The following is a 144,179-nucleotide window of genomic DNA, read 5'->3' as shown; positions in this document are numbered from 1 at the left end:
GGTGTCCGCGTGCAACTTCCTAGTGCTAGTACACCCGAGGCTAGATGTTTACTGAACAATGGTTATATGAGACTAAATTTAAGTAGATTGACCGCGAGATAATGGGAGCTCACATTGTATAGCCCATATATAGCTTGCGCAGTAGCCCCAAGCCCAGGTGCAAGGAGTTAGTCCCATAAGAGCCCATGTATAGCGGCCATCTTGCGCATCACCCCAGGTTCCAGACTTGACTTTTTATCCCTCCCCATTTTGGTGTAGTCCAACTGTTCTACGGAGCTCATTGCCGGTCGCAGACCACATCCTTTTTTCTGCTCAAGGTAGTGGAGAGCAATATCAACGAGCACATGTTTGGGTGGCCGAGCAGTAAAAGGCGATATGTTTACTTCGCAGCCCACTTCTCTGGGATCGAATCCCAGTTCAGAAACCGATATTTTTCTTGGATTGGGAACTTTAATTACTCCTCTCGAATTCATCGGCTATGTTTGCCTCGTTTCTTATTACTCGAACAAGTCGTTGGTTCCGCTTTGTGAAGGCGGAGAGGAACACCAACACAAGCCTTAAATGCCAACTGTTCTACGGAGCTCATTGCCGGTCGCAGACCACATCCTTAGGCGTGGGATGAAACCGCGCTTCTCACGCTGATTTGTTTCTAGGATACCGGAAAAGTGCCTCCCTTCTCTGTGAATTTTAGCCCAATAGTTGAGTTGTAGTTTATTACGAGGGCAAGACAACATAGCGGGGAGCAACATCAAATGGGATTGTGAGGGTGGCACCGAGCTTTATAAAGTGCTGCTTCCTGGTCGCAGTCCACTTCTTTGTCCGTGGGTGCACGTCGAAATTCTGCCACAGCATTTTTTCTGCGATATCGGATACTGACTCCCTCCTCACTGAATTCTGCACCAATGCTGACTTGTAGCTTATTACGCGAACAACTCTTTAGGTTTCCTTATGATAGCGGAGAGCAACGTCAACGAGCACATATCAGGGTGGGCGAGCGGTGTAAGCCACTCCGTTCAGTTCTCAGCCCACTTCCGTGGGCTTGGGTTCGATCGCAAATCACGCGTAGCTTTTTTTCTTGCATAAGGAAGTTTAATTACTCCACTCGAATTCATCAGCTATGTTTGCCTTGCAGCTTATTACGTGAATAAGTCGTTGGGTCCTCTTTGTGAAGGCGGAGAGGAACAGCAACACAAGCCTGAATGGCCGACTGGTCTACGGCAGCTTTCTTTCTGGGATACCCGAAACGAACTCCCTCCTGTCTGAATTCTACGCCAACACTTGAGTTGTAGTTTATACGCGCGCAAGACTTTGCGTCTGGTTAAGATACCGGAGAGCAACATCAAATGCCATTGTCAGGTTGGTACCGAGCGTTAAAAAGTCCTGCTTTGTGGTCGCAATCCACTCGTTTGTGCGTGGGTTCATATGGAAATCCGACGCAGCATTTTTTCTGGGATACCGGAAACTGACTTCTTCCTTACTGAATTCTAAGCCAACACTGACTTGTAGCTTATTACGCGAACAAGTCGTTGGGTCTGCTTGTGATAGCGGAGAGCAACATCAACGAGTAAATGTCAGTGTTGCCGAGCAATATAAGGCGCTGCGTTCAGGTCGCAGCCCACTTTTGAGAGGTTGGGTTCGAATCCCAATTCAGACATCGCTTTTTTTCTTGGATAAGGAAGTTTAATTATTAAACTCGAATTCATCAGCTATGTTTGCCTTGTAGCTTATTACGCGAACAAGGATACCGGAAAGTGACTCCCTGCTATCTGAATTCTACTCCAATACTTGAGTTGTAGTCTTTTACGAGCGCAAGAAGTTGGGTCTGCTTAAGATAGCGACGAGCAACATCAAATGCCATTATCAAAGTGGCACCGAACATTAGAATGTGTTGCTTCTGGTCGCGGTTAACTTCTTTGTCCGTGGATTCATGTCAAAAAATGACGCAGCATTTTTACTGGGATCCCGGATACTGATTCCCTCCTCTCTGAATTCTACACAAATACTGACTTGTAGCTTTTTACGCGTACTAGTCGTTGGGTCTGCTTATGACAGCGGAGAGCAACATCAACGAGCACATATCAGGGTGGTCGAACGGTGTAGGGCACTCCGTTCAGTTCGCAGCCCACTTCTGTGGGCTTGGGTTCGAATCCCAAATCAGCCAGAGCATTTTTTCTTGGATAAGGAAATTTAATTACTCCACTCGAATTCATCAGCTATGTTTGCCTTGTAGGTTATTACGCGAACCCATCGTTGGGTCCGCTTTGTGAAGGCGGGGAGCACCACAAGCCGGATGGCCGACTTGTATACGGCGCTGCTCTCCGGTCGTAGTGGATTTCCAACCGCTTCTCAAGAGGTTTTTTTTTAGGATACCGGAAAATGACTCCCTCCTATCTGAATTCTACACCAATACTTGATAGCGGAGGGCAACATGAAATGCCATTGTTTTACCTTATTACGAGGGCAAGACGTTGGGTCTCCTTAAGACAGCGGAGAGCAACATCAAATGGGATTGTGAGGGTGGCACCGAGCGTTATAAAGTGCTGCTTTCTGGTCACAGTCCATTAGTTTGTCCGTGGGTTCATTACGAAATTCTGACGCAGCATTTTTCAGGGATACCGGAAACTGACTCCCTCCTTTTTGAGAATTCTACACCAATATTGACTTGTAGCCTATTACGCGAGCATTTCGTTTGGTCTGCTTATGATAGGGGAGAGCAACATCAACGAGCACATATCAGGGTGTCAGAGTGGTATAAGGCGCTCCGTTCAGGTCGCTGTCCACTTCCGCTGGCATGGGTTCGAATCCCAATTCATCATGGCTTCTTTTCTTGGATAAGGATCTCACAACGTAAGTAAAGGTGAAGAGTGTTAGCACGACCAGGGATAAATAAATAAATTAAAGGAAATACTTACAATTATCCCAATTAAAAGGCCGTCGCTGATTGAGGAAGCTCTGGACACAAGAGGCCTAGCGAATCAACTAAAAATTAGCTTAACTAATTGACTGAAATAATAATTCCTTGATTCATTTAAAAAAATCTTTAATAATACCAAAACATTTATAATTTACCGACCTCAAAATTAATTTTTTTGAATTGTTTTAAAAGATACGATAAATACTGAATTCTATTTAGATCAATTAAAAGAATAACCCAGTAGAAGTTAAAATCCTTATATTAATAATTGCTGAATGAAAACAGAAGACCTCTTTAGAATAATAAATGAACGAGGTTCAATTGAAAATTAAATAATTAAATCCACCATTATAGAATGGATAATGAAAACCTATCTAATAGACTATCTCGGTTTTCGGAGGTTGCGTGAAAACAGTAAGGATCAACCAAACACACTATATCACCAAACGAAGAAATAATTCAGGAACATGCAAAAAATCACAGAAGTAGGATAAAATAATTCAATATTCCCCAGAGACGATAACTAAAATCGAAGGAGTAAGTCAAATACAGCAGAAAAGATCCAATGCACGCAACTATTTCCAATACAGATGAACGTCAATACTACAATCATCCGCAGATTCTCAAATGTCAGTTTCAACACAGCAACGCCCCCCATTGCGTTTGCATTCTATTACACAGGACAACCGCCATGATTAAAATGAGAACACGATGTACCGAGTAAGTCAATAGATCAGCTTTCATTTAAAGCACAAGTTTACTTTTAACACCCCGAAATGGTTTGAAAAATATTTTAAATAATAAATATTTAATTATGTTTGAAAACAGGAAGGAAATAAAACCAGGCTTTTAAGGTTATACAATAAATTCGTACATCATCTTGTCGGAGCTCCTTGAACATAATCATTCCTTTCGTGCACGAAAGCTAATATAACTGAATGCTGAAGCCCAAAAATTAACATATAATTATCTTCTAAATTAAATTGAAACCTCAAATATTTTCACATTACAAGTTAACGACAATGACCTGTTTTCGACTCTAAAAATTTTTTTTTTTTTACCCACAAATAATCCGAACATCACCTTTAGAAATTCTCACATATCGTAGACTTAAGTGCTCAGCATCTTAGCACAACAAAATAACAGGATAGTTCCTCAGTTAAAACAGTCATGACATCCAATGAAGCTACTTACGAGGTCGGTGTTTTCAAAAATTAAATCGTTTCAAAAAAACAAACCACATCTTTGGCGCTTATGCCAGATGGAGAATCCATCAACCGGGATCAAATATCCGCACCATCTTCCCTTCTTGTAGGATAATTTGTATCTTTAAGACACAACCAGCAAAGATTAGCTCAACGCGTCTTCCAGTTTAAAAGGCAAGAAGTAGAACAACTGCACACGCTGATTGTTAGAGCACGGTTCATGGCCAAGCAAGCTTATCTTCTTGGCGCCCAGATAGCAGCACAACTACTCACTTCGAATGGTAAGTACTAAATCCACCACTAGATGGCTCACCATCAGCAATTTAATGAAAGCTCATACAGTTACGATATTCAACACTCGGAGATGCAGACAAATGATGTGAAGGCATGAATGTAATAGAGACAACATAGTACCATGACGAGTAGTTATTCAAACTCCATTACAGCCTCCCCCCCGAAACCATCAACCTGGGGTGGAGTATCACAAGCAGTCATAGTTGAAAACCATCTGTTGTCTCAAGAATATGTGTAATAAAAGTTCCATCTTCGATAATTTAACATAAACACTTCTCAATATGAACAGAGATATACTAGGGTGATATATAACAGTGATCAGACCACTCACAGTTGTTTAGTGTTCAATTAAGTTTTCACGCGCAATATCATCAGCACGCCAATTTTCTTTAACATGTTCAGATAATACTAAGATTACTAAGGTAATCGGAGTTTGCTTAATCACAATAAATTTTCAGACACATAACCTACACAAGAAAACAGGTCTTACAAGGTTTAAAACATAGCATAATTCTCATTCGAACATAATTCAGGGCTTCAATTATAGGGAATGACAAGACTTCAAGAGTGATAACCATATTACCACATAAATACCCCAAAAGGAAAACACAAGAAGAAGAAGAAGAAGAATAAGAAAAGGACCAAAATAAATAGGAAAACATAAGCCTCTACAAGAAGTAAGTCAGTGCAACGAACATTAGATAATTCTTCAAGTAACTTATCACACTAATCACTTTATCATCAGTTTCCTCCAATCCGATCAGAATACCACAGCAAGAGCCGAAACCAGAATATCAGATCATTCACGATAATTATCACATCAAGTTTAAGTGTAGCAAATAATCAATATATCAATAAAGCTAAAATTTTAACAGACATATCTGTGAAATCAAAACTTCCCAATCAATAGATGCTAACCCTTTTTTTTTAATTTTCAAATCATTTCTTGGCTTAAATTAATATTCCTTTCGCACAGCTTCAACTTCCATAGGCCTACTACACATATACTCATTCCAAGCAGAAGGTGAAAACAAGAAACAATAATAAATAGAAAGATACTGAAAAACACGTTTAGAACAGAAAGCTAAGCAAGAGTAGAAGATATGAATGTTTAGAGCAATGGTAAAAGGTTAATTACAGTTGGAGACATATGTACAATTCAGATGTAGGGTACGCGTAAGGTGGGTCATCAACAACCGAACTATCAGCAATTACCAGGCAATCAACACACAATATCAACACTTACACCGGGATAGAAAATGACCAGGAGAAACACCGGAGACTAACTAGCCTGAAATCACATAGTCCTACTACAAGCTCCCATATGCAGGTAGAGGATCGGTGACAGCAATACCGACTGTACAAGGAGAATAATCCCCTACTTATTCTTCTACATCACAGAACGATAAGTTACGATACCAATGACACTAATCCAGGAAGGCTCCAATTTTTTTTAAATGCGCTAGACAGGCAGGTTAATCGAAATGAAAATTAAGATCGTAGGATTAACAAGATGACTTCAGAAGAACGGTTTATGGCAGAGAATATAAGAAGTTGAACCAAAAACAAGACGACAGTCACCAAGATACCAATTAGCTAATAATCATTTCCAAAAGAGTTGTAGGTGCATAGATTAGTTCAATTTAAATCCCACTCGACACCAAGAAATCACATCAAAGGTCAAGTCCAACCTTCTCTTGATGTCCATCGAAAACTCCCCCAAACTAGATTACCACAACAACAATCCAACACCACTCTAATGATTACCAGTGCCGATGTGTCAGCCACAATGGTAAAGGACATACAAATCCTCGTCAGCATCCCACAAATCACAGAGTGCCCACCCAATATCATTACAACAACCGCAATAACCACCATCATGACTTCAGAGGAACACAGTTACCTCTCAACGAAACCATAATGCCACCCCAACATAATTCCCAAAATCAAACCCATAATTCCAAACTTCACCGATACACAAGGATCAGAAACCATACCATAAGGTCAAAAGGATGTACACTCCTTAGGTCATGAATCCTATATCACCCAAACCAAAATCTCACAATAACTCATGAAGCCGACGAATGCCAGTTCTCTAACATGACTCTACAACTCTACACCAAATCAGTACAGCAAATAGGTTTAAATTTCCCTAAAACCCACAGCAGAAAGAAAACAGTAATGTACAGCCAGGATACTCGACCGCAATTCAAAATAAGGCCACCCGATTACAACTTGCATAGGCTCAGAAATAACGCTACAAGATATAACGGACCACCTACCTTAGTAGTTCACATGCCTAACCAAATTAAAGAACAGCAACAAGGGGTTCATTAAATAAACGCGATGTATACAGAGAACCAAATTCCTTCAAAGAAAAACGTGAAGTTCATTTACCCAAAAAAAAAAGAAATCCATTTTTCCCCAGAAACCAAGAATTAAGATACAGTAAGAGCACAAGGCTCATGCACACAGCAACCAGTAACTCTTCTCCAGCTCCGGGCGACAGGATTTCACCCAATTAACTTCACTCGGATAAAGACAGAGTATCCAATACCCTCAACACCTTTCCTCAAGTTTTCATAACAAAACCTTTAAGACCCATAGCTCAGAGAAACACACTTTTCTTATTATCACCGCAAGTAAGAACCCAGACAAGGAAATATCTCGAGATTACAAGATACATCAGAAATTTTACTGTACTACGTTATGGAACGCAAACACTCAACATAGGTAATTAAAATCATAGAATTTTTCTAATAGACACTATATCAATACCAATATCACCAAAAGAAATTTTTTTAACACAGAAGGTTCTCTTATAGACATCCATCCCGCACCCTGCTGAATCATACTACCAAGGCCACATTACCAAAACTGGGAACCACCTCAATTCTCAATTTTCAATCTCCCACCACAACAGGTCCCAATTAAATTCACACCGATCATACTTTACGATGATAATAACATTATTTTAAACTTCCATCTATTGATCACTGAGTATTAATTTCACAGATATTCCCTACTTAAACATGATGAAACATCAAATACAGTCTTTCTTACATTCGTCCACCTCAACAAAATTCATACTTACCAAGGATGAAAATTATCAAGATACACACGCCCCAATACATAACTTCCCAACCTCCATATGGACAGCACAATTTCCGCACTTCCATTACCCATTTTAATCAAACAATAACCCGATTCATTATTACCAACCACCAATAAGATTTAGAACTCAACCAACCCCCCACGATATATCAAGTCGCTTTCACTTGGGATAAATGAACTCTCCGAATCCTTTTTGCCACAGGATCACTGACAAGCATAGATACAGGGCTCAAAAACTGCAATATCGTACAAGGTCCCTGAAATCTAGGAGCTAATTTTGAAGTAAATTTATTTATAGCCTTGCTGACAGGATAACATTTTACGAAGACTTGGTCTCCAACACTTAGCTTGGTGGGTTTTCGGCCTTTGTCATAGTTCTTTCGTACCTTTTCATACGACACAGCCAACCTCGTTTTGGCCTCATCCCACACCTTTCGCACATCGCGAGGAGTAGAGACTTCAGGAAGCAGTTCCTCAATTCGAAGGAGATTAGATAGAGGAGAAAATGGAACAAAACTCAACATTAATTCCATAGGAGTTTTGCCATGAGACTCATGAACAGCAGTATTAAATGCATATGACAACCAATGAAGACAGGTGTCCCACTTGGTATGATTCGAGTGGTGGTAAGCTATGAGAGCAGATTTTAAATTTCTATTCATTCTCTCGGAATATGAGGGATTGGGATAATATGGAGTAGTGGTCACATGGGAGATGCACAAATCAAACAAGTACTTCCTGAATAAATGACTAGTAAAGCCAGCAGCATTGTCAGATACAAGAAACTTAGGAGTTCCAAAGGAGGCAAAAATAGAATTTAAACAAGAAATAGTGGACTGCGAATTGGTTGATCTAGTCGGGAAGATCCAGCAAAACCTGGTAAACCCATCAATGCACACCAATGCATGAGTATTTCCTCGACTGGAACGTGGAAAGGGTCCAACCTAATCGATAAACAATCGTTCCATAGCTCTGGAAGCTAGAGTCGATGACAACAACCCCGCACGTTTGTTTAGATTAGGTTTACTAATAGCGCAACTTTTACAAGACTTAACCATGGATGTGATATCCCGATCCATGTTTTTCCAAATAAAGAACTCCCTTATTTTTGACCTAGTTTTGAAGTTTCCCAAGTGTCCACCAACAGGACTATCATGGTAATACTGAAATATGACAGGAATTAAAACCTTGGGGACAACGATCTTTATCCTTTTATCATAACGAGATTGACAACAGAGTACCCCTTTCACCAAGGAATAGGGTTTGATAATTTTACCAGAATTAATCTTTTCCAGAATTTCCTTTAACTGAGGATCATCGTTTTGATGCAGAGCAATATCTTGATACAACATTGGAAGATTAGTCAAGATAGAATTCACATTTACCGAACCAATTTGAGGTACACTCTTCGCTTCCAAGTTTTCAAAACCATCCTCCTCATCAAACATACGACTAAGCCCATCGGCGATTACATTTTCCGTTCCACGAATGTGCCGAACATTAAATTTAAAAGCAGAAATTCTCAGCGCCCACCTAGTTAGTCTTCCAGTTCTTTTGGGTCTTTTCAGAACCCAGGAAAGAGCTTCATTGTCTGTCTCTAAATCAAAATTAACATGCTCCACATAAACACGGAATTTCTCCAACGAAAATAGTACCGCTAAACACTCTAATTCATAGACAGAATATTTCCTTTCCAGCGGGGAGAGAGCTCTAGATGCGTAAGCGATAGGACGTCTACCCATTTCCGACTCTTGCAATAAGACGCCTGCAATAGCCTTCCCTGAGGCATCAGTCTGGATAAAGAATCTTTTATTAAAATCAGGAATAGCAAGTATAGGGGCATTACTGAGAGCTCCCTTCAAGGTTTCAAAGGCTCTTTGTTGAGGGTCTTCCCACACAAATTTGACATTCTTTCTACGTAAGGAATTCAAAGGGGCAGCAATTTCAGCATAATTCGGAACGAATTTTCTAAAGAAATTAGTCATGCCAATGAATCTGGCAATCCCTTTTACATCTTTAGGTGGTTTAAAATCGTGAATAGCTTGAGTACGGGCATGATCAATTGAAATACCCTGTGACGATACTATATGTCCCAAGAAGGAGATTTGAGATTTGGCAAAATTGGTCTTGGAAAGCTTGACAGTTAAACCTGCTTTCTTCAATTTTTCAACTACCTCCTGTACATGCTTGAGATGATCTTCGAAATTTGCAGAATATACAACAAGATCGTCAAGATAATGAATAACGTACTTAAATTTCACATCCCCAAACACAGAATCCAGTAATCGAGTTAACACAGCCGCTCCCGTCGACAGCCCAAAAGGTATAACCGTGTATTCATACAGATTCCAGTCAGTGGCAAAAGCAGTGAGAGGAATAGATTCCTCATCAAGAGGTATTTGGTTGTATGCCTGATTCAAATCAAAGGTCGAAAAATAATTAGCACCATGGAACCAAGAGAAGCAAGTATGCAAATCCGGTAGGGGCACAGACTGCATGACGATCTTACGGTTTAACTCTCTATAATCCGTCACTGGCCTGAACCCTCCAGATGACTTGGGCACCAGAAACATCGGAGACGAGTACGGAGAGATAGAAGGTCGAATAACACCATCCTGAAGCATCTTATCGATGATTTTCTTTAATTCAACCATCTTAGGTGGTGATAACCTATAGGGCGGAGATCTAACAGGAATCTTGTCCGTAATATCAATGTGGTATTTAAGCACATTAGTCAATCCCAATTTATCAGTGAAAACTTCAGGATACCTAGCACAAAGATCACGAATTTTACGAGCTTGATCGAGAGGCAGGTGATCAAGATCTAATTTATTACCTTCGCCTTCCTCAACATCCTCATCCAATGCACAAGCAGAATACCTTTGTAACACTACATCTTCATAAAATTTGAAAATTCTATTAGGACAAAATTTGAAACTAAAGTTCCTATCTTGTAAATTCAAAATCATTCCAACCTTGCCCATAAAATCCGTCCCTAAAATTACTTGATAAGATAAATCAGAAGCCACGAGACAATCTGTCTTCCAAGTAAACTCGGCAATTCTAATTTTGACAGATATACAACCTAGAATTCTTAATCTGCCTCCATTAGCAGTCACACAATTAAGTTTAGAAGTCCTAATTTCAGGTAATTTGCAACAAACCTTCATCCTCGAATACCAAGTCTCACTCATAAGTGACACAGCACTACCGGAATCTATCAATCCCAATGCAGGTTCGTTATTCACTTCAATACAAATGGTCGAGGTTTTAGAAACAACATTACTAGAAATACCTAACATTCCCGGAAAAGAACACTCATTATTCACATGACCTTCAACCAACCAGCTCTCATCATCTGCATTGGGCATACCACACGGTCATTGAAAATTCCTATTGTTTACCTTAGGGCACTGCCTTTTCATATGTGACTTAGATCCGCAAACATAACAACTACCATTTTGTCTACGACACAATGTATCTTTACTTCTCTCGGAAGGGCAATTATTCCTCAGGTGATCTCTAGATCCACAAGCGTAACATTTTTTGAAGGAAGAAGAAGGCACAGGATGAGCGGAGACATTGTTAGACCGAAAAGAAACACAGGGAGGGGGATACCTAGTGTGCCGGGACTCATCTCCATGTTTTACATCCTCGGCAAATGTACAAGCTTGCTCGAGTTCTGCAAAACTACTCGGGCACTTAGTCAAGGATAAAAAGGACCGATATTGAGGAGTAATGCCTTTGATTATACGACCTACCATCTCTTCTTCCGGTACCATGATTTTAAAAACCTCGCAATAAAATTTCAAATCCAAGACATAGGCTAATAGATTTTCATGCAAGAACTGCGTTCTATAACAATGTTTTGGAACCAGACTTTGTAACGCAAGGGACGGAATAAATCTTGCCAAGATTAACTCGTGAAATTCATTTACACTTAAATTACTGCTAATAGCCTTAGAAATTTCTCTTTTAAGTACACCTTGACAGTTGGGAAATAATACTCTAAAAATTCCCAGAGCATCCATGCAATACACATTAGCTGACTCAGATAATTCTACTAGAAACCGCAGGAATCTGATGGTTTCGTCAATGGAATCTACAGAAAAGGTCATTACATTTTTGAAAAGATCCTTAATAGAATTGGGAGCCGAACATGACCTAATCAACAAATTCTCAACCGCAGGACTAAGTCCGCAGCAATGAGATGAGGATGGATTATTGACGGTCTGAGGAGTAATTAACTCATTAGTGGCACCAAGGTTGTTACCTTCATTAGTTTCAATCTCATCACTTAATGATAACTGACCAACCTTCTTCATGTTAATCATAAAATCGAGTTCAACCGAAACATTAATTACTGAAGTTAACAACGAAGTGCATTGAGACATCAATTCACCTTCAGGTCCAAGAGAAATCAAATCTTGCACCCTGTTAATAAAGTGATTGGTACGAGCTTTTAATCTTTTCAATTGGTAATCTGATGGATTACACTCTTTTAACTGTTTTATAAACACTAATAATTCGTTAATAGAACTGGACATTGCATGCACTGACTTACCCAAGTCGATGCTCATGTTACCTGGATCTACAGGGGAATCAAGGGAGGCTAGAAGCAAGGTAACATCGCCTTCCATAGAACCAGTGGACACTAAACCCCGAATATCGAGCTCATACAACAGCTCACCCTTCCTCAGCATTCTTGGCAACAACACAGCACGTGCACTCATATTGATATGAAACAGAAAACACCAAGGTTAGCACTCAATATAATCCTGTCTTTCCCTTCACAAGTTTAATTAACTAGTCTCAATTGACTTATTATTTCAGTCAAGGTGATATCAATGGCCTGACGAAATAGCCAACAGTCACAAGAAACAAGAAAGAAAAATATGCTTTCACAAGATATCAGAACGTAGCAGTACAAAAAACCACGCAATCTGATACCAAACACACTCTCACAACGTAAGTAAAGGTGAAGAGTGTTAGCACGACCAGGGATAAATAAATAAATTAAAGGAAATACTTACAATTATCCCAATTAAAAGGCCGTCGCTGATTGAGGAAGCTCTGGACACAAGAGGCCTAGCGAATCAACTAAAAATTAGCTTAACTAATTGACTGAAATAATAATTCCTTGATTCATTTAAAAAAATCTTTAATAATACCAAAACATTTATAATTTACCGACCTCAAAATTAATTTTTTTGAATTGTTTTAAAAGATACGATAAATACTGAATTCTATTTAGATCAATTAAAAGAATAACCCAGTAGAAGTTAAAATCCTTATATTAATAATTGCTGAATGAAAACAGAAGACCTCTTTAGAATAATAAATGAACGAGGTTCAATTGAAAATTAAATAATTAAATCCACCATTATAGAATGGATAATGAAAACCTATCTAATAGACTATCTCGGTTTTCGGAGGTTGCGTGAAAACAGTAAGGATCAACCAAACACACTATATCACCAAACGAAGAAATAATTCAGGAACATGCAAAAAATCACAGAAGTAGGATAAAATAATTCAATATTCCCCAGAGACGATAACTAAAATCGAAGGAGTAAGTCAAATACAGCAGAAAAGATCCAATGCACGCAACTATTTCCAATACAGATGAACGTCAATACTACAATCATCCGCAGATTCTCAAATGTCAGTTTCAACACAGCAACGCCCCCCATTGCGTTTGCATTCTATTACACAGGACAACCGCCATGATTAAAATGAGAACACGATGTACCGAGTAAGTCAATAGATCAGCTTTCATTTAAAGCACAAGTTTACTTTTAACACCCCGAAATGGTTTGAAAAATATTTTAAATAATAAATATTTAATTATGTTTGAAAACAGGAAGGAAATAAAACCAGGCTTTTAAGGTTATACAATAAATTCGTACATCATCTTGTCGGAGCTCCTTGAACATAATCATTCCTTTCGTGCACGAAAGCTAATATAACTGAATGCTGAAGCCCAAAAATTAACATATAATTATCTTCTAAATTAAATTGAAACCTCAAATATTTTCACATTACAAGTTAACGACAATGACCTGTTTTCGACTCTAAAAATTTTTTTTTTTTACCCACAAATAATCCGAACATCACCTTTAGAAATTCTCACATATCGTAGACTTAAGTGCTCAGCATCTTAGCACAACAAAATAACAGGATAGTTCCTCAGTTAAAACAGTCATGACATCCAATGAAGCTACTTACGAGGTCGGTGTTTTCAAAAATTAAATCGTTTCAAAAAAACAAACCACATCTTTGGCGCTTATGCCAGATGGAGAATCCATCAACCGGGATCAAATATCCGCACCATCTTCCCTTCTTGTAGGATAATTTGTATCTTTAAGACACAACCAGCAAAGATTAGCTCAACGCGTCTTCCAGTTTAAAAGGCAAGAAGTAGAACAACTGCACACGCTGATTGTTAGAGCACGGTTCATGGCCAAGCAAGCTTATCTTCTTGGCGCCCAGATAGCAGCACAACTACTCACTTCGAATGGTAAGTACTAAATCCACCACTAGATGGCTCACCATCAGCAATTTAATGAAAGCTCATACAGTTACGATATTCAACACTCGGAGATGCAGACAAATGATGTGAAGGCATGAATGTAATAGAGACAACATAGTACCATGACGAGTAGTTATTCAAACTCCATTACAAGGAAGTTATATGGTTGAGGGCTCACTGAAAGTGTCAATCCGGGTAAAGGTCACAACCTACATCTTAGATCTGACCCAAAAAGTACGGTTATATAGGTATAAGGTCTCCCTACAAGTGTCTATCCGTGCAAATGTCACCATCCTAGATCTAACACTCCAGGTACAGTAAGGTGCAAATATCACCATTCGAGATCAGGCACACTAGAGAAATGTGCTCCCTGCAAGTGTCCATCCCTGCAAAAGAAACTATCATACTTCTGATTCACCAGGTACGGTTATATAGAGAAGAGTGCTCCTTGCGAGTGCTACTATGTGGAAATGTCACCATCCTAGAACTAACACACCAGATACGGTAATTCAGAAGAAAGGGCTGCATGCAAGTGTACCGCCGTGCAAATGTCACTATCCTAGAAATGACACACCAGGTACGGTTACTGTACATCTTATCATGATTCATCTGGTGATTCGAGTATAGATGCAACATCAAACAGAATTATATCTCCTTCCGATATAACATCAACCTTAAAACACTAACAGTCATTATAATACTCCAGTATTGTGAGTTTAGAACCAAAGTCATCATGTGGGAAAGAGTTGGAACTTCCTGGAACTTCTCGTGTAAGACCTAAGCAAAGAACATCTGCTGGGCACACTGAATATCAATACTCTCATGAAAACTGGTAAACTGAAAAGCTGACAGATTTAATATCCTCATCCTTGCTCTACAGGAAACTAAATATATCAATGAAGATACTCTTGAGCCTGAGGTATGCAGGATTTTCAAAGGAAAAGCAAACAAAACACAGGAGCAGCATTTACGATTAACCCATATTGAGGCGCACTTAAATCTGTAACACGAGTGGTCTCGCGTCGGTTATAGTGCCGAAATTGCTGGCTACATTGTATACATGGTTAATAAGGCCTTGTTAGTCATAAAGAGGATTGAAAAACTGAAGTACAAACTGTTTCAAACAATGTCACTACTTTTTCTTCTCTTAGGATTGTGATCATCCCCTCTTGCTGTATGCATAGTAAACCTGCTGATAATAAAACAACTGTGTGGTAAATTTGTCAAGATAGTCGTATTATCCTTTCCTAAAATGAAAGTCCCATTGGTATCTGATACATCACTCCCAAAATTAGCTTACTCGTCAGAACCGTGTTATGATCACATTCTTGCAAAATATCTTCTTCCCCAGGCCCGTATCTACTAATTTCAGATGCAGATGACTTGACTAATTTTGTGGAGTTCAGAAAACAAACATAGAAAATCATTTAGACAGAAAAAACGGAATTATATTAGGAAGCAATTGGAAGAAATAGATGTGGATTTTAAAAGCTATTCTACAAAGTAGGAGACGCAAAGTTGTAACCACCGAACCTTCACTTCCAGGTTCAACAGTGTGACTGGTCACTAACAAAATATTTCAAGGAACTCGTTAATTGTGAAGAATATATTGAAAGACTACATTTTACATCAAGGCAACAGGAGAAACCTCCATCAGAACTACCAACTGTACAGCAGATAAAGCACTATATTGACCATGTTAAACATAATAAGGCATCGTGTGAAGATCGGATACTAGCGGAAATGTTGATATCCTTAATCTTTACCTAAAGTCAGCACAGATTGAACAATACTGTGATTGGAAACAGGCCATAATCCAGCGTTTGCACAGACGTCAACAATTATAGAGGTATTTCCTTACAGGCAGTAAACCAAATAAACCCCATGGTGCAACAGCCCGGAAGGGGCCATTACCCACCAAATCACCTCTGCTCAGCCCGAAGGCCTGCAGATTTTGAGGGGAATTCGAGTGGAGTAATTAAACATTGTTATCCTAGAAAAAAAGCGATGTCTGAAGTGGGATTCGAACCCTAGCCCACACAAGTGGGGTGCTTCCTGAACGCAGCGCCTTGTACCGCTCGGCCACCCTGACAAGTGCGCGTTAATGTTGCTCTCCGCTATCATAAGCAAACCCATCGACTTGCTCGCAAATAAGCTTTAAGTCAATATTAGTGTAGAATTCAGGGAGTGAATCAGTTTCCGGTATCCCAGAAAAATTGTTGCGTCAGTATTTTGATATGGACCCACGGACAAAGAAGTGGACTGCGACCGCTCGGTACTACACTGACAATGGCATTTGATGTTGCTCTCCGCTATCTCCCGTCTTGCGCTCCCAATACTCTAAAACTCAAGTATTGTTTTAGAATTCGGACAGGGGGAGTCACTTTTCCGGTATCCTAAAAAAAATCCGTGAGAGAAGTGGGATTAGATCCCATGCCTAAAGAAGTGGACTGCGACCGGCGATCAGCTCCGTGGAACAGTCGGCCAGTCAGGCTTGTGTTGCTGTTGCTCTCCGCCTTCACATAGCGGGACCAGCAACTTGTTCGCGGAATGTCCTACGCCTAAGGAAGTTGTCTGAGACCGGCAATCAACTCCGTAGAACAGTTGGCATTTAAGGCTTGTGTTGGTGTTCCTCTCCGCCTTCACAAAGCGGAACCAACGACTTGCTCGCGGAATAAGCTACAAGGCAAACATAAATGATGAATGCGAGTGGACTAATTAAACATTGTTATCCAAGAAAAAAAGCGGTGTCTGAAGTGGTATTCCAAACCAAGCCCACATAAGTGACGTGCTTCCTGAACACAGCGCCTTATACCGCTCGGCCACCCAGACAAGTGCCCGTTGATGTTGCTGTCCGCAATCAAAAGCAGACCCATCGACTTGCACGCAATACAAAGAAGTGGACTGCGACCAGAAAGCGGCACTTTATAACGCTCGGTGCACCTTGACAATGGCTTTTGATGTTGCTCTCCGCGATCTTCAGCAGACCCAACCTCTTGCGCTCGTAATAGAATACAACTCAAGTATTGGTGTAGAATTCAGGTAGCAGGGAGTCACTTTCCGGTATCCTAGGTAAGAATTCGCGTGAGAAGCGGGATTTGGTCCCACGCCTAAAGAAGTGGACACGCGACCGGCGATCAGCTCCGTGGAACATTCGGCCATTCAAGCTTGTGTTGCTGTTCCAATCCGCCTTCACAAAGCGGACCGAACGACTTGTTCGCGTAATAATCTTCAAGGCAAACATAAATGATGAATTCGAGTGGAGTATTTAAACATCGTTATCCAAGAAAAAGTAGTTATGTCTGAAGTGGGCTGCGATCTGAACACAGCGCCTTATACCGCTCGGCCACCCTGATATGCGCTCGTTGATTTTGCTCTCCGCTATCATAAGCAGACCCATCGACTTGCTCGCAAATAAGCTACAAGTCAATATTGGTGTAGGATTCTGATATAAGCGAGTCAGCTTCCGGTATGCAAGAAAATATTCTGCGTCAGTATATCGATTTGAACCTACGGCCTGAGATGTGGACTGCGACCAGAAAGCAGCACTTTATAACGCTCGGTGCCACCCACACAATCCCATTTGATCTTGCACCCCGCTATCTTAAGGAGACCCAAAGTCTTGCCCTCGTAATAAACTACAACTCAAGTATTGGGGTAAAATTCACAGAGGAGTGAGTCACTTTTCCGGTGTTCTAGAAAAAAATGCGCGTGAGAAGCGCGGTTTCATCTCACGCCTAAGGAAGTGGTCTGGAACAGGCAATCAGCTTCGTAGAACAGTTGGCATTTAAGGCTTGTGTTGGTGTTCCTCTCCGCCTTTACAAAGCGGAACCAAAGACTTGTTCGCGGAATAAGCTACAAGGCAAACTTAATGATGAATCCGAGTGGAGTAAATAAACATCGTTATCCAAGAGGAAAAGCGATGTCTGAAGTGGGATTCGAACCCAAGCCAACTTCCCAAGCCCATTGAAGAGCCTTATACCGTTCGGCCACCTTGATATATGCTCGTTGATGTTGCTCACCGCTATCTTAAGCCCACCAAGCGATCTGCTCGCATAATAAGCTACAAGTCAATATTGGTGTAGAATTCAGAGAGGAGGGAGTCAGTTTAGGATATCCCAGAAAAAATGAAGTTGGCACTTCTCTAGCCCACTTCTCAAGCCCACTGAAGCGCCTTAAACCGCTCGGCCACCTTGACATATGCTCCTTGATGTTGTTCTCCGCTATCGTAAGCAGACCCAACGTCTTGCGCCCGTAAAAAACTAAAACTCAAGTATTGGTGTGGAATTCAGGCAGGAGGGAGTCACTTGCCGTATCCTAGAAAAAAATCCGTGTGAGAAGCGGGATTTGATCCCACGCGTATAGAAGTGTACTGCGACCGGCGATCAGTGCCGTAGACCAGACGGCCATTCAGGCTTGTGTTGCTGTTCCTGTCCGCCTTCACAAAGCGGAACCAGCGACTTGAACGCGGAATAAGCTTCAAGGCAACCATAGCTGATGAATTCGAGTGGAATAATTAAACATCCTTCTCCGAGAAAGACAGCTATGTCCGAACTGGAACCCAAGCCCACAGAAGTTGGCTGCGAACTCAACTGAGTGCCTTACACCGCTCGGCCACCCTGATATGTGCTCGTTAATGTTGGTCTCCACCTTTTTGAGCAAACCGAAGGACTACTTTGCGTAATAAGCTACGAGTCAGTACTGGTGCAGAATTCAGAGAGGAGGGTGTCAGTTTCCGATATCCCAGTAAAAAGGCTGCGGCAGAGTTTCGAAATGCACCCACGGACAAAGAAGTGGACTTTGCTGTTCCACTCCGCCTTCATAAAGCGGAACTAACGACTTGTTCGCGGAATAAGCTTCAAGACAAACATAGCTGATGAATTCGAGTGGAATAAGTAACCTTCCTTATCCAAGAAAAAAGCGATGTCCGAATTGGGATTCAAACCCAAGCCCACAGAAGTGAGTAGCGACTTGAACGCAAGGCCTTTTACTGCTTGGCGAACCTGTGATGTGCTAGTTGAAGTTGCTCTCCCCTATCCTAAGCAGACCCAACGTCTTGCGCTCGTAATAACGAAAAACTCAAGTATTGGTGTAGAATTCAGGCAGGAGGGAGTCACTCTCCGGTATCCAAGAAAAAAATCAGCGTGAGAAGCTTGATTTGATCCCACGCGTATAGAATTGGACTGCGTCCAGCGATCAATGCCGTAGACCAGTCGACCATTCAGGCTTGTGCTGCTGTTTCTGTCCGCCTTCACAAAGCGGAACCAGCGACTTGAACGCGGAATAAGCTTCAAGGCAAACATAGCTTATGAATTCGAGTGGAATAATAAAACTTCCTTATCCAAGAAAAAACGCGATGTCTGAAGTGGGATTCGAACCCAAGCCCACAGAAGTGGGTTGCTGCCTGAACGCATCGCCTGACAAGTGCTCGTTGAAGTTGCTCTCCGCTATAATAAGCAGACCCAACGATTTGCTCGCAAATAAGCTACAAGACAATATTGGTGTAGAATTCGGTATCCCAGAAAATATGCTGCTTAAGTATTTTGATGTGAACCCCCGGACAGAGCAGTGGACTGCGACCAGAAGCAGTACTTTATACCGCTCGGTGCCACCCTGATAATGGCATTTGATGTTGCTCTCCCAACGTCTTGCGCACGTAATAGACTACAACTGGACCGCGACCGGCGATCAGTGCGTTGACCAGTCGGCCATTCAGGCTTGTGTTGCTGTTATAGTCCGCCTTCACAAAGCGGACCGAACGACTTGTTCGCGGAATAAGCTTCAAGGCAAACATAGCTGATGAATTCGAGTGGAGTAATTAAACTTCCTTATGCAAGAAAAAATGCTATGTCTGATTTGGGACTCGAACCTAAGCCCACACAAGTGGGCTGCGAACTCAGGAGTGCCTTACACCGCTTGGCCAGCCTGATATGTGCTCGTTTATGTTGCTCTCCTCTATCGTAAGCAGACCCAACGACTTGTTCGCGTAAAAAGCTACATGTCAGTATTGGTGTAAAATTTCGAGAGAAGGGAATCAGTTTCCGGTATCCCAGTAAAAATGCTGCGTCATATTGCGATATGCTATCTTAAGGGAACCAGGGACACATTTTCTAATTTTCCACAATTTTTAGCAATCACAATGAAATTGATATGGAATATGTAGGACTATTATGAAAAGAATATATCTTAATTTCAGTCCGCCGCTGTGGTGTAGTGGTTAGTGTGATTAGCTGCCACCCCCGGAGGTCCGGGTTCGATTCCCGGCTCTGCCACGAAATTTGAAAAGTGGTACGAGGGCTGGAACGGGGTCCACTCAGCCTCGGGAGGTCAACTGAGTAGAGGTGGGTTCGATTCCCACCTCAGCCATCCTGGAAGTGGTTTTCCGTGGTTTCCCACTTCTCCTCCAGGCGAATGCCGGGATGGTACCTAACTTAAGGCCACGGCCGCTTCCTTCCCTCTTACTTGCCTGTCCCTTCCAATCTTCCCATCCCTCCACATGCCCCCTGTTCAGCATAGCAGGTGAGGCCGCCTGGGCGAGGTACTGGTCATACTCCCCAGTTGTATCCCCGACCAAGAGTCTGAAGCTCCAGGACACTGCCCTTGAGGCGGTAGAGGTGGGATCCCTCGCTCAGTCCGAGGGAAAAACCGAACCTGGAGGGTAAACAGATGATGATGATGATGATGATATATCTTAATTTCAACTTAATATCCTTATTAGTTCATGAGATATGATGTACTTTGTGTTGACGACACTCGCGAAACAGGCAACTTTCAAAAATTTCCCTGTGAGTTTGAAAACTTGTGAAATGATTCTTCCTAGGATGGAATTTTTGATTCACCCTATGTTTCTCAATTAACTCCTGTTTCAATTTTTTAATTTTATTTCATGTAATTTTCCACTAATTTTCTGTACATTTTGCCTCATAAAATGAGTATGTTGAAGAAGAATGCAAAATCCATCCTACAATTTCTTTGTTAGGTCACATAGAAGCTACATACCGACTTTGGTAAATATAGGTTTAGATTTGACCCGCATGGAACACTGCAGGTTACAAAAAATGGTGTTTTGAGTTAAATAATTTTAGTTCTAAAACCATTAAAAATGTCCATAATGGCCTTTCCAAATCTCTTAAATTTCACCAACACTATAACTCCTACCCTCCTGTTTCTTCTTGGCTTCCTCCCTGTGTACCTTGATTATTGTCAGTTCTTTCCTGGCTGTTTTCTTTTGTTGTGTGACTGACCGCTGACTGTAAAATTTTCTTCTTCCATCTCGTTGTGTGGCAAGCTTGTTGGATACTGGTGAAAGTTTATAATTCCTTATAACCATTTTCATTTCTTGTGTTGCACTACATCACATGTTGTATTCTGCAACTGCATTAGAAACAGCTATTCCAATTCTTTTTGAGGACAAAGAGGTCTCTTTTCGGCACATTTTCCATTTACATGCATGAAGACTTTCATTGCATTTTGAGTAGCCCCTCTACAACATCTAGACAGAAGTTCTGTTGATGCCAGCCTTTTGTATACAGGCACAATTTTCAGCAGCATTGCAGTTGTGAAGACATTTTTTGTGGGTTTTGAGGGGTTACTTCAGTTGCGATACTCTTGTTGTAGAAGCACCATGATTCAGGCATTTCTTCATCTTCATCTGTGGAGGAGTAATGGTATAGTGAGGCATATATTGCAGATTTCATATTATCTGTTAAGGGAATATTAGGACATATTGCCTGCTGTGCCAATCCCCTCCCTTACGGATAGCATATGACGAAAATGAAACAAACGTAACGGGAGAATGAGGTGCGGACCGCGATTAGGGAAGGCAGAAAACGGCCCTGAGCTCAAGATGGGCCTCGTTATTAACCAACGAGGACGATTATAGAACACTACTATAAATGAAACGTAGAATAAACATAAGGACAAGGTTTATTAGTAAATTAATAATAGAATCCAAACATGGAAAAAAGAAGCCAATCGCATAACAGAGAAAAGAAAAAACAAGACATAAACATACCTTCACAAGCGTTTCTGCCGAGGTCGTGGGGTGAGCTCAACATAAATAATTATAACACACACCAAATATTTCGTTATCAGCTCACTGATACAGTAATGACCTCATTACCATTAATATTTCAATTAAATTTGCCGTGCGCACGGTAGTACAGCCAATATATTTTTTTATTTTTTTTAAACTTCAGATTAAATTATTCACAGCGCATATCTTTCCATTCTCCATTCGCACGACAACAATAGAAGCCTCCTACTACAAAAACATTTTAACCCACGTCACCACAGAGATCAACATAATACGCAAGGAGTAAAGGAATGAACCAGCCAAAGGCGCTGAGTACAGCATCTTTGGTCCAGCAAAATAAAACAGGCATGCGCAGAGATACGAAAAATAAGAATACCAACATGGCCGACCGGCGGTTAGGCCGAGCCCCAACCAACACATGGCCAAGTAAATGACAAATCTGTACCAAGATAAGGAAATGAGGTACCCAAACAAAATCGAAATGAAACCGAAATAAAACATGAATGAACCAATCGATAGCCCATCTTTTACTTGCTTCAGACACCAGCATTCACTCATAACATTCACATGAGGTACAAATACACGCCACATGACTCACCTTAACACAGTTCCAGATCTCGCATATTGAACTAATAACGTGCACTATGGGAGCACAATATAAGATTATACGTATTTTGTATAATCGGGCAAAACAGGCAGGATCGTGCACCAAATCACATTAAGCTTGAGTTTCGTACGACTTCAAATAAAACTTTGTCGACACGAAAGTCGTTGCTTCGAAGGCGGCCAGGTACAAACAAAACAAATGCACCCGAACAAGTGCACCAAAAACGTGATGGATTCGAGACCAAATTCCCAAATTAGCAGTAATCATAATATTAACCTCTCACAGTCACACACGCCATTTACACGAACCGAAATAGAAGATGCACATCGACCGGCCCATCAGGGATAGTAAAAAGGTAATGCAAACGAGGTAATAATAAAGAGACAACAGAAAGCACATACCTGTTAAATTAAGACATTAATTATGGCATGAATGGTGGTAAACCCACGTTTAAATAAGGTAAAAATCCACCTAAAGGAAAGGAAGGCGTTTTCACATAGTCTAGCCTCCATTGTAAAAAAAAAATCACGAGTGAGGAAGGCAAAGATATGCGTCAAAAGATGAAAACAGTAGTCTAGTACGGCAAAAGATCGTCAATACACACCACGCAGAGTGCTGCGCTCTATGGCCTATCAAGGGATATACTCAGGTTTTTCCTCGAACTGAGGTCAACAAAACTTGTATGAGTAGTAAACATAACATATGAGAAACATGCAAAAGGAGCATGGTTCACCATCCAGCAGCCCCACGTTTAAAATGTGTCTTATCTTGGTGATCAAGCAAGTAGACACGTTTTAAACGAGATTTCCCTTAAAATAAATGCGCGCATTTATTAAACTAAAATTAAATTATGCCTATATACAAGCACAACATAAATGATTTTAACCATATGTTTCAACAACATTCAAATAAGTCAGTTCGTTACATATTGACGTGTGTATTTTCTCACAAAGGGTTACGCTGAATCAATCAGTCTATGCCTTATTGCATTAAACGATCCACTTCATTCATAAATTCGAGACCGGGCTTGAAAGAGGAATGGTACAAACAGGTGAACCTCTCCCGTTATGCCAAGGTTTTGAAATTCATTCGGTTCATTTTCATCGAAAAATACCAGCATCCATTCTAACCATTTCATTTTGCGTCGTTATCCCTGAAACAGGAAAGACTTTAGAATGCAAATAATGGTATGACAGTTCACTCAAGTATACGATGCTACCAAACTACAAGGCAAAAACATCAAACATTACTGGCCCGTTGACGATAGGGCTTCAACAAACTCACGTGAGCTTTTGATACCCTCTTATCGGCTAAATCCATTAACTCCACTGTAACTGGTCCCAGGAATCTTACGATTTTTTTGGGGCTAGACCATTTCAGACACAATTTACCAGTAATTTGGTCAGCAGCAGAGCTTATTGGAAACATCTTCACCACGACCAAGTCTCCAATTTCAAGAGTGACTCTTTTTCTCCCTTGGTCGAATCTTTTAGCCACTCGGTTCCGGGCTCTGACTAACTGGTCCAAAGCTTCTTTCCATTTCTCCTCCACGCTCCTGTTTCTGGATGCCTCCGACAGATAGTTTATGTCCCATTTCAATTGGAGCGGGTCAGTAAGATTTCTCCCTAGAAACAGAACAGCTGGGGAATTGCGATGAGACTCATGAAGTGCATTATTAAAAGCTAAAACAAAGAAAGACAGGTTATTGTCCCAGCTACGCTGGTCCGCGCTGTGGAAGGCTGACAGACAGGCTTTCAAATTTCTATGGAAACGTTCGACATGGGAAGGCTTGGGGGTAGTGGGGACTCAGAAAAACGTGTTTAACACCCCATCCGAAACACAAATGCCGAAATTGGCGACATCTGAAAGTAGAACCATTGTCAGACACTAGGACTTTCGGGGGACCATGAACACCAAATACATGTCGGGTTAAAAGCAGAACAGCGTTGCTCGAATTCATTTTACGCACGGGGAACAACCATACGAACTTGGAAAAGGCGTCGACGACGGACAGAATTCCGACGTTGCCATTCTTAGATTTTGTGAGAGGACCAAAATAATCGATAAACAGTTTTTCCCCCGGATATGTCGCAACATCGGCAGAGTGGAAACCGGTTAGGGATGATTGAGCAGGTTTAGACCGCTGACACACATCGCAGCTCCTTACATACTCAAGTACGTCCTTTTTGAGGTTGGGCCAAAAGAAATCACGAGAAACGCGGTGCAAGGTTTTGTACTGGCCAAGGTGAGCGCCTAGGTAGGAATCGTGGTAATAATGCAACATCATGGGCCTTAATTTAACCGGGACATAAACCTTGTCCTTTCCTTTTTTGCAATTACGATGAACCAACAAACCCATTTTGACACAGAACGACTTGTCTCGGACAGACCCATCAGCGACTCCTTTTAACAATTCCTGACACTCATAATCATCCTTCTGATGCTCGGAGATGTCCGTGAAGGACCAGGGATAATTCTGCAAGATATTGATACTCTCAATACTATCAGTTTGACAATGGTCTTCCTCCAGTTCGGCTTCACTCTCCATTTCCCCGTCAAACATTCGCGTCAGACAATCGGCCACGACATTTTCCTTACCACGTACATGCACAATTGTAAATTTATAGGCCGACAGCCGGAGAATCCATCTAGCCGTGCGACCAAGCCGCTTGACATTCGCGCTCATCCACGACAGAGCTTGGTTGTCCGTATGGACGAAGAAATGACGGTGTTCCAAGTATGAGCGGAATTTTTCAACACCTAATACAACAGCCAGGCATTCCTTCTCGTAAATCGAGTACTTCAATTCAGCTCCACGTAACAGTTTGCTAAAGTATGCAATGGGGACTAGCTTCCCATCCTCATCAGACTGATTAAGCACGGCAGAAATGGCGATTTCACTAGAGTCGCACTGCAGAACAAAGTCTCGTGAAAAGTCGGGACTGTGGAGGACCGGGGCTTCACAAAGAGCTTTCTTCAGTAGCTCAAAGGCACGGGTTTGATCTTGCTCCCATACGAAACGACAATTTTTCCTTTTCAAAAAATTAAGGGGGGCCGAAATGTGAGAAAAATCCTTGATGAAACGGCTGTAGAAACCGACCATACCGAGAAATCTCCTGACGCCACGGACATTTTTGGGCTGAGGAAACTCCCTAATACATTTAACTCTATCAGGGTTAACAGCGATTCCAGAATCGGAGATGATATGACCCCAAAAGTTCAAACGTTTGGAGCAAAGGGACACCTTTTTGGGGTTGATTGTGAATCCGTGCTTTCGCAAGCGAGTCAGAACTTCACGCAGATGAGCCAGGTGCTCGTCGAAAGTGGCAGAGTAAATGAGAAGATCGTCCAGAAAATTAAACACGTAGGAAAATTTTAAATCGCCGAAGATCGTATCCATCACCCGGCTGAGCGCTTGGCCACCAATAGAGATGCCCATCGGGACTTTATTGAACTCAAATAAACCAAAAGGGGTGGCAAAGGCAGTGCAGGGGCGGCTTTTGGGGTCCAAGGGGATTTGGAAGTAAGCAGAATTGAAGTCGAAAACAGTGAAATATTTGGCCCCATGGAAATGTTGAAACGCACTCTCGATAGTGGGCAACGGGAAGCTGTCGAAGACGACGTTCTTATTTATTTTTCGATAGTCGATCACCAATCTAGATTTACCGTCCTTTTTGGGGACTAGGAAGGCGGGGCTACTATAGGGCGACTTGGAGGGGGAGATGACCTTCTTCTCCAACAGGTCGTTCACACATTCACGCATGGCGCGTAACTTAGGGGGCGAGCAACTGAACGGAGGAGATCTTACAGGGGTATTTTCTTTCAGTTCAATGGTGTAGGAGAAATCTTTAGCACATCCTAGCTCGACACTTAGAACATCACAAAACTCTTCCAACAGCGCATTTAACATAAGATTTTGATTGTCAGAAAGGTCACATGAGGCATTGGGAAGTTGGCATTGAGTTAGGGTACACACAGAGGCACGTTGGAATGGAGCTTCAAAGGGGTAGCTAACGTCCGATTTAAAACGGAAGGCAAAGGTTCGAGTGATAAAGTCAAGAGACAGGCCAGTAGCTAGAATGAAATCAGTTCCAAGAATCATCGGTATCGACAGGTCGGGAACGACATTGAAAGTCCAATCCCAGGACAAACCATGAATTTTAATGTGACATATGACTCGACCCACCGGACATACCTCACGACCGTCAGCAGACATGAACTTTCCTAAGCTTTCACAACCTTGCAGATACGCTAAATTGACAGAAGACACCAAGGATTGATTGACAAACGAAACACACGAACCGGTGTCCAACAGAGCATAAAATATGCGCGATCCTATAAGAATTTTGGCCCAGGGTGTAGACGAAGGAAGGCCCCAGATCCTCTTATTCACACCATCATCAGGCGCCAACGACGGGCCACCACGCCGGCGCGCCTCTAGTTTCCCTGCTGGGAGTTGCACCGAGGGCATACGTGCAGTGTAACACCAGCAAGACCACACTTAGAGCATTTAGCGGGACACCTTGACCAACAATTTTTAGAAACGTGCCCCATTTTCCCACAATTCCAACAATTTCTCACTGTGGGCACACTTGCACTGGGTGGGTTGGAAGGTTGGATAAAATTTACACAACGCTGAGGGGCAGATGCAAAGTCGGGTCTACGATTTGGGGTACTAAAAGGGGGGGATGCAGAAGGTGCAGTAGCGAAGGAGACGGATTTGGCGGGCGCACGGCAAGCAACATCGGGGAAAGAACAATCAGATGGGGTAGGAGGTGGGCGACACAGTTTATTTTGATTTACGGCAGACTCAAACTCGCGACCAAGGTTTATGATGTCCTCTACACACTCGACCTCAGACCGCTTGATATGCAATTTATAATCAGGGGCTAAATTCCGGTAAAACTGATCGAAAACCTCGGACTCAGGTACCTTCACGCACATCCGATTAAACAAGGTGAGAATTCCAGTAGCATAATCATCAATGCTTTCCCCTATCCCTTGCGTTCTTCTAAAAGTTTCCTGCCTCAAACAATAGTCCATGTCGGACAATCCAAAGCGCTGTTTTATTCGAGCAGCAAACTCCTCCCACGACTGGATGTTACTTTTAATTAATCGGAACCATCGCAACGCCGGGCCTTCCAGCATTCCAGGAATAACAGGGATAAACAAGTCAAGGGGTATTGAGCTACACTGAGCGATATCTTCCACCCGTTCCAAAAACTCGACTACACTGAAGCCGTTCCCTTCCCCCGAGAAGTTTAATTTCCACTTACGTACAACCTCGAACACAGGGTTAACATTAACCTTATAATCGCTAGTGAATCTGGAATTTGGAGAAAAAGGGTCAACACGATTTTCGCCGAGGGCGCGATTACCATATGCAATGGGATGCCTATCATCAGTACATCTATCACTGTTACTACCAGAAGCAGGCATTTCATTAATTTACCACTACGATCTCTCTTATCATTCTCAAGATTAGACATATCTGCCGCGAATACCTAGCTATGTTTACTCAACTCTAAATCTTTGGGGTTTTCCATGATGCAGATAATTTCTCAGAGATATTAAACAACACACACATATAATGACAAACACAGAAGGTTAGAATTAAATTATATATATATATATATATTGGCTTCATGAACTTAAGGCATGGGAATTTGCACTAGACTAATATGTACATAATCTCCATCTCCAGCTCTATCTCGTCTGAATTTCCTTCTTTTCAGAAGAGATACCCTAATCGAGTACGCCTCTGCTACCATTTGTGCCAAACCCCTCCCTTACGGATAGCATATGACGAAAATGAAACAAACGTAACGGGAGAATGAGGTGCGGACCGCGATTAGGGAAGAGAGAAAACGGCCCTGAGCTCAAGATGGGCCTCGTTATTAACCAACGAGGACGATTATAGAACACTACTATAAATGAAACGTAGAATAAACATAAGGACAAGGTTTATTAGTAAATTAATAATAGAATCCAAACATGGAAAAAAGAAGCCAATCGCATAACAGAGAAAATAAAAAACAAGACATAAACATACCTTCACAAGCGTTTCTGCTGAGGTCGTGGGGTGAGCTCAACATAAATAATTATAACACACACCAAATATTTCGTTATCAGCTCACTGATACAGTAATGACCTCATTACCATTAATATTTCAATTAAATTTGCCGTGCGCACGGTAGTACAGCCAATATATATTTTTTATTTTTTTTAAACTTCAGATTAAATTATTCACAGCGCATATCTTTCCATTCTCCATTCGCACGACAACAATAGAAGCCTCCTATTACAAAAACATTTTAACCCACGTCACCACAGAGATCAACATAATACGCAAGGAGTAAAGGAATGAACCAGCCAAAGGCGCTGAGTACAGCATCTTTGGTCCAGCAAAATAAAACAGGCATGCGCAGAGATACGAAAAATAAGAATACCAACATGGCCGACCGGCGGTTAGGCCGAGCCCCAACCAACACATGGCCAAGTAAATGACAAATCTGTACCAAGATAAGGAAATGAGGTACCCAAACAAAATCGAAATGAAACCGAAATAAAACATGAATGAACCAATCGATAGCCCATCTTTTACTTGCTTCAGACACCAGCATTCACTCATAACATTCACATGAGGTACAAATACACGCCACATGACTCACCTTAACACAGTTCCAGATCTCGCATATTGAACTAATAACGTGCACTATGGGAGCACAATATAAGATTATACGTATTTTGTATAATCGGGCAAAACAGGCAGGATCGTGCACCAAATCACATTAAGCTTGAGTTTCGTACGACTTCAAATAAAACTTTGTCGACACGAAAGTCGTTGCTTCGAAGGCGGCCAGGTACAAACAAAACAAATGCACCCGAACAAGTGCACCAAAAACGTGATGGATTCGAGACCAAATTCCCAAATTAGCAGTAATCATAATATTAACCTCTCACAGTCACACACGCCATTTACACGAACCGAAATAGAAGATGCACATCGACCGGCCCATCAGGGATAGTAAAAAGGTAATGCAAACGAGGTAATAATAAAGAGACAACAGAAAGCACATACCTGTTAAATCAAGACATTAATTATGGCATGAATGGTGGTAAACCCACGTTTAAATAAGGTAAAAATCCACCTAAAGGAAAGGAAGGCGATTTCACATAGTCTAGCCTCCATTGTAAAAAAAAATCACGAGTGAGGAAGGCAAAGATATGCGTCAAAAGATGAAAACAGTAGTCTAGTACGGCAAAAGATCGTCAATACACACCACGCAGAGTGCTGCGCTCTGTGGCCTATCAAGGGATATACTCAGGTTTTTCCTCGAACTGAGGTCAACAAAACTTGTATGAGTAGTAAACATAACATATGAGAAACATGCAAAAGGAGCATGGTTCACCGCCTATAATAATTTGTGAGCTTCACAATAGTTGCTTCTTTCAAACTTCCAGGTCCCCTTCCACCAAGTGTAGTTCGTTTTACTTTCCACTGTTTCACCAAATTCCTCAAACCAGTCCCCATCCTTTTTGCAACATGGTTATTGCACTCTTCTTTCTTCAATTGTACATCTGGTCAATATACTGCTTTATTTAAAAGGTGGAGAAATGTTTTGGCGTCCTAATCAGAAAGCACAGTTGTGTAGCGCATGCCCCATTCTTCCACTGATCTTTTTCATAAAATATCAGCTGCAAATACTTCCATTCCTCGAGCATTCCCTACATGCTTTATGACCTTCCAGCCATATATTATATTCTGGAGAATCATCACCCAGTTCCTGAGCAGTTACAACACACATGTGACAATATTTAGATAACACATGGTAATCTATAACTAATCCACTCAGAATGTGAATCACTATGCCAATGCCATAGAGAGATGTATGGCCACGCTTGTGCCATGTTCCATCAACTAATACAGCAATGTCAAGCACTTGTTTACCTACATTGGATGGATCTACTTCCTCATGATTTGATATAATATTCACTAAAAATTTCCCACAACCTTGCTTGCAATTCACGAAACTGACCAAAACATACCCAATAGTAAACAAGGAAGTGTATAGGCTGATGTCAGGCTGCCCACTAACTTATATTTAATATCATTTGATTACAACTTTCGAACATATTAAAATACCACTTCTAAAAACACATAGAATTTTTTCAAGTCAAACATGTCACTAGAATGGATAACATGGTTTGAAATATAAAGTTTTATGTTGACTAAATTATAGGTTGAAGTAGTTCATAACATAGCCAACAGATGGCAGTATATATTCCAATATTCAAAGTTGTTTCATCTCAATGCTACTGTAAATAGGGAATTAATGGTAACAGAAGGGACACGGATAGCCGAGCATACAGAGGAATGGGGGCGTGGTGGAGAATTAAATGACGTGCAGAGCCATTTTAAACGGCCGTAACTACGCCAAAAAGAGTCACAGCGACACAAAACCACTTTTCCTACGTAGAGGAAGGTTAGTACAATTTATTTATGCCAGAATTCAAATTTCGACAATTTCATCCATTTACCGAAAAAAATGTTTCCCCGGTCCCCTTAACCAGACACAACGTCTCGCGCGCGTAATAAACTACAACTCTAGTGTTAGCGTAGATCTCAGATAGCAGGGAGTCACTTTCTGGTATTCTAGTTCGCGTAATAAGCTACAAGTCAATATTGGTGTAGAATTCACAGAGGAGGGAGTCATATTCCGGTATCCAAAAAACAACCCGCGTGAGAAGCGGGATTTGATCCTACGCCTAAATAAGTTCACTGTGACTGGCTATCAGTGCCGCTGACCAGTCGGCCATTCAGGCTTGTGCTGCCGTACCACTCCGCCTTCAGAAAGCGGAACTAACGACATGATCGCGGTATAAGTTTCAAGACAAACATAGCTGATGAATTCGAGTGGAATAATTAACCTTCCTTATCCAAGAAAAACAGCGATGTACGAATTGGGATTCGAAACCAATCCCACAGAAGTGGGGTGCTTCCTAAACACAGCGCCTTATACCGCTCGGCCACCTAGACAAGTGCCCGTTGATGTTCCTGTCAGCAATCATAAGCATACCCATCGACTTGCACGCAATACAAAGAAGTGGACTGCGACAAGAAAGCAGCACTTTATAACGCTCGGTGCACCTTGACAATGGCTTTTGATGTTGCTCTCCGCTATCTTAAGCAGACCCAACGTCTAAGGCTCGTAATAGACTACAACTCAAGTATTGGTGTAGAATTCAGATAACAGGGCGTCACTTTCCGGTATCCTAGATAAAAATTCGCGTGAGAAGCGGGATTTGATCGCACGCTTTGGGCAGGCGGTTTGGAACAGCAACACAAGCCTGAATGGCCGAATGTTCCACGGGGCTGATCGCCGGTTCGCGGAACCAGCGACTTGTTCGCGGAATAAGCTTCAAGGCAAACATAGGTGATGAATTTGATCGGAGTTATTAAACATCGTTATCCAAGAAAAAACGATGTCCGAAGTGGGATTCGAACCCAAGCCCACTTCCCTAGCCCACTACTCAAGCCCACTGAAACGGCTTAAACCGCTCGGCCACCTGAGACATATGATCGTTGAAGTTGCTCTCCGCTATCTTATTCATACCCAACTTCTTGCGCTCGTAATAAACTAAAACACAAGTATTGTTTTACAACTCAGACAGCAGGGAGTCACCTTCCGGTATCCTAGATACGAATTCGCCTGAAAAGCGGGATTTGATCCCACGCCTAAGGAAGTTGACTGCGACCGGCGATAAGCTCCGTAGAACAGTCGCCCATTCAGGCTTGTGTTGCTGTTCCTCTCCTCCTTCACAAAGCGGAACCAGTGTCTTGTTCGCGTAATAAGCTACAAGGTAAACATAGCTGAAGAATTCGAGTAGAGTAATTAAACATCGGGAGTAATTAAACATTGTTATCCACGAAAAGAAGTTAGTCTGAAGAGGGTTCGTACCCAAGCCCAATTCCAAGCCCACTGAAGTGGGTTGTGATCTGAAGGCAGCGCCTTATACCGCTCGCTACAAGTCAATATTGGTGTAGAATTCACAGTCGAGGGAGGCAGTTTTTGGTATGCAAGCAAATATGCTGTTTCAGTATTTCGATTTGAAACCACGTACTGAGAAGTGGACTGCGACAGGAAAACAGCACTTTATAACGCTCGGTGCCACCCTCACAATCCCATTTGATGTTGCTCCCCGCTATCTTAAGGAGACCCAAAGTCTTGCCCTCGTAATAAACTACAACTCAAGTATTGGGGTAAAATTCATAGAGGAGGGAGTCACTTTTCCGGTATCCTAGAAAAAAATCCGCGTGAGAAGCGCGGTTTCATCCCACGCCTAAGGATGTGGTCTGCGACCGGCAATCAGCTCCGTAGAACAGTTGGCATTTAAGACTTGTGTTGGTGTTATTATCCGCCTTCACAAAGCGCAACCAAAGACTTGTTCGCGGAATAAGCTAGAAGACAAACTTGAATTCGAGTGGAATAATTTAACTTCCTTATGCAAGAAAAAACGCGATGTCTGAAGTGGGATTCTGCCACCCTGACAAGTGCTCGTTGAAGTTGCTCTCCGCTATAATAAGCAGACCCAACGATTTGCTCGCAAATAAGCTACAAGACAATATTGGTGTAGAATTCGGTATCCCAGAAAAGATGCTGCTTAAGTATTTTGATGTGAACCCCCGGACAGAGAAGTGGACTGCGACCAGAAGCAGCACTTTATACCGCTGGGTGCCACCCTGATAATGGCATTTGATGTTGTCCTCCCAACGTCTTGCGCACGTAATAGACTACAACTGGACCGCGACCGGCGATCAGTGCGTTGACCAGTCGGCCGTTCACGCTTGTGTTGCTGTTATAGTCCGCCTTCACGAAGCGGACCGAACGACTTGTTCGCGGAATAAGCATCAAGGCAAACATAGCTGATGAATTCGAGTGGAGTAATTAAACTTCCTTATGCAAGAAAAAAAGCTGTGTCTGATTTGGGATTCGAACCTAAGCCCACACAAGTGGGCTGCGAACTCAGGAGTGCCTTACACCGCTCGGCCAGCCTGATATGTGCTCGTTTATGTTGCTCTCATCTATCGTAAGCAGACCCTACGACTTGTTCGCGTAAAAAGCTACATGTCAGTATTGGTGTAAAATTTCGAGAGAAGGGAATCAGTTTCCGGTATCCCAGTAAAAATGCTGCGTCATATTGCGATATGAACCCACGGACGAGGAAGTGGATTGCGACCAGAAAGCAGCAGTTTTACCGCTCGGTGCCACCCTGACAATGGCATTTCAAGTTGCTCTCCGCTATCTTAAGGGAACCAGGGACACATTTTCTAATTTTCCACAATTTTTAGCAATCACAATGAAATTGATATGGAATATGTAGGACTATTATGAAAATAATATATCTTAATTTCAACTTAATATCCTTATTAGTTCATGAGATATGATGTACTTTGTGTTGATGACACTCACGAAACAGGCAACTTTCAAAAAGTTCCCTGCGGGATGGACTTTTACCCGAGAGTTTGAAAACTTGTGAAATGATTCTTCCTAGGATGGAATTTTTGATTCACCCTATGTTTCTCAATTAACTCCTGTTTCAATTTTTTAATTTTATTTCATGTAATTTTCCACTAATTTTCTGTACATTTTGCCTCATAAAATGAGTATGTTGAAGAAGAATGCAAAATCCATCCTACAATTTCTTTGTTAAGTTACATAGAAGCTACATACCGACTTTGGTAAATATAGGTTTAGATTTGACCCGCATGGAACACTGCAGGTTACAAAAAATGGTGTTTTGACTTAAATGAATTTTAGTTCTAAAACCATTAAAAATGTTCATAATGGCCTTTCCAAATCTCTTAAAATTCACCAACACTATAACTCCTACCCTCCTGTTTCTTCTTGGCTTCCTCCCTGTGTACCTTGAGGATTGTCAGTTCTTTCCTGTTGTGTGACTGACCGCTGACTGTAAAATTTTCTTCTTCCATCTCGTTGTGTGGCAAGCTTGTTGGATACTGGTGAAAGTTTATAATTCCTTATAACCATTTTCATTTCTTGTCTTGCACTACATCACATGTTGTATTCTGCAACTGCATTAGAAACAGCTATTCGAATTCTTTTTGAGGACAAAGAGGTCTCTTTTCGGCACATTTTCCATTTACATGCATGAAGACTTTCATTGCATTTTGAGTAGCCCCTCTACAACATCTAGACAGAAGTTCTGTTGATGCCAGCCTTTTGTATACAGGCACAATTTTCAGCAGCATTGCAGTTGTGAACTTAACTGAAATTTTTTGTTATTGTTATCCACGAAAAGAAGTTAGTCTGAAGAGGGTTCGTACCCAAGCCCAATTCCCAAACCCACTGAAGTGGGTTGTGATCTGAAGGCAGCGCCTTATACCGCTCGCCCTCCTTCATCTATGCTCTTCGATGTTGCTCTCCGGTATCTTAAGCAGACCCAATGACTTGCCCTCGTAATAGACTACAACTCAAGTACTGGTGTAGAATTCAGATAGCAGAGAGTCACTTTTCGGTATCCTTGTTCAAGTAATAAGCTACAAGTCAATATTGGTGTAGATTTCGCAGTCGAGCGAGGCAGTTTTCGGTATGCAAGGAAATATGCTGTTTCAGTATTTCGATTTGAAACCACGGACTGAGAAGTGGACTGCGACCAGGAAACTGCACTTTATAACGCTCGGTGCCACCCTCACAATCCCATTTGATGTTGCTCCCCGCTATCTTAAGGAGACCCAAAGTCTTGCCCTCGTAATAAACTACAACTCAAGTATTGGGGTAAAATTCATAGAGGAGGGAGTCACTTTTCCGGTATCCTAGAAAAAAATCCGCGTGAGAAGCGCGGTTTCATCCCACGCCTAAGGATGTGGTCTCCGACCGGCAATCAGCTCCGTAGAACAGTTGGCATTTAAGGCTTGTGTTGGTGTTCCTATCCGCCTTCACAAAGCGCAACCAAAGACTTGTTCGCGGAATAAGCTAGAAGGCAAGCATGAATTCGAGTGCAATAATTAAACTTCCTTATGCAAGAAAAAACGCGATGTCTGAAGTGGGATTCTGCCACCCTGACAAGTGCTCGTTGAAGTTGCTCTCCACTATAATAAGCAGACCCAACGATTTGCTCGCAAATAAGCTACAGGACAATATTGGTGTAGAATTCGGAGAGGAGGGAGTCAGTGTCCGGTATCCGAGAAAAGATGCTGCTTAAGTATTTTGATGTGAACCCACGGACAAAGAAGTGCCCTGATAATGGCATTTGATGTTGCTCTCCCAACGTCTTGCGCACGTAATAGACCTCAACTGGACCGCGACCGGCGATCAGTGCCGTAGACCTGTCGGCCATTCAGGTTTGTGTTGCTGTTCTTGTCCGCCTTCACAAAGCGAACCGAACGACTTGTTCGCGGAATAAGCTTCAAGGCAAACATAGCTGATGAATTCGATTGGAATAATTAAACTTCCTTATCCAAATAAAAGAGCGAGATCTGATTTGGGATTCGAACCCAAGCCCACAGAACTGGGCTGCGAACTTCAACGGAGTGCCTTACACCGCTCGTCACCCTGGTATGTGCTCGTTGATGTTGCTCTCCGCTATCATAAGCAGACCCAACGACTTGTTCGCGTAAAAAGTCAGTAAACAAACGAATAGACTTGCTCGCGTAATGAGCTACAAGTCAATCTGGTGTAGAATTCAGAGAGAGGGAATCAGTTTCAGGAATCCCAAAAAAATGCTGCATCAGTATTGCGATATGAACCCATGGACAAACGAGTGGATTGCGACCACAAAGCAGCTCCGTTCAACCGGACAATGGCATTTCTACTTGCTCTCCGCTATCCAAAGGAGATCGATCTACTTGCGCTCGTAATAAACTACAACTCAAGTACTGGCGTAGAATTCAGATAGGAGGGATTCATTTTCCGGTATCCTAGAAAAAATCCACTTGAAAAGCGATTGGAAACCCACTGCCGTAGACCAGTCGGGCATCCGGCTTGTGTTGCTGATCCTCTCCGCCTTCAAAAAGCGCACCCATGAATGCAGAGAGGAGGGAATGTTTCCGGTACCCCAGTAAATATGCTGTGTCATATTTCAATATGAACCCACGGACAAAGAAGTGAATTGCGACCAGAAAGCAGCATTTCTACCACTCGGTGCCACCCTGACAATGGCATTTCATGTTGCTCTCCGCTATCTTAACCAGACACAACGTCTTGCACTCATAATAAAGAAAAACACAAGTATTGTTTTAGAATTCGGACAGGAGGGAGTCACCTTCCGGTATCTTAGATAATAATTCGCGTGAGAAGCGGGATTTGATCCCATGGCTCCGTAGAACAGACGGCCATTCAGACTTGTGTTGCTCCCGCCTTCACAAAGCGGACCCAAGGACTTGTTCGCGAGTGGGGTAATTAATGTTCCTTATCCAAGAAAAGAAGACGGGGTGAATTGGGATTCGAACCGTTGGCCAAAGAAGTGGACAGCGACCTGAACGGAGCGCCTTTTACTGCCGTAACACCCCGATATATGCTCGTTGATGTTGCTCTCCACTGCTCGCGTAATAGGATAAAAGTCAATATCGGTGTACAATTCTGAAAGGAGGGAGTCAGTTTCCGGTATCCCAGAAAAATGCTGCGTCGGAATTTCATAAAGAACCCACGGACAAATTAATGGCTGGCGACCAGAAAGCTACACTTTATAACGCTCGGTGCCACCCTCAAAATCCCATCTTAAGGAGACCTAACGTCTTCCCTTGTAATAAGGTAAAACAGTGGCATTTCATGTTGCTCTGCGTTATTTCTAGCAGATCGAACGTCTTGCGCTTGCAATAAACTACAACTCAAGTATTGTTTTAGAATTCGGTGAGGAGGGAGTCAGTTTCAGGAATCCAAGAAAACACGCTGCATCGTAAGTGGGATTTGAACCCACGCGTATAGAAGTGGAGTGCGACCGGCGATCAGTGCCGTAGACCAGTCGGCCATTCAGGCTTGTGTTGCGGTTCATGTCCGTCTTCACAAAGCGGAACCAGCGACTTGAACGCGAATAAGCTTCAAGGCAAACATAGCTGATGAATTCGATTGGAATAATTAAACTTCCTTATCCAAATAAAAGAGCGATGTCTGAATTGGGATTCGTAACCAAGCCCACAGAAGTGGGTAGCGACCTGAGCGGATCGCCTCATACTGTTCGGCGAACCTGAGATGTACACGTTGAAGTTGCTCTCCTATGTTCATCAGAGCCAACGTCTTGCGCACGTAATAAAGTAAAGGTCAAGTATTGGTGCAGAATTCAGTAAGGAGGAAATCACTTTCCGGTATCCCAGAAGAAAATCCACGTGTAAAGCGGGATTCGATCACATGCGTATAGAATTGGACTGCGTCCGGCGATCAATGCCGTAGACCAGTCGGCCATTGTGGGTTGTGTTGCTGTTCCTGTCCGCCTTCACAAAGCGGAACCAACGACTTGTTCGCGGAATAAGCTTCAAGGCAAAGATAAATGCTGAATTCGATTGGAATAATTAAACTTCCTCATCCAAATAAAAGAGCTATGTCTGAAGTGGAATTCGAACCCATGCCCACAGAACTGGGGTGCTTCCTGAACGCATCGCTGTATACTGCTCTGCCACACTGACAAGTGCTCGTTGAAGTTGCTCTCCGCTATAATAAGCAGACCCAACGATTTGCTCGCAAATAAGCTACAAGACAATATTGGTGTAGAATTCAGGGAGGAAGGAGTCAGTTTCCGGTATCCCAGAAAAAATGCTGCATCAGATTTTCGATATGAACCCACGGACAAACGAGTGGATTGCGACTACAAAGCAGCAATTTATACCACTCGGTGCAACCTGACATGGCATTTAATGTTGCTCTCCGCTATCTTAACCAGACACCACGTCTTGCGCGCGTAATAAATTCCAACTGTAATGTTGGCGTAGAATTCAGAATTCAGAAAACAACCCGCGTGAGAAGCGTGATTTGTTACCACGCGTAAAGAATTGGCTGCGACCGGCGATCAGTGGTATTGCACTCCGTGTACACAATGTGGAACCAGAGATTTGTTCGCGGAATAATCAACAAGTCAATATTGGTGTAGATTTCACAGAGGAGGGAGACAGTTTCCGGTATGCAAGGAAATATGCTGCGTCAGTATTTCGATATGAACCCACGGACTGAGAAGTGGACTGTGACAAGAAAGCAGCACTTTATAACGCTCGGTGCCACCCTCACAATCCCATTTGATGTTGCTCTAGCCTATCTTAAGGAGACCCAACGTCTTGCACTCCTAATAAACTACAACTCAAGTATTGGTGTAGTATTCAGACAGGAGGGAGTCCTTTCCGGTAACCGAGAAAAAAATCCGCGTGAGAAGCGGTTGGAAATCGACTGCGACCGGAGAGCAGCGCCGTAGACCAGTCGGCCATTCAGGCTTGTGTTGCTGTCGCTCTCCGCCATCACAAAGCGGAACCAGCGACTTGTTCGCGGAATAAGCTACAAGGCAAACATTACTGATGAATTCGAGAGGAGTAATTAAACATCGTTATCCAAGAAAAAAAGTGATGTAAAGTGATGTCAGAAGTGGGAATCGAACCCAAGCACCCAGAAGTGGGGTTCTTCCTGAACGCAGCGCCATATACCGCTCGGCCATCCTGACAAGTGCTCGTTGAAGTTGCTCTCCGCTATAATAAGCATACCCAACGATTTGCTCGCAAATAAGCTACAAGACAATATTGGTGTAGAATTCAGACAGGAGGGAGTCCGTTTCGGGTATCCAAGAAAAAAAAGCTGCATCATAAGAGGGATTTGAGCACACGCCTAAAGAAGTGGACTGCGACCGTAGGGCAGCTTCGTAGTCCAATCGGCCATTCGGGTAGTGTTGCTATTCCTCTCCGCCTTCACAACGCGGATTCAACGACTAGTTAGCGTAATAAGAAAATTGCAAACATAGCTGATGAATTCGAGTGGCGTATCTAAAGTACCTCATCAAAAAAAATATCGATTTCTGAGGTGGGATTCGATTACACAGAAGTGGGCTCCGACCTGAACGTATCCCTTATACTGCTCGGTCACCCTGACCTGTGCTCCACCATCTTGAAAAAAGTCTGCGGCAGAGTTTCGACATGCACCCACGGACAAAGAAGTGGACTTTGCTGTTCCACTCCGCCTTCACAAAGCGGAACTAACGACTTGTTCGCGGAATAAGCTTCAAGACAAACATAGCTGATGAATTCGAGTGGAATAACTAACCTTCCTTATCCAAGAAAAAAGCGATGTCCGAATTGGGATTCAAACCCAAGCCCACAGAAGTGGGTAGCGTCTTGAACGCAAGGCCTTTTACTGCTTGGCGAACCTGTGATGTGCTAGTTGAAGTTGCTCTCCCCTATCTTAAGCAGACCCAACGTCTTGCGCTCGTAATAACGAAAAACTCAAGTATGGTGTAGAATTCAGGCAGGAGGGAGTCACTCTCCGGTATCCTAGAAAAAAATCAGCGTGAGAAGCTTGATTTGATCCCACGCGTATAGAATTGGACTGCGTCCAGCGATCAATGCCGTAGACCAGTCGACCATTCAGGCTTGTGCTGCTGTTTCTGTCCGCCTTCACAAAGCGGAACCAGCGACTTGAACGCGGAATAAGCTTCAAGGCAAACATAGCTGATGAATTCGAGTGGAATAATAAAACTTCCTTATCCAAGAAAAAACGCGATGTCTGAAGTGGGATTCGAACCCAAGCCCACAGAAGTGGGTTGCTTCCTGAACGCATCGCCTTATACTGCTCTGCCACCCTGACAAGTCAACACTGATAACTGGCACAATCATCTCACGTGGCGGCTCCACACACTGAACTCTCAACTCACGACTCGTAACCGACTACTCAGTACACAGTATAACAACACAACACAACACAATACAACACAACACATTCACTGGTCGAGGCGAGCCTGCTTTTATATATCTGGTGAAGACGTTCTATTATATTCCGGCTGCGGCAAGAATTCGAGTGTTCAAATTTCACATTCAAGAACATACAAGGTGACACCAGACTAGAGGGACAAGAGAAGCAGAGACATGGACCGCAGGTCGTCCAATAACTCCCGAGTTTGACTTACTCATTCCTTCCAGGAACTACCAGAGCAGAGCCCAAAGTTACATTACAACGTAACCGTACCAATGAGGACGCCCATCAGAGGCAATCTAGTACGACTTTTGTTCAATACCAGAGTCCATATTACTATAAAATTGTGAATAACGCTAGTGACGAATATATTTATGTCCTACTGATTCATCTTCGCACCAACACTTCGAAGGTTTTCGGTAAGCAAAGATGGGAAAGTGCTAGGACTGAGAAGGTAGCGGCCGTGGCCTCTATTGGCGAATATATGGAGCATGCAAAAGATTCACTGAACGCTCTAGGAAGTTGCTCTCCGCTATAATAAGCATACCCAACGATTTGCTCGCAAATAAGCTACAAGACAATATTGGTGTAGAATTCGGCATCCCAGAAAAGATGCTGCTTAAGTATTTTGATGTGAACCCCCGGACAGAGAAGTGGACTGCGACCAGAAGCAGCACTTTATGCCGCTCGGTGCCACCCTGATAATGGCATTTGATGTTGTTCTCCCAACGTCTTGCGCACGTAATAGACTACAACTGGACCGCGACCGGCGATCAGTGCGTTGACCAGTCGGCCATTCAGGCTTGTGTTGCTGTTATAGTCCGCCTTCACGAAGCGGACCGAACGACTTGTTCGCGGAATAAGCATCAAGGCAAACATAGCTGATGAATTCGAGTGGAGTAATTAAACTTCCTTATGCAAGAAAAAATGCTATGTCTGATTTGGGATTCGAACCTAAGCCCACACAAGTGGCAATCTGTACCACCAGACCAAAGAGGAATGCTGATGAACCAGTGCACACTTGTGATGCCGCTACGCCAGAACGACCCTATGAGGTCTCTACAACAGATCATGCTGGGGAGGATGAACAACCAGAGCACCTCGGTGACGCTATTGCAGAGGACCACACTGAGGAAGATGATGCACTAAATAACACTTGTAGGCTGATCTTCTAGAACACGATACAGAGGCTAAAACCTTAGACCACAGTGTGGGGGGCGACGAACGGACGAGACCAAACTGGCGGGGGATAATAATTGAATTCTGGAACAGGGTTAATGCGCATGATGGCCGCTATACATTCTCTCTTATGGGACTGACTCCTTCCACCTGAAGTAGGGGATACTGCGCATGGTCGTCGCTAAACATGCGCTCTTGTGGGACTAACTCCTCGCACCTGGGCTAGGGGCTACTGCGCAAGATGTCCAACCTACATTGGCTCTTATGGGACCAACTTTTTGCACCTGGGCTAGGGGCTCCTGCCCAAGGTGGTGGTTATACATAGGCTCTAATGGAGAAAGGTTGCACGAGATGGTGTCCGCGTGCAACTTCCTAGTGCTAGTACACCCGAGGCTAGATGTTTACTGAACAATGGTTATATGAGACTAAATTTAAGTAGATTGACCGCGAGATAATGGGAGCTCACATTGTATAGCCCATATATAGCTTGCGCAGTAGCCCCAAGCCCAGGTGCAAGGAGTTAGTCCCATAAGAGCCCATGTATAGCGGCCATCTTGCGCATCACCCCAGGTTCCAGACTTGACTTTTTATCCCTCCCCATTTTGGTGTAGTCCAACTGTTCTACGGAGCTCATTGCCGGTCGCAGACCACATCCTTTTTTCTGCTCAAGGTAGTGGAGAGCAATATCAACGAGCACATGTTTGGGTGGCCGAGCAGTAAAAGGCGATATGTTTACTTCGCAGCCCACTTCTCTGGGATCGAATCCCAGTTCAGAAACCGATATTTTTCTTGGATTGGGAACTTTAATTACTCCTCTCGAATTCATCGGCTATGTTTGCCTCGTTTCTTATTACTCGAACAAGTCGTTGGTTCCGCTTTGTGAAGGCGGAGAGGAACACCAACACAAGCCTTAAATGCCAACTGTTCTACGGAGCTCATTGCCGGTCGCAGACCACATCCTTAGGCGTGGGATGAAACCGCGCTTCTCACGCTGATTTGTCTCTAGGATACCGGAAAAGTGCCTCCCTTCTCTGTGAATTTTAGCCCAATAGTTGAGTTGTAGTTTATTACGAGGGCAAGACAACATAGCGGGGAGCAACATCAAATGGGATTGTGAGGGTGGCACCGAGCTTTATAAAGTGCTGCTTCCTGGTCGCAGTCCACTTCTTTGTCCGTGGGTGCACGTCGAAATTCTGCCACAGCATTTTTTCTGCGATATCGGATACTGACTCCCTCCTCACTGAATTCTGCACCAATGCTGACTTGTAGCTTATTACGCGAACAACTCTTTAGGTTTCCTTATGATAGCGGAGAGCAACGTCAACGAGCACATATCAGGGTGGGCGAGCGGTGTAAGCCACTCCGTTCAGTTCTCAGCCCACTTCCGTGGGCTTGGGTTCGATCGCAAATCACGCGTAGCTTTTTTTCTTGCATAAGGAAGTTTAATTACTCCACTCGAATTCATCAGCTATGTTTGCCTTGCAGCTTATTACGTGAATAAGTCGTTGGGTCCTCTTTGTGAAGGCGGAGAGGAACAGCAACACAAGCCTGAATGGCCGACTGGTCTACGGCAGCTTTCTTTCTGGGATACCCGAAACGAACTCCCTCCTGTCTGAATTCTACGCCAACACTTGAGTTGTAGTTTATACGCGCGCAAGACTTTGCGTCTGGTTAAGATACCGGAGAGCAACATCAAATGCCATTGTCAGGTTGGTACCGAGCGTTAAAAAGTCCTGCTTTGTGGTCGCAATCCACTCGTTTGTGCGTGGGTTCATATGGAAATCCGACGCAGCATTTTTTCTGGGATACCGGAAACTGACTTCTTCCTTACTGAATTCTAAGCCAACACTGACTTGTAGCTTATTACGCGAACAAGTCGTTGGGTCTGCTTGTGATAGCGGAGAGCAACATCAACGAGTAAATGTCAGTGTTGCCGAGCAATATAAGGCGCTGCGTTCAGGTCGCAGCCCACTTTTGAGAGGTTGGGTTCGAATCCCAATTCAGACATCGCTTTTTTTCTTGGATAAGGAAGTTTAATTATTAAACTCGAATTCATCAGCTATGTTTGCCTTGTAGCTTATTACGCGAACAAGGATACCGGAAAGTGACTCCCTGCTATCTGAATTCTACTCCAATACTTGAGTTGTAGTCTTTTACGAGCGCAAGAAGTTGGGTCTGCTTAAGATAGCGACGAGCAACATCAAATGCCATTATCAAAGTGGCACCGAACATTAGAATGTGTTGCTTCTGGTCGCGGTTAACTTCCTTGTCCGTGGATTCATGTCAAAAAATGACGCAGCATTTTTACTGGGATCCCGGATACTGATTCCCTCCTCTCTGAATTCTACACAAATACTAACTTGTAGCTTTTTACGCGTACTAGTCGTTGGGTCTGCTTATGACAGCGGAGAGCAACATCAACGAGCACATATCAGGGTGGTCGAACGGTGTAGGGCACTCCGTTCAGTTCGCAGCCCACTTCTGTGGGCTTGGGTTCGAATCCCAAATCAGCCAGAGCATTTTTTCTTGCATAAGGAAATTTAATTACTCCACTCGAATTCATCAGCTATGTTTGCCTTGTAGGTTATTACGCGAACCCATCGTTGGGTCCGCTTTGTGAAGGCGGGGAGCACCACAAGCCGGATGGCCGACTTGTATACGGCGCTGCTCTCCGGTCGTAGTGGATTTCCAACCGCTTCTCAAGAGGTTTTTTTTTAGGATACCGGAAAATGACTCCCTCCTATCTGAATTCTACACCAATACTTGATAGCGGAGGGCAACATGAAATGCCATTGTTTTACCTTATTACGAGGGCAAGACGTTGGGTCTCCTTAAGACAGCGGAGAGCAACATCAAATGGGATTGTGAGGGTGGCACCGAGCGTTATAAAGTGCTGCTTTCTGGTCACAGTCCATTAGTTTGTCCGTGGGTTCATTACGAAATTCTGACGCAGCATTTTTCAGGGATACCGGAAACTGACTCCCTCCTTTTTGAGAATTCTACACCAATATTGACTTGTAGCCTATTACGCGAGCATTTCGTTTGGTCTGCTTATGATAGGGGAGAGCAACATCAACGAGCACATATCAGGGTGTCAGAGTGGTATAAGGCGCTCCGTTCAGGTCGCTGTCCACTTCCGCTGGCATGGGTTCGAATCCCAATTCATCATGGCTTCTTTTCTTGGATAAGGAAGTTATATGGTTGAGGGCTCACTGAAAGTGTCAATCCGGGTAAAGGTCACAACCTACATCTTAGATCTGACCCAAAAAGTACGGTTATATAGGTATAAGGTCTCCCTACAAGTGTCTATCCGTGCAAATGTCACCATCCTAGATCTAACACTCCAGGTACAGTAAGGTGCAAATATCACCATTCGAGATCAGGCACACTAGAGAAATGTGCTCCCTGCAAGTGTCCATCCCTGCAAAAGAAACTATCATACTTCTGATTCACCAGGTACGGTTATATAGAGAAGAGTGCTCCTTGCGAGTGCTACTATGTGGAAATGTCACCATCCTAGAACTAACACACCAGATACGGTAATTCAGAAGAAAGGGCTGCATGCAAGTGTACCGCCGTGCAAATGTCACTATCCTAGAAATGACACACCAGGTACGGTTACTGTACATCTTATCATGATTCATCTGGTGATTCGAGTATAGATGCAACATCAAACAGAATTATATCTCCTTCCGATATAACATCAACCTTAAAACACTAACAGTCATTATAATACTCCAGTATTGTGAGTTTAGAACCAAAGTCATCATGTGGGAAAGAGTTGGAACTTCCTGGAACTTCTCGTGTAAGACCTAAGCAAAGAACATCTGCTGGGCACACTGAATATCAATACTCTCATGAAAACTGGTAAACTGAAAAGCTGACAGATTTAATATCCTCATCCTTGCTCTACAGGAAACTAAATATATCAATGAAGATACTCTTGAGCCTGAGGTATGCAGGATTTTCAAAGGAAAAGCAAACAAAACACAGGAGCAGCATTTACGATTAACCCATATTGAGGCGCACTTAAATCTGTAACACGAGTGGTCTCGCGTCGGTTATAGTGCCGAAATTGCTGGCTACATTGTATACATGGTTAATAAGGCCTTGTTAGTCATAAAGAGGATTGAAAAAATGAAGTACAAACTGTTTCAAACAATGTCACTACTTTTTCTTCTCTTAGGATTGTGATCATCCCCTCTTGCTGTATGCATAGTAAACCTGCTGATAATAAAACAACTGTGTGGTAAATTTGTCAAGATAGTCGTATTATCCTTTCCTAAAATGAAAGTCCCATTGGTATCTGATACATCACTCCCAAAATTAGCTTACTCGTCAGAACCGTGTTATGATCACATTCTTGCAAAATATCTTCTTCCCCAGGCCCGTATCTACTAATTTCAGATGCAGATGACTTGACTAATTTTGTGGAGTTCAGAAAACAAACATAGAAAATCATTTAGACAGAAAAAACGGAATTATATTAGGAAGCAATCCTAAAAAAAAAATCCGTGAGAAAAGCGGGATTAGATCCCATGCCTAAAGAAGTGGACTGCGACCGGCGATCAGCTCCGTGGAACAGTCGGCCAGTCAGGCTTGTGTTGCTGTTGCTCTCCGCCTTCACATAGCGGGACCAGCAACTTGTTCGCGGAATAAGTCCTACGCCTAAGGAAGTTGTCTGAGACCGGCAATCAACTCCGAAGAACAGTTGGCATGTAAGGCTTGTGTTGGTGTTCCTCTCCGCCTTCACAAAGCGGAACCAACGACTTGCTCGCGGAATAAGCTACAAGGCAAACATAAATGATGAATGGGAGTGGACTAATTAAACATTGTTATCCAAGAAAAAAAGCGGTGTCTGAAGTGGTATTCCAAACCAAGCCCACATAAGTGACGTGCTTCCTGAACACAGCGCGTTATACCGCTCGGCCACCCAGACAAGTACCCGTTGATGTTGCTGTCCGCAATCAAAAGCAGACCCATCGACTTGCACGCAATACAAAGAAGTGGACTGCGACCAGAAAGCGGCACTTTATAACGCTCGGTGCACCTTGACAATGGCTTTTGATGTTGCTCTCCGCGATCTTCAGCAGACCCAACCTCTTGCGCTCGTAATAGAATACAACTCAAGTATTGGTGTAGAATTCAGGTAGCAGGGAGTCACTTTCCGGTATCCTAGGTAAGAATTCGCGTGAGAAGCGGGATTTGGTCCCAGGCCTAAAGAAGTGGACACGCGACCGGCGATCAGCTCCGTGGAACATTCGGCCATTCAGGCTTGTGTTGCTGTTCCAATCCGCCTTCACAATGCGGACCGAATGACTTGTTCGCGTAATAATCTTCAAGGCAAACATAAATGATGAATTCGAGTGGAGTATTTAAACATCGTTATCCAAGAAAAAATAGTTATGTCTGAAGTGGGCTGCGATCTGAACGCAGCGCCTTATACCGCTCGGCCACCCTGATATGCGCTCGTTGATTTTGCTCTCCGCTATCATAAGCAGACCCATCGACTTGCTCGCAAATAAGCTACAAGTCAATATTGGTGTAGGATTCTGATATAAGCGAGTCAGCTTCCGGTATGCAAGAAAATATTCTGCGTCAGTATATCGATTTGAACCTACGGACTGAGATGTGGACTGCGACCAGAAAGCAGCACTTTATAACGCTCGGTGCCACCCACACAATCCCATATGATCTTGCTCCCCGCTATCTTAAGGAGACCCAAAGTCTTGCGCTCGTAATAAACTACAACTCAAGTAGTGGGGTAAAATTCACAGAGGAGTGAGTCACTTTTCCCGTGTCCTAGAAAAAAATGCGCGTGAGAAGCGCGGTTTCATCCCACGCCTAAGGAAGTGGTCTGGAACAGGCAATCAGCTTCGTAGAACAGTTGGCATTTAAGGCTTGTGTTGGTGTTCCTCTCCGCCTTTACAAAGCGGAACCAAAGACTTGTTCGCGGAATAAGCTACAAGGCAAACATTAATGATGAATTCGAGTGGAGTAAATAAACATCGTTATCCAAGAGGAAAAGCGATAAGCCCACTGAAGAGCCTTATACCGTTCGGCCACCTTGATATATGCTCGTTGATGTTGCTCACCGCTATCTTAAGCCCACCCAGCGATCTGCTCGCATAATAAGCTACAAGTCAATATTGGTGTAGAATTCAGAGAGGAGGGAGTCAGTTTAGGATATCCCAGAAAAAATGAAGTTGGCACTTCTCTAGCCCACTTCTCAAGCCCACTGAAGCGCCTTAAACCGCTCGGCCACCTTGACATATGCTCCTTGATGTTGTTCTCCGCTATCCAACGTCTTGCGCCCGTAAAAAACTAAAACTCAAGTATTGGTGTGGAATTCAGGCAGGAGGGAGTCACTTGCCCGTATCCTAGAAAAAAATCCGTGTGAGAAGCGGGATTTGATCCCACGCGTATAGAAGTGTACTGCGACCGGCGATCAGTGCAAACATAGCTGATGAATTCGAGTGGAATAATTAAACATCCTTCTCCGAGAAAGACAGCTATGTCTGAACTGGAACCCAAGCCCACAGAAGTTGGCTGCGAACTCAACTGAGTGCCTTACACCGCTCGGCCACCCTGATATGTGCTCGTTGATGTTGGTCTCCACCATTTTGAGCAAACCGAAGGACTACTTTGCGTAATAAGCTACGAGTCAGTACTGGTGCAGAATTCAGAGAGGAGAGTGTCAGTTTCCGATATCCCAGTAAAAAGGCTGCGGCAGAGTTTCGAAATGCACCCACGGACAAAGAAGTGGACTTTGCTGTTCCACTCCGCCTTCATAAAGCGGAACTAACGACTTGTTCGCGGAATAAGCTTCAAGACAAACATAGCTGATGAATTCGAGTGGAATAAGTAACCTTCCTTATCCAAGAAAAAAGCGATGTCCGAATTGGGATTCAAACCCAAGCCCACAGAAGTGAGTAGCGACTTGAACGCAAGGCCTTTTACAGCTTGGCGAACCTGTGATGTGTTAGTTGAAGTTGCTCTCCCCTATCTTAAGCAGACCCAACGTCTTGCGCTCGTAACTCAAGTATTGGTGTAGAATTCAGGCAGGAGGGAGTCACTCTCCGGTATCCTATAAAAAAATCAGCGTGAGAAGCTTGATTTGATCCCACGCGTATAGAATTGGACTGCGTCCAGCGATCAATGCCGTAGACCAGTCGACCATTCAGGCTTGTGCTGCTGTTTCTGTCCGCCTTCACAAGTGCTCGCTGAAGTTGCTCTCCGCTATAATAAGCAGACCCAACGATTTGCTCGCAAATAAGCTACAAGACAATATTGGTGTAGAATTCGGTATCCCAGAAAAGATGCTGCTTAAGTATTTTGATGTGAACCCCCGGACAGAGAAGTGGACTGCGACCAGAAGCAGCACTTTATACCGCTCGGTGCCACCCTGATAATGGCATTTGATGTTGCTCTCCCAACGTCTTGCGCACGTAATAGACTACAACTGGACCGCGACCGGCGATCAGTGCGTTGACCAGTCGGCCATTCAGGCTTGTGTTGCTGTTATAGTCCGCCTTCACAAAGCGGACCGAACGCCTTGTTAGCGGAATAAGCTTCAAGGCAAACATAGCTGATGAATTCGAGTGGAGTAATTAAACTTCCTTATGCAAGAAAAAATGCTATGTCTGATTTGGGATTCGAACCTAAGCCCACACAAGTGGGCTGCGAACTCAGGAGTGCCTTACACCGCTCGGCCAGCCTGATATGTGCTCGTTTATGTTGCTCTCCTCTATCGTAAGCAGACCCAACGACTTGTTCGCGTAAAAAGCTACATGTCAGTATTGGTGTAAAATTTCGAGAGGAGGGAATCAGTTTCCGGTATCCCAGTAAAAATGCTGCGTCATATTGCGATATGCTATCTTAAGGGAACCAGGGACACATTTTCTAATTTTCCACAATTTTTAGCAATCACAATGAAATTGATATGGAATATGTAGGACTATTATGAAAAGAATATATCTTAATTTCAACTTAATATCCTTATTAGTTCATGAGATATGATGTACTTTGTGTTGATGACACTCGCGAAACAGGCAACTTTCAAAAATTTCCCTGCGGGATGGACTTTTACCTGAGAGTTTGAAAACTTGTGAAATGATTCTTCCTAGGATGGAATTTTTGATTCACCCTATGTTTCTCAATTAACTCCTGTTTCAATTTTTTAATTTTATTTCATGTAATTTTCCACTAATTTTCTGTACATTTTGCCTCATAAAATGAGTATGTTGAAGAAGAATGCAAAATCCATCCTACAATTTCTTTGTTAGGTCACATAGAAGCTACATACCGACTTTGGTAAATATAGGTTTAGATTTGACCCGCATGGAACACTGCAGGTTACAAAAAATAGTGTTTTGAGTTCAATGAATTTTAGTTCTAAAACCATTAAAAATGTTCATAATGGCCTTTCCAAATCTCTTAAAATTCACCAACACTATAACTCCGACCCTCCTGTTTCTTCTTGGCTTCCTCCCTGTGTACCTTGATTATTGTCATTTCTCTCCTGGCTGTTTTCTTTTGTTGTGTGACTGACCGCTGACTGTAAAATTTTCTTCTTCCATCTCGTTGTGTGGCAAGTTTGTTGGATACTGGTGAAAGTTTATAATTCCTTATAACCATTTTCATTTCTTGTGTTGCACTACATCACATGTTGTATTCTGCAACTGCATTAGAAACAGCTATTCCAAACATTTTTGAGAACAAAGAGGTCTCTTTTGGGCACATTTTCCATTTACATGCATGAAGACTTTCATTGCATTTTGAGTAGCCCCTCTACAACATCTAGACAGAAGTTCTGTTGATGCCAGCCTTTTGTATACAGGCACAATTTTCAGCAGCATTGGAGTTGTGAAGACATTTTTTGTGGGTTTTGAGGGGTTACTTCAGTTGCGATACTCTTGTTGTAGAAGCACCATGATTCAGGTCCTAAAAGGCATTTCTTCATCTGTGGAGGAGTAATGGTATAGTGAGGCATATATTGCAGATTTCATATTATCTGTTAAGGGAATATTTGGACATATTGCCTGCCTATAATAATTTGTGAGCTTCACAATAGTTGCTTCTTTCAAACTTCCAGGTCCCCTTCCACCAAGTGTAGTTCCTTTTACTTTCCACTTTTTCACCAAATTCCTCAAACCAGTCCCCATCCTTTTTGCAACATGGTTAATGCACTCTTCTTTCTTCAATTGTACATCTGGTCAATATACTGCTTTATTTAAAAGGTGGAGAAATGTTTTGGCGTCCTTATCAGAAAGCACAGTTGTGTAGCGCATGCCCCATTCTTCCACTGATCTTTTTCATAAAATATCAGCTGCAAATACTTCCATTCCTCGAGCATTCCCCACATGCTTTATGACCTTCCAGCCATATATTATATTCTGGAGAATCATCACCCAGTTCCTGAACAGTTACAACACACATGTGACAATATTTAGATAACACATGGTAATCTATAACTAATCCACTCAGAATGGGAATCACTATGCCAATGCCATAGAGAGATGTATGGCCACGCTTGTGCCATGTTCCATCAACTAATACAGCAATGTCAAGCACTTGTTTACCTACATTGGATGGATCTACTTCCTCATGATTTGATATAATATTCACTAAAAATTTCCCACAACCTTGCTTGCAATTCACGAAACTGACCAAAACAAACCCAATAGTAAACAAGGAAGTGTATAGGCTGATGTCAGGCTGCCCACTAACTTATTAAATATATCATTTGCTTACAACTTTCGAACATATTAAAATACTACTTCTAAAAACACATAGAATTTTTTCAAGTCAAACATGTCACTAGAATGGATAACATGGTTTGAAATATAAAGTTTTATGTTGACTAAATTATAGGTTGAAGTAGTTCATAACATAGCCAACAGATGGCAGTATATATTCCAATATTCAAAAATTGTTTCATCTCAATGCTACTGTAAATAGGGAATTAATGGTAACAGAAGGGACACGGATAGCCGAGCATACAGAGGAATGGGGGCGTGGTGGAGAATTAAATGACGTGCAGAGCCATTTTAAACGGCCGTAACTACGCCAAAAAGAGTCACAGCGACACAAAACCACTTCTGTTACGTAGAGGAAGGTTAATACAATTTATTTATGCCAGAATTCAAAATTCGACAATTTCATCCATTTACCGAAAAAAAACTGGGTTCCCGGTCCCCTTAACCAGACACAACGTCTCGCGCGCGTAATAAACTACAATTCTAGTGTTAGCGTAGATCTCAGATAGCAGGGAGTCACTTTCTGGTATTCTAGTTCGCGTAATAAGCTACAAGTCAATATTGGTGTAGAATTCACAGAGAAGGGAGTCATATTCCGGTATCCAAAAAACAACCCGCGTGAGAAGCGGGATTTGATCCTACGCCTAAATAAGTTCACTGTGACTGGCTATCAGTGCCGATGACCAGTCGGCCATTCAGGCTTGTGCTGCCGTACCACTCCGCCTTCAGAAAGCGGAACTAACGACATGATCGCGGTATAAGTTTCAAGACAAACATAGCTGATGAATTCGAGTGGAATAATTAACCTTCCTTATCCAAGAAAAACAGCGATGTACCAATTGGGATTCGAACCCAATCCCACAGAAGTGGGGTGCTTCCTGAACACTGCGCCTTATACCGCTCGGCCACCTAGACAAGTGCCCCTTGATGTTCCTGTCAGCAATCGTAAGCATACCCATCGACTTGCACGCAATACAAAGAAGTGGACTGCGACCAGAAAGCAGCACTTTATAACGCTCGGTGCACCTTGACAATGGCTTTTGATGTTGCTCTCCGCTATCTTCAGCAGACCCAACCTTTTGCGCTCGTAATAGAATACAACTCAAGTAATGGTGTAGAATTCAGATATCAGGGATTCACTTTAAGGTATCCTTGTTCGCGTAACAAGTTACAAAGCGAACAAAGGTGATGAATTCGAGTATAATAATTAAACTTCCTTATCCAAGAAAGAAAGCTATGTCTGATTTGGGTTCGAACCAAAGCCCACAGAAAAGGCTGCAAACTGAACGGAGTGCCTTACACCGCTCGCCCACCCTGATATGTGCTAGTTGATGTTGCTCTCCGCTATGATAAGCAAAACCCAAAGACTTCGCGCAATAAGCTACAAGTGAGTGTAGGCGAAGAATTCTGAGAGGAGGGAGTCAGTTTCCGATATCCCAGAAAAAATGCTGCTGCAGAATTTCGACGTGCACCCACGGACAAGGAAGTGGACTGCGCCCAGAAAGCAGCACTTTAGAACGCTCGGTGCCACCCTGATAATGGCATTTGATGTTGCTCTCTGCTATCTTAAGCAGACCCAACGTCTAAGGCTCGTAATAGACTACAACTCAAGTATTGGTGTAGAATTCAGATAACAGGGCGTCACTTTCCGGTATCCTAGATAAAAATTCGCGTGAGAAGCGGGATTTGATCGCACGCTTTGGGCAGACGGATTGGAACAGCAAGACAAGCCTGAATGGCCGAATGTTCCACGGGGCTGATCGCCGGTTCGCGGAACCAGCGACTTGTTCGCGGAATAAACTTCAAGGCAAACATAGGTGATGAATTTGATCGGAGTTATTAAACATCGTTATCCAAGAAAAAACGATGTCCGAAGTGGGATTCGAACCCAAGCCCACTTCCCTAGCCCACTACTCAAGCCCACTGAAACGCCTTAAACCGCTCGGCCACCAGAGACATATGGTCGTTGAAGTTGCTCTCCGCTATCTTATTCATACCCAACTTCTTGCGCTCGTAATAAACTAAAACACAAGTATTATTTTAGAATTCAGACAGCAGGGAGTCACCTTCCGGTATCCTAGGTACGAATTCGCCTGAAAAGCGGGATTTGATCCCACGCCTAAGGAAGTTGACTGCGACCGGCGATAAGCTCCGTAGAACAGTCGCCCATTCAGGCTTGTGTTGCTGTTCCTCTCCTCCTTCACAAAGCGGAACCAGTGTCTTGTTCGCGTAATAAGCTACAAGGTAAACATAGCTGAAGAATTCGAGTAGAGTAATTAAACATCGGGAGTAATTAAACATTGTTATCCACGAAAAGAAGTTAGTCTGAAGAGGGTTCGTACCCAAGCCCAATTCCCAAGCCCACTGAAGTGGGTTGTGATCTGAAGGCAGCGCCTTATACCGCTCGCCCACCTTGATCTATGCTCTTCGATGTTGCTCTCCGGTATCTTAAGCAGACCCAATGACTTGCGCTCGTAATATACTACAACTCAAGTACTGGTGTAGAATTCAGATAGCAGAGAGTCACCTTTCGGTATCCTTGTTCGCGTAATAAGCTACAAGTCAATATTGGTGTAGAATTCACAGTCGAGGGAGGCAGTTTTTGGTATGCAAGCAAATATGCTGTTTCAGTATTTCGATTTGAAACCACGTACTGAGAAGTGGACTGCGACCAGAAAACAGCACTTTATAACGCTCGGTGCCACCCTCACAATCCCATTTGATGTTGCTCCCCGCTATCTTAAGGAGACCCAAAGTCTTGCCCTCGTAATAAACTACAACTCAAGTATTGGGGTAAAATTCATAGAGGAGGGAGTCACTTTTCCTGTATCCTAGAAAAAAATCCGCGTGAGAAGCGCGGTTTCATCCCACGCCTAAGGATGTGGTCTGCGACCGGCAATCAGCTCCGTAGAACAGTTGGCATTTAAAACTTGTGTTGGTGTTATTATCCGCCTTCACAATGCGCAACCAAAGACTTGTTCGCGGAATAAGCTAGAAGGCAAACATGAATTCGAGTGGAATAATTAAACTTCCTTATGCAAGAAAAAACGCGATGTCTGAAGTGGGATTCTGCCACCCTGACAAGTGCTCGTTGAAGTTGCTCTCCGCTATAATAAGCAGACCCAACGATTTGCTCGCAAATAACCTACAAGATAATATTGGTGTAGAATTCGGTATCCCAGAAAAGATGCTGCTTAAGTATTTTGATGTGAACCCCCGGACAGAGAAGTGGACTGCGACCAGAAGCAGCACTTTATACCGCTCGGTGCCACCCTGATAATGGCATTTGATGTTGCTCTCCCAACGTCTTGCGCACGTAATAGACTACAACTGGACCGCGACCGGCGATCAGTGCGTTGACCAGTCGGCCATTCACGCTTGTGTCGCTGTTATAGTCCGCCTTCAAGAAGCGGACCGAACGACTTGTTCGCGGAATAAGCATCAAGGCAAACATAGCTGATGAATTCGAGTGGAGTAATTAAACTTCCTTATGCAAGAAAAAATGCTATGTCTGATTTGGGATTCGAACCTAAGCCCACACAGCAGACCCTACGACTTGTTCGCGTAAAAAGCTACATGTCAGTATTGGTGTAAAATTTAGAGAGGAGGGAATCAGTTTCCGGTATCCCAGTAAAAATGCTGCGTCATATTGCGATATGAACCCACGGACAAGGAAGTGGATTGCGACCAGAAAGCAGCAGTTTTACCGCTCGGTGCCACCCTGACAATGGCATTTCAAGTTGCTCTCCGCTATCTTAAGGGAACCAGGGACACATTTTCTAATTTTCCACAATTTTTAGCAATCACAATGAAATTGATATGGAATATGTACGACTATTATGAAAAGAATATATCTTAATTTCAACTTAATATCCTTATTAGTTCATGAGATATGATGTACTTTGTGTTGATGACACTCGCGAAACAGGCAACTTTCAAAAAGTTCCCTGCGGGATGGACTTTTACCTGAGAGTTTGAAAACTTGTGAAATGATTCTTCCTAGGATGGAATTTTTGATTCACCCTATGTTTCTCATTTAACTCCTGTTTCAATTTTTTAATTTTATTTCATGTAATTTTCCACTAATTTTCTGTACATTTTGCCTCATAAAATGAGTCTGTTGAAGAAGAATGCAAAATCCATTCTACAATTCCTTGTTAAGTTACATAGAAGCTACATACCGACTTTGGTAAATATAGGTTTAGATTTGACCCGCATGGATCACTGCAGGTTACAAAAAATGGTGTTTTGACTTAAATGAATTTTAGTTCTAAAACCATTAAAAATGTTCATAATGGCCTTTCCAAATCTCTTAAAATTCACCAACACTATAACTCCGACCCTCCTGTTTCTTCTTGGCTTCCTCCCTGTGTACCTTGATTATTGTCAGTTCTTTCCTGGCTGTTTTCTTTTGTTGTGTGACTGACCGCTGACTAAAATTTTCTTCTTCCATCTCGTTGTGTGGCAAGTTTGTTGGATACTGGTGAAAGTTTATAATTCCTTATAACCATTTTCATTTCTTGTGTTGCACTACATCACATCATGTATCATGTATTCTGCAACTGCATTAGAAACAGCTATTCCAAGTCTTTTAGAGGACAAAGAGGTCTCTTTTGGGCACATTTTCCATTTACATGCATGAAGACTTTCATTGCATTTTGAGTAGCCCCTCTACAACATCTAGACAGAAGTTCTGTTGATGCCAGCCTTTTGTATACAGGCAAAATTTTCAGCAGCATTGCAGTTGTGAAGACATTTTTTGTGGGTTTTGAGGGGTTACTTCAGTTGCGATACTCTTGTTGTAGAAGCACCATGATTCAGGTCCTAAAAGGCATTTCTTCATCTGTGGAGGAGTAAGGGTATAGTGAGGCATATATTGCAGATTTCATATTATCTGTTAAGGGAATATTTGGACATATTGCCTGCCTATAATAATTTGTGAGCTTCACAATAGTTGCTTCTTTCAAACTTCCAGGTCCCCTTCCACCAAGTGTAGTTCCTTTTACTTTCCACTCTTTCACCAAATTCCTCAAACCAGTCCCCATCCTTTTTGCAACATGGTTAATGCACTCTTCTTTCTTCAATTGTACATCTGGTCAATATACTGCTTTATTTAAAAGGTGGAGAAATGTTTTGGCGTCCTTATCAGAAAGCACAGTTGTGTAGCGCATGCCCCATTCTTCCACTGATCTTTTTCATAAAATATCAGCTGCAAATACTTCCATTCCTCGAGCATTCCCCACATGCTTTATGACCTTCCAGCCATATATTATATTCTGGAGAATTATCACCCAGTTCCTGAACAGTTACAACACACATGTGACAATATTTAGATAACACATGGTAATCTATAACTAATCCACTCAGAATGGGAATCACTATGCCAATGCCATAGAGAGATGTATGGCCACGCTTGTGCCATGTTCCATCAACTAATACAGCAGTGTCAAGCACTTGTTTACCTACATTGGATGGATCTACTTCCTCATGATTTGATATAATATTCACTAAAAATATCCCACAACCTTGCTTGCAATTCACGAAACTGACCAAATCAAACCCAATAGTAAACAAGGAAGTGTATAGGCTGATGTCAGGCTGCCCACTAACTTATTAAATATATCATTTGCTTACAACTTTCGAACATATTAAAATACTACTTCTAAAAACACATAGAATTTTTTCAAGTCAAACATGTCACTAGAATGGATAACATGGTTTGAAATATAAAGTTTTATGTTGACTAAATTATAGGTTGAAGTAGTTCATAACATAGCCAACAGATGGCAGTATATATTCCAATATTCAAAAATTGTTTCATCTCAATGCTACTGTAAATAGGGAATTAATGGTAACAGAAGGGACACGGATAGCCGAGCATACAGAGGAATGGGGGCGTGGTGGAGAATTAAATGACGTGCAGAGCCATTTTAAACGGCCGTAACTACGCCAAAAAGAGTCACAGCGACACAAAACCACTTCTGTTACGTAGAGGAAGGTTAATACAATTTATTTATGCCAGAATTCAAAATTCGACAATTTCATCCATTTACCGAAAAAAAACTGGGTCCCCGGTCCCCTTAACCAGACACAACGTCTCGCGCGCGTAATAAACTACAATTCTAGTGTTAGCGTAGATCTCAGATAGCAGGGAGTCACTTTCTGGTATTCTAGTTCGCGTAATAAGCTACAAGTCAATATTGGTGTAGAATTCACAGAGAAGGGAGTCATATTCCGGTATCCAAAAAACTACCCGCGTGAGAAGCGGGATTTGATCCTACGCCTAAATAAGTTCACTGTGACTGGCTATCAGTGCCGATGACCAGTCGGCCATTCAGGCTTGTGCTGCCGTACCACTCCGCCTTCAGAAAGCGGAACTAACGACATGATCGCGGTATAAGTTTCAAGACAAACATAGCTGATGAATTCGAGTGGAATAATTAACGTTCCTTATCCAAGAAAAACAGCGATGTACCAATTGGGATTCGAACCCAATCCCACAGAAGTGGGGTGCTTCCTGAACACTGCGCCTTATACCGCTCGGCCACCTAGACAAGTGCCCCTTGATGTTCCTGTCAGCAATCATAAGCATACCCATCGACTTGCACGCAATACAAAGAAGTGGACTGCGACCAGAAAGCAGCACTTTATAACGCTCGGTGCACCTTGACAATGGCTTTTGATGTTGCTCTCCGCTATCTTCAGCAGACCCAACCTTTTGCGCTCGTAATAGAATACAACTCAAGTATTGGTGTAGAATTCAGATATCAGGGACTCACTTTAAGGTATCCTTGTTCGCGTAACAAGTTACAAAGCGAACATAGCTGATGAATTCGAGTATAATAATTAAACTTCCTTATCCAAGAAAGAAAGCTATGTCTGATTTGGGTTCGAACCAAAGCCCACAGGAAAGGCTGCAAACTGAACGGAGTGCCTTACACCGCTCGCCCACCCTGATATGTGCTAGTTGATGTTGCTCTCCGCTATCATAAGCAAAACCCAAAGACTTCGCGCAATAAGCTACAAGTGAGTGTAGGCGAAGAATTCTGAGAGAAGGGAGTCAGTTTCCGATATCCCAGAAAAAATGCTGCTGCAGAATTTCGACGTGCACCCACGGACAAGGAAGTGGACTGCGCCCAGAAAGCAGCACTTTAGAACGCTCGGTGCCACCCTGATAATGGCATTTGATGTTGCTCTCCGCTATCTTAAGCAGACCCAACGTCTAAGGCTCGTAATAGACTACAACTCAAGTATTGGTGTAGAATTCAGATAACAGGGCGTCACTTTCCGGTATCCTAGATAAAAATTCGCGTGAGAAGCGGGATTTGATCGCACGCTTTGGGCAGACGGATTGGAACAGCAAGACAAGCCTGAATGGCCGAATGTTCCACGGGGCTGATCGCCGGTTCGCGGAACCAGCGACTTGTTCGCGGAATAAGCTTCAAGGCAAACATAGGTGATGAATTTGATCGGAGTTATTAAACATCGTTATCCAAGAAAAAACGATGTCCGAAGTGGGATTCGAACCCAAGCCCACTTCCCTAGCCCACTACTCAAGCCCACTGAAACGCCTTAAACCGCTCGGCCACCAGAGACATATGGTCGTTGAAGTTGCTCTCCGCTATCTTATTCATACCCAACTTCTTGCGCTCGTAATAAACTAAAACACAAGTATTATTTTAGAATTCAGACAGCAGGGAGTCACCTTCCGGTATCCTAGGTACGAATTCGCCTGAAAAGCGGGATTTGATCCCACGCCTAAGGAACTTGACTGCGACCGGCGATAAGCTCCGTAGAACAGTCGCCCATTCAGGCTTGTGTTGCTGTTCCTCTCCTCCTTCACAAAGCGGAACCAGTGTCTTGTTCGCGTAATAAGCTACAAGGTAAACATAGCTGAAGAATTCGAGTAGAGTAATTAAACATCGGGAGTAATTAAACATTGTTATCCACGAAAAGAAGTTAGTCTGAAGAGGGTTCGTACCCAAGCCCAATTCCCAAGCCCACTGAAGTGGGTTGTGATCTGAAGGCAGCGCCTTATACCGCTCGCCCACCTTGATCTATGCTCTTCGATGTTGCTCTCCGGTATCTTAAGCAGACCCAATGACTTGCGCTCGTAATATACTACAACTCAAGTACTGGTGTAGAATTCAGATAGCAGAGAGTCACCTTTCGGTATCCTTGTTCGCGTAATAAGCTACACGTCAATATTGGTGTAGAATTCACAGTCGAGGGAGGCAGTTTTTGGTATGCAAGCAAATATGCTGTTTCAGTATTTCGATTTGAAACCACGTACTGAGAAGTGGACTGCGACCAGAAAACAGCACTTTATAACGCTCGGTGCCACCCTCACAATCCCATTTGATGTTGCTCCCCGCTATCTTAAGGAGACCCAAAGTCTTGCCCTCGTAATAAACTACAACTCAAGTATTGGGGTAAAATTCATAGAGGAGGGAGTCACTTTTCCTGTATCCTAGAAAAAAATCCGCGTGAGAAGCGCGGTTTCATCCCACGCCTAAGGATGTGGTCTGCGACCGGCAATCAGCTCCGTAGAACAGTTGGCATTTAAAACTTGTGTTGGTGTTATTATCCGCCTTCACAATGCGCAACCAAAGACTTGTTCGCGGAATAAGCTAGAAGGCAAACATGAATTCGAGTGGAATAATTAAACTTCCTTATGCAAGAAAAAACGCGATGTCTGAAGTGGGATTCTGCCACCCTGACAAGTGCTCGTTGAAGTTGCTCTCCGCTATAATAAGCAGACCCAACGATTTGCTCGCAAATAACCTACAAGATAATATTGGTGTAGAATTCGGTATCCCAGAAAAGATGCTGCTTAAGTATTTTGATGTGAACCCCCGGACAGAGAAGTGGACTGCGACCAGAAGCAGCACTTTATACCGCTCGGTGCCACCCTGATAATGGCATTTGATGTTGCTCTCCCAACGTCTTGCGCACGTAATAGACTACAACTGGACCGCGACCGGCGATCAGTGCGTTGACCAGTCGGCCATTCACGCTTGTGTTGCTGTTATAGTCCGCCTTCACGAAGCGGACCGAACGACTTGTTCGCGGAATAAGCATCAAGGCAAACATAGCTGATGAATTCGAGTGGAGTAATTAAACTTCCTTATGCAAGAAAAAATGCTATGTCTGATTTGGGATTCGAACCTAAGCCCACACAGCAGACCCTACGACTTGTTCGCATAAAAAGCTACATGTCAGTATTGGTGTAAAATTTAGAGAGGAGGGAATCAGTTTCCGGTATCCCAGTAAAAATGCTGCGTCATATTGCGATATGAACCCACGGACAAGGAAGTGGATTGCGACCAGAAAGCAGCAGTTTTACCGCTCGGTGCCACCCTGACAATGGCATTTCAAGTTGCTCTCCGCTATCTTAAGGGAACCAGGGACACATTTTCTAATTTTCCACAATTTTTAGCAATCACAATGAAATTGATATGGAATATGTACGACTATTATGAAAAGAATATATCTTAATTTCAACTTAATATCCTTATTAGTTCATGAGATATGATGTACTTTGTGTTGATGACACTCGCGAAACAGGCAACTTTCAAAATGTTCCCTGCGGGATGGACTTTTACCTGAGAGTTTGAAAACTTGTGAAATGATTCTTCCTAGGATGGAATTTTTGATTCACCCTATGTTTCTCATTTAACTCCTGTTTCAATTTTTTAATTTTATTTCATGTAATTTTCCACTAATTTTCTGTACATTTTGCCTCATAAAATGAGTATGTTGAAGAAGAATGCAAAATCCATCCTACAATTTCTTTGTTAAGTTACATAGAAGCTACATACCGACTTTGGTAAATATAGGTTTAGATTTGACCCGCATGGATCACTGCAGGTTACAAAAAATGGTGTTTTGACTTAAATGAATTTTAGTTCTAAAACCATTAAAAATGTTCATAATGGCCTTTCCAAATCTCTTAAAATTCACCAACACTATAACTCCGACCCTCCTGTTTCTTCTTGGCTTCCTCCCTGTGTACCTTGATTATTGTCAGTTCTTTCCTGGCTGTTTTCTTTTGTTGTGTGACTGACCGCTGACTAAAATTTTCTTCTTCCATCTCGTTGTGTGGCAAGTTTGTTGGATACTGGTGAAAGTTTATAATTCCTTATAACCATTTTCATTTCTTGTGTTGCACTACATCACATCATGTATCATGTATTCTGCAACTGCATTAGAAACAGCTATTCCAAGTCTTTTAGAGGACAAAGAGGTCTCTTTTGGGCACATTTTCCATTTACATGCATGAAGACTTTCATTGCATTTTGAGTAGCCCCTCTACAACATCTAGACAGAAGTTCTGTTGATGCCAGCCTTTTGTATACAGGCACAATTTTCAGCAGCATTGCAGTTGTGAACTTAACTGACATTTTTTGTGGGTTTTGAGGGGTTTCTTCAGTTGCGATACTCTTGTTGTAGAAGCACCATGATTCAGGTCCTAAAAGGCATTTCTTCATCTGTGGAGGAGTAATGGTATAGTGAGGCATATACTGCAGATTTCATATTATCTGTTAAGGGAATATTTGGACATATTGCCTGCCTATAATAATTTCTGAGCTTCACAACAGTTGTTTCTTTCAAACTTCCAGGCCCCCTTCCACCAAGTGTAGTTCCTTTTACTTTCCACTCTTTCACCAAATTCCTCAAACCAGTCCCCATCCTTTTTTGCAACATGGTTAATGCACTCTTCTTTCTTCAATTGTACATCTGGTCAATATACTGCTTTATTTAAAAGGTGGAGAAATGTTTTGGCATCCTTATCAGAAAGCACAGTTGTGTAGCGCATGCCACATTCTTCCACTGATCTTTTTCATAAAATATCAGCTGCAAATACTTCCATTCCTCGAGCATTCCCCACATGCTTTATGACCTTCCAGCCATATATTATATTCTGGAGAATCATCACCCAGTTCCTGAACAGTTACAACACACATGTGACAATATTTAGATAACACATGGTAATCTATAACTAATCCACTCAGAATGTGAATCACTATGGCAATGCCATAGAGAGTTGTATGGCCACGCTTGTGCCATGTTCCATCAACTAATACAGCAATGTCAAGCACTTGTTTACCTACATTGGATGGATCTACTTCCTCATGATTTGATATAATATTCACTAAAAATTTCCCACAACCTTGCTTGCAATTCACGAAACTGACCAAAACAAACCCAATAGTAAACAAGGAAGTGTATAGGCTGATGTCAGGCTGCCCACTAACTTATTAAATATATCATTTGATTACAACTTTCGAACATATTAAAATACTACTTCTATAAACACATAGAATTTTTTCAAGTCAAACATGTCACTAGAATGGATAACATGGTTTGAAATATAAAGTTTTATGTTGACTAAATTATAGGTTGAAGTAGTTCATAACATAGCCAACAGATGGCAGTATATATTCCAATATTCAAAAATTGTTTCATCTCAATGCTACTGTAAATAGGGAATTAATGGTAACAGAAGGGACACGGATAGCTGAGCATACAGAGGAATGGGGGCGTGGTGGAGAATTAAATGACGTGCAGAGCCATTTTAAACGGCCGTAACTACGCCAAAAAGAGTCACAGCGACACAAAACCACTTTTGTTACGTAGAGGAAGGTTAATACAATTTATTTATGCCAGAATTCAAATTTCGACAATTTCATCCATTTACCGAAAAAAAATGTGTCCCCGGTCCCCTTAACCAGACACAACGTCTCGCGCGCGTAATAAACTACAACTCTTGTGTTAGCGTAGAATTCAGATAGCAGGGAGTCACATTCTGGTATTCTAGTTCGCGTAATAAGCTACAAGTCAATATTGGTGTAGAATTCACAGAGGAGGGAGTCATATTCCGGTATCCAAAAAACAACCCGCGTGAGAAGCGGGATTTGATCCTACGCCTAAATAAGTTCACTGTGACTGGCTATCAGTGCCGCTGACCAGTCGGCCATTCAGGATTGTGTTGCCGTACCACTCCGCCTTCACAAAGCGGAACTAACAACATGATCGCGGTATAAGTTTCAAGACAAACATAGCTGATGAATTGGAGTGGAATAATTAACCTTCCTTATCCAAGAAAAACAGCGATGTCCGAATTGGGATTCGAACCTAATCCCACAGAAGTGGGGTGCTTCCTGAACACAGCGTTTATACCGCTCGGCCACCTAGACAAGTGCCCGTTGATGTTCCTGTCAGCAATCATAAGCATACCCATCGAGTTGCACGCAATACAAAGAAGTGGACTGCGACCAGAAAGCAGCACTTTATAATGCTCGGTGCATCTTGACAATGGCTTTTGATGTTGCTCTCCGCTATCTTAAGCAGACCCAACGTCTAAGGCTCGTAATAGACTACAAATCAAGTATTGGTGTAGAATTCAGATATCCTAGATAAAAATTCGCGTGAGAAGCGGGATTTGATCGCACGCTTTGGGCAGGCGGATTGGAACAGCAACACAAGCCTGAATGGCCGAATGTTCCACGGAGCTGATCGCCGGTTCGCGGAACCAGCGACTTGTTCGCGGAATAAGCTTCAAGGCAAACATAGGTGATGAATTTGATCGGAGTTATTAAACATCGTTATCCAAGAAAAAACGATGTCCGAAGTGGGATTCGAACCCAAGCCCACTTCCCTAGCCCACTACTCAAGCCCACTGAAATGCCTTAAACCGCTCGGCCACCTTGAGATATGCTCGTTGATGTTGCTCTCCGCTATCTTATTAATACCCAACGCCTTGCGCTCGTAATAAACTAAAACACAAGTATTGTTTTAGAATTCAGACAGCAGGGAGTCACCTTCCGGTATCCTAGATACGAATTCGCCTGAAAAGCGGGATTTGATCCCACGCCTAAGGAAGTTGACTGCGACCGGCGATAAGCTCCGTAGAACAGTCGCCCATTCAGGCTTGTGTTGCTGTTCCTCTCCTCCTTCACAGAGCGGAACCAGTGTCATGTTCGCGTAATAAGCTACAAGGTAAACATAGCTGAAGAATTCGAGTGGAGTAATTAAACATCGGGAGTAATTAAACATTGTTATCCACGAAAAGAAGTTAGTCTGAAGAGGGTTCGTACCCAAGCCCAATTCCCAAGCCCACTGAAGTGGGTTGTGATCTGAAGGCAGCGCCTTATACCGCTCGCCCACCTTGATCTATGCTCTTCGATGTTGCTCTCCGGTATCTTAAGCAGACCCAATGACTTGCCCTCGTAATAGACTACAACTCAAGTACTGGTGTAGAATTCAGATAGCAGAGAGTCACTTTTCGGTATCCTTGTTCAAGTAATAAGCTACAAGTCAATATTGGTGTAGAATTCACAGTCGAGCGAGGCAGTTTTCGGTATGCAAGGAAATATGCTGTTTCAGTATTTCGATTTGAAAGCACGGACTGAGAAGTGGACTGCGACCAGAAAACTGCACTTTATAACGCTCGGTGCCACCCTCACAATCCCATTTTATGTTGCTCCCCGCTATCTTAAGGAGACCCAAAGTCTTGCCCTCGTAATAAACTACAACTCAAGTATTGGGGTAAAATTCATAGAGGAGGGAGTCACTTTTCCGGTATCCTAGAAAAAAATCCGCGTGAGAAGCGCGGTTTCATCCCACGCCTAAGGATGTGGTCTGCGACCGGCAATCAGCTCCGTAGAACAGTTGGCATTTAAGGCTTGTGTTGGTGTTCCTATCCGCCTTCACAAAGCGCAACCAAAGACTTGTTCGCGGAATAAGCTAGAAGGCAAACATGAATTCGAGTGGAATAATTAAACTTCCTTATGCAAGAAAAAACGCGATGTCTGAAGTGGGATTCTGCCACCCTGACAAGTGCTCGTTGAAGTTGCTCTCCGCTATAATAAGCAGACCCAACGATTTGCTCGCAAATAAGCTACAAGACAATATTGGTGTAGAGTTCGGAGAGGAGGGAGTCAGTGTCCGGTATCCGAGAAAAGATGCTGCTTAAGTATTTTGATGTGAACCCACGAACAAAGAAGTGCCCTGATAATGGCATTTGATGCTGCTCTCCCAACGTCTTGCGCACGTAATAGACTACAACTGGACTGCGACTGGCGATCAGTGCCGTAGACCTGTCGGCCATTCAGGTTTGTGTTGCTGTTCCTGTCCGCCTTCACAAAGCGAACCGAACGACTTGTTCGCGGAATAAGCTTCAAGGCAAACATAGCTGATGAATTCGATTGGAATAATTAAACTTCCTTATCCAAATAAAAGAGCGATATCTGATTTGTGATTCGAACCCAAGCCCACAGAACTGGGCTGCGAACTTCAACGGAGTGCCTTACACCGCTCGGCCACCCTGATATGTGCTCGTTGATGTTGCTCTCCGCTATCATAAGCAGACCCAACGACTTGTTCGCGTAAAAAGTCAGTAAACAAACGAATAGACTTGCTCGCGTAATGAGCTACAAGTCAATCTGGTGTAGAATTCAGAGAGAGGGAATCAGTTTCAGGAATCCCAGTAAAATGCTGCATCAGTATTGCGATATGAACCCATGGACAAACGAGTGGATTGCGACCACAAAGCAGCTCCGTTCAACCTGACAATGGCATTTCTACTTGCTCTCCGCTATCCAAAGGAGATCGATCTACTTGCGCTCGCAATAAACTACAACTCAAGTACTGGCGTAGAATTCAGATAGGAGGGAGTCACCTTCCGGTATCTTAGATAATAATTCGCGTGAGAAGCGGGATTTGATCCCATGGCTCCGTAGAACAGACGGCCATTCAGACTTGTGTTGCTCCCGCCTTCACAAAGCGGACCCAAGGACTTGTTCGCGAGTGGGGTAATTAATGTTCCTTATCCAAGAAAAGAAGACGGGGTGAATTGGGATTCGAACCGTTGGCCAAAGAAGTGGACAGCGACCTGAACGGAGCGCCTTTTACTGCCGTAACACCCCGATATATGCTCGTTGATGTTGCTCTCCACTGCTCGCGTAATAGGATAAAAGTCAATATCGGTGTACAATTCTGAAAGGAGGGAGTCAGTTTCCGGTATCCCAGAAAACTGCTGCGTCGGAATTTCATAAAGAACCCACGGACAAACTAATGGCTGGCGACCAGAAAGCTACACTTTATAACGCTCGGTGCCACCCTCAAAATCCCATTTGATGTTGCTCTTCGCTATCTTAAGGAGACCTAACGTCTTCCCTTGTAATAAGGTAAAACAGTGGCATTTCATGTTGCTCTGCGTTATTTCTAGCAGATCGAACGTCTTGCGCTTGCAATAAACTACAACTCAAGTATTGTTTTAGAATTCGGTGAGGAGGGAGTCAGTTTCAGGAATCCAAGAAAACACGCTGCATCGTAAGTGGGATTTGAACCCACGCGTATAGAAATGGAGTGCGACCTGCGATCAGTGCCGTAGACCAGTCGGCCATTCAGGCTTGTGTTGCGGTTCATGTCCGTCTTCACAAAGCGGAACCAGCGACTTGAACGCGAATAAGCTTCAAGGCAAAATTAGCTGATGAATTCGATTGGAATAATTAAACTTCCTTATCCAAATAAAAGAGCGATGTCTGAATTGGGATTCGTAACCAAGCGCACAGAAGTGGGTAGCGACCTGAGCGGATCGCCTCATACTGCTCGGCGAACCTGAGATGTTCACGTTGAAGTTGCTCTCCTATGTTCATCAGAGCCAACGTCTTGCGCACGTAATAAAGTAAAGGTCAAGTATTGGTGCAGAATTCAGTAAGGAGGAAATCACTTTCCGGTATCCCAGAAGAAAATCCACGTGAAAAGCGGGATTTGATCACATGCGTATAGAATTGGACTGCGTCCGGCGATCAATGCCGTAGACCAGTCGGCCATTGCGGGTTGTGTTGCTGTTCCTGTCCGACTTCACAAAGCGGAACCAACGACTTGTTCGCGGAATAAGCTTCAAGGCAAAGATAAATGCTGAATTCGATTGGAATAATTAAACTTCCTTATCCAAATAAAAGAGCTATGTCTGTAGTGGAATTCGAACCCATGCCCACAGAACTGGGGTGCTTCCTGAACGCATCGCTTTATACTGCTCTGCCACACTGACAAGTGCTCGTTGAAGTTGCTCTCCGCTATAATAAGCAGACCCAACGATTTGCTCGCAAATAAGCTACAAGACAATATTGGTGTAGAATTCAGGGAGGAAGGAGTCAGTTTCCGGTATCCCAGAAAAAATGCTGCATCGGATTTTCGATATGAACCCACGGACAAACGAGTGGATTGCGACTACAAAGCAGCAATTTATACCACTCGGTGCAACCTGACATGGCATTTAATGTTGCTCTCCGCTATCTTAACCAGACACCACGTCTTGCGCGCGTAATAAATTCCAACTGTAATGTTGGCGTAGAATTCAGACAGGAGGGAGTGACATTCAAGTATCCCAGAAAACAACTCGAGTGAGAAGCGTGATTTGTTACCACGCGTAAAGAATTGGCTGCGACCGGCGATCAGTGCTATTGCTCTCCGTGTACACAATGTGGAACCAGAGATTTGTTCGCGGAATAATCAACAAGTCAATATTGGTGTAGATTTCACAGAGGAGGGAGACAGTTTCCGGTATGCAAGGAAATATGCTGCGTCAGTATTTCGATATGAACCCACGGACTGAGAAGTGGACTGTGACAAGAAAGCAGCACTTTATAACGCTCGGTGCCACCCTCACAATCCCATTTGATGTTGCTCTACCCTATCTTAAGGAGACCCAACGTCTTGCCCTCCTAATAAACTACAACTCAAGTATTGGTGTAGTATTCAGACAGGAGGGAGTCCTTTCCGGTAACCGAGAAAAAAATCCGCGTGAGAAGCGGTTGGAAATCGACTGCGACCGGAGAGCAGCGCCGTAGACCAGTCGGCCATTCAGGCTTGTGTTGCTGTTGCTCTCCGCCATCACAAAGCGGAACCAGCGACTTGTTCGCGGAATAAGCTACAAGGCAAACATTACTGATGAATTCGAGTGGAGTAATTAAACATCGTTATCCAAGAAAAAAAGAGATGTAAAGTGATGTCAGAAGTGGGATTCGAACCCAAACACCCAGAAGTGGGGTACTTCCTGAACGCAGCGCCATATACCGCTCGGCCATCCTGACAAGTGCTCGTTGATGTTGCTCTCCGCTATCAAAAACAGACCAAACGACTTGCTCGTGTAATAAGCTACAAGTCAGTATTGGTGTAGAATTCAGACAGGAGAGAGTCCGTTTCGGGTATCCAAGAAAAAAAAGCTGCATCATAAGAGGGATTTGAGCACACGCCTAAAGAAGTGGACTGCGACCGTAGGGCAGCTCCGTAGTCCAATCGGCCATTCGGGTAGTGTTGCTATTCCTCTCCGCCTTCACAAAGCGGATTCATCGACTAGTTAGCGTAATAAGAAACCAAGCAAACATAGCTGATGAATTCGAGTGGCGTATCTAAAGTATCTCATCAAAAAAATATCGATTTCTGAGGTGGGATTCGATTACACAGAAGTGGGCTCCGACCTGAACGTATCCCTTATACTGCTCGGTCACCCTGACCTGTGCTCGTTGATTATGCTCTCCACCATCTTGAAAAAAGTCTGCGGCAGAGTTTCGACATGCACCCACGGACAAAGAAGTGGACTTTGCTGTTCCACTCCGCCTTCACAAAGCGGAACTAACGACTTGTTCGCGGAATAAGCTTCAAGACAAACATAGCTGATGAATTCGAGTGGAATAACTAACCTTCCTTATCCAAGAAAAAAGCGATGTCCGAATTGGGATTCAAACCCAAGCCCACAGAAGTGGGTAGCGACTTGAACGCAAGGCCTTTTACTGCTTGGCGAACCTGTGATGTGCTAGTTGAAGTTGCTCTCCCCTATCTTAAGCAGACCCAACGTCTTGCGCTCGTAATAACGAAAAACTCAAGTATTGGTGTAGAATTCAGGCAGGAGGGAGTCACTCTCCGGTATCCTAGAAAAAAATCAGCGTGAGAAGCTTGATCTGATCCCACGCGTATAGAATTGGACTGCGTCCAGCGATCAATGCCGTAGACCAGTCGACCATTCAGGCTTGTGCTGCTGTTTCTGTCCGCCTTCACAAAGCGGAACCAGCGACTTGAACGCGGAATAAGCTTCAAGGCAAACATAGCTGATGAATTCGAGTGGAATAATAAAACTTCCTTATCCAAGAAAAAACGCGATGTCTGAAGTGGGATTCGAACCCAAGCCCACAGAAGTGGGTTGCTTCCTGAACGCATCGCCTTATACTGCTCTGCCACCCTGACAAGTGCTCGTTGAAGTTGCTCTCCGCTATAATAAGCAGACCCAACGATTTGCTCGCAAATAAGCTACAAGACAATATAGGTGTAGAATTCGGTATCCCAGAAAAGATGCTGCTTAAGTATTTTGATGTGAACCCCCGGACAGAGAAGTGGACTGCGACCAGAAGCATCACTTTATACCGCTCGGTGCCACCCTGATAATGGCATTTGATGTTGCTCTCCCAACGTCTTGCGCACGTAATAGACTACAACTGGACCGCGACCGGCGATCAGTGCGTTGACCAGTCGGCCATTCACGCTTGTGTTGCTGTTATAGTCCGCCTTCACGAAGCGGACCGAACGACTTGTTCGCGGAATAAGCATCAAGGCAAACATAGCTGATGAATTCGAGTGGAGTAATTAAACTTCCTTATGCAAGAAAAAATGCTATGTCTGACTTGGGATTCGAACCTAAGCCCACACAAGTGGGCTGCGAACTCAGGAGTGCCTTACACCGCTCGGCCAGCCTGATATGTGCTCGTTTATGTTGCTCTCATCTATCGTAAGCAGACCCTACGACTTGTTCGCGTAAAAAGCTACATGTCAGTATTGGTGTAAAATTTAGAGAGGAGGGAATCAGTTTCCGGTATCCCAGTAAAAATGCTGCGTTATATTGCGATATGAACCCACGGACAAGGAAGTGGATTGCGACCAGAAAGCAGCAGTTTTACCGCTCGGTGCCACCCTGACAATGGCATTTCAAGTTGCTCTCCGCTATCTTAAGGGAACCAGGGACACATTTTCTAATTTTCCACAATTTTTAGCAATCACAATGAAATTGATATGGAATATGTAGGACTATTATGAAAAGAATATATCTTAATTTCAACTTAATATCCTTATTAGTTCATGACATATGATGTACTTTGTGTTGATGACACTCGCGAAACAGGCAACTTTCAAAAAGTTCCCTGCGGGATGGACTTTTACCTGAGAGTTTGAAAACTTGTGAAATGATTCTTCCTAGGATGGAATTTTTGATTCACCCTATGTTTCTCATTTAACTCCTGTTTCAATTTTTTAATTTTATTTCATGTAATTTTCCACTAATTTTTTGTACATTTTGCCTCATAAAATGAGTATGTTGAAGAAGAATGCAAAATCCATCCTACAATTTCTTTGTTAAGTTACATAGAAGCTACATACCGACTTTGGTAAATATAGGTTTAGATTTGACCCGCATGGATCACTGCAGGTTACAAAAAATGGTGTTTTGACTTAAATGAATTTTAGTTCTAAAACCATTAAAAATGTTCATAATGGCCTTTCCAAATCTCTTAAAATTCACCAACACTATAACTCCGACCCTCCTGTTTCTTCTTGGCTTCCTCCCTGTGTACCTTGATTATTGTCAGTTCTTTCCTGGCTGTTTTCTTTTGTTGTGTGACTGACCGCTGACTAAAATTTTCTTCTTCCATCTCGTTGTGTGGCAAGTTTGTTGGATACTGGTGAAAGTTTATAATTCCTTATAACCATTTTCATTTCTTGTGTTGCACTACATCACATCATGTATCATGTATTCTGCAACTGCATTAGAAACAGCTATTCCAAGTCTTTTAGAGGACAAAGAGGTCTCTTTTGGGCACATTTTCCATTTACATGCATGAAGACTTTCATTGCATTTTGAGTAGCCCCTCTACAACATCTAGACAGAAGTTCTGTTGATGCCAGCCTTTTGTATACAGGCACAATTTTCAGCAGCATTGCAGTTGTGAACTTAACTGACATTTTTTGTGGGTTTTGAGGGGTTTCTTCAGTTGCGATACTCTTGTTGTAGAAGCACCATGATTCAGGTCCTAAAAGGCATTTCTTCATCTGTGGAGGAGTAATGGTATAGTGAGGCATATACTGCAGATTTCATATTATCTGTTAAGGGAATATTTGGACATATTGCCTGCCTATAATAATTTGTGAGCTTCACAACAGTTGCTTCTTTCAAACTTCCAGGCCCCCTTCCACCAAGTGTAGTTCCTTTTACTTTCCACTCTTTCACCAAATTCCTCAAACCAGTCCCCATCCCTTTTTGCAACATGGTTAATGCACTCTTCTTTCTTCAATTGTACATCTGGTCAATATACTGCTTTATTTAAAAGGTGGAGAAATGTTTTGGCATCCTTATCAGAAAGCACAGTTGTGTAGCGCATGCCACATTCTTCCACTGATCTTTTTCATAAAATATCAGCTGCAAATACTTCCATTCCTCGAGCATTCCCTACATGCTTTATGACCTTCCAGCCATATATTATATTCTGGAGAATCATCACCCAGTTCCTGAGCAGTTACAACACACATGTGACAATATTTAGATAACACATGGTAATCTATAACTAATCCACTCAGAATGTGAATCACTATGGCAATGCCATAGAGAGTTGTATGGCCACGCTTGTGCCATGTTCCATCAACTAATACAGCAATGTCAAGCACTTGTTTACCTACATTGGATGGATCTACTTCCTCATGATTTGATATAATATTCACTAAAAATTTCCCACAGTCCGCCTCTGTGGTGTAGTGGTTAGCGTGATTAGCTGCCACCCCCGGAGGTCCGGGTTCGATTCCCGGCTCTGCCACGAAATTTGAACAGTGGTACGAGGGCTGGAACGGGGTCCACTCAGCCTCGGGAGGTCAACTGAGTAGAGGTGGGTTCGATTCCCACCTCAGCCATCCTGGAAGTGGTTTTCCGTGGTTTCCCACTTCTCCTCCAGGCGAATGCCGGGATGGTTCCTAACATAAGGCCACGGCCGCTTCCTTCCCTCTTCCTTGCCTATCCCTTCCAATCTTCCCATCCCTCCACAAGGCCCCTGTTCAGCATAGCAGGCGAGGCCGCCTGGGCGAGGTACTGGTCATTCTCCCCAGTTGTATCCCCGACCAAGAGTCTGAAGCTCCGGGACACTGCCCTTGAGGCGGTAGAGGTGGGATCCCTCGCTGTGTCCGAGGGAAAAGCCGACCCTGGAGGGTAAACAGATGATGATGATGATGATAATTTCCCACAACCTTGCTTGCAATTCACGAAACTGACCAAAACAAACCCAATAGTAAACAAGGAAGTGTATAGGCTGATGTCAGGCTGCCCACTAACTTATTAAATATATCATTTGATTACAACTTTCGAACATATTAAAATACTACTTCTAAAAACACATAGAATTTTTTCAAGTCAAACATGTCACTAGAATGGATAACATGGTTTGAAATATAAAGTTTTATGTTGACTAAATTATAGGTTGAAGTAGTTCATAACATAGCCAACAGATGGCAGTATATATTCCAATATTCAAAAATTGTTTCATCTCAATGCTACTGTAAATAGGGAATTAATGGTAACAGAAGGGACACGGATAGCCGAGCATACAGAGGAATGGGGGCGTGGTGGAGAATTAAATGACGTGCAGAGCCATTTTAAACGGCCGTAACTACGCCAAAAAGAGTCACAGCGACACAAAACCACTTTTGTTACGTAGAGGAAGGTTAATACAATTTATTTATGCCAGAATTCAAATTTCGACAATTTCATCCATTTACCGAAAAAAAATGTGTCCCCGGTCCCCTTAAATAGACACAACGTCTCGCGCGCGTAATAAACTACAACTCTAGTGTTAGCGTAGAATTCAGATAGCAGGGAGTCACATTCTGGTATTCTAGTTCGCGTAATAAGCTACAAGTCAATATTGGTGTAGAATTCACAGAGGAGGGAGTCATATTCCGGTATCCAATAAACAACCCGCGTGAGAAGCGGGATTTGATCCTACGCCTAAATAAGTTCACTGTGACTGGCTATCAGTGCCGCTGACCAGTCGGCCATTCAGGCTTGTGTTGCCGTACCACTCCGCCTTCACAAAGCGGAACTAACAACATGATCGCGGTATAAGTTTCAAGACAAACATAGCTGATGAATTGGAGTGGAATAATTAACCTTCCTTATCCAAGAAAAACAGCGATGTCCGAATTGGGATTCGAACCTAATCCCACAGAAGTGGGGTGCTTCCTGAACACAGCGTTTATACCGCTCGGCCACCTAGACAAGTGCCCGTTGATGTTCCTGTCAGCAATCATAAGCATACCCATCGAGTTGCACGCAATACAAAGAAGTGGACTGCGACCAGAAAGCAGCACTTTATAATGCTCGGTGCATCTTGACAATGGCTTTTGATGTTGCTCTCCGCTATCTTAAGCAGACCCAACGTCTAAGGCTCGTAATAGACTACAAATCAAGTATTGGTGTAGAATTCAGATATCCTAGATAAAAATTCGCGTGAGAAGCGGGATTTGATCGCACGCTTTGGGCAGGCGGATTGGAACAGCAACACAAGCCTGAATGGCCGAATGTTCCACGGAGCTGATCGCCGGTTCGCGGAACCAGCGACTTGTTCGCGGAATAAGCTTCAAGGCAAACATAGGTGATGAATTTGATCGGAGTTATTAAACATCGTTATCCAAGAAAAAACGATGTCCGAAGTGGGATTCGAACCCAAGCCCACTTCCCTAGCCCACTACTCAAGCCCACTGAAATGCCTTAAACCGCTCGGCCACCTTGAGATATGCTCGTTGATGTTGCTCTCCGGTATCTTAAGCAGACCCAATGACTTGCCCTCGTAATAGACTACAACTCAAGTACTGGTGTAGAATTCAGATAGCAGAGAGTCACTTTTCGGTATCCTTGTTCAAGTAATAAGCTACAAGTCAATATTGGTGTAGATTTCACAGTCGAGCGAGGCAGTTTTCGGTATGCAAGGAAATATGCTGTTTCAGTATTTCGATTTGAAAGCACGGACTGAGAAGTGGACTGCGACCAGAAAACTGCACTTTATAACGCTCGGTGCCACCCTCACAATCCCATTTGATGTTGCTCCCCGCTATCTTAAGGAGACCCAAAGTCTTGCCCTCGTAATAAACTACAACTCAAGTATTGGGGTAAAATTCATAGAGGAGGGAGTCACTTTTCCGGTATCCTAGAAAAAAATCCGCGTGAGAAGCGCGGTTTCATCCCACGCCTAAGGATGTGGTCTGCGACCGGCAATCAGCTCCGTAGAACAGTTGGCATTTAAGGCTTGTGTTGGTGTTCCTATCCGCCTTCACAAAGCGCAACCAAAGACTTGTTCGCGGAATAAGCTAGAAGGCAAACATGAATTCGAGTGGAATAATTAAACTTCCTTATGCAAGAAAAAACGCGATGTCTGAAGTGGGATTCTGCCACCCTGACAAGTGCTCGTTGAAGTTGCTCTCCGCTATAATAAGCAGACCCAACGATTTGCTCGCAAATAAGCTACAAGACAATATTGGTGTAGAGTTCGGAGAGGAGGGAGTCAGTGTCCGGTATCCGAGAAAAGATGCTGCTTAAGTATTTTGATGTGAACCCACGGACAAAGAAGTGCCCTGATAATGGCATTTGATGTTGCTCTCCCAACGTCTTGCGCACGTAATAGACTACAACTGGACTGCGACCGGCGATCAGTGCCGTAGACCTGTCGGCCATTCAGGTTTGTGTTGCTGTTCCTGTCCGCCTTCACAAAGCGAACCGAACGACTTGTTCGCGGAATAAGCTTCAAGGCAAACATAGCTGATGAATTCGATTGGAATAATTAAACTTCCTTATCCAAATAAAAGAGCGAGATCTGATTTGGGATTCGAACCCAAGCCCACAGAACTCGGCTGCGAACTTCAACGGAGTGCCTTACACCGCTCGGCCACCCTGATATGTGCTCGTTGATGTTGCTCTCCGCTATCATAAGTAGACCCAACGACTTGTTCGCGTAAAAAGTCAGTAAACAAACGAATAGACTTGCTCGCGTAATGAGCTACAAGTCAATCTGGTGTAGAATTCAGAGAGAGGGAATCAGTTTCAGGAATCCCAGTAAAATGCTGCATCAGTATTGCGATATGAACCCATGGACAAACGAGTGGATTGCGACCACAAAGCAGCTCCGTTCAACCTGACAATGGCATTTCTACTTGCTCTCCGCTATCCAAAGAGATCGATCTACTTGCGCTCGCAATAAACTACAACTCAAGTACTGGCGTAGAATTCAGATAGGAGGGAGTCACCTTCCGGTATCTTAGATAATAATTCGCGTGAGAAGCGGGATTTGATCCCATGGCTCCGTAGAACAGACGGCCATTCAGACTTGTGTTGCTCCCGGCTTCACAAAGCGGACCCAAGGACTTGTTCGCGAGTGGGGTTATTAATGTTCCTTATCCAAGAAAAGAAGACGGGGTGAATTGGGATTCGAACCGTTGGCCAAAGAAGTGGACAGCGACCTGAACGGAGCGCCTTTTACTGCCGTAACACCCCGATATATGCTCGTTGATGTTGCTCTCCACTGCTCGCGTAATAGGATAAAAGTCAATATCGGTGTACAATTCTGAAAGGAGGGAGTCAGTTTCCGGTATCCCAGAAAAAAGCTGCGTCGGAATTTCATAACGAACCCACGGACAAACTAATGGCTGGCGACCAGAAAGCTACACTTTATAACGCTCGGTGCCACCCTCAAAATCCCATTTGATGTTGCTCTTCGCTATCTTAAGGAGACCTAACGTCTTCCCTTGTAATAAGGTAAAACAGTGGCATTTCATGTTGCTCTGCGTTATTTCTAGCAGATCGAACGTCTTGCGCTTGCAATAAACTACAACTCAAGTATTGTTTTAGAATTCGGTGAGGAGGGAGTCAGTTTCAGGAATCCAAGAAAACACGCTGCATCGTAAGTGGGATTTGAACCCACGCGTATAGAAATGGAGTGCGACCTGCGATCAGTGCCGTAGACCAGTCGGCCATTCAGGCTTGTGTTGCGGTTCATGTCCGTCTTCACAAAGCGGAACCAGCGACTTGAACGCGAATAAGCTTCAAGGCAAAATTAGCTGATGAATTCGATTGGAATAATTAAACTTCCTTATCCAAATAAAAGAGCGATGTCTGAATTGGGATTCGTAACCAAGCCCACAGAAGTGGGTAGCGACCTGAGCGAATCGCCTCATACTGCTCGGCGAACCTGAGATGTTCACGTTGAAGTTGCTCACCTATGTTCATCAGAGCCAACGTCTTGCGCACGTAATAAAGTAAAGGTCAAGTATTGGTGCAGAATTCAGTAAGGAGGAAATCACTTTCCGGTATCCCAGAAGAAAATCCACGTGAAAAGCGGGATTTGATCACATGCGTATAGAATTGGACTGCGTCCGGCGATCAATGCCGTAGACCAGTCGGCCATTGCGGGTTGTGTTGCTGTTCCTGTCCGCCTTCACAAAGCGGAACCAACGACTTGTTCGCGGAATAAGCTTCAAGGCAAAGATAAATGCTGAATTCGATTGGAATAATTAAACTTCCTTATCCAAATAAAAGAGCTATGTCTGAAGTGGAATTCGAACCCATGCCCACAGAACTGGGGTGCTTCCTGAACGCATCGCTTTATACTGCTCTGCCACCCTGACAAGTGCTCGTTGAAGTTGCTCTCCGCTATAATAAGCAGACCCAACGATTTGCTCGCAAATAAGCTACAAGACAATATTGGTGTAGAATTCAGGGAGGAAGGAGTCAGTTTCCGGTATCCCAGAAAAAATGCTGCATCAGATTTTCGATATGAACCCACGGACAAACGAGTGGATTGCGACTACAAAGCAGCAATTTATACCACTCGGTGCAACCTGACATGGCATTTAATGTTGCTCTCCGCTATCTTAACCAGACACCACGTCTTGCGCGCGTAATAAATTCCAACTGTAATGTTGGCGTAGAATTCAGACAGGAGGGAGTGACATTCAAGTATCCCAGAAAACAACCCGAGTGAGAAGCGTGATTTGTTACCACGCGTAAAGAATTGGCTGCGACCGGCGATCAGTGCTATTGCTCTCCGTGTACACAATGTGGAACCAGAGATTTGTTCGCGGAATAATCAACAAGTCAATATTGGTGTAGATTTCACAGAGGAGGGAGACAGTTTCCGGTATGCAAGGAAATATGCTGCGTCAGTATTTCGATATGAACCCACGGACTGAGAAGTGGACTGTGACAAGAAAGCAGCACTTTATAACGCTCGGTGCCACCCTCACAATCCCATTTGATGTTGCTCTACCCTATCTTAAGGAGACCCAACGTCTTGCCCTCCTAATAAACTACAACTCAAGTATTGGTGTAGTATTCAGACAGGAGGGAGTCCTTTCCGGTAACCGAGAAAAAAATCCGCGTGAGAAGCGGTTGGAAATCGACTGCGACCGGAGAGCAGCGCCGTAGACCAGTCGGCCATTCAGGCTTGTGTTGCTGTTGCTCTCCGCCATCACAAAGCGGAACCAGCGACTTGTTCGCGGAATAAGCTACAAGGCAAACATTACTGATGAATTCGAGTGGAGTAATTAAACATCGTTATCCAAGAAAAAAAGAGATGTAAAGTGATGTCAGAAGTGGGATTCGAACCCAAGCACCCAGAAGTGGGGTACTTCCTGAACGCAGCGCCATATACCGCTCGGCCATCCTGACAAGTGCTCGTTGATGTTGCTCTCCGCTATCAAAAACAGACCAAACGACTTGCTCGTGTAATAAGCTACAAGTCAGTATTGGTGTAGAATTCAGACAGGTGAGAGTCCGTTTCGGGTATCCAAGAAAAAAAAGCTGCATCATAAGAGGGATTTGAGCACACGCCTAAAGAAGTGGACTGCGACCGTAGGGCAGCTCCGTAGTCCAATCGGCCATTCGGGTAGTGTTGCTATTCCTCTCCGCCTTCACAAAGCGGATTCATCGACTAGTTAGCGTAATAAGAAACCAAGCAAACATACCTGATGAATTCGAGTGGCGTATCTAAAGTATCTCATCAAAAAATATCGATTTCTGAGGTGGGATTCGATTACACAGAAGTGGGCTCCGACCTGAACGTATCCCTTATACTGCTCGGTCACCCTGACCTGTGCTCGTTGATTATGCTCTCCACCATCTTGAAAAAAGTCTGCGGCAGAGATTCGACATGCACCCACGGACAAAGAAGTGGACTTTGCTGTTCCACTCCGCCTTCACAAAGCGGAACTAACGACTTGTTCGCGGAATAAGCTTCAAGACAAACATAGCTGATGAATTCGAGTGGAATAAGTAACCTACCTTATCCAAGAAAAAAGCGATGTCCGAATTGGAATTCAAACCCAAGCCCACAGAAGTGAGTAGCGACTTGAACGCAAGGCCTTTTACTGCTTGGCGAACCTGTGATGTGCTAGTTGAAGTTGCTCTCCCCTATCTTAAGCAGACCCAACGTCTTGCGCTCGTAATAACGAAAAACTCAAGTATTGGTGTAGAATTCAGGCAGGAGGGAGTCACTCTCCGGTATCCTAGAAAAAAATCAGCGTGAGAAGCTTGATTTGATCCCACGCGTATAGAATTGGACTGCGTCCAGCGATCAATGCCGTAGACCAGTCGACCATTCAGGCTTGTGCTGCTGTTTCTGTCCGCCTTCACAAAGCGGAACCAGCGACTTGAACGCGGAATAAGCTTCAAGGCAAACATAGCTGATGAATTCGAGTGGAATAATAAAACTTCCTTATCCAAGAAAAAACGCGATGTCTGAAGTGGGATTCGAACCCAAGCCCACAGAAGTGGGTTGCTTCCTGAACGCATCGCCTTATACTGCTCTGCCACCCTGACAAGTGCTCGTTGAAGTTGCTCTCCGCTATAATAAGCATACCCAACGATTTGCTCGCAAATAAGCTACAAGACAATATTGGTGTAGAATTCGGTATCCCAGAAAAGATGCTGCTTAAGTATTTTGATGTGAACCCCCGGACAGAGAAGTGGACTGCGACCAGAAGCATCACTTTATACCGCTCGGTGCCACCCTGATAATGGCATTTGATGTTGCTCTCCCAACGTCTTGCGCACGTAATAGACTACAACTGGACCGCGACCGGCGATCAGTGCGTTGACCAGTCGGCCATTCAGGCTTGTGTTGCTGTTATAGTCCGCCTTCACGAAGCGGACCGAACGCCTTGTTCGCGGAATAAGCTTCAAGGCAAACATAGCTGATGAATTCGAGTGGAGTAATTAAACTTCCTTATGCAAGAAAAAATGCTATGTCTGATTTGGGATTCGGACCTAAGCCCACACAAGTGGCAATCTGTACCACCAGACCAAAGAGGAATGCTGACGAACCAGTGCACACTTGTGATGCCGATACGCCAGAACGACCCTATGAGGTCTATACAACAGATCATGCTGGGGAGGATGAACAACTAGAGCACCTCGGTGACGCTATTGCAGAGGACCACACTGAGGAAGATGATGCACTAAATAACACTTGTAGGCTGATCTCCTAGAACACGATACAGAGGCTAAAACTTTAGACCACAGTGTGGAGGACGATGGACTAGACCAAACTGAGGAAGGATAAAATGGGAAACCTTAGACCACAGTGTGGGGGGCGACGAACGGACGAGACCAAACTGGCGAGGGATAATAATTGAATTCTGGAACAGGGTTAATGCGCATGATGGCCGCTATACATTCTCTCTTATGGGACTGACTCCTTGCACCTGAAGTAGGGGATACTGCGCATGGTCGTCGCTAAACATGCGCTCTTGTGGGACTAACTCCTCGCACCTGGGCTAGGGGCTACTGCGCAAGATGTCCAACCTACATTGGCTCTTATGGGACCAACTTTTTGCACCTGGGCTAGGGGCTACTGCCTAAGGTGGTGGTTATACATAGGCTCTAATGGAGAAAGGTTGCACGAGATGGAGTCCGCGTGCAACTTCGTAGTGCTAGTACACCCGAGGCTAGATGTTTACTGAACAATGGTTATATGAGACTAAATTTAAGTAGATTGACCGCGAGATAATGGGAGCTCACATTGTATAGCCCATATATAGCTTGCGCAGTAGCCCCAAGCCCAGGTGCAAGGAGTTAGTCCCATAAGAGCCCATGTATAGCGGCCATCTTGCGCATCACCCCAGGTTCCAGACTTGACTTTTTATCCCTCCCCATTTTGGTGTAGTCCATTGCCCTCCACTCTGTGGTATAAGACGTTAGCCTCTGTAGTGTGTTCTAGGTGATCAGCCTCATATGTGTTAATTAGTGCATCAGCCTCCTCAACGTGAATCTCTGCAATAGCGATACCAAGGTGGTATGGTTGTTCACCTTCCGCAGCATGATATGGTGTATAGGCCTCATGGGGTCGTTCTGTTGTTCACTGCAGCTTCAGCCCGACTGTGCTTCGGAGTTTCAGTGCAATGTGGTCTATCAGGTCCCCGAGTGTCGTCTGGTACATTAACCTTCCCAGTGTGGACAGCTCTACGGGCCTCCTGAGCTCCTGAGGCGGCCACCATGTGCGCAACCGCCCCTATGACATCTCCTTGAATACTATGTGCTAGTTTTCACCATAGGAGCCTGTGTATAGCCGCTATCTGATGAAGCTGCACAGAACATCAGTTAGAACGATGCACCATAGCACACAGGGAAGGCTGAAATACTGAAGGACAGTAGGGGCGATTACACATACGCACACCGATGAGACAGATGTTCTCGAGCACAATGGGCAATCTGTACAACTAGACCAAGGACTGAGTGTGATATACTAGAGCACACTGGGGACGCCGATACGCCAGCACGGCTCTATGAGGCATCTGCACCAGATCATGCTGGGGAGGATGAACAACCAGAGCACGTCGGTGACGCTATTGCAGAGGACCACGCTGAGGAAGATGATGCACAAAATAACACTTGTAGGCTGATCTCCTAGAACACGATACAGAGGCTAACACCTTAGACCACAGTGTGGAGGATGATGGACTAGACCAAACTGAGGAAGGATAAAATGGGAAATCTGGACCAGGGGCTAATGCGCAAGAAGGCCGCTATACATAGGCTCTTATGGGACTCTCTCCTTGCACCTGGGCTAAGGGCTACTGCGCAAGATGGTCGGCTATACATAGGCTCTTATAGAGAAAGGTAGCACATGGGTTCGTGTGCGAAAGGAAGCTAGCACGTGGGCACGTGCGCAACATTGCGTCTATATATAGGCTCTTGCGGAGAAAAATGGCACACGGGAGACACAGGAGGTAACGGGACGGAATAGTTGCTGATCGCAGGATGGAGGCCGCGTGCAACTTCCTAGTGCTAGGACACCCCAGACACGATGGTTGCTGAACATTTGGTTCTATGGGGTAAATTGAATTAGATGGACCAGCAAAACTCACGGGTAACCGGAATACACTGGTGAGGCCGAATCGCCAGAGGCAAACTGTGATGCCTGTAGGGCAGCCCACACTGGGAAGGCTGATGTACCTAACCACACTCGGGGCGCCGATACACCACAGAGCACTGTGGAGCTGACACCCCGTAGCACACCGGAGGAGCTGCTTGAGCATAGTTCAATGGGTGCTTATATACCGGAGCACATTGGGGACACTGATGGGAGAGAGCCCACTGTTGAAGGCGATGCAATATGTGACCTTAGGGTGGATAATACACCAGACCGCACTGAGGAGGTTCATGCACCAGATCGCACTGATGACACTGATGGACCAGAGTAGGGTGCTGGGGACGATGCGCCAGAGCAAAAACTTGAGAGGCATATTCACCAGACCATACTGGGAAGGGTATTCAGGCAGAGGATACTAGTAACGCTAATGCACGAGACAACATTGGGAAGGCTCATCAAGCACACCTGGGTAGCCTGAAACACCAAAACACAGGTCGGGCTGAAGCTGCAGAGAACATCAATTAGAACGACGCACCATAGCACACCGGGAAGGGTGAAATATTGAAGGACGAACGCACACTGATGAGACAGATGCTCTAGGGCACACAGGTGACGCCAATACGCCAGAACGACCCTATGAGGCCTATACACCAGATCATGCTGGGGAGGGGGATCATCCAGAGAACCTTGGTGACGCTATTGCAGAGCCTCACACCGAGGAAGCTGATGCATCTGATAACCCTTGTGAGGCTGGTCTCCTAGAACACACTACAGAGGCTAACGCCTTATACAACAGTGCGGAGGGCAACGGACGGACGAGACCAAACTGGGGAGGGATAATAAGTGAATTCGGCAAAAAGGGTTAATGCGCAAGACGGCCGCTATACATTCTCTCTTATGGGAGTAACTCCTTGTACCTGAAGTACGGGCTACTGCGCACGGTGGTCGCTATACATGGGCTCTTATGGGACTAACTCTTTGAAACTGGCCCACCCTACATTTACTCTTATGGGACCAACTCTTTGCATCTGGGCTAGGGGCTACTGCGCAAGGTGGTGGTTGTACATAGGCACTAATGGAGATAGGTTGCGCGAGAAGGTGTCCGCGTGCAACTTCCTAGTGCTAATACACCCGAGGCTAGATGTTTACTAAACAATGGTTATATGAAACTAAATTTAAGTAGATTGACCGGGAGATAATGGCAGCTCACATTGTACAGCCCATATATAGCTTGCGCAGTAGCCCCAAGCCCAGGTGCAAGGAGTTAGTCCCATAAGAGCCCCTGTATAGCGGCCATCTCGCGCATTACCCCCTGTTCCAGAATTCACTTTTTATCCCTTCCCATTTTGGTGTAGTCCATAGCCCTCCACAGTGTGGTATAAGACGTTAGCCTCTGTAGTGTGTTCTAGGTGATCAGCCTCATAAATGTTATTTAGTGCATCAGCTTCCTCAGTGTGATCCTCTGCAATAGCGACACCAAGGTGCTATTGTTGTTCACCTTCCGCAGCATGATCTGGTGTATAGGCCTCATGGGGTCGTTCTGTTGTTGTCTGCAGCTTCAGCCCGACTGTGCTTCCGTGTTTCAATGCACTGTGGTCTATCTGGTCCCCGAATGTCGTCTGCTACATTAACCTTTCCAGTGTGGACAGGTCTACGGGCCTCACAGTTTTGCTCTGGTTACGTGTTGTGTTTTCATAAGGCAGCCTTCTAATTAAGGTCTATACGAATAGAGTATAGCAGTCGTCACACATAGCACACTGGTCACGCCGATACGCCAGTACGATCCTATGAGGCATATACACTACATCATGCTGGGGAGGGTGAAAACCAGAGCACCTCGCTGACGCTATTGCAGAGGACCACACTGAGGAAGATGATACACTAAATAACACTTGTAGGCTGATCTCCTAGAACACAATACAGAGGCTAACACCTTAGACCACAGTGTGGAGGACGATGGACTAGACCAAACTGAAGAAGGATAAAATGGGAAATCTGGACCAGGGGCTAATGCGCAAGAAGGCCGTTATACATAGGCTCTTATGGGACTCTCTCCTTGCACCTGGGCTAAGAGCTACTGCGCAAGATGGTGGCTATACATACGCTCTTATGGAGAAAGATGGCAAAGGGGAGACATAGGAGATAAGGGGAGGGAATAGGGGCTGATCGCAGGATGGAGGCCGCGTGCAACTTCCTAGTGCTAGGACACCCCAGACAAGATGGATGCTGAACATTTGGTTCTATGGGGTAAATTGAATTAGATGGACCAGGAAAACACGCGGGCAACCAGAAAACACTGGTGAGGCCGATGCGCCAGTGGCAATCTGTGATGCCTCTAGAGCAGCCCACACTGGGAAGGCTGATGTACAAAACCACACTCGGGGCGCTGATACAACAAAGGGCACTGTGGAGCTGACACCCCGCAGCACACCGGGGGAGCTGCTTGACCATAGTTCAATGGGTGCTCATACACCGGAACACATTGGGGACACTGATGGGAGAGAGCGCACTGTTGACCTTAGGGTGGATAATACCCCCGACCGCACTGAGGAGGCTCATGCACCAGAATGCACTGATGACACTGATGGAGCCAAGCGGGGTGCTGAAGACCATGCGCCAGAGCAAACACCTGGGAGGCATATTCACCAGACCATACTGGGAAGCGTATTCAGGCAGAGCATACTGGTAACGCTGTTAGATTAGGCACGCAATGTGGTTTATGCATCGCCCTCCCTGGTGTGATGTAGTGCGTTAGCCTCTCCAGTTTGCGTGTTCCATCAATGTCCTGAGTGGGCTCTGCTGGTCCACCACCCAGTGTGCTGCGCTCTGTCAGCATCCACAGTGCGTTCTGCGATATCAGTCTCCTCAGTGTGGATTGTCATTATGTATGTATGTACTGTGTTCTGGTCGGTAACCTTCACCAGTGAAACTTGGTGCATCAGAATCCTCAGTCTGGTCATTTGTGTTTTGGTTACCAGCGTGCTCTGGTTGTTCAACCATAACTAGTTTGGTCTCGTGTTTCAGCCTCCCAGTTCGCACTGTGCTTTGTTCCATCATCGACCACAATGCGATCTACTGTATCTAAGTCCCAAGTATGGTCTCGTATATCATTTTCCTCAGCGTGGTCTAGCGCATTTGCCTCCTCAGTATGTTCTTGTGTGATAGCCTCACCGTGTATTCTGGTAGTTCAGCCTCGACAAGATGGTGTATGGTACAAGATGGTACATGTTCCCCGCCCGGCTAGCTCAGTCGGTAGAGCATGCGATTCTTAATCTCAGGGTCGTGGATGTGATTCCCACGTTGGGCGTCGCTTATATTACCTCCTCTCTGAACCTGGAAAAGTTTGTATATCCTTGAGGCGCTTGATATTAAATTAATGAGCATGGATTCTATCCAGCGAGTGACTTTAACATTGGAGTTTGTAACAGATAGGGGTATTGTTATTATTCTTAACGATTTTTTTATTAATCTGAATTTATTTTATTCATACAGCAGCATGAAAGCTGTTGTGGCTGGTTACAACTCTAAGTCCTGAGATGGCATCGGATACGGCATATATATAGATATATAGAAACTTCTGGATATTCGAGAATTCAATTCATTCCAGAACTTAAAAGAAATTCTACAGCTCCTCATCCAAGAAGGCGTGGTCCTCGCCCAGGCCGTAAATGGTACATTAGTATATCAGGAGAGCGCCGGTAGGGGAAACGAAACCTTCGCCACGAACACTAACACAACGGCTGTTAAAGAAACTTTCATGTTCTCTTACAAAGATCGCCTGAAACCGGAAAAAGGGAAGAGACGCTCTGCGCAAGTCAGGTACTTCTTTGGCACCTAGAGGACTCGGAACTACTCAATGAAATCATGACCCCTTCTAGGCCAAGAATCCAACGTAGCCTGCCGGCAATTACCATGAGGGTTGGCAACATTAAGGATATGTCTTTGGTAGAATCACGACCTCAAACCTCCCTCTTTTCACACACGTCCTTCTAGTACTCTCACAGATTAAACCCCAGTGTAATGTTCTGCGTTAGCCTCACCAGTGTGTTCCTGTGATCAGCTTTGACTCTGTAGTTATGTGCATTGATCTCCTGGTGTGGTATACTGCGTTAGCTTAACGAGTGAGTTTCGGTCGAAAAGTCTCATCAGTGGTTCTTCTGCTTTCGCCCCTCCGTGTGATCTTGTGCAATGGCCTCCTCAGAGTGGCGCGGTCCATCAGGGACCCTCTTGGAGAAAGCCATACCCAGGGTGTGGTGCCCCTGAATATGTGAGTCCCAGAGCACACAGATCCGGTGTGCAGCATCTGGAAAGGGTCCCTTGCCAGGTATACGGTGAAGACCTCATCGGCGGCTATAGTGTAGAAGATAGCCTTTGGTACAGCATAGACGGCGGAAATGGCAACCTAATTATCCAGGGCTAAATGGACATCTACTGTTGGAGGGCAGCAGCTCCAACAGTACCATGAAGAAGGACTTCATTATTGGGACTACATTGGATGTGAGAATCGCAGGTGTAACAGCCTCCACGGTTCTCACACATGGGCACAGAAAGGAAACGGAAGTCCTACTGAGCTATCTTTCTTTCAATATGATTATAGTTACAGATACTAAAGAAACTACCCTCAGCCGGGGCACCCGTTAAGTGGGGAGAGGGTGCTAAGAATGCCGCCGAGGTCAAGTTTCAAATTTATAACAAAAGAATAAGAATCGCCACATGGAATGTGCGAAGTCTATAGATGGCTGGGGAACTTGCAAACGTTGATTCAGAAATCAAAATTTTGGGCCTTAGTAAAGTTCCATGGCCTGGGTCAGGAACACTACAAACTATTCATTACAGTTGGCTAATGTAATGAGTAGAGGTGGATATCATTCCCACCTCAGCCACCCTGGAAGTAGATTTCCTTTTTTCCGCGCTTCTCCTCCATGCAAATGCCGGGATGGCACCTAACTTAAGACATAGGTTTAATGACGAGATAGGAATGGTATACGAGTGGTAAGAAAGCGGCCGTAGCATTAATTAAGGTACAGGACCAGCTTTTACGTAGGGTTAAAATGGGAAACCATGGCTTCCGACAGCAGGGTTCGAACCCAGAGAGCAGGATTACAACATAGTATGTTACTTTCAGCGCAACTATTGTTACCTAGAATGAATTCTGGAGACGACTTACCCACCCGCCCCTAGAAGTATATTAACTTTTATAGTCGTCCAGGCGCCATTAGGCATTGCTTCTGACCAGGATCACGGGTTGACCGAGATATCGAAGATTAAAGATTCATTCTCACCAATGAGGAGACACAGAACTCGTAATCAACCATTGCCTCTATAGAGGCCAGACAGGAGGGCCGACTTTGGTACTGTCTGGAGAAACAAGGACTCTCTATCGAGGATGCGTTTCTCTGCAAACAGCATTTGGTAGCCGTTCTCCTTGTCTTGGAAAAGGCCTACGACACCACATCTCGTTATGGTATCCTTTCAGTCCTGCATCAATGGATTTTCCGAGGTAACTTGCCGGTATTTAATCCGCATTTTTTGTCCTTCCATTTATTCCGTGTCCGAGAAGGGAGAACATACTCGCAATACCATGTTCAAGAAAATGGAGTCCCACAGGGATCCGTTCTTAGTGTCACTCTATTCGCGATTTTCATAAACGGTATTGTTGCTGCTGCTGGTTCAGCAGTAACACAGTCGCTGTATGCGAACGATTTTGCTCTGCATTATAGCTCACGCATAAAGAAATATATCAATCTTTTTCACCATGATAATGGATAAATATATCCATATTATTCCCTAAGAAATAAATGTAGGTATCGCCTAAAAAAAATTATCCTATCAAGTCTTACATCTATCGAGATTCACGATCGCACCTAAGTTCAATTACTGTCTGATGGAATTCTGGAGAATATTATTGATGATAATTATTTACTTGTCAATAGCAGAGAAATTATGAAAATGCTTCCTCGTGTCAAATGATAGCTTCGACAACAAATACCAAACAAGACTCATTTCAACATGTGAAATCTTGCTAGATGAAATGAGGTTTACACTTAATTATTATTAATATTAATTAATATTAATTATTATTAATTGTTAATATTAATTATTTGGAAGTTTTATTTTGATGACTGTATATGGTTAATAGTCTACGGATTCTGTAACGCATATATAATCAGTGGTTGGTATCATGTCACGTAATGACTCGATAGCTGCAGTCGCTTAAGTGCGGCCAGTATCCAGTATTCGGAAGATAGTAGGTTCGAACCCCACTGTCGGTAGCATTGAAAATGGTTTTTCGTTGTTTCCCATTTAAACTTCAGGCAAACCTGTACCTTGATTAAGCCACGGCCGCTTCCTTCCCACTCGCAACGCTTTCTTGTCCCATTGTCGCCATAAGAACTATCTGTGTCGGTGCGACGTAAAGCAACTAACAAAAAAAATATCAACATACAGATTCTTCAGAATAAATATCAACATTAATCATTCATTATCATTATTCATTATCAAATGACAACGATGCTTGAATGGTTTAAATACATGTATGAACAAATCAGGTTCATATTTTCTTAAATGTCACGATCTGGCGATAACCAAGTCTCTATAACCTACGAGAAACATCTAACTCCTCTCCGCATTACAGTTAGATTTGATCACATTATGCAAAACACTTCTCTTTGGTAGTCGTCGAAACATCGTTTTTCAATCTCTCCACTTTTGACTTTAAACATCCCTACATAAGGATATTGGAATACGTTTTCGAAGATTACCTACATCCATGGTTTTAAAGCAATTATATTTTCTTTGCGAAGACACTGCACATTGAAATCAAATCTCGAAGATGTAAATTACCACCTTCACCAAATCACATTACTAACCACTACGCACCACTTCTTAAATTTAAGCATGTAGGGTTACTTTGTATAAATAAAACTGCTTGGAACTTAGCTTCTATCTGCCGGCGTTACAGGACTGGGCTAGACTACAATTCAGTCATCTTTGGTTCACTGGCAGACTCCAGGTGTTATCTGCGTTATATATAGGCGGTGGCAACCAGTTACGGGCTTGTAGAATCAGCTGGCACGGTGTCCATCAGTCGTCAGCTCTAGTTTCGATTTAGCTCTTCATCCCGAGGCCGGTGATAGCATGTGATGAAAACATATTCTAAACCATCATTAGTATCACAATTCAACAAATTCTCCGGTATCTAAATTTTAATTTAAACAGGTTATTCTACCAAATTCAATGACAGTTTTCATTTATAATCTTAGTAATAATACTCTAGTTAACTTCTAACCGTTCGTATTACCTAGAGAAAAGAGCTCCCTGCATGATACACTCCGTGCAAATCTCATCATCCTAGAACTGACATACCAGGTACTAGAGAAAAGTGTTCAATCACCATTATACATCTGAGTCGCCGGGTACTGTTAGATAGAAGAAAGGGCACGCTGCAAATGTCACCATCCCACTTCAGACTCACCACGTAGTGTTAGACAGAGAAAAGGGCTCCGTGCCTGTGTCACTCCGTGTACAGTTCACCCTCCGACTCCTGCCACACCAAGTACTGTTAGATAGGGAAAAGGCCTAAGTGTATGTGTCACTCCGTGTGATGGTCACCATCCCACCTCTGACACACAAGGCACTGTTAGTGAAGGGGGATACGTGGATGTCTTACTCCGTGCAAATATCACCATTCAATTTCTGTTAAATAGAGAAAAGTGCTCCCTGCATGAGTCAATCCGTACAAATGTCACCATTCTAGATCTGACACAGCAGCAACGGTTTTATAGAGGAAAGGGCTCCTTGCAAGCGACACACCGTGCAAATCTCACCGTCCGAGACCTACTCGGGATTGTTAGTGGCGAAGGCTCTACTTCTTACACACCCAGTAGTTTTAGAAAGAGAAAGATGCTCCCAGCAAGTGTCTTTCTTTATTCGTGTCAGAAGTATCAACTTATAGATATTTAACAAAAAGCAACATCTACATTTCTACTATACAAATATACAAGTCTATTATACAATCACAGATAGAGCAACAATATTCAAGAGCTAGATGATGCTTGCCCAGTATTGGGCGACGTCAATAGCGTTGGGGGAGGCTGCAATCAAGTCTTTCATAGTGCACATTGAAGGACATAAAACACACTGACATAGATGTTGGATCGTCTGCTGCTCTCCGCAATCACAAAGTGATGAATCACTTGAGAAGCCCCACTTCCGCAAGTTTACTTTGGTTCTGCCGACTTCTGTACGGAGTCTGTTAAGGGCTTTCCATACTGTCCACTTCTCCTGGTGTCCACATGGAAGACTTTCCTTTGGCTCTATCCAATTGGAAAGGTGGTGGATTCTTTCTTTCCACATTGTGACTCTAGCATTCTCTGCTTTCCCCTCAAGGTTGACTGATGTGCGGAGAAAACTTTTCCTAGATTTTAGCCTCTGTGTGGCTGGTTGGTATCCATAGAGAGGATGTGCTTCTGAAGAAGATGCCTGGAGCCTTTCTTTGTTAGCTGCTACCTCCCTACGAATCTCACCGGGAGCAATACCAGCTAAAAGTTGGACCTTCTCAATGGGTGTAGGTTTCAAACATCCAGTGATGATCCTGCAGCTTTCGTTTAAAGCTATGTCGACCTGCTTCGTATGAGCTGACCTGTACCAAACTGGGGAGGCATATTCTCCTGCAGAATAGCATAGAGCTAGAGCTGATGTTCTAATTGTTTGTGGTTGTGTTCCCCAACTTGTTCCTGATAACTTTCGTAGAATGTTGTTTCTGGCAGCTATCTTTTGTTTCAGGTTTTGGCAATGTTTCTTATATGTTAATGTGCGATCCAGCATAACTCCCAGGTACTTTGGCGTAAAGCAGTGTTCCAGTAAGTTCCCCTTCCATAGTACTTTGAGTTTCTGAGAGGCCTGCGCATGCCGCAGATGGAACGCACAGATTTGAGTCTTAGCTGGATTTGGTTTGAGTTGGTTTTTCTCATAATAGTTACCTAGCTCTTCTAATGCAGCAGTTAAATAGATCTCTGCTTCATCAAAGGTATCAGTTTTAGTAGTAAGTGCAAGGTCATCGGCATAGATAAAGCTTTTAGTATTTTCTGGTAATGGCTGGTCATTAGTGTAGATGTTGAAAAGAACAGGAGCCAGTACACTGCCTTGAGGTAGTCCATTCCTTTGATTCCTCCATCTGCTTCGGCGTCCTTGGAATTCGACAAAAAAGCGACGATTTTCCAGGAGAGTAGCTATCATCTTGGTTACCTTGATGTCTGTAATCATTCTATAAAGTTTGTGTAATAATATCCTGTGATTTACTGTATCGTAGGCGGCTGAGAGGTCCACAAAAGCCACACCAGTAATCTTCATTTCAAACCCGTCCTCGATATGCTGGGTTAGATGTAAAACCTGTGCTGTGCAACTCTTTCCTGGGCGGAAGCCACATTGCTGAGGGATTAGGACTTGGTCTACTACTCCCATTAAGCGATTGAGCAGCATTCTTTCCATTATTTTGTATAGGTGGCAGAGTAAGGAGATTGGTCTGAAATTTTTAGGGTTCGAAGGTTCCTTTCCAGGTTTCAGAAATGCGATCACCTTGGATTTTCTCCATATTTTTGGAATTTTTAGGGAAGTAAAGCAGTTGTTGAAGAATTTTAAAAGCCATGCCTGTGTGGTTGAACTGAAGTGTTTTATTTGTTCTATTGTGATATCATCTAATCCTGCCGCTTTTCCATTTTTGGCGCATTGAATCGCTTTCTGTAATTCCGTTATTTCAAATGGCCGGGATAGGTTACTGGACTTCATTACCTCGCTTTTTAGGATATTATGTTCCATCTTCCTTATTGGGTGATTTGTTTTCCCATTGATGGCAAGCTGATTTGCGATTTGGTTTGCCGTAACATTTGCATGGACTGGTCCCTTTGTTGGGTCGTTGCTAAGTCGTTTGAGAAGCTTCCAAGCCTTTCGGCTATCCCTTGACATGTCAGTTTCCTCCATAAGTTTGATCCAAGCATCTTTCTTTGCCTCTGCAATTGAGGAAAGCAGTTTCCTTCCAGCTGAGATAGTGTCTTCACTTAGTGGATCTTCCTGAAACAGTGAAATATATGTGTTCATTTGGGCAGCTGTGTCTGAAGTTAGACCTTGTATATAGTTAACTCTGCATCCTCGTGGTATGGAAGCGCGGGAAGCTTTCTTCACAGCTTCAACAAACTGATCATAAAACTCTGGTGTTGGGTGGATATCTGATATTATTTTATCAAGGGTTGAGCTGAACTTCTCCCAGTCTGCTTTTTTGAAATTATATCTCCTTCGAAACGGAACCTTTATTGGTTGAATTGCAGAGAAAAGTTGACACATTACAGGCCGATGCTGGGTATTTGGAATAGGATTGCACATTGATTTCACACATTGCTGTGCCACGTGTTCACTCACAAATATCAGGTCTGGGTTGAAGCCTCGTCGCCATCTACTGCTGTTAAAGGATGGAGGTAGTTTGGGGTCATGAATAAGTTGTAATTGGTAATCATCAGCCCATTCTAATACAGCTTCTCCATTATTATCATCATCTGTATATCCCCATGCACTGTTATGGCTGTTGAAGTCTCCAACCACAAAGTTTGTCTTTTGCTTGAAGTAGTTATCTGGAATTTTAAAGGAGAAATCTACATTTGGTGGTTTGTAGATGCCCGAAACGGTGCAGTTACTGAGTTCCACAGTTATTATCTCGATTTGATTTTCATTGGTGGTTGCAACAGACAAAATTTGTAAATTTGGTTTGGCAAAAACAGCGCTGCCATACTGTCTGTGGGGAATCTCGGCCACAAGTCTCATTCCCGCTATTTTTGGTCGCCGTAGTTGCTCATCCCTGTGAGTTTCCTGAAGGCATAATATATCACATTTGTAAGTTTGACAAAGCTGGTGTAATATTCCTTCTTTAGATGGAGATAAACCTTCAATATTTACAGATATAATGGTTAGTGTTGGTCTTGATAAAGACCGTTCTGAATATAGCGATTGGGTCATATTGACTGGTAGATACTTCTGGAATGCTGACGTTCAGTTCAGTACTGGAATTTTAATCCACGTACCTATGCAGGGGCACCACGAGCAGGAATCAGCTTCACCCCCCCCCCAGCAAGTGTGACTCCGTGCAAAGGTCACAGACACACCAGGTACTTTTAGACAGAGGCTCCGTATATTTGTCCAAAATGTAATGGTCACCATCTCACTTCTCACACATCAGGTATTGTTGGATAGAGAAAGTGGCTACGTGCATGTCGAACTCGGTGCGATTATTACCATTCTACTTCGGACTCACCAGGTACTGTTATACAGAGAAAAAAGCTCCCTGCAAGTGACACACTTTGCAAATATCACTTTCTTACTTCTGACACACCAGGTACGGTTATATAAAGAAACGGGTTGCCTGCAAGTGACACTCCGTGTAATGGTCACCATCCCAAATCTAACTTACCAGGTACTGTTAGATTCACAAAAGTGCTCCCTTCAGGTGTGATCACTTTCTTACTTCTGACACACCTGGTACGGTTATATAAAGAAACGGGTTGCCTGCAAGTGACACTCCGTGTAATGGTCACCATCCCAAATCTAACTGACCAGGTACTGTTAGATACACAAAAGTGCTCCCTTCAGGTGTCATTCCGTGCAAATGTCACCATCGTACTTCTGATCCACCTGATACTGCTAGATATAGAAAATTCCTCGTTGAAACGTCAGCATCCTACATCTGAGTGGACAGGTAAGGTTTCATGCAAGTATCACTGTTAGGTGGAAAAGTGTTCCGTAGGATTGTCTCTCTGTGCAAATATCGCCATTCTACATCTGGGACACCAGGTACTATTCGATAGAGGAAAGGGTTTAGTGCGTATGTCTCCTCTTGCATATGTCACCCTCTTATTTCTGACTCACCATGTACGGTTACTTAGAGAAGAGGGCTCCCTGCGAGTTTCAACCCGGGCAAAAGTCACCATCCTTAGATCTGACTCACCAGGTACTGTTAGATAGAGAAAAGGGCTCCGTGCATGTGTCACTCCGTTTAATGGTCACCATCCCACTTCTTACACACCAGGTACTGTTAGATACAGAAAAGGGCTACCTGCAGGTCGCAGTCCACTTCTTAGTCCGTGGGTTCATATCGAAATGCTGACGCAGCATTTCTTCTGGGATACCAGAAACTTGGATTAGAATGCCAAGTCAGACATCGCTTTTTTTCTTGGATAAGGAATTCATTAGCTACGTTTGCCCTGTACTTTATTCCGCGATCAAGTCGCTGGTTCCGCTTTGTGCATGCGAAGGGGAACAGCAACTCAGGCGTCTAGGGCGCTGATCGCCGTTCGCAGTCCACTTCTTTAGGCGTGGGATCAATTCACGCTTCTCACGCGGATTTTTTTTTTTTCTGGATAACGGTAAGTGACTCCCTCCTGTCTGAATTCTACACCAATACGTGAGTTTTAGTTGATTACGAGCGCAAGACGTTGGGTCTGCTTAAGATAGCGGAGAGCAACATCTACGAGCAGTATAAGACGATGTGTTCAGATCGCAGCCCACTTGTGTGGGCTTGGGTTTGAGTCCCAATTCAGACATCGCCTTTTTTCTTGGATTAGGAAGTTTAATTATAGCACTCGAATTGATCAGCTATGTTTGCCTTGTAGGTTATTACGCGAACAATTCTTTGGGTCCGCTTTGTGAAGGCGGAGAGGAACAGAAAGATGTTGGGTCTGCGCAGGATAGCGGAGAGCAACATCATATGTCATTGTCAGGGTGCCACCGAGCGCTGTAAGGTGCTACTTTATGGTCGAACTCCACTAGCTTGTCCGTGGATTTTTATCGAAATTCAGATGCAGCATTTTTTCTGGGATACCGGAAACTGACTCCCTCCTTTCTGAATTCTACACCAATACTGACTTCTAGCTTATTATGCGAACAAGTCCTTGGGTCCGCCTGTGAAAGCGGAGAGAAACAACGAAATTCAGAATTGTCGAGCGGCCTAAGACGCTACAATCTTGTCGAAGTCCAGTTCTGTAGACGTGGGTACTTATCGCTCTTGAGAAATGACCTTTTTTCTTGGGTACCGTCAGTTGTTGTACTCAATTCCAATTCATTAACAAAGCTTGACTTATAGCATTAGAGGCGGTGAGTAACGTTAGCAATACATGTCAGGGTGGCCGAGCTGTATAAAGCGCTGTGTTCCGTTGGCAGTCCACTCCTGTGGGCACAGGTTCGAATCCTGCTTCTGACGTAGTTTCTTTTCTTTGATACAGGTAACTCGATAAATCCACTCTGAATTCATCACCAATTCGTTGGTTCTGCCTGTGAAACGGACAGTGAAATCTGCAGCAAATGTCAGCGTGACTCCGCGGTATAAGGCGCTGCGTAGGTTCGAACCCACTTCAGACATTTTTGTGGTTTTGTGGTTAAGCAAATTGAATTACTCCATTTGAATTCATCTATGCTTGCCTTGTAACTTATTAGACGAACAAGTCGTTGGGTCTCCTTATGAAAGCGGAGAGAAACAACGCAATTCAGACTTGCCGAGCGGTCTAAGGGCGTGCATTCATGTCGAAGTTCACTTCTGTGGGCGTGGGTTGAAATCATACTTCACACGTAGCTTTTTTTCTTGGTACCCTACTGTCTGTATTACTGTCTGTATTTTACTCCAATACTTGCGTTGTAGCTTATTACGCGCGCAAGACTTTGGGTCCGCTTAGGAAAGCGGTGAGCAAGATCCGCAGCACATGTCAGGGTGGCCCAGTGGTACAAAATGCTCCTCACTGGTCGCAGTCCACTTCTGTGTGTGTTGGTTCGAATCCCATTATAACGCTTTTTTTTCTAGGATAAGGAAATTGAATTACTCCACTGTAATTCATCATCTATGCTTGCCTGTAACTTATTACGCGAACAGGTCGTTAAGTCTGCTCAGGAAATGCCGGCTGGTCTACGGTGCCGGGTTCATGTCGAAGTCCACTTTTGAAGGCGTGCGTTCGATTCCCAATTCGCAGTCCACTCCTGTGGCCACAGGTTGGAATCCTGCATCTGAGCTTCTTTTCTTTGATACTGAAAACTGGATTAAGACACCCCGAATTCTCCACCAATACATGACTTGTAGCCTATTAGGAGAACAATCGTTGGGCCGGGAGGTTAAACAACACAGGTCTGAATGGCCGACATATCTACGGCGCTGCTCTCAGGTCGATGTCCACTTTTTTAGGCGTTGCTTTAAATCCAACTTATGACGCATTTTTTCTTCTAGGATACCGGAAAGTGTTTCCCTCCTGTCTGAATTCTACACCAATACTTGAGTTGTATTTTATTACGAGCTCAATCGTTCGGTCTGCTTAAGATAGCGGAGAGCAACATCAAATGCCATTGTCAGGGTGGCACCGAGCGTTATAAAGTGCTGCTTTCTGGACGCAGTCTAATTCCTTCTCCACTAGTTTGTCCGTGGTTTCATTATCGAAATTCTGTCGCAACATTTTTTCTGGTAAACCGGAAACTGACTCCCTCCTCTCTGAATTGTGCACCAATTATGACTTGTAGCTTATTACGCGAGAAAGTCTTTGGGCCTGCTAGATCAACAACAACTAGCACATCTTAGGGTGGCCGAGCGTTCAAGGCTCTGCGTTCAGGTCGCAGACCACTTCTGTGGTTTTGGACATCGCTTTTTTCCTTGAAGTTTAATTCATTCACTCGAATTCATCAGCTATGTTTGCCTTGTAGGTTATTACGCGAACAAGTCGCTGGGTAAGCCTTGTGAAGGCGGAGAGGAACAGCAACACAAGACTGAATGGCCGACTGGTCTACGCCGCTGCTCTCCGGTCGGAGACCACTTCTTTAGGCGTGGGATCAAATCACGCTTTCCACGTGTCTCTCCTGTCTGAATCTACCTATTCCAATACTTGAGTAGTAGTTATTAAGATCGCAAGACGTTGGGTTTGCTTCAGATAGCGGAGAGCAACATCAATTGCCTTTGTCAGGATGGCATCGAGCGGTATAAAGTGCTGATTTCCTGTCGCAGTCCACTTCTTTGCCCTTGGGTTCATATCGAAATTCTGACGCAGCATTTTTTTACTGGGATACCGGAAACTCAGTCCCTCCTCTCTGAATTCTACACCAATATTGACTTGTAGCTTAATACGCGAGCAAGTCGTTGGGTCTGCTTATGATAGCGGAGAATAACATCAACGAGCATATATTTGGGTGGCCGCGCGGTATATGTTTGCCTTGTAGGTTATAACGCGAACAATTCTTTGGGTCCGCTTTGTGAAGGCGGAGAGGAACAGCAACACAATCCTGTGTTGCCGACTGGTCTAAGGCGCTGTTCTCCGGTCGCAGTCCACTTCTTTAGGCTTTTTTCTAGGATGCAGGAAAGTAACTCCCACCTGTCTGAAATCTACACCACCACGTGAGTTTTAGTTTATTACGAGCGCAAGACGATGGGTCTGCGTAAGATAGCCGAGATCAACATCACCTGCCATTGTCAGGGTGGCACCGAGCGAATCACACTTTTTTCTTGGGTACGGCAAGTTGACATACTCAATTCTAATTCATCACCAAAGCTTGAGTTATAGCATAATACGCGAACAAGTCATGGGGTTTGCTTAAGAAGCGGAGAGTAACGTTAGCAATACACGTCAGGGTGGCCGAGCGGTATGAAGTGCTGCGTTTTGTTCGCAGTCCACTCCTGTGAGTACAGGTTCGAATCCTGCTTTTGACCGTAGTTTCTTTTCTTTGATACTGGTAACCGGATTAATCCACTCAGAATTCATCACCTTCGTACAGCAGGATGGAGTTGTGGCTGGTTACAACTCCGAGTCCTGAGATGGCGCCGGATACGGTTTATATATTTGGATAGTATACAGAACTACGGGATATCCCAGAATTCGATTCAGTCCAGAACTAAAAGAAATTCTAGAGCTTCTCATCCAAGCAACCGTGGTATCAGGGGTCCGCCGGTAGGGGATACGAAACCTTCGCCACGAACCCTAACACAACGGGTGCTAATAACTCACCAATGTTCTCTTACAAGATTGCCTGAAGCCGGAAGGAGGGAAGAGACGCTCTGCGCAACTCATGTACATTTTTGGCTCCTAGGGACTCGGAACTACTCATTGAAAACATGACACCTTCTAGGCCAGGAATCCAACGTAGCCTGCTGGTAATCACCATGAGGGTTGGCGACATTAGAGACATGTCTTGGTAAAATCACGACCTCAAACCCCCCTCATTTAGCTAGATTATTAGAAGCCGTAAAGGAAAGTCATTATGTACTTGTGGTGCCCGTTTCCCAACTTAAGACCAAGGGATATATATTACACACGTTTACGGAATTCGTCGTGTATAGTTTTCTGCGTTAGCCTCACTAGTACGTTCTGGTGATCGGCTTTGACTGTGTAGTTGTGCATTGTTCTCCTGGTGTGGTATACAGCGTTAACTTAACCAGTGAATTCTGGTCGATAAGCCTTATCAGTGGCTCTTCTGCTTTCGCCCCTCCGTGTGGTCTCCCCAGAATGACCTCACTGAGGTCCTTTGCATTGGCGTCACGATCGTGCTCTGGTGTGTCATCCTCCCTCTTTAGTCTGGTCTGGTGAATCGGCAACCCACGTTTTGCGCTAGGGAACATAATTCAGCACCTTGCTCTGTTCCATCAGTGTCCTCTGTGCGATCTTGTGTATCAGCCTCCCCACTGCGGTGGTGTATTAGCCTCCCCAGTGTGATCTAGTGCAACGTCTTCAACAGTGTGCACTCTCTCATCAGTGTCCCTAGTGTGCTCTTGTTTATTAGCGTTTTCACTTACCATACTTTATGCAGACCCATTCTGAAGACAGTGAGGCTGACGGGTGAAATGCAGACCATGAGATTATTACAAACAACGCCCAGACCCTTAGTGTTTCTAGCATAATGATACTCTTCCTTTCCTTGCAATGTTGTTCCTCCACATTCCTCTTTGATTTCCTTTATCGTCTATTCTACTGTATGCAAACGTTGGGCAGGTAGCCTCTTGGAGGCAGCCATACCCAGGGTGTGGTGCACCTGCCTATGTGAGTCCCAGAGCACACTGACCCGGTGTGGAGCATACGGAAAGAGACCCTTGCCAGGGTTACGGTGAAGACCTCAACGGCAGGTATGGTGTAGAAAATAGCCTTCGGTACATCATAGATGGCGGAAGAGGCAACCTAATTGTCCAGGGCTAAATGGACATCTGTTGGAGGGCGGCAGCTGCAACAGTACCATGTAATAATACATGAAGAAGGACTTCATTATTGGTACTACATTGGATGTGAGAAGCGCACCTGTAACAGCCTCAACGGTTCTCACACTGCGGCACAGAAAGGAAACGGAAGTCCTACTGAGCTATCTTTCCAAAACTTTCAATATGATTATGGTTACGGATACTAAACAGCCCTCAGGCCGGGGAGAAGATTGTATTGATAAGTTTCAAATTTATAACAAAAGAATAAAAATCGCTACATGGAATGTGCGAAGTCTATATATGGCTGGGAAACGTAATGAGTAGAGGTGGGTATCATTCCCACATCAGCCATCCTCGAAGTAGATTTCCGTTTTTCCGCACTTCTCCTCCATGCAAATGCCGGGATGGCACATAACTTAGGACACAGGTTTAATGACGAGATAGGAATGGTATACGAGTGGGAAGAAAACGGCCGTAGCATTAAGGTACAGGACCAGATTTTACGTAGTGTTAAAATGGGAAATCATGGCTGCCGACAGTAGGGTTCGAACCCACGACTTTCCCCTACGTGTGAGGAATGTGCCCTGAAAGTTTGACGTATAGATCACTGGAAGAGAACCTAGAAAAAAAGGTTAAAAATCATTCAAGAGAGCAGGATTACAACATAGTATGTTACTTTCAGTGCCACTATTGTTACCTAGAATGAATTCTTTAGACGACTTATCCACCCGCCCCTAGAAGTGTATTAACTTTTATAGTGTCCAGGCACCATTAAGCATTGCTTCTTACCAGGATCACGGGTTGACCGAGATATCGAAGGTTAAGGATTCATTCTCACCAATTGGTACTGTCTGGAGAATCAAGGACTCTCTATCCAGGATGCGTTTCTCTACAAACAGCATTTGGTGGCCGTTTTCCTTGTCTTGGAATAGGCCTACGACACCACATCTCGATAGGGTATCTTTTCAGTCCTGCATCAATTGAGATTCCGAGGTAACTTGCCGGTATTTAATCCGCATTTTTGGTCCATCCATTTATTCCGTGTCCGAGAAGGGAGATCTTACTCGCAATACCATGTTCAAGAAAATTGATTCCCACAGGGATCTGTTCTTAGTGTCTAGGGAGTGGATTTTAACATTGGAGTTGGTACAGAAAGGGGTATAGTTATAATTCTTAACGATTTCTTCAACAATCTGAATTTATTGGTTACTGAAAGTAAGTTTAAATCACCTTCGTACAGTAGCATGGAAGTTGTGGCTGGTTACAACTCCGAGTCCTGAGGTGGCGCCGGATACGGCATATATATAGATAGTATCCAGAACTCCAATGATCTCTTAGAAAGATTGCGTGAAAACGGAAGGAGAGACGAGACGCTCTGCGCAACTCAGGTACATTTTTGGCACCTAGAGGACTCGGAACTACTCAATGAAAACATCACACCTGCTAGGCCAAGAATCCAACGTAGCCCTCCCATAATCACCATCACGTCTAGCACACGTTAGACTCTCCAGTGTGCTTTGGTGTATAAACCTCACCTGTGTGCTACTGTGTTTTCAGGCTCCCCAGTGTGGTCCTGTGGAACCGAAGTCACCAGTGTGCTGTGGACGACCAGTCTCGACATTGTGGTTTGGTGTACCGGTCACCTAGGTATGTGTTGGCGCATCGTCGTCAGCAATGCGGTGTGTCCCATTAGGGTCCTCAGTGCGATCTGGTGTATCAAGCTCCCCGTTCGGTCTTGCGCATCGTCCTCAGCACCTTGCTCTGTTAAATCTGTGTCCACATTGAAATCTGGTGTTGTCTCGTGTGTGGTCAAGTGCATCGGCATCCACATTGTGGTCTAGTGCGTTAGAATCGCTAATGTGTTCTAGTGTGGCGCGTTGGCAATAGCAGTGTCTTTTGTGTTCTTCTGCGCTGGCCTTCTCTGTGGTTTTGTGAAATAGTTTCTGCCTACCAGAGTGGCCTGGTACCGTTTCCCCAGTATGGTTCTGTGCATAACAGTCACCTGTGTGTTCTGCTTGTTCACCTCCCTCAGTCTGGACTGCTCTACTGACCTCACTCTTTGTCTCTGACGCTTTGGCCTCAGCAGTGCGGTCTTTGGTGTCGTCTATTGTGTAAGCCTCACCAGTTTGCTCTGTTCATCAATGTCCCGAGTGGGCTCTGGTGGTCCACCACTCAGTGTGCTGCGCTCTGTCAGCATCCACAATGCGTTCCGGGATACGGCTTCCCCAGTGTGGCTTGTCATTAGCATGAAACGTGTGCTCTGGTTGATCAGATTACCCAGTGCGGCCAGGTGCATCATCTTAGTGTGGTTTGGTGCATTAGTTATCAGTGTGAATTTGCTGCACACACTCCACATGTCTGGTTTATCAGCCTCAGAGGTCTGCGTGGCTGTGTTCCATCAATGCCTTCATTGTGATATGTGTCACAGCCTCCCCTGTGTTGTCTGGTGTATGTGCACCCCTCTATAGTGGTCTGGTGCTAAGCCCTCCTTGAGTGTATTCTAAGGCGATAGCCTCTTCAGTGTGATCACCAGTGTACATCAGGCTCCTCAGTGTGGTCGTTTGTATTATGGGTCACCAGTGCGCTCTGGTTGTACAATCGATACCATTTTGGTCTGCTGTTTAGGTCTTCCAGGTTCGCGCTGATGTATCGTCCTCAGCATCGTCCACAATGCGGTCTGCTGTATCAACGTCCCGAATGTGGTCTGGTATATCAGTTTCCACAGTGTGGTCTATCGCAATGGCCTCCACAGTTTGGTCTTGTGTTACCCTCAACAGTCTATTCTAGTAGATCAGCCACTATTGTTACCTAGAATTAATTCTGGAGACGACATACCCACCCGCCCCTAGAAGTATATTAACTATTATAGTCGTCCAGGCGCCATTAAGCATTGCTTCTGACCAGGATCACGGTTTGACCGAGATATCGTAGATTAAAGATTCATTCTCACCAATGAGGAGACAGAGAACTCGTAATCAACCATTGCCTCTATAGAGGCCAGACAGGAGGGCCGACTTTGGTACTGTCTGGAGAAACAAGAACTCTCTATCCAGGATGCGTTTCTCTGCAAACAGCATTTGGTAGCCATTCTCCTTGTCTTGGAAAATACCTACGACACCACATCTCGATATGGTATCTTTTCAGTCCTGCATCAATGGATTTTCCGAGGTAACTTGCCGGTATTTAATCCGCATTTTTTGTCCTTTCATTTATTCCGTGTCCGAGAAGGGAGAACATACTCGCAATACCATGTTCAAGAAAATGGAGTCCTACAGGGATCCATTCTTAGTGTCACTCTATTCGCGATTGCCATAAACGGTATTGTTGCTGCTGCTGGTTCAGCAGTAATACAATCGCTGTATGTGAACGATTTTTCTCTGCATTATAGCTCACGCATAAAGAAATATATCAATCTTTTTCACCATGATACTGGATGATTATATCCATATTATTCCCTAAGAAATAAATGTAGGTATCGCCTAAAAATAAATTATCCTATCAAGTCTTACATCTATCGAGATTCACGATCGCACCTAAGTTCAATTACTGTCGCAAACCATTTCTGTGGGTTTGGGTTCGAATCTCAATTTGGACATCGCTTTTTTCCCTTTTCGCTTTCTTTTAATTCATCCACTCGAATTCATCAGCTATGTTTGCCTTAGGTTATTACGCAAACAAGTCGCTGGGTAATCTTTGTGAAGGCGGAGAGGAACAGCAACACAAGACTGAATGGCCGACTGGTCTACGCCGCTGCTCTACGGTCGCAGACCACTCCAATACTTGAGTTGTAGTTATTAAGAGCGCAAGACGTTGGGTGTGCTTAAGATAGCGGAGAGCAACATCAATTGCCATTGTCAGGGTGGCACCGAGCGGTATAAAGTGCTGCTTTCTGGTCGCAGTCCACTTCTTTGCCCTTGGGTTCATATCGAAATTCTGACGCAGCATTTTTTTACTGGGATACCGGAAACTCAGTCCCTCCTCTCTGAATTCTACACCAATATTGACTTGTAACTTAATACGCGAGCAAGTCGTTGGGTCTGCTTATGATAGCGGAGAGTAACATCAACGAGCATATATCTGGGTGGCCGAGCGGTATAAGGCGCCTTTTTCAGGTCGCAGCCCACTTCTGATATACTAGAGCACACTGGGGACGCCGATACGTAAGTACGACTCTATGAGGCATCTGCACCAGATCATGCTGGGGAGGGTGAACAACCAGAGCACGTCGGTGACGCTTTTGCATAGGACCACGCTGAGGAAGATGATGCAATAAATAACACTTGTTGGCTGATCTCCTAGAACGCAATACAGAGGCTAACACCTTAGACCACAGTGTGGAGGACGACGAACGGACGAGACCAAACTGGCGAGGGATAAAATGGGAAATCTGGACCAGGGGCTAATGCGCAAGAAGGCCGCTATACATAGGCTCTTCTGGGACTCTACCCTTGCACCTGGGCTAAAGGCTACTGCGCAAGATGGTGGCTATACATAGGCTATAATAGAGTGAGGTAGCACAGGGGTTCGTGAGCAAAAAGGAAGCTAGCAGGTGGGCACGTGCGCAACATAGCGGCTATACATAGGCTCTTATGGAGAAAGATGGCACAGGGGAGACATAGGAGATAAGGGGACGGAATAGGGGCTGATCGCAGGATGGAGGCCGCGTGCAACTTCCTAGTGCTAGGACACCCCAACAAGATGTTTGCTGAACATTTGGTTGTATGGGGTAAATTGAATTAGATGGACCAAGAAAACACACGGGTAACCAGAACACACTGGTGAGGCCGAAGCGCCGAGGCAAACAGTGATGCCTCTAGAGCAGCCCACACTGGGAAGGCTGATTTGCAAAACCACACTCGGGGCGCTGATACACCACAGGGCACTGTGGAGCTGACACCCCGCAGCACACCGGAGGAGCTGCTTGACCATAGTTTAATGGGTGCTCATACACCGGAGCACATTGGGTCACCGATGGGAGAGAGCGCACTATTGAAGGCGATGCACTATATGACCTTAGGGTGGATAATACACCAGACAGCAATGAGGAGGCTCATGCACCAGACCGCACTGATGACACTGATGGAGCAGAGCAGGGTGCTGAAGACGATGCGCCAGACAAAAGCCTGAGAGGCATATTCACCAGACGATACAGGGAAGGGTATTCAGGCAGAGCATACTGGTAACGATAATGCACGAGACAACATTGGGAAGGCTCATCGAGCACACCTGGGTTGCCTGAAACACCGAAGCACAGGTCGGGCTGAAGCTGCAGAGAACATCAGTTAGAACGATGCACCATAGCACACAGGGAAGGCTGAAATACTGAAGGACAGTGGGGGCGATTACACATACGCACACCGGTGAGAAAGATGTTCTAGAGCACACTGGGCAATCTGTACAACTAGACCAAGGAGTCAGGCTGATATACTAGAGCACACTGGGAACGCCGATACGCCAGTACAACCCTATGAGGCAAATGCACCAGATCATGCTGGGGAGGTTGAACAAACAGAGCACCACGGTGACGCTGTTGCAAAGGACCAGACTGAGGAAGATGATGCACAAAATAACACTTGTAGGCTGATCTCCTAGAACACAATACAGAGGCTAAACCCTTAGACCACAGTGTGGAGGACGATGGACTAGACCAAACTGCGGAAGGATAAAATGGGAAATCTGGACCAGGGGCTAATGCGCAAGAAGGCCGCTATACATAGGCTCTTATGGGACTAGATGTATACTGAACAATGGTTATATGAGAATAAATTTAAGTAGATTGACCGGGAGATAATGGCAGTTCACATAGCCGCTATCTGCTGAAGCTGCACAGAACATCAGTTAGAACGATGCACCATAGCACACAGGGAGGGCTGAAATACTGAAGGACAGTAGGGACGATTACACATACGCACACCGATGAGACAGATGTTCTAGAGCACACTGGGCAATCTGTACAACTAGTCCAAGGAGTGAGTGTGATATACTAGAGCACACTGGGAACGCCGATACGCCAGTACGACCGTATGAGGCAAATGCACCAGATCATGCTGGGGAGGGTGAACAACCAGAGCACGTCGGTGACGCTGTTGCAGAGGACCACGCTGAGGAAGAAATTTGCACTAAATAACACTTGTAGGCTGATCTCCTAGAACACGATACAGAGGCTAACACCTTAGACCACAGTGTGGAGGATGATGGACTAGACCAAACTGAGGAAGGATGAAATGGAAAATCTGGACTAGGGGCTAATGCGCAAGAAGGCCGCTATACATAGACTCTTATGGGACTCTCTCCTTGCACGTGGGCTAAGGGCTACTGCGCAAGATGGTCGGCTATACATAGGCTCTTATAGAGAAAGGTAGCACATGGGTTCGTGTGCGAAAGGAAGCTAGCACGTGGGCACGTGCGCAACATTGCGTCTATATATAGGCTCTTACGGAGAAAAATGGCACAGGGGAGACACAGGAGATAAGGGGACGGAATAGTTGCTGATCGCAGGATGGAGGCTGCGTGCAACTTCCTAGTGCTAGGACACCCCAGACAAGATGGTTGCTGAACATTTGGTTCTATGGGGTAAATTGAATTAGATGGACCAGCAAAACTCACGGGTAACCAGAACACACTGGTGAGGCCGAATCGCCAGAGGCAAACTGTGATGCTTGTAGGGCAGCCCACACTGGGAAGGTTGATGTACCTAACCACACTCGGGGCGCCGATACACCACAGAGCACTGTGGAGCTGACACCGCGCAGCACACCGGAGGAGCTGCTTGACCATAGTTCAATGGGTGCTTATACACCGGAGCACATTGGGGACACTGATGGGAGAGAGCGCAATGTTGAATGACCTTAGGGTGGATATTACACCAGACCACACTGAGGAGGTTCATGCACCAGATCGCACTGATGACACTGATGGACCGGAGTAGGGAGCTGCGGACGATGCGCCAGAGCAAAAACTTGAGAGGCATATTCACCAGACCATACTGGGAAGGGTATTCAGGCAGAGCATACTGGTAACGCTAATGCACGAGACAACATTGGGAAGGCTCATCAAGCTTACCTGGATAGCCTGAAACACCAAAGCACAGGTCGGGCTGAAGCTGCAGAGAACATCAATTAGAACGACGCACCATAGCACACCGGGAAGGGTGAAATATTGAAGGACGAACGCACACTGATGAGACATATGCTCTAGAGCACACAGGTGACGCCGATACGTCAGAACGACCCTATGAGGCCTATACACCAGATCATGCTGGGGAGGGTGATCATCCAGAGAACCTTGGTGACGCTATTGCAGAGCCTCACACCATTTGATCCCACTCGTATAGAAGTGGACTGAACCGGCGATCAGTGCCGTAGACCCGTCGGCCATTCAGGCTTGTGTTGCTGTTCCACTCCGCCTTCACGAAGCGGACCGAACGAATTGTTCGCGTGTTAAGCTACAAGCTGATGAATTCGAGTGTAGTAATTAAACTACCATATCCAAGTCGTTGGGTCGGCTTGTGATAGCGGAGAGCAACTACAACGAGCACTTGTCAGGGTGGCAGAGCAGTATAAGGCGATGCGTTCAGGAAGCACCCCACTTCTGTTTGCTTGGGTTCGAATCCCGCTTCAGACATCGCGTTTTTTCTTGGATAAGGAAGTTAAATTATTCCACTCGAATTCATCAGCTATGTTTGCCTTGAAGCTTATTCCGCGAACAAGTCGCTGGTTCCGGTTTGTGAAGGCGGACAGGAACAGCAACACAAGCCTGAATGGCCGACTGGTCTACGGTATGATCGCCGGTCGCAGCCCACTTCTATACGCGTGGGTTCAAATCCCACTTATAATGCAGCGTATTTTCTAGAAAATACCTGAAACTAACTCCCTCCTGTCTGAATTCTACACCAATCCCAAATCAGACATAGCTTTTTTTCTTGGATAAGGAAGTTTAATTATTAAACTCGAATTAAACAGCTATGATTGCTTTGTAACTTGTTACGCGAACCAGGATACCGGAAAGTGAGTCCCTGCTATCTGAATTCTACACCAATACTTGAGTTGTATTCTATTACGAGCGCAGAGGTTGGGTCTGCTGAAGATAGCGGAGAGCAACATAAAATGCCATTGTCAAGCTGCACCGAGCGTTACAAAGTGCTGCTTTCTGGTCGCAGTCCACTTCTTTGTCCGTAGGTTCATGTCGAAATTCTGACGCAGCATTTATTCTGGGATACCGGAAACTGTCTCCCTCATCCCTGAATTCTACACCAATATTGACTTGTAGCTTCTTTGCGTGCAGCGGGGTTTCATCCCACGCCAAATAAGTGGTCTGAGACCGGCAATCAGCTCCGTAGAAGAGTTGGCATTTAAGGCTTGTGTTGGTGCTCCTCTCCGCCTTCACAAAGCGGAACCAACGACTTGTTCGCGGAATATGCTACAAGGCAATATGCTTATGATTGCGGACAGCAACATCAACGGGCACTTGTCTGGGTGGCCGAGCGGTATAAGGCGCTGTGTTCAGGAGGCACCCCACTTGTGTGGGCTTCGTTTCCAATCACACTTCAATGTTTAAACAATGTTTAATTACTCCACTCGTATTCATCATTTATGTTTGCCTTGTAGCATATTCCGCGAACAAGTCGTTGGTTCCGCTTTGTGAAGGCGGAGAGGAGCACCAACACAAGCCTTAAATGCCAACTCTTCTACTGAGCTGATTGCCGGTCTCAGACCACTTATTTGGCGTGGGATGAAACCCCGCTTCTCACGCGGATTTTTTTCTAGGATACCGGAAAAGTGACTCCCTCCTGTCCGAATTCTAAAACAATACTTGAGTTTTAGAGTATTGCGAGCGCAAGACGTTAGGTCTGCTTATGATAGCGGAGAGCAACATCAAATGCCATTGTCAGTGTAGTACCGAGCGGTCGCAGTCCATTTCTTTGTCCGTGGGTTCATATCAAAATACTGACGCAACATTTTTTCTGGGATACCGGAAACTGACTCCTTCCTCCCTGAAGTCTACACTAGTATTGACTTGTAGCTTATTTGCTTGCAAGTCGATGGGTTTGCTTATGATAGCGGAGAGTAACATCAAGGAGCTCTTGTCAGGGTGGCCGAGCGGTACAAGGCGCTGCGTTCAGGAAGCACCCCACTTGTGTGGGCTAGGGTTCGAATCCCACTTCAGACATCGCTTTTTTTCTTGGATAACAATGTTTAATTTCTCCACTCGAATTCATCAGCTATGTTTGCCTGATTTCTTATTACGCGAACAAGTCGTTGAGTCCGCTTTGTGTAGGCGGAGAGGAATAGCAACACTATCCGAATGGCCGATTGGTCTACGGAGCTGCCCTACGGTCGCAGTTCACTTCTTTGGGCGTGGGATGAAATCCCGCTTCTCAGGCGGATTTTCTTCTAGGATAACGGAAAGTGACTGCTTCCCGTCTGAATTCTACACCAACACTTGAGTTTTAGCTTATTACGAGAGCAAGATTTTGGGTCTACTTAAGATTGAGAAGAGCAACATCAAATGCCATTTTCAGGGTGGCACCGAGTGTTCTAAAGTGCTGCCTTCTGGTCGCAGTCCACTTCATAGTCTGGGTTCATATCGAAATTCTGATGCAGCATTTCCCTGGGATACCGGAAACTGATTCCCTCTTCTCTGAATTCGACACCAATATTGACTTGTAGCTCATTACGCAAGCAAGTCGTTTGGTCTACTTATGATAGCGGAGAGCAACATCATCGAGCACAGATCAGGGTGACCGAGCGATGGAAGGCGCTGTGTTCAGGTCGCAGTCCACTTCTGTGACGTTGGGTTCGAATATCAATTCCGACATCTCTTCTTTCTTGGATAAGGAAGGTTAATTATTCCACTCGAAATCATCAGCTATGTTTGTCTTGAAGCTTATTCCGCGAACAAATTCCCCTTTGTGAAGGCGGAGTAGAACAGCAACACAAGCCTGAATGGCCGACTGATCTGGAGCACTGATAGCCAGTCGCAGGCAACTTATTTAGGCGTGGGATCAAACCCGGCATCTCACGCGGGTTATTTTCTAGGATACCGGAAGGTGACTCCCTCCTGTCTGAATTCTACACCAACCCTTGAGTTTTAGTTCTTTACGACCGCAAGACGTTTTTTCTGCTCAAGGTAGTGGAGAGCAATATCAACGAGCACATGTTTGGGTGGCCGAGCAGTAAAAGGCGATATGTTCACTTCGCAGCCCACTTCTCTGGGATCGAATCCCAGTTCAGAAACCGATATTTTTCTTGGATTGGGAACTTTAATTACTCCTCTCGAAATCTTCGGCTATGTTTGCCTCGTTTCTTATTACTCGAACAAGTCGTTGGTTCCGCTTTGTGAAGGCGGAGAGGAACACCAACACAAGCCTTAAATGCCAACTGTTCTACGGAGCTGATTGCCGGTCGCAGACCACATCCTTAGGCGTGGGATGAAACCGCGCTTCTCACGCTGATTTGTTTCTAGGATACCGGAAAAGTGCCTCCCTCCTCTGTGAATTTTAGCCCAATAGTTGAGTTGTAGTTTATTACGAGGGCAAGACAACATAGCGGGGAGCAACATCAAATGGGATTGTGAGGGTGGCACCGAGCTTTATAACGTGCTGCTTCCTGGTCGCAGTCCACTTCTTTGTCCGTGGGTGCACGTCGAAATTCTGCCACAGCATTTTTTCTGCGATATCGGATACTGACTCCCTCCTCACTGAATTCTGCACCAATGCTGACTTGTAGATTATTACGCGAACAACTCTTTAGGTTTCCTTATGATAGCGGAGAGCAACGTCAACGAGCACATATCAGGGTGGGCGAGCGGTGTAAGCCACTCCGTTCAGTTCTCAGCCCACTTCTGTGGGCTTGGGTTCGATCGCAAATCAGACGTAGCTTTTTTTCTTGCATAAGGAAGTTTAATTACTCCACTCGAATTCATCAGCTATGTTTGCCTTGCAGCTTATTACGCGAATAAGTCGTTGGGTCCTCTTTGTGAAGGCGGAGAGGAACAGCAACACAAGCCTGAATGGCCGACTGGTCTACGGCAGCTTTCTTTCTGGGATACCCGAAACGAACTCCCTCCTGTCTGAATTCTACGCCAACACTTGAGTTGTAGTTTATACGCGCGCAAGACTTTGCGTCTGGTTAAGATACCGGGTGCCATTGTCAGGGTGGTACCGAGCGTTAAAAAGTCCTGCTTTGTGGTCGCAATCCACTCGTTTGTGCGTGGGTTCATATGGAAATCCGACGCAGCATTTTTTCTGGGATACCGGAAACTGACTTCTTCCTTACTGAATTCTAAGCCAACACTGACTTGTAGCTTATCATGCGAACAAGTCGTTGGGTCTGCTTATGCTAGCGGAGAGCAACATCAACGAGTAAATGTCAGTGTTGCCGAGCAATATAAGGCGCTGCGTTCAGGTCGCAGCCCACTTTTGAGAGGTTGGGTTCGAATCCCAATTCAGACATCGCTTTTTTCCTTGGATAAGGAAGTTTAATTATTAAACTCGAATTCATCAGCTATGTTTGCCTTGTAGCTTATTACGCGAACAAGGATACCGGAAAGTGACTCCCTGCTATCTGAATTCTACTCCAATACTTGAGTTGTAGTCTTTTACGAGCGCAAGATGTTGGGTCTGCTTAAGATAGCGACGAGCAACATCAAATGCCATTATCAACGTGGCACCGAACATTAGAATGTGTTGCTTCTGGTCGCAGTTAACTTCTTTGTCCGTGGGTTCATGTCAAAAAATGACTCAGCATTTTTACTGGGATCCCGGATACTGATTCCCTCCTCTCTGAATTCTACAGAAATACTGACTTGTAGCTTTTTACGCGAACTAGTCGTTGGGTCTGCTTATGACAGCGGAGAGCAACATCAACGAGCACATATCAGGGTGGTCGAACGGTGTAGGGCACTCCGTTCAGTTCGCAGCCCACTTCTGTGGGCTTGGGTTCGTATCCCAAATCAGCCAGAGCATTTTTTCTTGCATAAGGAAATTTAATTACTCCACTCGAATTCATCAGCTATGTTTGCCTTGTAGCTTATTACGCGAACCCGTCGTTGGGTCCGCTTTGTGAAGGCGGGGAGCACCACAAGCCGGATGGCCGACTTGTATACGGCGCTGCTCTCCGGTCGTAGTGGATTTCCAACCGCTTCTCAAGAGGATTTTTTTTAGGATACCGGAAAATGACTCCCTCCTATCTGAATTCTACACCAATACTTGATATCGGAGGGCAACATGAAATGCCATTGAGTTTTACATTATTACGAGGGCAAGACGTTGGGTCTCCTTAAGATAGCGGAGAGCAACATCAAATGGGATTGTGAGGGTGGCACCGAGCGTTATAAAGTGCTGCTTTCTGGTCACAGTCCATTAGTTTGTCCGTGGGTTCATTACGAAATTCTGACGCAGCATTTTTCAGGGATACCGGAAACTGACTCCCTCCTTTTTGAGAATTCTACACCAATATTGACTTGTAGCCTATTACGCGAGCATTTCGTTGGGTCTGCTTATGATAGGGGAGAGCAACATCAACGAGCACATATCAGGGTGTCAGAGTGGTATAAGGCGCTCCGTTCAGGTCGCTGTCCACTTCCGTTGGCATGGGTTCGAATCCCAATTCATCATGGCTTCTTTTCTTGGATAAGGAAGTTATATGGTTGAGGGCTCACTGAAAGTGTCAATCCGGGTAAAGGTCACAACCTACATCTTAGATCTGACCCAAAAAGTACGGTTATATAGGTATAAGGTCTCCCTACAAGTGTCTATCCGTGCAAATGTCACCATCCTAGATCTAACACACCAGGTACAGTAAGGTGCAAATATCACCATTCGAGATCAGGCACACTAGAGAAATGTGCTCCCTGCAAGTGTCCATCCCTGCAAAAGAAACTATCATACTTCTGATTCACCAGGTACGGTTATATAGAGAAGAGTGCTCCTTGCGAGTGCTACTATGTGGAAATGTCACCATCCTAGAACTAACACACCAGATACGGTAATTCAGAAGAAAGGGCTGCATGCAAGTGTACCGTCGTGCAAATGTCACTATCCTAGAAATGACACACCAGGTACGGTTACTGTACATCTTATCATGATTCATCTGGTGATTCGAGTATAGATGCAACATCAAACAGAATTATATCTCCTTCCGATATAACATCAACCTTAAAACACTAACAGTCATTATAATACTCCAGTATTGTGAGTTTAGAACCAAAGTCATCATGTGGGAAAGAGTTGGAACTTCCTGGAACTTCTCGTGTAAGACCTAAGCAAAAAACATCTGCTAGGCACACTGAATATCAATACTCTCATGAAAACTGGTAAACTGAAAAGCTGACAGATTTAATATCCTCATCCTTGCTCTACAGGAAACTAAATATATCAATGAAGATACTCTTGAGCCTGAGGTATGCAGGATTTTCAAAGGAAAAGCAAACAAAACACAGGAGCAGCATTTACGATTAACCCATATTGAAGCGCACTTATTTCTGTAACACGAGTGGTCTCGCGTCGGTTATAGTGCCGAAATTGCTGGCTACATTGTATACATGGTTAATAAGGCCTTGTTAGTCATAAAGAGGATTGAAAAAATGAAGTGCAAACTGTTTCAAACAATGTCACTACTTTTTCTTCTCTTAGGATTGTGATCATCCCCTCTTGCTGTATGCATAGTAAACCTGCTGATAATAAAACAACTGTGTGGTAAATTTGTCAAGATAGTCGTATTATCCTTTCCTAAAATGAAAGTCCCATAGGTATCTGATACATCACTCCCAAAATTAGCTTACTCGTCAGAACCGTGTTATGATCACATTCTTGCAAAATATCTTCTTCCCCAGGCCCGTATCTACTAATTTCAGATGCAGATGACTTGACTAATTTTGTGGAGTTCAGAAAACAAACATAGAAAATCATTTAGACAGAAAAAACGGAATTATATTAGGAAGCAATTGGAAGAAATAGATGTGGATTTTAAAAGCTATTCTACAAAGTAGGAGACGCAAAGTTGTAACCACCGAACCTTCACTTCCAGGTTCAACAGTGTGACTGGTCACTAACAAAATATTTCAAGGAACTCGTTAATTGTGAAGAATATATTGAAAGACTACATTTTACATCAAGGCAACAGGAGAAACCTCCATCAGAACTACCAACTGTACAGCAGATAAAGCACTATATTGACCATGTTAAACATAATAAGGCATCGTGTGAAGATGGGATACTAGCGGAAATGTTGATATCCTTAATCTTTACCTAAAGTCAGCACAGATTGAACAATACTACGTGATTGGAAACAGGCCATAATCCAGCGTTTGCACAGACGTCAACAATTATAGAGGTATTTCCTTACAGGCAGTAAACCAAATAAACCCCATGGTGCAACAGCCCAAATCACCTCTGCTCAGCCCGAAGGCCTGCAGATTTTGAGGGGAATTCGAGTGGAGTAATTAAACATTGTTATCCTAGAAAAAAAGCGATGTCTGAAGTGGGATTCGAACCCTAGCCCACACAAGTGGGGGTGCTTCCTGAACGCAGCGCCTTGTACCGCTCGGCCACCCTGACAAGTGCGCGTTGATGTTTCTCTCCGCTATCATAAGCAAACCCATCGACTTGCTCGCAAATAAGCTACAAGTCAATATTAGTGTAGAATTCAGGGACGGAGTCAGTTTCCGGTATCCCAGAAAAATTGTTGCGTCAGTATTTTGATATGGACCCACGGACAAAGAAGTGGACTGCGACCGCTCGGTACTACACTGACAATGGCATTTGTTGTTGCTCTCCGCTATCTCCCGTCTTGCGCTCCCAATACTCTAAAACTCAAGTATTGTTTTAGAATTGGGACAGGGGGAGTCACTTTTCCGGTATCCTAAAAAAAAATCCGTGAGAGAAGCGGGATTAGATCCCATGCCTAAAGAAGTGGACTGCGACCGGCGATCAGCTCCGTGGAACAGTCGGCCAGTCAGGCTTGTGTTGCTGTTGCTCTCCGCCTTCACATAACGGGACCAGCAACTTGTTCGCGGAATAAGTCCTACGCCTAAGGAAGTTGTCTGAGACCGGCAATCAACTCCGTAGAACAGTTGGCATTTAAGGCTTGTGTTGGTGTTCCTCTCCACCTTCACAAAGCGGAACCAACGACTTGCTCGCGGAATAAGCTACAAGGCAAACATAAATGATGAATGCGAGTGGACTAATTAAACATTGTTATCCAAGAAAAAAAGCGGTGTCTGAAGTGGTATTCCAAACCAAGCCCACATAAGTGACGTGCTTCCTCAACACAGCGCCTTATACCGCTCGGCCACCCAGACAAGTGCCCGTTGATGTTGCTGTCCGCAATCAAAAGCAGACCCATCGACTTGCACGCAATACAAAGAAGTGGACTGCGACCAGAAAGCGGCACTTTATAACGCTCGGTGCACCTTGACAATGGCTTTTGATGTTGCTCTCCGCGATCTTCAGCAGACCCAACCTCTTGCGCTCGTAATAGAATACAACTCAAGTATTGGTGTAGAATTCAGGTAGCAGGGAGTCACTTTCCGGTATCCTAGGTAAGAATTCGCGTGAGAAGCGGGATTTGGTCCCACGCCTAAAGAAGTGGACACGCGACCGGCGATCAGCTCCGTGGAACATTCGGCCATTCAGGCTTGTGTTGCTGTTCCAATCCGCCTTCACAATGCGGACCGAATGACTTGTTCGCGTAATAATCTTCAAGGCAAACATAAATGATGAATTCGAGTGGAGTATTTAAACATCGTTATCCAAGAAAAAATAGTTATGTCTGAAGTGGGCTGCGATCTGAACGCAGCGCCTTATACCGCTCGGCCACCCTGATATGCGCTCGTTGATTTTGCTCTCCGCTATCATAAGCAGACCCATCGACTTGCTCGCAAATAAGCTACAAGTCAATATTGGTGTAGGATTCTGATATAAGCGAGTCAGCTTCCGGTATGCAAGAAAATATTCTGCGTCAGTATATCGATTTGAACCTACGGACTGAGATGTGGACTGCGACCAGAAAGCAGCACTTTATAACGCTCGGTGCCACCCACACAATCCCATTTGATCTTGCTCCCCGGTATCTTAAGGAGACCCAAAGTCTTGCGCTCGTAATAAACCACAACTCAAGTAGTGGGGTAAAATTCACAGAGGAGTGAGTCACTTTTCCGGTGTCCTAGAAAAAAATGCGCGTGAGAAGCGCGGTTTCATCCCACGCCTAAGGAAGTGGTCTGGAACAGGCAATCAGCTTCGTAGAACAGTTGGCATTTAAGGTTTGTGTTGGTGTTCCTCTCCGCCTTTACAAAGCGGAACCAAAGACTTGTTCGCGGAATAAGCTACAAGGCAAACATTAATGATGAATTCGAGTGGAGTAAATAAACATCGTTATCCAAGAGGAAAAGCGATAAGCCCACTGAAGAGCCTTATACCTTTCGGCCACCTTGATATATGCTCGTTGATGTTGCTCACCGCTATCTTAAGCCCACCCAGCCATCTGCTCGCATAACAAGCTACAAGTGAATATTGGTGTAGAATTCAGAGAGGAGGGAGTCAGTTTAGGATAACCCAGAAAAAATGAAGTTGGCACTTCTCTAGCCCACTTCTCAAGCCCACTGAAGCGCCTTAAACCGCTCGGCCACCTTGACATATGCTCCTTGATGTTGTTCTCCGCTATCTTAAGCAGACCCAACGTCTTGCGCCCGTAAAAAACTAAAACTCAAGTATTGGTGTGGAATTCAGGCAGGAGGGAGTCATTTGCCCGTATCCTAGAAAAAAATCCGTGTGAGAAGCGGGATTTGATCCCACGCGCATAGAAGTGTACTGCGACCGGCGATCAGTGCCGTAGACCAGACGGCCATTCAGGCTTGTGTTGCTGTTCCTGTCCGCCTTCACAAAGCGGAACCAGCGACTTGAATGCGGAATAAGCTTCAAGGCAAACATAGCTGATGAATTCGAGTGGAATAATTAAACATCCTTCTCCGAGAAAGACAGCTATGTCTGAACTGGAACCCAAGCCCACAGAAGTTGGCTGCGAACTCAACTGAGTGCCTTACACCGCTCGGCCACCCTGATATGTTCTCGTTGATGTTGGTCTCCACCATTTTGAGCAAACCGAAGGACTACTTTGCGTAATAAGCTACGAGTCAGTACTGGTGCAGAATTCAGAGAGGAGGGTGTCAGTTTCCGATATCCCAGTAAAAAGGCTGCGGCAAAGTTTCGAAATGCACCCACGGACAAAGAAGTGGACTTTGCTGTTCCACTCCGCCTTCATAAAGCAGAACTAACGACTTGTTCGCGGAATAAGCTTCAAGACAAACATAGCTGATGAATTCGAGTGGAATAAGTAACCTTCCTTATCCAAGAAAAAAGCGATGTCCGAATTGGAATTCAAACCCAAGCCCACAGAAGTGAGTAGCGACTTGAACGCAAGGCCTTTTACTGCTTGGCGAACCTGTGATGTGCTAGTTGAAGTTGCTCTCCCCTATCTTAAGCAGACCCAACGTCTTGCGCTCGTAATAACGAAAAACTCAAGTATTGGTGTAGAATTCAGGCAGGAGGGAGTCACTCTCCGGTATCCTAGAAAAAAATCAGCGTGAGAAGCTTGATTTGATCCCACGCGTATAGAATTGGACTGCGTCCAGCGATCAATGCCGTAGACCAGTCGACCATTCAGGCTTGTGCTGCTGTTTCTGTCCGCCTTCACAAAGCGGAACCAGCGACTTGAACGCGGAATAAGCTTCAAGGCAAACATAGCTGATGAATTCGAGTGGAATAATAAAACTTCCTTATCCAAGAAAAAACGCGATGTCTGAAGTGGGATTCGAACCCAAGCCCTCAGAAGTGGGTTGATGCCTGAACGCATCGCCTTATACTGCTCTGCCACCCTGACAAGTGCTCGTTGAAGTTGCTCTCCGCTATAATAAGCAGACCCAACGATTTGCTCGCAAATAAGCTACAAGACAATATTGGTGTAGAATTCGGTATCCCAGAAAAGATGCTGCTTAAGTATTTTGATGTGAACCCCCGGACAGAGAAGTGGACTGCGACCAGAAGCAGCACTTTATACCGCTCGGTGCCACCCTGATAATGGCATTTGATGTTGCTCTCCCAACGTCTTGCGCACGTAATTGACTACAACTGGACCGCGACCGGCGATCAGTGCGTTGACCAGTCGGCCATTCAGGCTTGTGTTGCTGTTATAGTCCGCCTTCACAAAGCGGACCGAACGCCTTGTTCGCGGAATAAGCTTCAAGGCAAACATAGCTGATGAATTCGAGTGGAGTAATTAAACTTCCTTATGCAAGAAAAAATGCTATGTCTGATTTGGGATTCGAACCTAAGCCCACACAAGTGGGCTGCGAACTCAGGAGTGCCTTACACCGCTCGGCCAGCCTGATATGTGCTCGTTTATGTTGCTCTCCTCTATCGTAAGCAGACCCAACGACTTGTTCGCGTAAAAAGCTACATGTCAGTATTGGTGTAAAATTTCGAGAGGAGGGAATCAGTTTCCGGTATCCCAGTAAAAATGCTGCGTCATATTGCGATATGCTATCTTAAGGGAACCAGGGACACATTTTCTAATTTTCCACAATTTTTAGCAATCACAATGAAATTGATATCTAATATGTAGGACTATTATGAAAAGAATATATCTTAATTTCAACTTAATATCCTTTTTAGTTCATGAGATATGATGTACTTTGTGTTGATGACACTCGCGAAACAGGCAACTTTCAAAAATTTCCCTGCGGGATGGACTTTTACCTGAGAGTTTGAAAACTTGTGAAATGTTTCTTCCTAGGATGTAATTTTTGATTCACCCTATGTTTCTCAATTAACTCCTGTTTCAATTTTTTAATTTTATTTCATGTAATTTTCCACTAATTTTCTGTACATTTTGCCTCATAAAATGAGTATGTTGAAGAAGAATGCAAAATCCATCCTACAGTTTCTTTGTTAGGTCACATAGAAGCTACATACCGACTTTGGTAAATATAGGTTTAGATTTGACCCGCATGGAACACTGCAGGTTACAAAAAATGGTGTTTTGACTTAAATGAATTTTAGTTCTAAAACCATTAAAAATGTTCATAATGGCCTTTCCAAATCTCTTAAAATTCACCAACACTATAACTCCTACCCTCCTGTTTCTTCTTGGCTTCCTCCCTGTGTACCTTGAGGATTGTCAGTTCTTTCCTGGCTGTTTTCTTTTGTTGTGTGACTGACCGCTGACTGTAAAATTTTCTTCTTCCATCTCGTTGTGTGGCAAGTTTGTTGGATACTGGTGAAAGTTTATAATTCCTTATAACCATTATCATTTCTTGTGTTGCACTACATCACATGTTGTATTCTGCAACTGCATTAGAAAATGCTATTCCAATTCTTTTTGAGGACAAAGAGGTCTCTTTTGGGCACATTTTCCATTTACATGCATGAAGACTTTCATTGCATTTTGAGTAGCCCCTCTACAACATCTAGACAGAAGTTCTGTTGATGCCAGCCTTTTGTATACAGGCACAATTTTCAGCAGCATTGCAGTTGTGAAGACATTTTTTGTGGGTTTTGAGGGGTTACTTCAGTGGCGATACTCTTGTTGTAGAAGCACCATGATTCAGGTCCTAAAAGGCATTTCTTCATCTGTGGAGGAGTAATGGTATAGTGAGGCATATATTGCAGATTTCATATTATCTGTTAAGGGAATATTTGGACATATTGCCTGCCTATAATAATTTGTGAGCTTCACAATAGTTGCTTCTTTCAAACTTCCAGGTCCCCTTCCACCAAGTGTAGTTCCTTTTACTTTCCACTCTTTCACCAAATTCCTCAAACCAGTCCCCATCCTTTTTGCAACATGGTTATTGCACTCTTCTTTCTTCAATTGTACATCTGGTCAATATACTGCTTTATTTAAAAGGTGGAGAAATGTTTTGGCGTCCTTATCAGAAAGCACAGTTGTGTAGCGCATGCCACATTCTTCCACTGATCTTTTTCATAAAATATCAGCTGCAAATACTTCAATTCCTCGAGCATTCCCCACATGCTTTATGACCTTCCAGCCATATATTATATTCTGGAGAATCATCACCCAGTTCCTGAGCAGTTACAACACACATGTGACAATATTTAGATAACACATGGTAATCTATAACTAATCCACTCAGAATGTGAATCACTATGCCAATGCCATAGAGAGATGTATGGCCACGCTTGTGCCATGTTCCATCAACTAATACAGCAATGTCAAGCACTTGTTTACCTACATTGGATGGATCTACTTCCTCATGATTTGATATAATATTCACTAAAAATTTCCCACAACCTTGCTTGCAATTCACGAAACTGACCAAAACAAACCCAATAGTAAACAAGGAAGTGTATAGGCTATTGTCAGGCTGCCCACTAACTTAATAAATATATCATTTGATTACAACTTTCGAACATATTAAAATACTACTTCTAAAAACACATAGAATTTTTTCAAGTCAAACATGTCACTAGAATGGATAACATGGTTTGAAATATAAAGTTTTATGTTGACTAAATTATAGGTTGAAGTAGTTCATAACATAGCCAACAGATGGCAGTATATATTCCAATATTCAAAAATTGTTTCATCTCAATGCTACTGTAAATAGGGAATTAATGGTAACAGAAGGGACACGGATAGCCGAGCATACAGAGGAATGGGGGCGTGGTGGAGAATTAAATGACGTGCAGAGCCATTTTAAACGGCCGTAACTACGCCAAAAAGAGTCACAGCGACACAAAACCACTTTTGTTACGTAGAGGAAGGTTAATACAATTTATTTATGCCAGAATTCAAATTTCGACAATTTCATCCATTTACCAAAAAAAAAATGTGTCCCCGGTCCCCTTAACCAGACACAACGTCTCGCGCGCGTAATAAACTACAACTCTAGTGTTAGCGTAGATCTCAGATACCAGGGAGTCACTTTCTGGTATTCTAGTTCGCGTAATAAGCTACAAGTCAATATTGGTGTAGAATTCACAGAGGAGGGAGTCATATTCCGGTATCCAAAAAACAACCCGCGTGAGAAGCGGGATTTGATCCTACGCCTAAATAAGTTCACTGTGACTGGCTATCAGTGCCGCTGACCAGTCGGCCATTCAGGCTTGTGCTGCCGTACCACCCCGCCTTCAGAAAGCGGAACTAACGACATGATCGCGGTATAAGTTTCAAGACAAACATAGCTGATGAATTCGAGTGGAATAATTAACCTTCCTTATCCAAGAAAAACAGCGATGTACGAATTGGGATTCGAACCCAATCCCACAGAAGTGGGGTGCTTCCTGAACACAGCGCCTTATACCGCTCGGCCACCTAGACAAGTGCCCGTTGATGTTCCTGTCAGCAATCATAAGCATACCCATCGACTTGCACGCAATACAAAGAAGTGGACTGCGACCAGAAAGCAGCACTTTATAACGCTCGGTGCACCTTGACAATGGCTTTTGATGTTGCTCTCCGCTATCTTCAGCAGACCCACCCTCTTGCGCTCGTAATAGAATACAACTCAAGTATTGGTGTAGAATTCAGATAGCAGGGACTCACTTTAAGGTATCCTTGTTCGCGTAACAAGTTACAAAGCGAACATAGCTGATGAATTCGAGTATAATAATTAAACTTCCTTATCCAAGAAAGAAAGCTATGTGTGATTTGGGTTCGAACCAAAGCCCACAGAAAAGGCTGCAAACTGAACGGAGTGCCTTACACCGCTCGCCCACCCTGATATGTGCTAGTTGATGTTGCTCTCCGCTATCATAAGCAAAACCCAAAGACTTCGCGCAATAAGCTACAAGTGAGTGTAGGTGAAGAATTCTGAAAAGGAGGGAGTCAGTTTCCGATATCCCAGACAAAATGCTGCTGCAGAATTTCGACGTGCACCCACGGACAAGGAAGTGGACTGCGACCAGAAAGCAGCACTTTAGAACGCTCGGTGCCACCCTGATAATGGCATTTGATGTTGCTCTCCGCTATCTTAAGCAGACCCAACGTCTAAGGCTCGTAATAGACTACAACTCAAGTATTGGTGTAGAATTCAGATAACAGGGCGTCACTTTCCGGTATCCTAGATAAAAATTCGCGTGAGAAGCGGGATTTGATCGCACGCTTTGGGCAGGCGGATTGGAACAGCAACACAAGCCTGAATGGCCGAATGTTCCACGGGGCTGATCGCCGGTTCGCGGAACCAGCGACTTGTTCGCCGAATAAGCTTCAAGGCAAACATAGGTGATGAATTTGATCGGAGTTATTAAACATCGTTATCCAAGAAAAAACGATGTCCGAAGTGGGATTCGAACCCAAGCCCACTTCCCTAGCCCACTACTCAAGCCCACTGTAATGCCTTAAACCGCTCGGCCACCTTGAGATATGCTCGTTGATGTTGCCCTCCGCTATCTTATTAATACCCAACGCCTTGCGCTCGTAATAAACTAAAACACAAGTATTGTTTTAGAATTCAGACAGCAGGGAGTCACCTTCCGGTATCCTAGATACGAATTCGCCTGAAAAGCGGGATTTGATCCCACGCCTAAGGAAGTTGACTGCGACCGGCGATAAGCTCCGTAGAACAGTCGCCCATTCAGGCTTGTGTTGCTGTTCCTCTCCTCCTTCACAAAGCGGAACCAGTGTCTTGTTCGCGTAATAAGCTACAAGGTAAACATAGCTGAAGAATTCGAGTGGAGTAATTAAACATCGGGAGTAATTAAACATTGTTATCCACGAAAAGAAGTTAGTCTGAAGAGGGTTCGTACCCAAGCCCAATTCCCAAGCCCACTGAAGTGGGTTGTGATCTGAAGGCAGCGCCTTATACCGCTCGCCCACCTTGATCTATGCTCTTCGATGTTGCTCTCCGGTATCTTAAGCAGACCCAATGACTTGCCCTCGTAATAGACTACAACTCAAGTACTGGTGTAGAATTCAGATAGCAGAGAGTCACTTTTCGGTATCCTTGTTCAAGTAATAAGCTACAAGTCAATATTGGTGTAGATTTCACAGTCGAGCGAGGCAGTTTTCGGTATGCAAGGAAATATGCTGTTTCAGTATTTCGATTTGAAAGCACGGACTGAGAAGTGGACTGCGACCAGAAAACTGCACTTTATAACGCTCGGTGCCACCCTCACAATCCCATTTGATGTTGCTCCCCGCTATCTTAAGGAGACCCAAAGTCTTGCCCTCGTAATAAACTACAACTCAAGTATTGGGGTAAAATTCATAGAGGAGGGAGTCACTTTTCCGGTATCCTAGAAAAAAATCCGCGTGAGAAGCGCGGTTTCATCCCACGCCTAAGCTCCGTAGAACAGTTGGCTTTTAAGGCTTGTGTTGGTGTTCCTATCCGCCTTCACAAAGCGCAACCAAAGACTTGTTCGCGGAATAAGCTAGAAGGCAAACATGAATTCGAGTGGAATAATTAAACTTCCTTATGCAAGAAAACACGCGATGTCTGAAGTGGGATTCTGCCACCCTGACAAGTGCTCGTTGAAGTTGCTCTCCGCTATAATAAGCAGACCCAACGATTTGCTCGCAAATAAGCTACAAGACAATATTGGTGTAGAATTCGGAGAGGAGGGAGTCAGTGTCCGGTATCCGAGAAAAGATGCTGCTTAAGTATTTTGATGTGAACCCACGGACAAAGAAGTGCCCTGATAATGGCATTTGATGTTGCTCTCCCAACGTCTTGCGCACGTAATAGACTACAACTGGACTGCGACCGGCGATCAGTGCCGTAGACCTGTCGGCCATTCAGGTTTGTGTTGCTGTTCCTGTCCGCCTTCACAAAGCGAACCGAACGACTTGTTCGCGGAATAAGCTTCAAGGCAAACATAGCTGATGAATTCGATTGGAATAATTAAACTTCCTTATCCAAATAAAAGAGCGAGATCTGATTTGGGATTCGAACCCAAGCCCACAGAACTGGGCTGCGAACTTCAACGGAGTGCCTTACACCGCTCGGCCACCCTGATATGTGCTCGTTGATGTTGCTCTCCGCTATCATAAGCAGACCCAACGACTTGTTCGCGTAAAAAGTCAGTAAACAAACGAATAGACTTGCTCGCGTAATGAGCTACAAGTCAATCTGGTGTAGAATTCAGAGAGAGGGAATCAGTTTCAGGAATCCCAGTAAAATGCTGCATCAGTATTGCGATATGAACCCATGGACAAACGAGTGGATTGCGACCACAAAGCAGCTCCGTTCAACCTGACAATGGCATTTCTACTTGCTCTCCGCTATCCAAAGGAGATCGATCTACTTGCGCTCGTAATAAACTACAACTCAAGTACTGGCGTAGAATTCAGATAGGAGGGATTCATTTTCCGGTATCCTAGAAAAAATCCGCTTGAGAAGCGATTGGAAACCCACTGCCGTAGACCAGTCGGGCATCCGGCTTGTGTTGCTGATCCTCTCCGCCTTCAAAAAGCGCACCCAAGAATGCAGAGAGGAGGGAATGTTTCCGGTACCCCAGTAAATATGCTGTGTCATATTTCAATATGAACCCACGGACAAAGAAGTGAATTGCGACCAGAAAGCAGCATTTCTACCACTCGGTGCCACCCTGACAATGGCATTTCATGTTGCTCTCCGCTATCTTAACCAGACACAACGTCTTGCGCTCATAATAAAGAAAAACACAAGTATTGTTTTAGAATTCAGACAGGAGGGAGTCACCTTCCGGTATCTTAGATAATAATTCGCGTGAGAAGCGGGATTTGATCCCATGGCTCCGTAGAACAGACGGCCATTCAGACTTGTGTTGCTCCCGCCTTCACAAAGCGGACCCAAGGACTTGTTCGCGAGTGGGGTAATTAATGTTCCTTATCCAAGAAAAGAAGACGGGGTGAATTGGGATTCGAACCGTTGGCCAAAGAAGTGGACAGCGACCTGAACGGAGCGCCTTTTACTGCCGTAACACCCCGATATATGCTCGTTGATGTTGCTCTCCACTGCTCGCGTAATAGGATAAAAGTCAATATCGGTGTACAATTCTGAAAGGAGGGAGTCAGTTTCCGGTATCCCAGAAAACTGCTGCGTCGGAATTTCATAAAGAACCCACGGACAAACTAATGGCTGGCGACCAGAAAGCTACACTTTATAACGCTCGGTGCCACCCTCAAAATCCCATTTGATGTTGCTCTTCGCTATCTTAAGGAGACCTAACGTCTTCCCTTGTAATAAGGTAAAACAGTGGCATTTCATGTTGCTCTGCGTTATTTCTAGCAGATCGAACGTCTTGCGCTTGCAATAAACTACAACTCAAGTATTGTTTTAGAATTCGGTGAGGAGGGAGTCAGTTTCAGGAATCCAAGAAAACACGCTGCATCGTAAGTGGGATTTGAACCCACGCGTATAGAAATGGAGTGCGACCTGCGATCAGTGCCGTAGACCAGTCGGCCATTCAGGCTTGTGTTGCGGTTCATGTCCGTCTTCACAAAGCGGAACCAGCGACTTGAACGCGAATAAGCTTCAAGGCAAAATTAGCTGATGAATTCGATTGGAATAATTAAACTTCCTTATCCAAATAAAAGAGCGATGTCTGAATTGGGATTCGTAACCAAGCCCACAGAAGTGGGTAGCGACCTGAGCGGATCGCCTCATACTGCTCGGCGAACCTGAGATGTTCACGTTGAAGTTGCTCTCCTATGTTCATCAGAGCCAACGTCTTGCGCACGTAATAAAGTAAAGGTCAAGTATTGGTGCAGAATTCAGTAAGGAGGAAATCACTTTCCGGTATCCCAGAAGAAAATCCACTTGAAAAGCGGGATTTGATCACATGCGTATAGAATTGGACTGCGTCCGGCGATCAATGCCGTAGACCAGTCGGCCATTGTGGGTTGTGTTGCTGTTCCTGTCCGCCTTCACAAAGCGGAACCAACGACTTGTTCGCGGAATAAGCTTCAAGGCAAAGATAAATGATGAATTCGATTGGAATAATTAAACTTCCTTATCCAAATAAAAGAGCTATGTCTGAAGTGGAATTCGAACCCATGCCCACAGAACTGGGGTGCTTCCTGAACGCATCGCTTTATACTGCTCTGTCACCCTGACAAGTGCTCGTTGAAGTTGCTCTCCGCTATAATAAGCAGACCCAACGATTTGCTCGCAAATAAGCTACAAGACAATATTGGTGTAGAATTCAGGGAGGAAGGAGTCAGTTTCCGGTATCCCAGAAAAAATGCTGCATCAGATTTTCGATATGAACCCACGGACAAACGAGTGGATTGCGACTACAAAGCAGCAATTTATACCACTCGGTGCAACCTGACATGGCCTTTAATGTTGCTCTCCGCTATCTTAACCAGACACCACGTCTTGCGCGCGTAATAAATTCCAACTGTAATGTTGGCGTAGAATTCAGACAGGAGGGAGTGACATTCAAGTGTCCCAGAAAACAACCCGCGTGAGAAGCGTGATTTGTTACCACGCGTAAAGAATTGGCTGCGACCGGCGATCAGTGCTATTGCTCTCCGTGTACACAATGTGGAACCAGAGATTTGTTCGCGGAATAATCAACAAGTCAATATTGGTGTAGATTTCACAGAGGAGGGAGACAGTTTCCGGTATGCAAGGAAATATGCTGCGTCAGTATTTCGATATGAACCCACGGACTGAGAAGTGGACTGTGACAAGAAAGCAGCACTTTATAACGCTCGGTGCCACCCTCACAATCCCATTTGATGTTGCTCTACCCTACCTTAAGGAGACCCAACGTCTTGCCCTCCTAATAAACTACAACTCAAGTATTGGTGTAGTATTCAGACAGGAGGGAGTCCTTTCCGGTAACCGAGAAAAAAATCCGCGTGAGAAGCGGTTGGAAATCGACTGCGACCGGAGAGCAGCGCCGTAGACCAGTCGGCCATTCAGGCTTGTGTTGCTGTTGCTCTCCGCCATCACAAAGCGGAACCAGCGACTTGTTCGCGGAATAAGCTACAAGGCAAACATTACTGATGAATTCGAGTGGAGTAATTAAACATCGTTATCCAAGAAAAAAAGTGATTTATAGTGATGTCAGAAGTGAGAATCGAACCCAAGCACCCAGAAGTGGGTTACTTCCTGAACGCAGCGCCATATACCGCTCGGCCATCCTGACAAGTGCTCGTTGATGTTGCTCTCCGCTATCAAAAACAGACCAAACGACTTGCTCGTGTAATAAGCTACAAGTCAGTATTGGTGTAGAATTCAGACAGGAGGGAGTCCGTTTCGGGTATCCAAGAAAAAAAAGCTGCATCATAAGAGGGATTTGAGCACACGCCTAAAGAAGTGGACTGCGACCGTAGGGCAGCTCCGTAGTCCAATCGGCCATTCGGGTAGTGTTGCTATTCCTCTCCGCCTTCACAAAGCGGATTCAACGACTAGTTAGCGTAACAAGAAACCAAGCAAACATAGCTGATGAATTCGAGTGGCGTATCTAAAGTACCTCATCAAAAAAAATATCGATTTCTGAGGTGGGATTCGATTACACAGAAGTGGGCTCCGACCTGAACGTATCCCTTATACTGCTCGGTCACCCTGACCTGTGCTCGTTGATTATGCTCTCCACCATCTTGAAAAAAGTCTGCGGCAGAGTTTCGACATGCACCCACGGACAAAGAAGTGGACTTTGCTGTTCCACTCCGCCTTCACAAAGCGGAACTAACGACTTGTTCGCGGAATAAGCTTCAAGACAAACATAGCTGATGAATTCGTGTGGAATAAGTAACCTTCCTTATCCAAGAAAAAAGCGATGTCCGAATTGGGATTCAAACCCAAGCCCACAGAAGTGGGTAGCGACTTGAACGCAAGGCCTTTTACTGCTTGGCGAACCTGTGATATGCTAGTTGAAGTTGCTCTCCCCTATCCTAAGCAGACCCAACGTCTTGCGCTCTTAATAACGAAAAACTCAAGTATTGGTGTAGAATTCAGGCAGAAGGGAGTCACTCTCCGGTATCCTAGAAAAAAATCAGCGTGAGAAGCTTGATTTGATCCCACGCGTATAGAATTGGACTGCGTCCAGCGATCAATGCCGTAGACCAGTCGACCATTCAGGCTTGTGCTGCTGTTTCTGTCCGCCTTCACAAAGCGGAACCAGCGACTTGAACGCGGAATGAGCTTCAAGGCAAACATAGCTGATGAATTCGAGTGGAATAATAAAACTTCCTTATCCAAGAAAAAACGCGATGTCTGAAGTGGGATTCGAACCCAAGCCCACAGAAGTGGGTTGCTTCCTGAACGCATCGCCTTATACTGCTCTGCCACCCTGACAAGTGCTCGTTGAAGTTGCTCTCCGCTATAATAAGCATACCCAACGATTTGCTCGCAAATAAGCTACAAGACAATATTGGTGTAGAATTCGGTATCCCAGAAAAGATGCTGCTTAAGTATTTTGATGTGAACCCCCGGACAGAGAAGTGGACTGCGACCAGAAGCAGCACTTTATACCGCTCGGTGCCACCCTGATAATGGCATTTGATGTTGCTCTCCCAACGTCTTGCGCACGTAATAGACTACAACTGGACCGCGACCGGCGATCAGTGCGTTGACCAGTCGGCCATTCAGGCTTGTGTTGCTGTTATGGTCCGCCTTCACGAAGCGGACCGAACGACTTGTTCGCGGAATAAGCATCATGGCAAACATAGCTGATGAATTCGAGTGGAGTAATTAAACTTCCTTATGCAAGAAAAAATGCTATGTCTGATTTGGGATTCGAACCTAAGCCCACACAAGTGGCAATCTGTACCACCAGACCAAAGAGGAATGCTGATGAACCAGTGCACACTTGTGATGCCGATACGCCAGAACGACCCTATGAGGTCTATACAACAGATCATGCTGGGGAGGATGAACAACCAGAGCACCTCGGTGACGCTATTGCAGAGGACCACACTGAGGAAGATGATGCACTAAATAACACTTGTAGGCTGATCTCCTAGAACACGATACAGAGGCTAAAACCTTAGACCACAGTGTGGAGGACGATGGACTAGACCAAACTGAGGAAGGATAAAATGGGAAACCTTAGACCCGAGTGTGGGGGGCGACGAACGGACGAGACCAAACTGAATTCTGGAACAGGGTTAATGCGCATGATGGCCGCTATACATTCTCTCTTATGAGACTGACTCCTTGCACCTGAAGTAGGGGATACTGCGCATGGTCGTCGCTAAACATGCGCTCTTGTGGGACTAACTCCTTGCACCTGGGCTAGGGGCTACTGCGCAAGATGTCCAACCTACATTGGCTCTTATGGGACCAACTTTTTGCACCTGGGCTAGGGGCTACTGCCCAAGGTGGTGGTTATACATAGGCTCTAATGGAGAAAGGTTGCACGAGATGGTGTCCGCGTGCAACTTCCTAGTGCTAGTACACCCGAGGCTAGATGTTTACTGAACAATGGTTATATGAGACTAAATTTAAGTAGATTGACCGCGAGATATTGGGAGCTCACATTGTATAGCCCATATATAGCTTGCGCAGTAGCCCCAAGCCCAGGTGCAAGGAGTTAGTCCCATAAGAGCCCATGTATAGCGGCCATCTTGCGCATCACCCCAGGTTCCAGACTTGACTTTTTATCCATCCCCATTTTGGTGTAGTCCATTGCCCTCCACTCTGTGGTATAAGACGTTAGCCTCTGTAGTGTGTTCTAGGTGATCAGCCTCATATGTGTTAATTAGTGCATCAGCCTCCTCAACGTGAATCTCTGCAATAGCGATACCAAGGTGGTATGGTTGTTCACCTTCCGCAGCATGATATGGTGTATAGGACTCATAGGGTCGTTCTGTTGTTCACTGCAGCTTCAAACCGACTGTGCTTCGGAGTTTCAGTGCACTGTGGTCTATCAGGTCCCCGAGTGTCGTCTGGTACATTAACCTTCCCAGTGTGGACAGCTCTACGGGCCTCCTGAGCTCCTGAGGCGGCCACCATGTGCGCAACCGCCCCTATGACATCTCCTTGAATACTATGTGCTAGTTTTCACCATAGGAGCCTGTGTATAGCCGCTATCTGCTGAAGCTGCACAGAACATCAGTTAGAACGATGCACCATAGCACACAGGGAAGGCTGAAATACTGAAGGACAGTAGGGACGATTACACATACGCACACCGATGAGACAGATGTTCTCGAGCACAATGGGCAATCTGTACAACTAGACCAAGGACTGAGTTGATATACTAGAGCACACTGGGGACGCCGATACGCCAGCACGGCTCTATGAGGCATCTGCACCAGTTCATGCTGGGGAGGATGAACAACCAGAGCACGTCGGTGACGCTATTGCAGAGGACCACGCTGAGGAAGATGATGCACAAAATAACACTTGTAGGCTGATCTCCTAGAACACGATACAGAGGCCTAAACCTTAGACCACAGTGTGGAGGACGATGGACTAGACCAAACTGAGGAAGGATAAAATGGGAAATCTGGACCAGGGGCTAATGCGCAAGAAGGCCGCTATACATAGGCTCTTATGGGACTCTCTCCTTGCACCTGGGCTAAGGGCTACTGCGCAAGATGGTCGGCTATACATAGGCTCTTATAGAGAAAGGTAGCACATGGGTTCGTGTGCGAAAGGAAGCTAGCACGTGGGCACGTGCGCAACATTGCGTCTATATATAGGCTCTTACGGAGAAAAATGGCACACGGGAGACACAGGAGGTAAGGGGACGGAATAGTTGCTGATCGCAGGATGGAGGCCGCGTGCAACTTCCTAGTGCTAGGACACCCCAGACACGATGGTTGCTGAACATTTGGTTCTATGGGGTAAATTGAATTAGATGGACCAGCAAAACTCACGGGTAACCGGAATACACTGGTGCGGCCGAATCGCCAGAGGCAAACTGTGATGGCTGTAGTGCAGCCCACACTGGGAAGGCTGATGTACCTAACCACACTCGGGGCGCCGATACACCACAGAGCACTGTGGAGCTGACACCCCGTAGCACACCGGAGGAGCTGCATGAGCATAGTTCAATGGGTGCTTATATACCGGAGCACATTGGGGACACTGATGGGAGAGAGCCCACTGTTGAAGGCGATGCAATATGTGACCTTAGGGTGGATAATACACCAGACCGCACTGAGGAGGTTCATGCACCAGATCGCACTGATGACACTGATGGACCAGAGTAGGGTGCTGGGGACGATGCGCCAGAGCAATAACTTGAGAGGCATATTCACCAGACCATACTGGGAAGGGTATTCAGGCAGAGGATACTAGTAACGCTAATGCACGAGACAACATTGGGAAGGCTCATCAAGCACACCTGGGTAGCCTGAAGCACCAAAGCACAGGTCGGGCTGAAGCTGCAGAGAACATCAATTAGAACGACGCACCATAGCACACCGGGAAGGGTGAAATATTGAAGGACGAACGCACACTGATGAGACAGATGCTCTAGAGCACACAGGTGACGCCAATACGCCAGAACGACCCTATGAGGCCTATACACCAGATCATGCTGGGGAGGGGGATCATCCAGAGAACCTTGGTGACGCTATTGCAGAGCCTCACACCGAGGAAGCTGATGCATCTGATAACCCTTGTGAGGCTGGTCTCCTAGAACACACTACAGAGGCTAACGCCTTATACAACAGTGTGGAGGGCAACGGACGGACGAGACCAAACTGGGGAGGGATAATAAGTGAATTCGGCAAAAAGGGTTAATGCGCAAGACGGCCGCTATACATTCTCTCTTATGGGAGTAACTCCTTGTACCTGAAGTAGGGGCTACTGCGCACGGTGGTCACTATACATGGGCTCTTATGGGACTAACTCTTTGAAACTGGCCCACCCTACATTTACTCTTATGGGACCAACTCTTTGCATCTGGGCTAGGGGCTACTGCGCAAGGTGGTGGTTGTACATAGGCACTAATGGAGATAGGTTGCGCGAGAAGGTGTCCGCGTGCAACTTCCTAGTGCTAATACACCAGGGGCTAGATGTTTACTGAACAATGGTTATATGAGACTAAATTTAAGTAGATTGACCGGGAGATAATGGCAGCTCACATTGTATAGCCCATATATAGCTTGCGCAGTAGCCCCAAGCCCAGGTGCAAGGAGTTAGTCCCATAAGAGCCCCTGTATAGCGGCCATCTCGCGCATTACCCCCTGTTCCAGAATTCACTTTTTATCCCTTCCCATTTTGGTGTAGTCCATAGCCCTCCACAGTGTGGTATAAGACGTTAGCCTCTGTAGTGTGTTCTAGGTGATCAGCCTCATAAATGTTATTTAGTGCATCAGCTTCCTCAGTGTGATCCTCTGCAATAGCGACACCAAGGTGCTATGGTTGTTCACCTTCCGCAGCATGATCTGGTGTATAGGCCTCATGGGGTTGTTCTGTTGTTGTCTGCAGCTTCAGCCCGACTGTGCTTCCGTGTTTCAATGACTGTGGTCTATCTGGTTCCCGAATATCGTCTGGTACATTAACCTTCCCAGTGTGGACAGGTCTACGGGCCTCACAGTTTTGCTCTGGTTACGTGTTGTGTTTTCATAAGGCAGCCTTCTAATTAAGGTCTATACGAATAGAGTATAGCAGTCGTCACACATAGCACACTGGTCACGCCGATACGCCAGAACGATCCTATGAGGCATATACACTAGATCATGCTGGGGAGGGTGAAAACCAGAGCACCTCGCTGACGCTATTGCAGAGGACCACACTGAGGAAGATGATACACTAAATAACACTTGTAGGCTGATCTCCTAGAACACAATACAGAGGCTAACACCTTAGACCACAGTGTGGAGGACGATGGACTAGACCAAACTGAAGAAGGATAAAATGGGAAATCTGGACCAGGGGCTAATGCGCAAGAAGGCCGTTATACATAGGCTCTTATGGGACTCTCTCCTTGCACCTGGGCTAAGAGCTACTGCGCAAGATGGTGGCTATACATACGCTCTTATGGAGAAAGATGGCAAAGGGGAGACATAGGAGATAAGGGGAGGGAATAGGGGCTGATCGCAGGATGGAGGCCGCGTGCAACTTCCTAGTGCTAGGACACCCCAGACAAGATGGATGCTGAACATTTGGTTCTATGGGGTAAATTGAATTAGATGGACCAGGAAAACACGCGGGCAACCAGAAAACACTGGTGAGGCCGATGCGCCAGTGGCAATCTGTGATGCCTCTAGAGCAGCCCACACTGGGAAGGCTGATGTACAAAACCACACTCGGGGCGCTGATACAACAAAGGGCACTGTGGAGCTGACACCCCGCAGCACACCGGAGGAGCTGCTTGACCATAGTTCAATGGGTGCTCATACACCGGAACACATTGGGGACACTGATGGGAGAGAGCGCACTGTTGACCTTAGGGTGGATAATACCCCCGACCGCACTGAGGAGGCTCATGCACCAGAATGCACTGATGACACTGATGGAGCCAAGCGGGGTGCTGAAGACCATGCGCCAGAGCAAACACCTGGGAGGCATATTCACCAGACCATACTGGGAAGCGTATTCAGGCAGAGCATACTGGTTACGCTGTTAGATTAGGCACGCAATGTGGTTTATGCATCGCCCTCCCTGGTGTGATGTAGTGCGTTAGCCTCTCCAGTTTGCGTGTTCCATCAATGTCCTGAGTGGGCTCTGCTGGTCCACCACCCAGTGTGCTGCGCTCTGTCAGCATCCACAGTGCGTTCTGCGATATCAGTCTCCTCAGTGTGGATTGTCATTATGTATGTATGTACTGTGTTCTGGTCGGTAACCTTCACCAGTGAAACTTGGTGCATCAGAATCCTCAGTCTGGTCATTTGTGTTTTGGTTACCAGCGTGCTCTGGTTGTTCAACCATAACTAGTTTGGTCTCGTGTTTCAGCCTCCCAGTTCGCACTGTGCTTTGTTCCATCATCGACCACAATGCGATCTACTGTATCTAAGTCCCAAGTATGGTCTCGTATATCATTTTCCTCAGCGTGGTCTAGCGCATTTGCCTCCTCAGTATGTTCTTGTGTGATAGCCTCACCGTGTATTCTGGTAGTTCAGCCTCGACAAGATGGTGTATGGTACAAGATGGTACATGTTCCCCGCCCGGCTAGCTCAGTCGGTAGAGCATGCGATTCTTAATCTCAGGGTCGTGGATGTGATTCCCACGTTGCGCGTCGCTTATATTACCTCCTCTCTGAACCTGGAAAAGTTTGTATATCCTTGAGGCGCTTGATATTAAATTAATGAGCATGGATTCTATCCAGCGAGTGACTTTAACATTGGAGTTTGTAACAGATAGGGGTATTGTTATTATTCTTAACGATTTTTTTATTAATCTGAATTTATTTATTCATACAGCAGCATGAAAGCTGTTGTGGCTGGTTACAACTCTAAGTCCTGAGATGGCATCGGATACGGCATATATATAGATATATAGAAACTTCTGGATATTCGAGAATTCAATTCATTCCAGAACTTAAAAGAAATTCTACAGCTTCTCATCCAAGAAGGCGTGGTCCTCGCCCAGGCCGTAAATGGTACATTAGTATATCAGGAGAGCGCCGGTAGGGGAAACGAAACCTTCGCCACGAACACTAACACAACGGCTGTTAAAGAAACTTTCATGTTCTCTTACAAAGATCGCCTGAAACCGGAAAAAGGGTAGAGACGCTCTGCGCAAGTCAGGTACTTTTTTGGCACCTAGAGGACTCGGAACTACTCAATGAAATCATGACCCCTTCTAGGCCAAGAATCCAACGTAGCCTGCCGGCAATTACCATGAGGGTTGGCAACATTAAGGATATGTCTTTGGTAGAATCACGACCTCAAACCTCCCTCTTTTCACACACGTCCTTCTAGTACTCTCACAGATGAAACCCCAGTGTAATGTTCTGCGTTAGCCTCACCAGTGTGTTCCTGTGATCAGCTTTGACTGTGTAGTTATGTGCATTGTTCTCCTGGTGTGGTATACTGCGTTAGCTTAACGAGTGAGTTTCGGTCGAAAAGTCTCATCAGTGGTCCTTCTGTTTTCGCCCCTCCGTGTGATCTTGTGCAATGGCCTCCTCAGAGTGGCGCGGTCCATCAGGGACCCTCTTGGAGGAAGCCATACCCTAGGGTGTGGTGCCCCTGAATATGTGAGTCCCAGAGCACACAGACCCGGTGTGCAGCATCTGGAAAGGGTCCCTTGCCAGGGATACGGTGAAGACCTCATCGGCGGCTATAGTGTAGACGATAGCCTTTGGTACAGCATAGACGGCGGAAATGGCAACCTAATTGTCCAGGGTTAAATGGACATCTACTGTTGGAGGGCAGCAGCTCCAACAGTACCATGAAGAAGGACTTAATTATTGGGACTACATTGGATGTGAGAATCGCAGGTGTAACAGCCTCCACGGTTCTCACACATGGGCATAGAAAGGAAACGGAAGTCCTACTGAGCTATCTTTCTTTCAATATGATTATAGTTACAGATACTAAAGAAACTACCCTCAGCCGGGGCACCCGTTAAGTGGGGAGAGGGTGCTAAGAATGCCGCCGAGGTCAAGTATTGATAAGTTTCAAATTTATAACAAAAGAATAAGAATCGCCACATGGAATGTGCGAAGTCTATAGATGGCTGGGGAACTTGCACACGTTGATTCAGAAATCAAAATTTTGGGCCTTAGTAAAGTTCCATGGCCTGGGTCAGGAACACTACAAACTATTCATTACAGTTGGCTAATGTAATGAGTAGAGGTGGATATCATTCCCACCTCAGCCACCCTGGAAGTAGATTTCCTTTTTTCCGCGCTTCTCCTCCATGCAAATGCCGGGATGGCACCTAACTTAAGACATAGGTTTAATGACGAGATAGGAATGGTATACGAGTGGTAAGAAAGCGGCCGTAGCATTAATTAAGGTACAGGACCAGCTTTTACGTAGGGTTAAAATGGGAAACCATGGCTTCCGACAGCAGGGTTCGAACCCAGAGAGCAGGATTACAACATAGTATGTTACTTTCAGCGCCACTATTGTTACCTAGAATGAATTCTGGAGACGACTTACCCACCCGCCCCTAGAAGTATATTAACTTTTATAGTCGTCCAGGCGCCATTAGGCATTGCTTCTGACCAGGATCACGGGTTGACCGAGATATCGAAGATTAAAGATTCATTCTCACCAATGAGGAGACAGAGAACTCGTAATCAACCATTGCCTCTATAGAGGCCAGACAGGAGGGCCGACTTTGGTACTGTCTGGAGAAACAAGGACTCTCTATCGAGGATGCGTTTCTCTGCAAACAGCATTTGGTAGCCGTTCTCCTTGTCTTGGAAAAGGCCTAAGACACCACATCTCGTTATGGTATCCTTTCAGTCCTGCATCAATGGATTTTCCGAGGTAACTTGCCGGTATTTAATCCGCATTTTTTGTCCTTCCATTTATTCCGTGTCCGAGAAGGGAGAACATACTCGCAATACCATGTTCAAGAAAATGGAGTCCCACAGGGATCCGTTCTTAGTGTCACTCTATTCGCGATTTCCATAAACGGTATTGTTGCTGCTGCTGGTTCAGCAGTAACACAATCGCTGTATGCGAACGATTTTGCTCTGCATTATAGCTCACGCATAAAGAAATATATCAATCTTTTTCACCATGATAATGGATAAATATATCCATATTATTCCCTAAGAAATAAATGTAGGTATCGCCTAAAAATAAATTATCCTATCAAGTCTTACATCTATCGAGATTCACGATCGCACCTAAGTTCAATTACTGTCTGATGGAATTCTGGAGAATATTATTGATGATAATTATTTACTTGTCAATAGCAGAGAAATTAAGAAAATGCTTCCTCGTATCAAATGATAGCTTCGACAACAAATACCAAACAAGACTCATTTCAACATGTGAAATCTTGCTATATGAAATCAGGTTTACACTTAATTATTATTAATATTAATTAATATTAATTATTATTAATTATTAATATTAATTATTTGGAAGTTTTATTTTGATGACTGTATATGGTTAATAGTCTACGGATTCTGTAACGCATATATAATCAATGGTTGGTATCATGTCACGTAATGACTCGATACCTGCAGTCGCTTAAGTGCGGCCAGCATCCAGTATTCGGAAGATAGTAGGTTCGAACCCCACTGTCGGTAGCATTGAAAATGGTTTTTCGTTGTTTCCCATTTAAACTTCAGGCAAACCTGCACCTTAATTAAGCCACGGCCGCTTCCTTCACACTCCCAACGCTTTCTTGTCCCATTGTCGCAATAAGAACTATCTGTGTCGGTGCGACGGAAAGCAACTATCAAAAAAAATATCAACATACAGATTCTTCAGAATAAATATCAATATCAATCATTCATTATCATTATCATTATTCATTATCAAATGACAACGATGCTTGAATGGTTTAAAAACATGTATGAACAAATCAGGTTAATATTTTCTTAAATGTCACGAACTGGCGATGACCAAGTCTCTATAACCTACGAGAAACATCTAACTCCTCTCCGCATTACAGTTAGATTTGATCACATTATGCAAAACACTTCTCTTTGGTTGTCCTCGAAACATCGTTTTTCAATCACTCCACATTTGACTTAAAACATCCCTACATAAGGATATTGGATTACGTTTTCGAAGATTACCTACATCCATGGTTTTAAGGCAATTATATTTTCTTTGCGAAGACACTGCACATTGAAATCAAATCTCGAAGATGTAAATTACCACCTTCACCAAATCACATTACTAACCACTACGCACCACTTCTTAAATTTAAGCATGTAGGGTTACTTTGTATAAATAAAACTGCTTGGAACTTAGCTTCTATCTGCCGGCGTTACAGGACTGGGCTAGACTACAATTTAGTCATCTTTGGTTCACTGGCAGACTCCAGGTGTTATCTGCGTCATATATGGGCAGTGGCAAGCAGTTACGGGCTTGTAGAATCAGCTGGCACGGTGTCCATTTAGCTATTCATCCCGAGGCCGGTGATAGCATGTGATGAAAACATATTCTAAACCATCATTAGTATCACAATTCAACAAATTCTCCGGTATCTCAATTGGAATTTAAACAGGTTATTCTACCAAATTCAATGACTGTTTTCATTTATAATCTTAGTAATAGTACTCTAGTTAACTTCTAACCGTTCGTATTACCTAGAGAAAAGAGCTCCCTGCATGATACACTCCGTGCAAATCTCATCATCCTAGAACTGACATACCAGGTACTAGAGAAAAGTGTTCAATCACCATTATACATCTGAGTCGCCGGGTACTGTTAGATAATAATAATAATAATAATAATCGTATGGCCTCAGCTACCGTTTGCAGACATTTCGATTTGACGCCATCTGGCTGTCTGCTCGTCAATTTCGACGTTCCGGTTTACTCTGTCTGCCATCTAGCGGACCTAGAGTAAACCGGATCTCTCTTGGACGTCTATGGCTGAGATTTAATTAATTTTGTCGGGTAAATACCAAATGTATCACCAGAGATCTTTTACATGCCGACATCGTACGACATGGAGTGTCGAATGGATTTTTTTTCCGCCCTTCAAAAATCCGACTACCTCTGCCGGGTTTGAACCCGCTATCTTGGGATCCGGAGGCCGACACTCTACCACGGATCCACAGAGGCAGCTACTGTTAGATAGAAGAAAGGGCACGCTGCAAATGTCACCATCCCACTTCAGACTCACCACGTAGTGTTAGACAGAGAAAAGGGCTCCGTGCCTGTGTCACTCCGTGTACAGTTCACCCTCCGACTCCTGCCACACCAAGTACTGTTAGATAGGGAAAAGGCCTAAGTGTATGTGTCACTCCGTGTGATGGTCACCATCCCACCTCTGACACACAAGGCACTGTTAGTGAAGGGGGATACGTGGATGTCTTACTCCGTGCAAATATCACCATTCAATTTCTGTTAAATAGAGAAAAGTGCTCCCTGCATGAGTCAATCCGTACAAATGTCACCATTCTAGATCTGACACAGCAGCAACGGTTTTATAGAGGAAAGGGCTCCTTGCAAGCGACACACCGTGCAAATCTCACCGTCCGAGACCTACTCGGGATTGTTAGTGGCGAAGGCTCTACTTCTTACACACCCAGTAGTTTTAGAAAGAGAAAGATGCTCCCAGCAAGTGTGACTCCGTGCAAAGGTCACAGACACACCAGGTACTTTTAGACAGAGGCTCCGTGCATTTGTCACAAAATGTAATGGTCACCATCTCACTTCTCACACATCAGGTATTGTTGGATAGAGAAAGTGGCTACGTGCATGACTAACTCCGTGCGATTATTACCATTCTACTTCGGACTCACCAGGTACTGTTATACAGAGAAAAAAGCTCCCTGCAAGTGACACACTTTGCAAATATCACTTTCTTACTTCTGACACACCAGGTACGGTTATATAAAGAAACGGGTTGCCTGCAAGTGATACTCCGTGTAATGGTCACCATCCCAAATCTAACTGACCAGGTACTGTTAGATACACAAAAGTGCTCCCTTCAGGTGTCATTCCTCGTTGAAACGTCAGCATCCTACATCTGAGTGGACAGGTAAGGTTTCATGCAAGTATCACTGTTAGGTGGAAAAGTGTTCCGTAGGATTGTCTCTCCGTGCAAATATCGCCATTCTACATCTGGGACACCAGGTACTATTCGATAGAGGAAGGGGTTTCATGCGTATGTCCCCTCTTGCATATGTCACCCTCTTATTTCTGACTTACCATGTACGGTTACTTAGAGAAGAGGGCTCCCTGCGAGTTTCAACCCGGGCAAAAGACACCATCCTTAGATCTGACTCACCAGGTACTGTTAGATAGAGAAAAGGGCTCCGTGCATGTGTCACTCCGTTTAATGGTCACCATCCCACTTCTTACACACCAGGTACTGTTAGATACAGAAAAGGGCTACCTGCAGGTCGTAGTCCACTTCTTAGTCCGTGGGTTCATATCGAAATGCTGACGCAGCATTTCTTCTGGGATACCAGAAACTTGGATTTGAATCCCAAGTCAGACATCGCTTTTTTTCTTGGATAAGGAATTCATTAGCTATGTTTGCCCTGTACTTTATTCCGCGATCAAGTCGCTGGTTCCGCTTTGTGCATGCGAAGGGGAACGGCAACACAAGCATCTAGGGCGCTGATCGCCGTTCGCAGTCCACTTCTTTAGGCGTGGGATCAATTCACGCTTCTCACGCGGATTTTTTTTTTTTTGGTTAACGGTGACTCCCTCCTGTCTGAATTCTACACCAATACGTGAGTTTTAGTTGATTACGAGCGCAAGACGTTGGGTCTGCTTAAGATAGCGGAGAGCAGTATAAGACGATGTGTTCAGATCGCAGCCAGCTTGGGTTTGAGTCCCAATTCAGACATCGCCTTTCTTCTTGGATTAGGAAGTTTAATTATAGCACTCGAATTCATCAGCTATGTTTGCCTTGTAGGTTATTACGCGAACAATTCTTTGGGTCCGCTTTGTGAAGGCGGAGAGGAACAGAAAGACGTTGGGTCTGCGCAGGATAGCGGAGAGCAACATCATATGTCATTGTCAGGGTGCCACCAAGCGCTATAAGGTGCTACTTTATTGTCGAACTCCACTACCTTGTCCGTGGATTTTTATCGAAATTCAGATGCAGCATTTTTTCTGGGATACCGGAAACTGACTCCCTCCTTTCTGAATTCTACACCAATACTGACTTCTAGCTTACTACGCGAACAGGTCCTTGGGTCCGCCTCTGAAAGCGGAGAGAAACAACGAAATTCAGAATTGTCGAGCGGCCTAAGACGCTACAATCTTGTCGAAGTCCAGTTCTGTGGACGTGGGTACTTATCGCTCTTGAGAAATGACCTTTTTCTTGGGTACCGTAAGTTGTTGTACTCAATTCCAATTCATTAACAAAGCTTGACTTATAGCATTAGAGGCGGTGAGCAATACACGTCTGGGTGGCCGAGCTGTATAAAGCGCTGTGTTCCGTTGGCAGTCCACTCCTGTGGGCACAGGTTCGAATCCTGCTTCTGACGTAGTTTCTTTTCTTTGATACAGGTAACTGGTTAAATCCACTCTGAATTCATCACCAATTCGTTGGTTGGTTCTGCCTGTGAAACGGACAGTGAAATCTGCAGCTAATGTCAGCGTGACTCCGCGGTATAAGGCGCTGCGTAGGTTCGAACCCACTTCAGACATTTTTGTGGTTTTGTGGTTAAGCAAATTGAATTACTCAATTTGAATTCATCTATGCTTGCCTTGTAACTTATTAGACGAACAAGTCGTTGGGTCTCCTTATGAAAGCGGAGAGAAACAACGCAATTCAGACTTGCCGAGCGGTCTAAGGGCGTGCATTCATGTCGAAGTTCACTTCTGTGGGCGTGGGTTGAAATCATACTTCACACGTAGCTTTTTTTCTTGGTACCCTACTGTCTGTATTACTGTCTGTATTTTACTCCAATACTTGCGTTGTAGCTTATTACGCGCGCAAGACTTTGGGTCCGCTTAGGAAAGCGGTGAGCAAGATCCGCAGCACATGTCAGGGTGGCCCAGTGGTACAAAATGCTCCTCACTGGTCGCAGTCCACTTCTGTGTGTGTTGGTTCGAATCCCATTATAACGCTTTTTTTTCTAGGATAAGGAAATTGAATTACTCCACTGTAATTCATCATCTATGCTTGCCTGTAACTTATTACGCGAACAGGTCGTTAAGTCTGCTCAGGAAATGCCGGCTGGTCTACGGTGCCGGGTTCATGTCGAAGTCCACTTTTGAAGGCGTGCGTTCGATTCCCAATTCGCAGTCCACTCCTGTGGCCACAGTTTCGAATCCTGCATCTGAGCTTCTTTTCTTTGATACTGAAAACTGGATTAAGACACCCCGAAAGTGACTCCCTCCTGTCTGAATTCTACACCAATACTTGAGTTGTATTTTATTACGAGCTCAAGACGTTCGGTCTGCTAAAGATAGCGGAGAGCAACATCAAATGCCATTGTCAGGGTGGCACCGAGCGTTATAAAGTGCTGCTTTCTGGACGCAGTCTAATTCCTTCTCCACTAGTTTGTCCGTGGGTTCATTATCGAAATTCTGTCGCAACATTTTTTCTGGTATACCGGAAACTGACTCCCTCCTCTCTGAATTCTGCACCAATTATGACTTGTAGCTTATTACGCGAGAAAGACTTTGGGCCTGCTAGATCAACAACAACTAGCACATGTCAGGGTGGGCGAGCGTTTAAGGTCGCAGACCACTTCTGTGGTTTTGGGTTCGTATCCGTATTTGGACATCGCTTCTTTCCTTGAATAAGGAAGTTTAATTCATTCAACGAATTCATCAGCTATGTTTGCCTTGCAGGTTATTACGCGAACAAGTCGCTGGGTAAGCTTTGTGAAGGCGGAGAGGAACAGCAACACAATACTGAATGGCCGACTGGTCTACGCCGCTGCTCTCCGGTCGGATACCACTTCTTTAGGCGTGGGATCAAATCACGCTTTCCACGTGGATTTTTTTGTAGGATACCGGAACGTGTCTCTCCTGTCTGAATCCACCTACTCCAATACTTGAGTAGTAGTTATTAAGATCGCAAGACGTTGGGTCTGCTTCAGATAGCGGAGAGCAACATCAATTGCCATTGTCAGGGTGGCACCGAGCGGTATAAAGTGCTGATTTCCTGTCGCAATCCACTTCTTTGCCCTTGGGTTCATATCGAAATTCTAACGCAGCATTTTTTTTACTGGGATACCGGAAACTCAGTCCCTCCTCTCTGAATTCTACACAAATATTGACTTGTAGCTTAATACGCGAGCAAGTCGTTGGGTCTGCTTATGATAGCGGAGAATAACATCAACGAGCATATATTTGGGTGGCCGCGCGGTATATGTTTGCCTTGTAGGTTATAACGCGAACAATTCTTTGGGTCCGCTTTGTGAAGGCGGAGAGGAACAGCAACACAATCCTGTGTTGCCGACTGGTCTACGGCGCTGTTCTCCGGTCGCAGTCCACTTCTTTAGGCTTTTTTCTAGGATGCAGGAAAGTAACTCCCACCTGTCTGAAATCTACACCACCACGTGAGTTTTAGTTTATTACGAGCGCAAGACGATGGGTCTGCGTAAGATAGCGGAGATCAACATCACCTGCCATTGTCAGGGTGGCACCGAGCGAATCACACTTTTTTCTTGGGTACGGCAAGTTGATATACTCAATTCTAATTCATCACCAAAGCTTGAGTTATAGCATAATACGCGAACAAGTCATGGGGTTTGCTTAAGAAGCGGAGAGTAACGTTAGCAATACACGTCAGGGTGGCCGAGCGGTATGAAGTGCTGCGTTATGTTCGCAGTCCACTCCTGTGGTACAGGTTCGAATCCTGCTTTTGACCGTAGTTTCTTTTCTTTGATACTGGTAACTGGATTAATCCACTCAGTATTCATCACCTTCGTACAGCAGGATGGAAGTTGTGGCTGGTTACAACTCCGAGTCGTGAGATGGCGCCGGATACGGTATATATTTGGATAGTATACAGAACTTCCGGATATCCCAGAATTTGATTCAGTCCAGAACTAAATGAAATTCTAGAGCTTCTCATCCAAGCAGCCGTGGTATCAGGGGTCCGCCGGTAGGGGATACGAAACCGTCGCCACGAACCCTAACACAACGGGTGCTAAAAACTCTCCAATGTTCTCTTACAAGATTGCCTGAAACCGGAAGGAGGGAAGAGACGCTCTGCGCAACTCAGGATCATTTTTGGCACCTAGGGACTCGGAAGTACTCAATGAAAACATGATACCTTCTAGGCCAAGAATCCAACGTAGCCTGCCGGTAATCACCATGTGGGTTGGCGACATTAAAGCTATGTCTTGGTAAAATCACGACCTCATAACCCCCTCATTTCACACACGTCCTTCTAGTACTCTCACAGATGAAAGCCCAGTGTAGTTTTCTGCGGTAGTCTCACCGGTGTGTTCCTGTGATCAGCTTTGACTGTGTCGTTATGTGCATTGTTCTCCTGGTGTGGTATACTGCGTTAGCTTAACGAGTGAGTGTTGGTCGAAAAGTCTCATCAGTGGTCCTTCTGCTTTCGCCCCTCCGTGTGATCTTGTGCAATGGCCCTCTTGGAGGAAGCCATACCCAGGGTGTGGTGCCCCTAAATATGTGAATCCCAGAGCACACAGGCCCGGTGTGGAGCATCTGGAAAGGGTCCCTTGCCAGGTATACGGTGAAGACCTCAACGGCAGGTATAGTGCAGAAGATTTCCTTCGGTACAGCATAGACGGCGGAAGAGGCAACCTAACTGTCCAGGGCTAAATGGACATCTTCTGTTGGAGGGTAGCAGCTCTAACTGTACCATGAAGAAGGACTTCATTATTGGTACTACATTGGATGTGAGAAGCGCAGGTGTAACAGCCTCCACGGTTCTCACACATGGGCACAGAAAGGAAACGGAAAGCCTATTGAGCTATCTTTCTTTCTTTCAAAATGATTATAGTTACAGATACTAAAGAAGCAACCCTCAGGCCGGGACACCCGTTAAGTGGAGAGAGGGTGCTCCACATGGAATGTGCAGAGCAACATCAAATGATATTGTCAGGGTGGCACCGAACGAATCAATCTTTTTTCTTGGGTACCACAAGTTGATATACTCAATTCTAATTCATCACCAAAGCTTGAGTTATAGCGTAATACGCGAACATATCGTGTGGGTCTGCTTAAGAAGCGGAGAGTAACGTTAAATTACACGTCAGGGTGGCCGAGCGGTATAAAGTGCTGCGTTTTGTTCGCAGTCCTCTCCTGTGGGTACAGGTTCGAATCCTGCTTTTGACCGTAGTTTCTTTTCTTTGATACTGGTAACTGGATTAATCCACTCAGAATTCATCACCTTCGTACAGCAGGATGGAGTTGTGGCTGGTTACAACTCCGAGTCCTGAGATGGCGCCGGATACGGTTTATATATTTGGATAGTACACAGAACTACGGGATATCCCAGAATTCGATTCAGTCCAGAACTAAAAGAAATTATAGAGCTTCTCATCCAAGCAGCCGTGGTATCAGCGGTCCGCCGGTAGGGGATACGAAACCTTCGCCACGAACCCTAACACAACGGG

Source organism: Anabrus simplex, chromosome 11 (assembly GCF_040414725.1).
Source record: "Anabrus simplex isolate iqAnaSimp1 chromosome 11, ASM4041472v1, whole genome shotgun sequence".
Taxonomy (NCBI): Eukaryota; Metazoa; Arthropoda; class Insecta; order Orthoptera; family Tettigoniidae; genus Anabrus; species Anabrus simplex.
Note: the sequence above shows the minus strand (reverse complement) of the source record.